General features: G+C 36.8%; 1 protein-coding gene across 1 annotated transcript; it reads left to right on the top strand.

Moving 5' to 3' along the window:
* The first annotated feature begins 55,558 nt into the window (after positions 1 to 55,558).
* Positions 55,559 to 134,348, top strand: LOC131065124 (SAL1 phosphatase). Its single transcript, XM_057999541.2, has 8 exons — positions 55,559 to 55,838; positions 56,425 to 56,500; positions 108,715 to 108,788; positions 108,974 to 109,179; positions 117,918 to 118,128; positions 118,337 to 118,435; positions 118,536 to 118,689; positions 133,685 to 134,348. Exons 1-8 carry the CDS (start codon positions 55,599 to 55,601, stop codon positions 133,828 to 133,830), a joined length of 1,206 nt encoding a protein of 401 aa, XP_057855524.2. The 5' UTR covers positions 55,559 to 55,598; the 3' UTR covers positions 133,831 to 134,348.
* Positions 134,349 to 144,179: the final 9,831 nt, after the last annotated feature.

Raw genomic sequence — 144,179 nt, 5'->3', positions numbered from 1 at the left:
TTTCTCCTATATTTTTATACCTAGTCTTGATAACTTATAGTTTCAATATTGATTGTATCCTCCTTTTGAGATGTTGTTAGCATTAGGGGATTTTGCTTACTCCGCCTTCCCTTTTAGAGAATGATTGCGGTGCTGAACTATTAGTTGGATTTGCCATCATTAATATATGCATTTGCTTGTGACATATAATTACTCGACACTCGTTCCCTTGATCGTACTCACCCCTACATGTGTACCGCCTTCTTAACTCTTCCAGCTATCGATGGAGCTTACTAGATCTTTCTAGAGTCACCAGTCTATACCTATATAGAGGTCTCTCCATATGACTGACTGTTCTCCTAAGGACCTTAATAGTACTATAAGTTGTTAATGCTAGAATTAATCTAGGTTCATTATTTGTAGTCATGATGTAGATGTGGGCGGCTTGATGTTTTAATGGTTATTTCTGGTTCTCTTTCATTAGGTCCTCTACTAACGATTAACTGCATAATGATATCTAGATTATTACTTATAGTTTTAATTTATTTATTTAGTAAGATTAGGTAGATGTCACTAATGTTTATAAATAAGATTACATGTATTTTTGTATTTTTATCTTACCAGTATGTATCCCACTCCTTTATGGTCTGTTTAGGATGATTATTTATGCTCTAAATTGCTAACCATGATTTCTAATGAGGCGCTCTCGGAACAAGGTCTCACTGCCTAAGGTAAATTTATTCTTAAAGTTGATAAGTTGACCATTGGTTGTCAAGGAAAGTGTTATGCATTTCAGGAGGAAGGACTCAACTCGGCACCAAGTATAAGCTCCCTTTGAAGTTATAGGACCGCAGAATGATATCTCAAAATGTGATCAAAATTGTAACTATCATGGTCATTATAATTTGTAAATGGTTAATTGTTAATTTTTTCGGTAGTGGGTATGCCCACGAACCTATGTATTTATGAAATCTCGACAAAGCTCAAGTCGTGGGAATGCCCACGTATATTTCTATATCAGGTATAGGACTTTTGTCCCGGGCAAGGCTGGAGGTTTTCTCGATCACACTCTTTCCTACCAGCGCCCGCAGCGAGTGGGGTTATACTGTAAAAATTATTTTTAATATTAATAAAATTTTGGCTTCGGCCTTTTACCGATCAAAAAAAAAAAAAAAAAAAAAAAAAAAAAGAGTCTCAATTAATAGCTCATTGTTAATATCTCTACTCCACGATAATGATTTATGTTGTACAACATGAGTAAAGAATTATATACATTACATTTGGTATGACTCCTTGACCTAATTCTTTCTTGGATTTTTCTATTAAATTTCATGTTTTCATTATGTTTAATCCTTATTTTCCTTCTCAATGGGATGTATCAGGTAGTATGTATTGGTTCGAATTGTTGGTATTTTGGATATGTTGATATGGTTTTGTCATTGATGTCAAAATTTATCAACACTGGTCAACCTATTAGCACTTGGAGAATTGGCTATGTTCCTCGGTAAGCAAGTGACTTATGCACAGTCACCGGTATTTGGTTCACCAGCAGGATATATTGTTCACCGACACTTAGAATCACATGGAAAATACTTGGTTATGTCAAATACATTGTTTGGACACTTTTTCTTGGAGATTTGTTCATTGGTATATTCGAGTTTGCATATTTGTTGTTACCAGCAAATAGGTCCAGGATAAGCACCGGCAAGCTTATCTATTCCAGATTAGCATGGCACATCATGGAGATGATTTATTGTTGTTGTAAACGCATTAAGCCGACATGTTGTATCGGTTATTGATTTACTTGTAAATTTTTTTTATTGTAATATCTTTTGTAAAGTCGACCTACACATTTTGGTGTTAGGCTTTGGTATATATGTAAGACCTTATTTGATCGAAAGGTAGGAATGCGAATGTGAAAAAGATTGCAATAAGGTATATGTGAATATCAACAGAGCTATACACGCAAACATCATTTGAAGGAAGGTTTGAAGAAGGCATGTCAGAGCTAAACCGGTACTAAATCCAACATATGGAGATGCTATTTTGAGCAATACATTATTATTGGATTTAATCATCCAACTATAGTCAGTGTGACTCCCATTTGTGATTGAGCAGTGAGCTCTAGGCGCTTGGCCTTTCTGCATGTGCAGACCCCTTATTGTATACACATACTATCTGCAGTAGTATCATCTGATTGTGGGTAAGGTTTCCCACCATGGTTTTCCTCCTTACAGGGTTTCCACATACAAATATTGGCATTATGTGTTGCAGTTGTTATTGTCTTTCTATTTCATGCATTAATCTTTACCGGTACTACAATTAACTGATAAACTGTCTACCGGCATTAAGTTTGGTTAATGATTGCAAAGCAAGAGAAGCACTTTTGAGCGCATTATCAAATTAGCAAATCATGGGATTATCAAATAGATCTACTACTAAAGCTATTTCAAACCATTTGGAAACATTGAATGAAGGAGTTTCCACAGTCAAAATTGCAAAACTTGAAAGCTTCCGGGTCAGGTATGAAAATCTGAAAATGGAAGAAGATGAAAGGATTTCTGCTTTTATGGAAAGAGTAAATGAAATTGTTTTGGGTATTAAATGTTGTGGAGGAACCTTAAGTGAAGATGAAATTGTTTCAAAAGTTTTAAGAGGATTACCACTAGCATACAAAATGAAAGTTACTGCTATAAATGAGTTGAGAACAATGCCTAATACATCAGTAACTAGAGATACATTGATTGGAAAACTTTCTGCTTTTGAAATTGAGGAATTTGGTCTTGTTGCTACTATAAAGACGGATTTAGCTTTTAAGGCATCAACATCATCTGCATCATCATCATCATTTGACAAGTCTGATTGGAAAGCCTTTTATGCAAGAGAACTTGAAGAAAGCAGGAGAGAAAATGAAGAACTTGAAGCACTTGAAGCACTATTTGAAAGGAAAATGCCTAAAGGTCCAGTTGGAAGTAAGTATGAAGGTAAAGCACCCTTTAAATGTTTTAACTGCAATAAGATTGGTCATATGGCATCAAGGTGTCCTGATAGACATGCAAGATTGAAAGAAGAAGCTAGAAGAACATACAAGCCTAACCCTGAATATTAGAGATACAGATTTAAGAAGAATAGAGACAAATCTTGTTATCTTGTTGATGAAGGAGTCACTGATGATTCTGATGAGGATCTAGCAGACAATGGATGGGTCTTTGTTGCTATAACAGAAGATCAATTGACACCTACTGTTCAACCGGTAGAAAAATCCCTAGCAGCTAAAATTGAGGATAAGGATGAATGGATCATTGATTCAGGATGTTCACATCATATGATTGGTGATAAAAGTAAATTCTTAACTTTTCAGGAATACAATGGAGGTCTAGTAAGATTTGGAGATGATAAAGCTTGCTTGATCAAAGGAAAAGGTACTATATCTCTTGATGTTAAGCACAATACTAATAATGTTTACTATGTTGAAGGCTTGAAGCATAATCTTTTGAGTGTTGGTCAATTAGTTGAAAAAGGATTTTAGTTACAATTCAATAATGGCAAATGCAAAATCACGAACAGAACTAGTTTGGAAATTGCAACTAGTAATCAGACTAGAGGCAATATCTTTCATTTGAACAATAGTGAAAAGACATGCTTGATTGCACATATTGATGAAAGTTGGTTATGACATAAGAGACTGTCATGTAAATTTTGATTGCATTGTGAAATTTAGTACAACTAAAGCAATAAGGGACTTGCCTATAATTGTCAAACCTCACAATCCGGTATGTAAGGAATGTCAATTTGGAAAGCAAGTTAGAGAATCTTTTAAGAGTATTCCAAAAAAATCCAATAATGCTCTTGACTTAATTCATACTGATTTATGTGGTCCAACTAGAACTAGAAGCTTACAAGGAGATAGATACTTCATGCTAATCATTGATGACTATTCTAGAACGTGTTGGGTTACTTTTCTTAGAGAGAAATCAGAAGCACTTGGGAAATTCAAGCTATTCAAGGTAATGGTAGAGAATGAAACCGGTAAGAAAATCAAATGTTTGAGATCAAATCAAGGAGGTGAATTCACATCTAAGGAATTTAATACATTCTGTGAAGTGAATGGGATCAGAAGATAGTTATCAGCACCCCGAACACCCCAGCAAAATAGAGTTGTAGAAAGGAAAAATAGAACTATCTTGGATGCAGAAGTATGTTATCAGAAGCAAATCTACCTCATGTATATTGGAGAGAGGTAGTAAGTACAACAGTCTACACATTCAACAAAGTTCACAACAAAGGTGAAACTGGTAAGACCCCTCATGAATTATGGTTTGGTATTACTCCTACTCTTAAATATTTCAGAATATTTGGAAGTAAATTCTATATTAGAAGTGATGAAGGAATATTTCTTGGTTATTCATCTAAGAGCAAAGCATTTAGATGTTTTAACAAGTGATTACAAAAAATTGTTGAGAGTACAAATGTGAAAATTGATGAACAATTTAGAGGAAATTCAAGGTATATAGACACTAAACCGGCAACAAAGATATTAACAAATGAACTTATAATAAACACACCGGTACAGAATGAAGACCCAGTTACACCAGTATCATCTAAAAATTCCACAGTAACTGAAGATCAGCAGCAAACAAAGACACCCCAGTATGTAAGATTGAACCACTCTGAAGATCAGATAATTGGGAACAAGTATCAAGGAGTTATGACTAGAGGAAGACTAGAAAATGAAGAGGTATGTCTTATTTCTCAAATTGAACCAGCATCAGTTAATGAGGCATGTGAAGATAAACACTGGATTAAAGCTATGGAAGAAGAATTAGAACAAATTGAAAAGAATAACACATGGACATTAGTTCCCCGTCCTAAAGGCAAAAATGTACTTGGAACAAAATGGGTATTCAGAAACAAACTTAATGAATATGGTAAGGTAATCATAAATAAAGCAAGACTAGTGTGTAAGGGATATTCACAGAAAGAAGGAATTGATTATAATGAAACCTTTGCATCGGTAGCTAGAATTGAGGCAGTCAGATTATTCTTGGCTTTTGCAGCACACAAGAACTACAAAGTATATCAAATGGATATTAAATGTGCATTTCTAAATGGATATCTTGAAGAAGAAGTTTATATTGAACAACCTGATGGATTTTCTTTGACAGATAACAAATATATGGTTTGTAGGTTGAGGAAAGCTTTGTATGGGTTGAAGCAAGCTCCAAGAGCTTGGTATGCTAGATTGGATAAATATCTTTTGAAGATTGGTTTTTCTAAAGGTAATGTTGATAGCAACTTATACTATAAAGTGACTAATGATAACATCTTGGTTATAGAAGTTTTTGTTGATGATATAATCTTTGGAGGAGAAGATGGATTATGTAAAGACTTTTCTATTAAAATGCAGCAAGAATTTGAAATGTCTATGATTGAAGAGATAAAATTCTTTTTAGGATTGCAAATTTCACAGACTGATAAAGTTATATTCTTGAGTCAATCTAAGTACTTGAAGGAGTTACTAAAGAAATTTGGCATGGAAAACTCTAAACCAGTAAGCACACCTATGACTACAACTGACAAATTATCACTAAGGGATAAGTCAACACCTGTTAATCCGACTAGGTACAAGTCTATGATAGGAGGTCTACTGTATTTGACACAAACAAGACCTGATATTATGAATGCAGAATGTATTGTTTCAAGATTTCAGAGTAATCCTAAAGAAAATCATGAATCAGCAATAAAAAGGATTTTTCGGTACTTACAAGGCACTACGAATCTTGGCTTATGGTATCCTAGAGATGAAAATTTGAATTATGTGCATACACAGATGCAAATTGGGCAGGAGATGTAGATGACAGAAAAAGAACCATCGGTGGAGCATTTTTTCTTGGAAGAAGAATAATTTCTTAGTTGAGTAAGAAACAAAGTTGCACATCTTTATCAACAGCAGAATCAGAATATGTTGCAGCGGCAACTAATTGCACACAGGTATTATGGCTCAAGCAAATGTTGAAGGACATAAAGGTAAAATGCAAGGAACCTATAACTATCTATTGTGATAATACAACAGCAATTGATATATCTAAGAATCTGGTACTACATTCAAAAATTAAACATGTTTCTATCAAATTGAATTTTCTGAAAGAGAATGTTGAAGCAAAAGAAGTAAAATTAGTTTATGTGAATACTAAAGAACAGATTGCAGATATTTTTACTAAGCCTTTGCCTAAGGAGACTTTTGAATATCTCAAAGATCATCTTGGGGTTATACCCCCACCGGTAGAGACTTAGACAGTTGATGTTTGTCATCAACCGGCAGAACTAACAGAAAAATCTTTTATTCTGGCTTTGATGAGGAGAGCTACTTCTCAGGGGGAGTAGTTGGTATTTTGTATTTGAACCTGGTTTTTGTATTTCTTTGGCATTTGATGTCAAAGGGGGAGAGACTCTATCCCTTAGGAAGAGATATTATGATTTCTGGTTATGATCTCTTTTGGGAGATTATTGGTTTTTGGTACTTGGCATTTCTGTTTTGGCACTTTGATGGTTTTTCCATCTTGTGTTGCCATCAATTCCATAGGGGGAGATTGTTAGCATTTTGGATATGATATAGTTTTGTCATTGATGTCAACACTTATCAACACTGGTCAACCTATTAGCACTTGGAGAATTGGCTATGTTCACCGGCAAGCAAGTGACTTATGCACAGTCACCGGTATTTGGTTCACTAGCAGGATATGTTGTTCACCGACACTTAGAATCACATGGAAAATACTTGGTTATGTCAAAGACATCATTTGGACACTTTGTCTTGGAGATTTGTTCATTGGTATATTCGAGTTTGCATATTTGTTGTTACCGGCAAATAGGTCCAGGATAAGCACCGACAGGCTTATCTATTCCAGATCAACACGACATGTCATGGAGATGATTTATTGTTGTTGTAAATGCATTAAGCCAACATGTTGTATCAGATATTGCATTGGTTATTGATTTAATTGTAAATTGTTTTTATTGTAATATCTTTTGTAAAGCCGACCTACACATTTTGGTCATAGGCTTTGGTATATATGTAAGACCTTATTTGATCGAAAGGTAGGAATGTGAATGCGAAAAAGATTGCAATAAGGTATATGTGAATATCAGTAGAGCTATACACACAGACATCATTTGAAGGAAGGTTTGAAGAAGGCATATCAGAGTTAAACCGGTATTGAATCCAGCATATGGAGATGCTATTTTGAGCAATACATTATTATTGGATTTAATCATCCAACTGTAGTCAGTGTGACTCCCATTTGTGATTGAGCAGTGAGCTCTAGGCACTTGGCCTTTCTGCATGTGCAGACCCCTTATTGTATACACATACTATTTGCAATAGTATCATCTAATTGTGGGTAAGGTTTCCCACCGTGGTTTTTTCCCTTACAGGGTTTCCATGTACAAATATTGGTGTTATGTGTTGTGGATGTTATTGTCTTTATATTTCATGCATTAATCTTTATCGGTACTACAATTAACTAATAAACTGTCTACCGGCATTAAGTTTGGTTTACTGGTATTAAGCATTAAGTTTTGGTTAAGTTAATTTTGGTTTGAATTCATTAGACAATAGATTCACCCCCCCCCCCCCCCCCCCCCCTCTTAGTTGTCTCTGGGACCTAACACTAACGTTGTTTCCATTTTTAGGTAAGTCATAAATTGTTTTCTTAGGCTGCCATGAGCCTTGTCTACTCCTTTGGCAAGAGAGGGTTACCATTATTTACTGCAATATCTTTCAGAGTTCATATATACTCTTTGAAAAGTTTGGAATATAAAATTTAGAGTTCTTAAATCAACTTCTATTCATTTTAATTTTTTGCTAATTCAAGGAAAAATCAACTAGGTACCTTCCTACTATTTATGGGTTAATTCTTTTTATAGATTACTATAACTTTCTCAGCCATTCTTAACAATACAAGGTAAAGATGACTTTCAAGCTTAAGAAGCTTACTGTCTATATTGTGGAAGTTGTTAAATTTAAAAGTAATTGATTTCAACTAGAAATAAATCCTTTCAAATTAAAAACAAGGAAGAATTAATTACGTAACTTGAACTTAATCTTGTAAACAAGTTGAGGATGAACTTTAGGTTCCAACAATTCCTTCTAGCTGTCAACAAATGCTTGCAACTAATCACTGCATTCTTTTTCCTTTCAAATATACAAAGCAGTTCGTACAATTTTCACTTCCAAATTTCTAGAATGAACCTGCTTAGCTTTTTGCTCTCTTATTTTATCAAATGGATTACAAATACTTATCGTTTACTACTTATTCTAAGTAGTTATACAAATTAAGTTTAATTTGGTTATATTTTCATTTCATTCGACAATGTATTTCAATAGGGAAGATACATTCACTCACATTCGTGAGTTTATTAATTTTGTATAGCTTATGAACTAGTGGCAGTAGCCTTATTCTACTTAATATAATGATAAGAAGTTCTTTATAATTCTTATTAAATAACAAAAACCTCTTTAATGTTAGGCGTCAAGTTGCATTCTTTCAAACTTATGAAATTCATGGCTATTCACTTTAGTTTGACGCCACGTTAAGAAATATGATCATTATAAAATTTCCCGGAAATGATATATGTTTGATATAGTGAAGTTTCTCACTCAAATGAGCATGGCCTTGAGCCATTACAATCATGTATTGCTTTGTCGATATGTTTTCCTAGTATCGATAATGATACTTTATGATCATGATGCATACAATATGGAGTGCATATTATGCATAGGTATGTATGTATGTGTGTATACTTGTGCCACACTAATTTCACACATACATGTGTGTGTGTGTGTGTGTGTGTGTGTGTGTGTGTGTGTGTGTGTGTGTGTGTGTGTGTGTGTGTGTGTGTGTGTGTGTGTGTGTGTGTGTGTGTGTGTGTGTGTGTTTGTATAAATATGTGCTCCATATAGTATACAATCATGATCATTATATTTTACTAACACATTTAAATTACTTAAGGTAAAATCCAAAATGAATATTAATACCATTATTTAATGAGTTAGGTTAACTGACGAATAAGGTCAACACCAGGAATCTATGACAAGAAGATACCCTAATCTCTCTACTAACTAACTTAAATCAACTTAATCAAATACCTAGGAAACAACTCCATAATACTAGGCTCGATCGATAAAACATGACAGGACCACACTTACAGGTTTGGAGACTTAGATGGCAATCTTGATTGATCAACTTGTTTACTTCCCATTCTTGGTGATACTTTCCCTCCCTTCTCAAAGGATAATGAATTCCCTGCATCCACTAGGTCAAAACAATGTAGTTAGTGTAGAATCTCATTATTATCTCTAACATGTTTGAATATGATTAAATAGCTCATTTCAACTTAATGATTTTAAACAAAATCATTTGCATATGCATTATGAATCATTTTTCAACAATATATCATTGTTCAACAATATAAAACATAATGTATCAGTGCATTAAAACATATCAAAATATTAGGGCACAAGAGGGATATAACATATCCTTCCCCTTGTGAATCATCATCCTTGATGATTTTAAGTATTGTAATAAACATCAAAATAAAATATTATTTTTCCAAACATTGAGAAATAGTTCAAATATTGTAAATGTTAAACAAGTGAGGAAATATGTAGTGGATTTCATCGTAATCCTCCCAAGTTGCACTATCATCAGAGTATTGGTCCCATTGGACATTATACCAGTTGAATTATTCATTATGTAAGTGAATCTTACGTACCTCAAGCACCCTTACTAGCTCGATCATGACCACCTTGGGTCCTATACCTACAAACAATTCTAATCAACAATATGTGCAAAAACAAATATATACTTTTAAAGGTATGAAATATGAAATATATTATACAATCAGGTGAGATCTAGTGGTAGAGCAATTCTATATGTGGCCAGGTTGATGATTTTCAGAACCTCGAATGGTCCTACATATTGAGGTGCAGTTTTGATGATATCCCAAATTTAATGGCACTTTTATGGGGTTTAACCTGCAAGAGTACTTTCTCTCCCACTTCAAATTATCTAGGAGTCCACTTTGCATCTACATAGCTTTTATGTCGATCATTAGATTTTGCTAACATTTTATCTAATCAACTTTACTTTCTCTTCCATTTCTAAGAGCATTTCAGGATTGAGGGTTAACCTATATTTTAGCTTATCCCAGCTGATAAGAGTTGTACACCTCCTTCTGTATAGTGCCTCAAATGGTGTCATCTTTATGGATCGCTGGTAGGAGTTGTTGTAAGCAAACTCAACTAAGGGAAGGTAATCTTCCTATTTGTGTTGTTGGTCCATGTAGCACATTCTCAGTAGATATTTGAGCACTTGATTGACCCTTTATGTCTGACCATTTGTTTATGTATGATAGTTTGAACTAATGTTTAGTTGAGTACCTTAGGCTACAACCAAGATTTTCAGAATCTAGATTTCATTCTAGCATCCCTATTTAAGATTGTCTTTTTTGATACTCTGTGTAGTCTAAATATTTATTGAACAAATTTATAGGCCATAGTGGGTGCTCCATTTGTTAGGCTTCCTAGTATAAAGTGTGATGCCTTGGTAAGACTATCAACCACTACAAGTATAGCATTATGTTTGTTTCTGCACATGGTAAGTCCTTGGAAAAAGTCCATATTGATTATCTACCACTTCCATTCTAACACAATTTTGGTTCATAATAAACCTATGTAGTGTTGATGCTCTGTCTTAACCCTTTGACATTTTAAACAACTAGCTATAAATATTGCAACATCATTTTTCATACCCTTCCAAAAATATAGAGTTAATCTTAGTTAAGAGTTTAATAACTCCTGGGTATCCTGAGTATGGTGTTGAGTGCACCTCCCTCCATACTAGGTTTCTTAGTTCTAGGGATTCAAGCACATACATTATACCTTGATACCTTAGTAATCCATTTGATTCAATTTGAAAACCCTCATATCTTGGGTCTTGAGGATTAATTTGTAGAGTTTCTTTAACCTACTGGTACTATCTATCACCCTCTAACTGTTGAAGCACTCAGTTCTTGAAATATGTATGAATTGTAGTCATAGAATTTTTATGGTGTTTGCGGCTCAAGGCATATGCCACTCGATTTTCCTTTCCTTTGATATAATTGATCTTGAAATCATAGTGAAAAATTAATTCCAATCATCTCCTTTGTTGCACATTAAGATTTAGTTGAGTGAAAATTTATTTTAACCGCCAATGATCTTATTAGAGTTGAAAAGGTTTCCCTAAAAGGTAGTGACACCACATTTATAAAGCATGCACTATTGCAACAAGTTCTAAATCATGCAGCATGTAATTTTGCTCATAATTCTTGAGTTTATGGGACTCATAAGTTATCACTTGCCCATTTTTCATTAGGATTCAACCCAATCCTTCTCCAAATGCATCCATTGCCACCATAAAATGCCCCTTTGGATCTAGCACTTTTAGTATCAGTGTCATGGTCAATCTTTCCTTGAGGAGTTCAGAAGTATTTTAGCACCTTTCAGTCCATTTAAACCTTTTTCCTTTTCTTTGAAGTGAAATTATGGGATAAGTTATGTGTGAGAAGTTCATTACGAACTTCCTATAGTAACTCACCAAGCCCATAAAGCTTCTTCTTGCACATTTCTATGGGCTGGTCATTCTGAAATAGTCTTTATCTTACTTGTATCCACAACTATACCCTTAGCAAAGATGATATGTTCTAGACACTGCACCTCTTTCTGAAAGGATTCTAAAAGAAAATGCATTTGGACAACTTTTCATACAATTTATGCTCATGTAGGTATTGTAGGATTTTTTGTAAGTGTTGAAGGTGCTCCCCTTTATTCCTAGAGTATATCAAAGTATCATCTAAGAATACTACTACAAACTTGTCAAGGCAATCATAGAGCATGCTATTCATTAGGTTCATGAATGTAACTGGGGCATCGATAAGCCCAAATGGTAACACACTAATCTCGTAATATCCATAGCTAGTTATAAAGGCCATTTTGTGAATATCCTCATCTTTAAGCCTCAATTGATGATACTCTGAATGCAAATCTATTTTGGAAAATACTACAGCTCCATGAATTTGATTGAATCAATCATCTATGTGTGGCAAGGGGTACTTGAACTTCTAATGGTTAATTTATTAAACATCTTGTAGTCAATGCAAAGGTGAAGGGTACCATCTTTCTTTTTAACATAAATTACTGGTGCCCCCATGGTGATACACTCGGTCCAATCAATCCCTTATTCGATAATTCTTGTAACTGCGCTTTCAACTCCATGAGTTCAACATTTGTCATTATGTACTAAGGAGCTTTTAATATTGGTGTTTCTCCTAGCGTTAACTAAATAGAGAAATCAAATTCTTTCTTGGTTGGTAACCCGAGTAGTTCTTCAGGAAACACATCCTGATAATTACAAAGATAGGGATATTTATCTTCAAAAGATTCCTCTAGTCTTCCTCTCTCCCTAGTGTCTATTTCACTATGATAACTTGTTTCATTATTCATCCTATCATCGTGGAATCTATCCTCGCCAACTACTTAAAATTCTTCCATTTTAATTGCAAACATTTGGCAACCTTTATTTTCACTTTGCTTAACTGGATAACATAGAGTTGTCACGGTTTGACTTTATGCGGGGTGCTTTGCAAGAACACATTGTTCCCTAGGTCATCTAAGAACTCTATTGTTTTATCATAACAATCAACCCTAGCTTGTTTCTTTCTCAACATATTCATTCCTAGGATAATATCATACCTGCCTAAGGGTGCTACATATAGGTCAACACCTGTTGTGAAGCTAGGAAGTTCAACCTTAGCCTCAAATAGACACTATTCTACCCAAGCTCTCAACTAGTTGGCATATTCTATAGTCCAAGATTTAACCGTGAAACCAACTCTTTTAGAAAATTTACTCAATATCTAAGGAGATATAAAAAAATTTAGTGGCTCTTGTATTTATAAGCAATGTTATGGGGTTCCCATAGAGCATATTTGGAGTCTCGATTGGAGTGAACTAATACTCTACTTGTCGGTTATCTACTACTACTACATGTATCCTTCATTGAAATGTTGCATGTATACTAGGGTTTGAGGTTGCGTATTGCTTTTTTCAGACCTCATTTACTGTGAGACATTTGCATTTATTATGGCTCCGACCAACTTTAGTCCAGCAGTTGATGCTGGTGCTGGAGTTGTTGTGATGGACCCTCGTGGTGCCTCAGAAAAAGCGCCCTCACAAATTTGTTCTAAAAGTGTTTCACGAGGTATGTCCTCACCTGATGTTGTGCTTCCTATTCAATATTTTGATAATGCCTATGAGTGGCTTGAAAAATACACTTTGATAGGCTATTTTGTGGGTAGGATCCCTCCTGAAAGCATGCTTCGTGATTGGGTCACCAAAGCCCGGTCTCCTCATGGAGTCCAGCTTGATGGCATCAAAAGCCTCACAAAGGGATTCTTTTTGTTTCACTTTTCGAACCCTTCCCATGTTGAGGCTATCCTCTCTCATGGGTCTTGGACCGTTCGGTCTTCCCTTCTGGTTTTATAGCGCTGGTCTCAAGACTTTTCTATCTTAGATGACAAAAAGTTGTGAATCTCAGTCTGAGTTGAGTTCCCTGGTCTTCCTTTTCCTTATTGGCCTTTCATGCATACTATTGCTCAGTCTGTTGGCAAAGTTATTTGCCTTGAACCAGACCATTTTTTTAATGCTCGCCCTCAAAAAAGGGTCTGCGTTGAGGTCAACCTTTCACACGACCTGAAAGAAACTGTTGATATTCAAGTGGGAGGAAATACCTTCACCCAGAAGGTGCTTTATTTGAACCTTCCCAACACTTGTTATCGGTGCCAGTCGGTGGAACACAAAATCAGGGATTGTCCCTTGGTTATTCCGAAAATAAAACCCCATATTAAGGAGACTGGCTCTTGACCCATGGTGGGAGCTAAGAAGGATGAATGGACCACTGTAGTTGGCAAAGGCAAAAAATTTGTGGCTTCGGTCTACAAGTCACCCGTTTGTTCAAGTTCCCAGCTAACGGTGGAACCTCCTACGCAGACACCGTCTACCCAGGTGGTCTCTACATCGTTCGCTTCGGTTTCAAACCCTGGCCAACAAGGGAAGGATTCTTCTGAGGGTGTCGCTTGACCCCCTTGGGTTCGCACTCCTCAGGTTGCGTCTGCAATTTTTGCTCCACACTCTCTATGGCATTCTCGCAGCCCTTCTAGGCATGCTGAGATTGCAGATGATGGTTTAGAAAAACGATGAGTTATTTCCGGTGGGGACTCTCTTCCTGGTCTCAGGTCAGATTTTTTGTGCAATATCTTCTCCTCTCTTTGGGATGAGGATGATATGCAAGATTTTTTATGAATTACATCTCATGGAATGTTTGAGGTCTCACAAACCTCACCAGAAAGTATTTTGTTCGAGATGTTCGTCAACGTATTTTAGGCCTAAATGTTCTCTGCCTTCAGGAAGTTAAAATTGTTGGTTTCATTCTCACTGTTGCATGTCGTGTTATTTGGCTGGATAGCCTTGTTTTTGCTTCCCAGCATGAAGCTAGTCGAGATGGAGTTGCTACTCTCATTTCACCTCGTTGGCTCTCTGAAGTTATTTCTCATAGTTTTGATCCCATGCAACGCGTTGTATGGGTTTTACTGTCAATTGATAATCATTTTGTTGGGATTATTAATGTTTATGCTCCCAATGATGCGATTGATAGATCAAACCTTTGGCGCTCGATTGCTAACAATTTGCCACCTACAACTTGGGTCATGTGTGGGGAATTCAATATGGTTGAGGTGGAGACTGATAAGGATGAAATTTTGCCTTTTCGATGGATAGCTGGCGAGAGGGAACCCTGGTACTATATGCGTAATAAGTTGGTTCTTTTCAACCCCAACACAAACCACCACCGCCTTGGTGGGGTCTGGCACACTTGGTATAATTTCAAAGTTGGCTCTGACAAAATATTTAAAACGCTTTATCATGCTATGATAACTACGCAATCTTTTTTTTCTTTTTCTGAAGATCAAGATCTGCCTATCACTCCTCTCGTTGATGTGATGTTGTCAGATCACTTCCCCATAAAGTTTAACATTGAATGGCAGCCAACTAGGCAGTGTCCTTCCAAGACGCGATTTTACCTCAACATGTCTCTCCTACATCATCAAGCCACGATGGCCCACATTCAAAGGGTTTGGAATTTGGAACCAAGGCCTCATCATCACACTAGTTGGATTGCATGGTGGAATGACATCATTACCTACTCTGTGAGGTTTCTGCACATTTATGGTAGACAACTTACCATGTACCGCAGGCGGTCGTATGACGTGACCACCAAAGATCTTTGTGCTACCACAGAAGCTCTGACCTTGAATCCTTTTGATTCTAACCTGGAACTTCGATTAGCCTAGCTCCGTCATCTGAAACAAGTTGCATATAGATATTTTGCTAGAGGAGCTCAATTCAAAGCCAGGTTACATTGGCTCAAGTGGGTGATAGGGCCTCCAAAGATTTTTTCCTGGCTTTGCGCACCCATCATACCTCTATAGGGATTAAGAAAATCAAAGAAGGGCATGATGTTCTCACCGAGCTGCCTGATATTGTGCAAGCTTTTGTCCATCATTATGAGAAGGTGTTCACAACGCAAGGAGACTCTCTGACCAGAGCCCAAGATTTGCAAGATTGCTTAGTTGTTGTTCCCAAATGGCTTTCTGAGTCTCAACAGACCTTTTATGATCTCTTATTGACAATTGATGATCTCAAGGAAGCCATTTTTTCTATGGCAGATGATAAAGCCCCTGGGTGTGATGGTTTCCCCTGTGAGTTCTACAAAGCCCTTTGGCCTTGTGTTGGTCCTGACCTACATAAGATCTACCTTGAAGCTTTTCACTCCCAAGCCTTGGGAACGATGCTTAATCAGGGTAACATCAAATTTATCCCTAAGGCTGGGGATCCGGAGGATATTTGCAATTGGAGGCATATTACCTTGCTCAATGTCTCGTATAAGATCATTGCCAAAGCCTTGGCTCTCAAGATTCGTCATCTCCTGCCTATGATTGTTCGTCCAGAGCAAATTGGATTTATCAAGTCTAGGGTTATTCTGGATAATATTATTGTTGTTTGGGAAGGGATGGACTGGGCCAGATGCTCCAACCTGTGGGAAATATTCTTTAAGATTGACTTCGCTAAAGCGTATGATCGCATTGAGTGGCTATTTATTTTGGCTATGCTCAAAGCTCTTGGCTTTGGCCCCAGATTCATTCAGTCTATCCAGATGTTATTCGGGGACACCTCAGCCTATATCACCATTAATGGTCGTTAGTCTAAGGCTTTTGGCCTTTTTAGATCCATTCACCAGGGATGTCCTCTGGCTCCTACTTTATATGTTCTTGCGATGGAGGGTTGTGGATACTTACTTGTTAATGCTATCTTTGTTGGGTGTGTCTATGGTATCTCCCTACCTGAGTCACCTTCTCAACTTGTCAATGGCCATTTTGTGGATGACTCCTTCCTCACTATCATTGAGGAAGAAGATAATGTTCAGGTCACTCTTCAATGTCTGGACACATTTTTCTTGGCTTCTGGCTCAACCATTCAATGGCACAAGACGCAATGTTATAGGCAGTCTTTTCTTCCTGCCCCACCTTGGATTCTACAATATGACTCGAAATGGCTTCATCATGGTGACATTTTTCACTTTCTGGGCATTCCTTTTGCCTTTCAAGCTTCGCCTGTTGATCTTTGGAATGTTGTTTTAGCCAGGATTGACAAAAAGTTGGCCTATTGGATTACCAAGTGTAATGGTGGGAAAATGATGAGTGATGGGTCAAGAGAAAAACTACCCTTTCCCTCAAAGAGAGTTGAGAGTTTCACTATTAATTATCCTTCAAGCACTTTTCACGATTACATTAGGAAGAAGGGGATGAGTTAATTCACTAGATTCAATCTCTCCACACAAAGATGGTAGATTGAATTCTAAATAAATTGAGAATGTTAGGATGATCCCCCTTTTCCTTGTTTGATTTGGAAAGGAATTTGATTGAATTATGTAGTGCAAAAGTGACAAAGAACTGATTATAACTTGAGATCAGAATATGGGATGAAGTTGTGCACCTGGATCTGGCAGTAAAATGTCAAGATGAAGTCGCCCTGTGAATTTGACAAAAAGTTGTCTGGACTGTGGCGGGAATGTACATAGTCCTCTGAAAAATCTGCAAAATGAAAAGGGTTTTTTCCCCTTTGCAAATGAATTCCAAATCTGAAAGTACAGTTGTGCACCTGCAACCTACACACAGAAAAGAGAGGAAAATGGGTTGGGATTGGGGGTTTGCCTTTAGTTCAAACCCCAGTTTTGGAATTAACCAAGTAATGAAAGAAAATACTTGCAAGTAGATGTAAATGAAATACTGAATTGTAAATCACCTCAAGGGAGGTTGTAGTAGCAATGTTGATAGAAATTCTTGTGTGAAATTGTATTTTGGAATCAATCCCCTCTTCAATGGTTGAATCCTTGACTTGAATGCAACACCTAGCCTTGAAGGGAGACTTGAGAATGCTCAATGCCAGAAAAGAATGCTTGATCACTTGTACAACTTGAATCTCTCCAACTTCGACCTCTCCAACTTATTGAACTTCCACTTATAAAAGTGAGAGGATGGATGCCCCTTAAATACATGTTAGTGGATTTGAATTTCATCATGGGCCGACATTGGGAGAGTTTCCCACTCACTGCACAACCCACAATGCATGCTCTAGAAGGGTCCTGCCCCAAAATAGGGCAAGGAAAGGGGCGCCATGCCCCTATCCTACCCCTTTCTCTAGGGTAGAGTGCAGACGAAGTGATGTGGAGGCCAAGGAAGAAGTTGTTTCCACGAGCCAAGCAATCTTCGGTCTCTGATTAGGCTAGAGGATTTGAGTTCACATGCATGATGACCCTAATGCAGTAAAAAATTGCTAGGGTGGAAATTTTATGACACTATATTTAGCCCCCACTTTAGCGGGAGTATAAGTGAACGCCAATACTATCGGTAAAGTACAAGGAAACAAGATTGAAAGACTTTTACCATGTCAAGGAGGCAAGATGCGCCAAGCCTCTAGTGGACTTAGGATCTTACAACTTCGATTGACAAAGTAAAAGGGAAGATCGAGAAGGGGAGAACCATGACTGCAAGTAGCAAAGTTCCCTTCACTATGAGTCATGAAAGCAAGGATACAAAGATTACAAAGCAAAACAAAGTTCACTAAGTAATTCTAAGTATCCCAAAAAGGAAAATATGAGTGGAGTGTATGCCCCCACGTTAAAGTGATTGCACGCACCTTATCGGGAGCGATTGCTTTAAGGTAGGATACACCCAAGAGAGAGAAGGAAGGGAGCACACTATCGCAAGAATTTAGCCCCCAATAGAGGTATAAACCCAAGGATAATGAAAACAAAACACGAGGTAGTGTCACTTTCCTTGGGGTCAGTATGTTGTATGATAACTCATGAATATCATGTATGTATATCCATGTAATAATCTTCATTCCCCAAAGAAGGACACTATCTTAAAAAGAAAGGGAAGAGAGGATGTCTTTTGAGTCAACATGAAAAGAGACTAAGAGAAGATCTTAATGATTTGCATCGTCCCCAAGTAGACATTAAGGGAACAATAGAAGAACAGGGATACACATAGAAGAATTGTCATAAAAGAGAAAGAAAGAAAGAAGAGAGAGAGAGAGAGAGAGAGAGAGAGAGAGAGAGAGAGAGAGAGAGATCTACAGTGCTAGTATCGCCAATCTAGCATGACATCCACCTCTCGATCTTGTTGATCACTATTTTGGGAAGGAGAGAAACTTGCCAGAGGAGCGACATCGAGCACAATAGATGGAGCTATCACAAGATCCAAACAAGGACTATGCTCATATTGTAAGTCACTTTGTTTGATTCTAGGAGATAGGATTACGGTTTGTGAAAACTCATCCAATAAATGTTTGTCCACATCAACATACTCATACTCACTATCAGAAGCATCAGGAGTTGTATTACCATTATGAATAACATTTTTACCCATTTCATCATCAAAGTTTAAAGCAAGAGGAGCTAGAACATGAATACGAGTAAAACCATCACATGTTTTATGCAACTTATGATTTGGAGATGTAGGTTGAACATCTTGCTTAGGAGAAAAGGGAATCATGTCAACTGTCGGAGTTTGAGGAGATTGAGTATTTTGAGGGATAGTTTCACGAGCTCGAACACAGTGTCTTTGTCGACATTCTCTCGCAAAATGATTTCATCGAGTCTGAGTGGAAAGCTGAGAAGGAGGAGGAACACTTGAAAAAGTAGGAACGTTTCTCTCCTTGATAGTGGAATGTTTAGGTTGAGGTCTTTTTGGTTGAACAATAAGAGAAGCAGGCCTCTTCTCTCGATAAGAGGAAGGGGGTGGAACTGCACCATAGAAAGGAGAAATATTAGGTGTAGGGAGGAGACCAAGTCCATCATGAGGAGGAGGTATAGGTCTAACCTTAGGAGGAATATTGGTGTTCTCCTTAAGAGAAGGTAAAGTCACATCCATAGGAGTAGGTGGACAATTTTCCTTAGGAGGGATATCAGTTCTATCCGAGAGGCAAAGAACCTCATCTTGAAGAATAATAAGAATGTCAAGTGTTGGAGATCTAGGTTGACTTAAGGATAATATCGTATCGCTCTTCCATTTTTGATAAGATTGAAAAAGAGCATCGCTCCTTGATGGAAGAGATTGAAATTGTTTAGGCCAAAAGAGATCAATAGGAACACCGGGGTTTCTTTCGAGTGGATGAAATAAGATATGGTTCATGGTTATGATATCTCCATTGTGAGGAAATTTAAGACACTTGTGTATTCGAGAAGTAATATCCTTCATGGAAGATAGCCAAGGATAGACCAACTTCACACAAAATTGCTCAAAAGAAGGTATGATAACAAAGTCAACATCCATGGATTTAGCATGAACTTCAACACGAAGGGTGATAGAGTCAATGGTAGGACAAGAGAAGCCATCAAATAACTTCAAGACCACATTGGAAGTATCATAGAGTGGTTTATGCAATCATAAAGTGAAAAGATACTCTTCAGTTATGACATTAACCATGCAAGAGGGATCAATCAAGGCAACACGGCAAGGGATATCCTTAACCTTTGTAACTATGTGTAAAGGGCCATCAGGTGCTCTAATGGTCTCACTAGGGTCAAATGTAATGCAAGGATCCTTAGGCGTATCTTGTGTTTCTACCATATTAACCAAGTGTGGAGCCATACAGGTGAATTCTTCAGAAGTGAGAGAATTAGGCACAATCTCAATAATGTTAGAGGTATGAGATGGCAAGGGATCAGTTAAAATCTTAAGATTTTGATTAGGAGGAGCAATTGATATATTCCCTTTATCAAATACACCTGCCACATATATATTATTATTATCAATCAAGTCTTGAACCTTATTTTTCAATGCAAAACATTTCTTAGTATCATGACCAAGTTGACAATGAAATTGACAAAAGGAATTGTTATCAAAATAAGGAGATGCAAGTTTGGAAGAATCCATTTGTTTTATAGGAGGAAGTTTGATAACATTTATATGCAACAATTGAGACATAATATTATGCAAAGATTCATTCAAAGGAGTAAATTGTCTTTCTCTTTGAAAAAATTTAGAAATAGAAGGCACACCTGTTGTAGCATTCACATGGTTGTTGTTGATTGGATCATTGAACTTGATGAAGCTTTTTGTTGGTTTGAACTTCGTAAATGGTTGTTGAACACTCTCCCCCTTATCACTCGGAGCCATAGGAGTGGATTGCTCCATTTGATTCACAACCAATTGATAATTGTGGAGTGTTGTGCACAACTGCGGAAAGGAAGTAAACTCAGACAAAAGAAGCTTTTCCCTGATATCTTTTTGTAAATTAGAAATGAAAATTATTTGAATATCATCATTAGGCACATGAAAAGAAATTTGAGCACACAAATGCCTATATCTACCAATGAAATCAGTCACTTTTTCTTTAACACCTTGTTTACAATGCATTAAATTAGTCAAAGTGATTTTAGGACCAATATTGTTTTGAAATTGTTGGATGAAAGCATTTGCTAGTTGTTGAAAAGAAGTGATAGAATAAGAAGACAGAGAGCAATACCATCATAAGGCCTTATCTCTTAGTGTTCTTGTAAACAATTTTGTAAGCAATCATTGATCATAATCAAAATCAGTACACAAGCTTTGGAATGTTTTGACATGCGTAAGAGGATCACCTTTTCTATTATAGAGTTCCAATTGAGGGATATCCACATGTTTACGTGGCATGACTTTAACAATATCAAGAGAAAGTGGGCTCGCAACATCAAAGGTGGGCACACTAAACTTGGATTGACTCGTGGAAGCAATTTGTTGTTGTAAGGAAGATACGGTTTGAGCAAGATTGTTAATTGTCATCTTGGTAGAAGAATTGATGTTAAACATAGGTGATTGAGAAGGTGATGTGATGTTATTGAAAGAAGGCAGGGACTGAGAACAAGGTGGTGGGACATTATGATAAGTAGGCATTGGTGATGATTGGGTAGGAAAAGGGACATTTAAAGGAGGAATAAAATTGTTGAAGGAATTGCCCCCTTGTGTCATATTGATTGGTTGAGGAATAATAGGAACACTCGTAGAAGACATAGGTAAAGATGGAGGATTAAATGAAGAAGAGGGATTGCCCCCATGACCTATTGTTGTAGGAATGACATTTTGAGTTGAAGTAGCCATGATGTTAGATGTGAAAGTAGGAACAATAGTTATAGAATTAGTCAAAGGAATAGAGGAAATGACTTGTGTTGAAGGTTGTGAGTAACCTAGGGTTTCGACACAACTCTTGATAGGTATGACATTAGAATCAACAATATGTGCAATGCCACGCAATATATCAATTTCATTCTTATCACTTTGAAGCATGTGCTTAAGACCTTCAATTAATGGAAGAGCTTCACTATTAGGGTACTCTTGGGACATCCATTATTGAAAGCAATCAAATTGATTGTCCAATGTAGAAAGTTCATCTAAAGAAACCCTAGTTACAGCTTATTCTTCATCATGAGATCCATCAATAGGCACATGATTAGGATGGGAAGAATTAGCATGATCCTCATTAAATAAGTCACCCAAATTAGGATCCATCTCCTCGATAATTAAACCTCGGGAAGCCTTAATTCTAATGCTTCATCTAACGGGGATAGGATAGGTAGGACTAATAGTTGTAAAACTCATGCACTAGAGGGAAAATTTTGAATTTTGAATTGTAGAACAAAGCTTACAAAATTGAGTAATGCAAAATTCAAGAAAATTATGATTACACAATTTGAACTTTGTTAGGGGAAGAGGATGACACAATTTCCAAAAAGGAAAGGAAATTGGAATTTTAAAATTAGGGCCAAGGGAATACCACTTAATTTTAAAATTAGAATTTTTAAAATCGGGGCAGACAATTATTAACCTTTTAATTTTAAATTTTTTCTTGAAAGTTCAAATGTTGAATTTTGAAGGTATTTCCGAATCTAGAGGGTTCAAAAATCGATAAAATCAGCCAATCTTCTGGATTTAGGCTATTAAATACAGTCATAATAGTCTCCCGAAATTTCAGAAAAAAAGTAGAGGACCGTGGCGGGAACGCACATGGTCTGACCAACTTTTTTTGAAATTTTTCAGGGATGGATATTACAATGATTTTAAAGCTAACCACCCAAAAATGGCGAATTTTACGATCTCTGGATGGGCGAAATGAAGGCACAAAGGTGAAAATAGGACCCTATTAGGGTTTTGAAGAAAAAGAGGAATTGAATTGCAAATTTGAAAAGGGTCAAACCTAATGGATAGGGACACCTTGGAAAATGTTTAAAAATCTGAATGTAGATGAAATTGATTTGAAACTCACACAAAATCTAATTAATTTTAAAAATTAGGGTTTGATGACCTAACCACTTAATTTTAAAATTTGAATTCTGGGATAAAGGGGGGAAATTGAAAATTTAAATTGTAGGATTGAAGACAAATTTGAGAACAATAAGAAATCTGAGAATTAAATGGAAATCCAATTTTTAACACAAGTTCGAGATGATTTTTGAAAATTAGAGTTTTAACAAGTAACCTCTTAATTTTGTAAATTTTAATTACAAATTGAACAAGACAATGAGGAAATTGAACTTGACAAACAAAGCAATTTTAGATCTAAGATAACCACAAGCAATTTTTACAAATCACAAGTTCAATTTTAATTTTAAAAACTAGGGTTTTGAATGATTTAACCACAAAGTTTGCATGAATTTGAAACTTGTAAATAAAAAATATGAAATGTTGTCCAGAGGAAAGCATTCAAGACGTCAGGTTTACCAAAATGTAATGGTGGGAAAATGATGTGTGATGGATCAAGAGGAAAACTACCCTTTCCCTCAAAGAGAGATGAGAGTTTCACTATTGATTATCTTTCAAGCACTTTTCACCATTACATTACGAAGAAGGGGATGAGTTAGTTTACTAGATTCAATCTCTCCACACAAAGATGGTAGATTGAATTCTAAATGAATTGAGAATGTTAGGATGACCCTCCTTTTCCTTGTTTGATTTGGAAAAGAATTTGATCGAAATATGTAGTGCAAAAGTGACAAAGAACTGATTATAACTTGAGATCGGAATATGGGATGAAGTTGTGCACCTGGATCTGGCAGTAAAATGTTGAGACGAAGTCGTCCTGTGAATTTGACGAAAAGTTATTTGGACTGTGGCGGGAATGTACACGGTCCTCCGAAAAATCCGCGAAAGGAAAAGGGTTTTTCTGCCTCTGCAAATGAAGTCTGAATCTGAAAGTACAACTGCGCACCTGCAACCTACACACAAAAAGAGAGGAAAATGGGTTGGGATTGGGGGTTTGCCTTTAGGTCAAACCCCAGTTTTTGAATTAACCAAGTAATGAAAGAAAGTACTTGCAAGTAGATGTAAATGAAAGACTGAATTGTAAATCACCTCAAGGGAGGTTGTAGTAGCAATGTTGATAGAAATGCTTGTGTGGAATTATATGTTGGAATCAATCCCCTCTTCAATGGTTGAATCCTTGACTTGAATGCAACACCTATCCTTGAAGGGAGACTTGAGAATGCTCAATGTTGGAAAAGAATGCTTGATCACTTGTGCAACTTGAATCTCTCCAACTTTGACCTCTCCAACTTATTGAACTTCCACTTATGCAAATGAGAGGACGAATTCCCCTTAAATACATGTTAGTGGATTTGAATTTCATCATGGGCTGACATCGGGAGAGTTTTCCCGCTCACTGCACAACCCACAATGCATACTCTAGGAAGGTCCTATCCCAAAATAGGGCAGGGACAAGGGCGCCACGCCCCTATCTTGGGAGGACAAGGGCACCATGCCCCTGTCCCCTGTCCTAACCCTTTCTCCAGGATAGAGTGCGGACATAGTGATGTAGATGCCAAGGATGAAGCCATTTCCACAAGTCGAGCAGTCTCCAGTCTCCGATCAAGCTAGAGGATTTGAGTTCGCATGCATGAGAAACCTAATGCAGTAAAAAATTGCTAGGGTCGCAATTTTATGACACTACACCAAACCTCTCTCTCTGGCTAGTAAATTTAAAATTTGCTCGAAGGTTTTGGCTACCACCCATGTCTATTACTCTTCATGTTGGGCTCCTTCTAAGGCCTCTTACATGAAGTTGGAAAGACTTATGCAGGCTTTTCTTTGGGCCTCTGGGTCCAGCCATCAAGGTTTTCACAGAGTTGCTTGGGAGTATTATTGTCTTCCTAAGGAGTCTGGAGGGATTGACCTTTTTTCTACCTAGAAACAAGGGCTTGCCTTATGTGCTAAATGGATAATCAAAGCCTTATCTGGCGACAAGGCTTGGAAAATCCTTCTTCGGCATTGCATTTATTCAGGATTTCCTATCAATAGGTCGACTTGGAAGGGGATTGGTTTTCAAACCCTATTCATTAAGAAAGGCCCTATTTAGATCAAGGGTAATTTTATTGTTAAAAGTATTTGGCATGCTTGGGAAGCTATTAAGCCTTGGCTTTGATGGGTGGGTGATTGTTTTTGTGATGGGATCTCCATGAATCAACATAAACTCTGGTGGTCACCTCTTTTTCAGGTGCAAGAGTTACCACTAGCCAAAATCCAGGGTGTTAGTGCTCTGCATTTTCACAAATGCGACATTCGAACACCTAAGGATCTATTTTCCAGAGCTTCTATGAATCTACAGTCATGGGATGATCTCCAGGTCTAGTTTTGTCTGTCTCAACCAGATTGACAAACTTATGACCTTCTGGTTTCGACCTTACCCTCACATTTGTTACATAAGCTTGGCATCCAATCTGTCAAACCTTGGTAGAAAGATTTGAAGTGGTATCCTTGGACTCCTTTCACCAGCTACAAACCCAAAATGGGTTATCTCTAGTTGGTTCCCCATTTGCCCGTGGTCCATATTCTTAACCAACGATGGCACTTGTAGTCTTCTCAGAAGTCCTGGAGACTCAAGTTTCTTGTTTTTTGGTCTGCCACCACTGAACCCAAGATTGCACACTTTGCTTAGTGTGTGATTTTTCAAGGGCTGCCTTTGGGTTCCAGACTTAAGCATTTGGGGGTTCCTGATCCCCGGTGCCCTTTTCGTGGTCACCTAGAAACTTTTATGCACATTTTTTGGTTATGTAGAAGAGCTCAATAGTACTGGAGCTGGATCCATGATTTTTTCGGCCTTTTCAACCTGAGCCCTTTTCTTGGCATATGGCTCTTCTGGGCGATTCGCCTAGAATCCCCTTCAATTTTTCCCAGATATGGCATGCTTTCAGAATGGAGATCCTATTTACTCTTTGGAAAGATAGAAATACAGTTATTTTTACTCACAACTCTTTGGATATTAATGTGTCATTTTATGCTAAAGTTTGCATTTGTAATAATGTATTAATGCAAATTGAGGTACAAGATAACAAAGTGGCTCTTGAGGTGGGCCACTTACAGGAGCTCCTTCAGCACTGGGGCAATGCCCCTTGTGCGGTTGCCAGAGTGCTGCTGGATTCTATCTCTGTCAACCGCACTCCACCCCATGGCCGCCGTTGTGGTCGCAATTCCTCCGCCCGACATTCTCAAACCCCGCGGTCCCAGGCTTCTCATCACTCCTCTGGTGGGAGAGATGATGCATGGAGGTGCCACTCAACTTCTCCTCCGCGTTGTGGCCTTCTGTTGCTCCTGTGACTTTGGCTCCTGCTGCTAGTGATGGCTCTAGGTGGCCTACTGCAACCACCTCCAAGTTTCCTCACCTGGCTCTTGCAATTTCGCCTCCTAGGCGGGAGGAAGGAGAAGAAGACAAAGACCTTGAAGATGGGTGGTCTGTGTCAGACTCGACTCTTGATGTCGCTGATGTATGGGGCAAGAACACTGATGTATGGGGCAAGAAAGATGATCCAGATCCTCCTCCCTCGGCTACCTCTACTTTGGCTACTTGAGGAAGTTTTGTTATGAATAGCTTTTTTTTTTACTCCGGCTTCTTGTCGTATGACTATTGCGGGGTGATCTTGTATCCCCCGACCTTTTTTTTTGTGAATATGTACTTTAATATTTATACTTAATAGAGAAGGCCTATTCATCAAAAAAATGTTGCTTGTTGAGGTGGTAGAGGGTTTCTCTATTGCTTGCCTCCTTGAGCTTTTTTCATTAGCATAGTGTTCACCTCCACATGTATAACACCTCCAGGAGGTCCTCTCTTTTTTGTTCCTCTATTTTTGCCTCATTGTCCTTTTTGGAGTTACTGAATGTCACAGCCCTATTTTTAATACTTATTTAATATTTTTATAGTTGAAAGTACAATAAAAAAAATGATTTAATATTTAAAAAGATTTTATTCTATATTGAAAATTATATATATTTCATTTTGTATAAAATTATATTTCTAAAAATATCAAATTATGTTTCTTTAGAAAAAGTAATTTTATTTTATTTTATGTTTAGAAAAATTAAAAAATTTAGAAAGCTTCTATTAAAACAATATATATAACTCATGAGATATATATGTGTGTAAAATTTAAAACCTTATAAATTTAGCATTTTGATTAAAAAAAGAAAAGAAGAGGTTTTTAGCTTCTACATAGGAAGACTAGAAGATAAAGTAAGTTTTTCAAAAAAAAAAAGTAAAGTATTTAATTAAAAGAAACCTTGCATATAAAAACTCATATTATATTCTATATGGAAAGGTAACCATTTTAAAGAAAAGTAAGAACTTTTATATAAAATAGTTTTTACTTGTCCACATTTTATAGTTTCTAAAAAACTAAAACTCTTTCGTTCGCACATAAGAATAAGGCAAATTTAAATAGAAACTCTATCTAAATATATTATTAGAAATCCTTTATTAATATAATGAAGGCCTTTTCTAATATATTATAAAAAAAAGAGAAAAGAGAAATTTAATATAAATTATTTTATATTTCTTTATTATGAAAAAGTTCTTTCTTAATAAAAGAATTGTTTGTTATGAGAAAAAGAAAGGTTTTGGAAATTTAGTAATAATTAGTAGTTTCTCTGAAACTCCTTCATTTTTCGTGTAAGAAAGTTTTTAAAAAAATAAGAGAATGTTAATATAAGAGGAAAAAACTTATCTTTGTAAGATAAGCTCAAACCACGCAATGAAGAATATTATTTTTTTTCAAAATCCTGCACATATGTTGGGAAGTTGAGCACAATGAGGGTAATTAACTAGTTCAACAAAGGATTATGAAAGCTTTTTGCTTGGATGCTCCTATTACGCGGTATGAAGAATGGTGCCTATGAGAAAGAGAAGATATACACAATGGATTGGATTCATAAACCAACTCCATAATTTTTAGATGATAAATAATGGTTGCATGTTTAACCTTCTTAAAGAATGTTGGGGAGTTTGCTTGTTGCTCATTCTTTCAGAGAGCTTGCACAATTGGTTGCAATTACAGAAAGTAACCGCAACCTAGTGACAATTATCTTGTACTAATTTATGATTTATAGACCATATGTCTTGCATTGCAATGTTTTCTATCATCTCATCATGCAAGGATAAGCAATTCAGTAGTAGCATAGTCACTCTTATATTTTCACATTTTGCATGCATGAATATTGGTCCTCGTAAGGAGTCCTTCTTTATACAATTTAGAAAAGGCATAAAAAATGGATAAATCACCCTTTTTCATGGGAGTATTATGGCAACATGTTAGGAGTCCAAAATGAACATTCATGTTAACTAACTATTCAAGCCACAAGTCGACGCTTATCCTTGGTGCACTATAAAACTCCAACCCTGATGTTCTTAAATTGATTCCTTATCTGACTTGAAATCTTGCATTACATGTTTTGGATTGATCTAGTTAATAAGTTATCTTGTCCACGCTGTGATTGGAAAAGTCTTACAAAAAATTTAGTAGTATGTCATTAATTTACTCTAGAGGTAAAGTTCTTGCAAATGGTAATTAGTACCTTATCATAGTACATCTTAATTCTATAGCATTAATTTGGTAGCACTTTGTATTCCTCATTACGCCAAAGGCGTACCCTATTTGAAGTAATTGAGTTAACTCTGAAGATCAATGGTTTACATCTTCTAAAAATTGATGCAAGATGATTGAACTTGTCATGACCATCGATATTGAATTCACAAATTTAAATTAATTATGTTTTCCTTGTCACTCAACATTCCTTTTTCCTCATTGGCTAGTTGGGATTGAGAAAGATTTTATTTGTAAGCAAAGCAGAGTCTTTTTTCCTCATTGGCCAGTTGGGATTGAGAAACTTTTTTTTTGTAAGCAAAGCAGAGTATCAATTTTTAAAATAATATTATAATTTTGTGAGAGTATTTTATCAAAAAAAAAAAGTTTTACTACTTGATCGATATTGAATTCACAAATTACATTCTTTTTTCCTCATTGGCCAATTGGGATTGAGAAGGATTTTTCTTGTAAGAAAAGTAGAGTATCCATTTTTTAAATAATATTATAATTTTGTGAGAGTAAATATGAAAAAATAAATAAATAAATAAAAGTTTTCCCTCATTGGCCAGTTGGGATTGAAAAAGATTTTTGTTGCAAGCAAAGTAGAGTATCCATTCTTTAAATAATATTATAATTCTGTGAGAGTATTTTATGAAATAAATAAAAGTTTTAGTAGTGGATCGATATTGAATTCACAAATTTTAATCATTCTTATTTTCTTCATTACTCAACATTCTTTTTTCCTCATTGTCGAGTTATTATTATAATTTTGTGAGAGTATTTTATAAAAAATAAATTAATTAATTAATTAAAGTTTTAGTAGTGGATAGAGAATTAAGTCAAAATAGAAATAAATCATACTAAATTATAATGGTTTGATTTTGATTGCTTTCATTCCATGTTTTTTCCCTCACAATTTATCATTTTATAAAACAAGATTAAACTTAATTATTCCTATTTTCCTTGTCACTCAACATTTTTTTTTCCTCACTGGCCAGTTGGGATTGAGAAAGATTTTTTTTAAGAAAAGCAAAGTATCCATTTTTAATATAATATTATAATTTTGTGAGAGAATTTTATAAAAAAATAAATAAATAAATAAAAGTTTTACTAGTGGATGGATATTGAATTCACAAATTTTAATTAATCCTATTTTCCTCGTCACTCAACGTTTTGTTTTCCTCATTGACCATCCTTCCCTTTCATTGTCAAAGAGCCACCTTTCCTCCCACAACTTTAAAAATCCACAAGCTATTTCTTCTGTAAAAAATAGAAGCATTTCCGAGGAGGAGAATGTGTGTGTAAAGACCACTATCTCAAAACTCTATGTGGACAACTTTTACTACCTTTCTTGTCCTCATATTGTGGACAATAAAAAATGCAAGAAAAAAGTAATCCAGAATTCACTGAATACATTCTGATGCCCAAAGTGTTCTATTGATCTCTCTGAATGTGATTTTGGCTATATGCTAAAAATCGACTTGCAAGATGAAACAGGTGAACTCATTAAAGTTATTGCATTTGAAGGACCAACAAATGTTTTGTTGGGTGTTGGCACTGAAGATTTTAAACTTCTACTAGCATAGCCTGATGGTGCTAAAACAATCTTAGACAATGTAATCAATTGTCAGTTTCTACTTGATCTCAAAATCAAAATGATCCCATTTGGTGGGCACGAAACACAAAGCATCATTATTACAGCTGTTAAGTTGCTTTAGCTTGATTGCATTTAAATCTTAGAACATGTGGAACTACAGTCATATATTGATTTGTACCTCAAAACATTTCTTACTTTTTGTCATGTACAAAGTTCTATTTCCATAACTTGTTATGTCCTAAGCTTATATATAATAGTTGGGCACCCATGTCATTTCAAATTATGTTTGCATATCTATGTAAATTGAATAAAGTTAGAATTCAATGTCTCATTTATAGGATTATTAACTTTATTAAGAAAATGAGTTTTCAACAAACCTATCCTATGATCACTTTGTTAGAAAATTGAAATACTAATTTTAATTGAAGTAAATTTTAGGAGAAAACATTAGCTCTCTTGTAAAATTTGAAATTGATAAGATTATGATTTGTAAGAACCATCTTAAGATAAACATAACATTACTTCAAGAGGAAGAAATAGTTAGTTTAACTCTTTATAATTTTGCAAAGGATTGACATTAGTTCAAGAGAAACTAGAAGTAGATTGATAAGAATTATTTATTAGGAGCCTTATTATTATTTACATTGGTTACATAGAAAATATTTAGACTCTTTTCTAATCTTATGTATCAATATATTTTGTGTTACTTTAATTATATGCCACATTGTATTATCTCATAAGTTTGGTTATAATAGTTGACCAAATTATTTAAAAATATGCATGCAGATTTTTTTGTAAAATAAAACAAAAAATAATTCTTACAAATACCTAGATGATTTCAATTCACATTCTTTCATTCTTTATATTGGAGTTGAGGAAAAATCAACTCTACAGCTCCCAAAGATCACCTGCATGCAAACCTGTCATAGAAGGAGAGAAGCAAAAAAGCTATGGAGGCCATAATTCAGAGATCCAGAAAAGAGGAGTCATATTAATACAATTCAATAATTCCAGTTGTTATTAAAATACAAAGAGAGAATCCTTATTAAAGGATACTTGAAACCCTAAAGGTGAAAACCCTAAAGAATTATAAGATTCCTAAGTTTAGCTTAAGCATAGAGTATAATAGACTAATAATTAAATAAATAATTATTAGCTAATAAAAGATAACTCTAACACCCCCTCTTAAGATGAACTTAGGGAGTAGCTAAAAAACAACTAAGGACTAAAAAAAAACATGTAAAAAATGCATGAAAGCAACAATGGGTCCTGACAACTAGGCCTGATGAGGTACCCAAGTACAATAAAATCCCTGTAAAGTGGAGAAAAAGGAGAAAACCCTGTGGGAACAAAACTCCTCTCCAAGAAGAGATGAAAGCTCAAGTGAAGGACTAAGAAGCCTCCAAACAAGAGTGTTCCAAAAGATAGGAATAAAAAGAAGAGAATGAAGAACACCACTGAAGCATGAAATAGCTGCAAACACTGTCGAAGAGTAACTACTGATTTGAAGAAATTTCTTTGAAATAGAATATGACCAAGTAGAGAAGATTGTAATCTGCAAGAGTGCCCTCAAATGACACTACTTGAATCAGATGGCAAACAAAGGCAAACAACTGAACCCAAAGATATAGATGGCATAAAACACCAAAGCCTGAAGAGTTGATCAATCGAACCAAGGAAACATTAGAACAACAGGACAAACCTCCCCATAATGTTGAAAAGGGAGAGGGATAGGGACACTAAAAAGAACGGCCAACAAGAACTGCATGACAAAGAACCAGGAACAACGAAGGTGCAAAGAAAGTACATAGTGTCGTGGAAGGAACACTCACTTGACACACATCATGAGGCTAATATCGTGGAAGGAACACTCACGTGACAAAGGTAGATGGCAAACAAAGGCAAACATCAACCCCCCATGCCACTTTATAAGTAGTGCACGTACAGTAAGGCACAAGATGTGCAAGATCCCAAGTATACAATGCATGATGGCACTTTATCTCAATGCATTGACATAAATAAAGTGCTACAATGATCATAAGAGACAAAAGACCAGAAACAGAAAGAACAACCAAAAATGAGACATCCTACTCAAAGAAAGAGATCCCAAGACCTGAAACATCCAAGATATTCACCAGAGTGCTGAAAAGTAAAAAACTGAATAAAATATACCTGGAGTAGAATCTGGAAATAAAACTCATATGAATGGAAAGAACATAGAACAAACTTTTCAACTATATAAAGTTTTCAAAAAACGGAGTTCGGATGCTCAAGTTATGTCTCCCGGAGTGCAAAAAGGAACCTTTGGCTTTGACAGCAAAAACACCATCAAAAAAGAAAAATCAAAAGTTCAAACCTCCAGATCTGGATAGAGCTTGGAAAGAGCTTTCAGACGATATAAGGTTTTTGAAAAAGCGCCTTCGTATGACCAAGTTATGGCCAAAAGAAAAAAAACCCCTCTTGTAGGGCATAAAGAGGGTTAAAAAAAAAATTCAACAAATTTTTTTTGACACATTTGCAGGTACATCCGTACGGATTTTCGTGCCTCGAAAAACATTCCAATAAAAAATCTCCAGGTTTGTTCACTCAAGCACTTGTTTTCGTAACTTTAAAATTTATACATTAAAACCATACTTTTAAAACTTGCAAACTATTCAACAAATACTTCCTTTAATTTTGTTTCAATTATTAAATCTACAAATATTTGATAATCAATGTTAAACAAACAAGCATGTAACAAAAGTTCTACAATATTCAAATTCTAATTATCTCTTTTCCATACTCTACAAGTACAAATTCTACAAAAGGATAATTGAACACTTATTCGTAATACTATTCTATTATTACTACAAGTGAAAAGATCTCCAGGTTTGTTCAATAAATCACTTGTTTTTATATCTTTATAATGTATACATTAAATCTAGACTTTTTCAACTTACAAACAATTCAACAAATAGTTCCTTTAAAAAAATATTAATTACTAAATCTACAAATATTCAATAATCAATGTTAAACAATCAAGCATGTAACAAAAGTTGTACAATTTTTAACTTTCTAATCATATCTTGTTTTCATACTCTACAAGTACAAATTTTACAATACGATAAATTCCCTTATTCACAACACCATTGTATTATTAGTTACTTCCAATTCAAAAGAGTGCGCAAAAATAATTTATACAAAAAAAGGAACATTACTTGTTAATTGCATATATTGTTCAAGGTCCAAAACTAACTTAAATATAATATCAAAGATATCCTCGGCAGATTGTTGTTTCTCTATTCTCTTTGTAATCTTAGATTGCTTACTCCAATAAAAAAAAAAAGATATCCTCGGTGTACCCATTGCACACTAAGGTGCGATTGCTAGTTGTATTGTATGTAACATTACTAATCTACTTCCACTTTCAAAACTAGTTTGAGTATGTGTTTACCTTCTGAAAGATTCAATACAATGGTATTATCTAAGGGAAAAGACAACAATGAATTAGAAAATACTTAATTAGAATTAATTTATTCCAAAAAGCATTAAGTCATATGTAGGACAATACTATGAGATCAATATCTAAATTTAGAAATTATGTTTTGAGATTTGTGGAAAAACCCAATAGATGTATCTAACAAAATCTACTAATGTTAGCTTCTATTAATTTATATTTATTTCTAAATCTAACTTTTCTCTCCTCCTACTTTATGTTTTAAAGTTCCACCCTCTTGTATATTAGCTTCTATTAATTTATATTTATTTTTAAATCTAACTTTACTCTCCTCCTACTTTATGTTTTAAAGTTCCACCCTCTTGTAGTTGAGATATTAAAGATATTCCTAAAAATACAAGATTTTATTTGCCAATATAATATATGATAATTACATAAATTTTTACATGACTTAGTGTTTACCATTAGAAGTTGGACAAAATAGATTGGTCATTTACAAGAACCTAAGTTTAGGTTTGAGCCTTTTGATTAATATCAAAAAGGTTGAAACTTATATTGAAATAATTTGATGCTTAAAAGTCGTCGTAGCTAAGAATGAAACTTAGAGCTTCCATATCATAATTATTAACTCAACAATAGATAATAGATGCAATGAATTGTAAACTAAAAAGATTTCTAGTTTGGGAATGTTACAAGATCTACATACAAAGATTTTGCTTTTGACTACAACCTAACTGATAATATATCTATGGATATGTAATTATCTTGAAACTTTGTGTGATTTATTTATCCTAGTTATGCAATGAATATATCTTCTAAGGAAATGTTTTGAGACCTTGTCATTTTTATACATATTCAATGGATATGTAGGTGTTCATGATGCATCGTGTGATTCAAGAATTATTAATCTAAGAATAGGTGCATGGTTGTATTTGTGTGCTATCACTAATTTTTCAATGCAAGTTGGAACTAAGAACTTTGAGGTGCTTTTGAATAGATGAGAAAATGTTGTTCATCCTTTTCCTTAAGTATGCTTGAGCACTATAATATCATTATATTAGTGTTAGTAGATATGTCATTTTGCACATTTCCAGTCTACCTCGTGTTGGGTCAGGTATCTTTCATGTCATGAAAGATTTTGGGGAAGTGTAACTACTTCGTGGTAGGGAGGATACGAGCTTCGGTAATGTTCTCACCCCTGATGGAATTGTGGGAGATAAATGTTAGAGTTCCTGTCTTGGTAGTCTTCATGATTCATTTTTTATGTATTCTTATAATTGACCTTGAGGTCTGTTGAAAGGAACGTGCTTCCTTATGTTCAACCTTGTTATAGGTTATGTGTTAAATCTTTATGTTGAAATGTAATATTAAGTCTCCAATCTTTTATATTTGGACATGTAAAATATTTAATGCTTTATTAATTTTTTCTATGAATTATGTGAATTGTGTTGTTTGAAATTATGGAGATCCTTACATTGAACCCTTTTCAATCTCCGCGAGATTCTTGATGACTTCCCTTGAACCCCTTACCACTCTACCTGTTAAATTCATACCTATCTCCCTTCTTTTTGAAAGTTTGGGAGGTGTAAGACCATTTGACCTTCTTCCTATTTTTGTCTCCAACGAAGTCATCTTTTTTGAGCTTTAACTCTTGTCTAATGACCTTCCCATAGGCTTCATCCATTGTGGTTGGTGTTAGGACATCTACTTATCCTTTTATATAGTTGTTGAGACCCATGACGAACTCTCTAATCTTATACTTTTCATCAATCTGTAATTAGGGTACATATTTAAGTAATTGAATAAACTTTTCCTAGTATTCATTTATGGAGAGTTCCCCTTATCTCGGAGCTTGCACGAGGGCTTCACTAGCTAGGAAATATTATATCATGTAATATCCCAAAAATGAGGGTACAATATATTTCTTATCGATGAAAATAGGGGAGTTTTTAATTCAAGCTATGAAAAAATGTAATATTTGGAAAAAATAGGGGGGCTTTTAATTCAGCCTTTGTATTAGGAGGGGGTGACAAAAAAAGGAGTTTAGGGCAATATTTTTTGAAAATAGGGGGATTATTTATTATGTCATGAACACACATGCTATAACCTAGGTTCACTAAGAGAAGCCCCTGTGAGATCTTGGAAATCTATTAGTTTCTACTCAAAGAAGAGTTGTGACAACCATCTTTTCCTAAAGATCTCCACAAACCTATCCCACATTACATCAGTTGACCTTAGGCCTAATTCGATCTTCTTTCTTTCCCACTAACCAACAAATTCTCTCATACGTTGGTAGGTTCCCCAAACTACTTTTATGTTTTCTATATAATCTCAGATCTCAAAATATTTCTTCATTTTGGTCAGCCATCCCTTGAAAGTGTCTTTAGCCACTGAACCATCGTACTTAGGTTTCTTGACCTTTTTCATGTCATCCATAATGAAACTATTTACATGATTTTACTTTCTAGGTTGAGTATGGGATTATTTTCTCCTGTGTTCACTCTGATGAGTGTGTTTCTTATCTACTAAACCTATCTTTGTACTAAGAGTCTAAGACTCATGTTCCTCATTTCTATTTTTAGTTTGACCCTCTGTCCTCTGCTCCAAATTTTAAAGTTTGGTCTGGGTATCTGCATTGTAGGAAGTTTAAATTAGCCATCAGAGTCTTTGGTGGACCGATTCCTCACCGTTTTCTTACATGTTGGCCATCCTATTATTGCTTTGGGTGCCTATTGTTTAAACATTTATTTATCCTTGTGAATACTTAACAATTTATCTAATATTGATAATTGATACAATAGATACAACACAACAAAATTTGATATTTATATTGTTCACTTTCAAAAAAAAATTGCTTTTTACATTTTATTTACATTCAAGGGGCTCAATTTAAGAGCCAATATCGCTTTCAATGATGGACTCTTCTTGCCTTTTGAAATCAAAGTAAAGAACTAATCTGAAACTCGAGGTGGGTACATGGGGTTCCATTGAATCAACAAACTCATTTTTGTTTATATTAGGGCTTCGGGTTTACGTTTTTTCTTAGCTACGATGGCTGCCCTAACTGCTTCTCTTCTCAAATCTATCCAAGGTTGCCTTTCTCTCTTAAGTCTTTTTAGGGATTCCACTAAAGTCTCCATGCTAGAGGATAGAGAGTAGTATGAGTAGTCATGTTTTAGGCTAGTTGCTCTCCAAAGTTGAGCATAGACTGTGTCTCGAGCTCTTTTTTGGTTGGTGGTATGTATCCACATCCTAGAAACACCAAATGCTTCATTTTAGTTTCTAAACTAAATTTTGTTGTGGTGAACCCTAGGTTCAGTGTCGAACCTGGTAGCTCTAATACCATATATAACATACTAGGTTTATAGAACAAAAAATGGAATGAAAAAGTAGCAACTAAACAGAATAATTTCTTAAAGCATGGAACTGATTTTTTTTTATGGTTAATAAAGTAACTAACATCATAAAGCAACAAAAATAACTAACGTCATAAAGAAACAAGTGAAAGCAAATGAAACCTACTCTAACATAATTCCATTTCAATAGGTATAAGAAGAATTTAGAATTTACAACTTTAGAGTTTTATTATGAACTTCTCAATGATCCCAAGTATCTAATCAAAGGAAAAATATCGTCAGGGTGATTTACCACCCAACCATTGACTTAGCGGTCAACCACACATCTTCCTACTAGAAGCAACCTTTCCCTTCATAATGGTATAAGTTGGTTAATCGGTCTATTGTCATCCGAGACTAGTGTTTTAACCCTACATGACTTTATTTGGTCACACACCATAGGAACCTCCTAACTATCATAACCTTTGATTAGGTGGTGTATCTGGACCATGTGGATTGACATACGCTCGCTCTACAAAGCATCACCTTGGCCAAAGGTTTTTTTTATTTGTATACACAAATAAACATGTTGTCTTGTCTACCACCCTACTCGATTAGAGCCTTCAATTAAGTTTGGTCTTTCTGACCAACAAGATAGTCTCTTATGCTAATAGCATACTAACATAACCTAGAGGAACACTAACATCGAGTTTAGTTACCATACTTGATACAACTTGTTTTGTCAAGGTTAATGGTCTTCTACCTTTGCATTTTAAGATTATAGTTGTTCACTTGCATTTTTGTTGATTATGCATTATTGGCTTCATACCCATAATCATGAGTAGCATACTACATGCCTTCTCATGATTATGGGAACGAGTCCCAATTAATAGCCCATTGTTAATATCCCTACCCTGTGATAATGATTTATGTTGTACAACATGAGTAAATAATTGTATACATTACATTTGATATGACTCCTTGACTTAATTCTTTCTTGAATTTTCTATTTTATTTCATGTTTTTATTATGTTTAATCCTAATTTTCCTTCTAAATGGAATGCATCAGGCAATACGTATTGGTTCTAACCTTGTTTCCATTTTCACGCAAGTCACAAATTGTTTTCTCAAGCTGCCATGAGCCTTGTTTGCTCCTTGAACAAGAGAGTGTTACCATTATTTACTGCAGTATCTTTCAGAGTTCATATTTACTCTTTGCAAATTTTGGAATATAAAATTTAGAGTTCTTTAATCAACTTCTATTCATTTTAATTTTCTTCTAATTCAAGGAAGAATTAGCTAGGTACGTTCCTACTATTTATGGTTTAATGTATTTTACAAATCACTATAATTTTCTTAGCCATTGTTAATAATACAAGGTAAAGATGAATTCCAGGCTGAAGAAGCTTATTGCCTATATTATGGTAGCTCTCAAATTTAAAAGAAATTGATTTCAATTGGAAATAAAGCCTTTCAAATTCAAAACAAGGAATAATTGATTACGTAACCTGAACTTAATCTTGTAGACAAGATGAAGAGGAACTCTAGGTTTCAACCCTTCCTTCCAATTGTCACCAATTGTTTGCAAGTAATCATTGTGTTCTTTTTCCTTTCAAATATGTAGAGTATTTTGTACAATTTTCACTTTCAAATTTATAGAATGAGCTTGCTTAGCTCGTTGCTCTCTTCTTTTCGAATGGATTCCAAATACTTTTGCTTTACTACTTATTCTAAGTAGTTATGCAAATTAAGTTTAATTTGGTTAAATTCTCATTTCATTCCACAATTCATGTTGACATGGAAGATATATTCACTCACATTCATGAGTTTATTAATTTTCTAGCTTATAAACTAGTGCCGACAACCTTATTCTACTTAATACGATGATAAGAAGTTATTTATAATGTTTGCTAAATAATGGTAGCCTCCTTAATGTTAGGCACCAAGTTGCATTATTTCAAACTAATTTAATTCATGGCTATTCGCTTAAGTTGGTCACCACATTAAGGAATATGAGCATAATAAAGTTTACAACAAATTATATATGTTTGATATAATCAAATTGCTCACTGAAGTGAGCATGGCCTTGAGCCATTACAATCATGTATTGTTTTGCTGATAAGTTTTCCTAATATCGATAAAGATACTTTATGATAATGATCCATAAAATATGGAGTATATATTATACATAGGTGTATATGTATGTATACTTGTGCCACACTAATTTCTTGCACATGTATACATATTTATACAGTGCATTTGTATAAATATGTGCTACATATAGTATACACTCATAGTCATTATATTTTAATATCATATTTAAAGTACTCAAGGTAAAATCCAAAATGATTATTAATACCATTGTTTAATGAGTTAGGTTAACCAATGGCTAAATTCAACACCAAGAATCTATGACAAGAAGATCTACCCCAATCTCTCTACTAAATTTCTTGAATCGACTTAATCAAATACCTAGGACACATCTCCACAATACTAGGCTTGATCTACAAATCGTGACGGGACCACACTTATTGGTTTGGAGACTTAGATGACAATCTTGACTAGTCAACTTGCTTACCTCCCATTCCTGATGATACTTTCTCTCCCTCATCAAAGGATAATAAATTTCTTGCATCCACTAGGTCAAAACAAGGAAGTTAGAAAATCTCATCACTAACTCTAACATGTTTAAACATGATTAAATGGATCATTTAAACTTAATGATTTTAAACAAAATCATTCACATATGAATTATTAATCATTGTTCAACAATATAGAGCATCATATATTAGTGCATTAAAACATATCAAAATATTAGGGCATGAGAGGGATGTAACAAGTAGTTGGCAGTTTCATGTAAGCCATGGTTTTTACTTGTCCAAATATTACTCATGTAGAGGGAGTAGTGAATAGATTTATGTGAAATCCAAGTAAAGTTCACTGGGATGTGGTTAAGTGGATCTTGAGGTATTTAAAAGGTACTTTAGATTATGTTTTGTGTTTTGGAGAGAGTGATGCACAACCTAGCTCACAAGTTTGTCATGGATAATTTAGGTGCAACAAAGATAATCCTTGGCATGACTATAATTATGGATAAATGGAAGAGAGAAATTAGATTATCACAAAAGAAGTATATTGATAGGGTTTTGGATATATTCAGTATGATAGTTGCCAAGGTTGTGAGCATTCCACTCACTAATCACTTTCGTTTATCATCTGAAAATGTGTTCTAATACATAAGAAGATCAAGACCTCATGAAAGGTATTCTATATTCATTAGCAATTGGAAGTCTCATGTATGCCATGGTTTGTATTCTTCCAGATATTTCTCATGCAGTGGGAGTAGTGAGTAAATTTGTGAGCAATCTAGGTAAAGTTCATTGGGATGTGGTTAAGTGGATCTTGAAGTATTTGAAATGTACTTCAAATTATGTTTTGTGTTTTGAAGGAAGTGATGCACAACTGCGAGGCTTCATTGATTTTGATATTCTTAGAGACTTGGACAAATGTAGATCAACTACATGTTATATATTTACATTTGCAAAGACAACAATTGGTTGGGTTTCCAGATTGCAACAAGTGGTTGCACTTTCTCATATAGAAGTTGGGTACATTGTTTTCATCGAAGGAGCAAAGGAGATGATATAGTTGTTGCGATTTTTGGGTGAATTGGGCTGCAAGCAACATAATTTCACTTTATTTTGTGATAGCAACAATGCTATTCCCTTGGCAAATAATGTTGCATTATATCATTTCATTCAAAGTGTTCTTGAAGAAGGCAAGTTGCAAGTTGAAAAGATCGATACTAAGATAAATTGGGTCGATGCATTGGAGGGAGAAGTTCAAGTTTTGCAAGACTTCTCATGGCATTGTCAATATTTGATAATATTACCAAAGTAGGGGAACGTATCTAAAGTGTTGCAGCAATCATCAACTTCAAGTGGGAGATTGTTGGTTATATCAAGCCCTGCAATCCTTTCCCTCCAATAATATGAATCTTGGTATTTTCATTTGAAGGCTTATTAAAAGCCATATGGACAATGTAATTCATTGAATATTGGAGAGTTGAAGCTCGTTATTGTATATAAGAGCAAACAAAAATAGAGATTTCCCCACTTTGAAAGTGGATGTAGCCATCTTGGAAAACCACCATAAAATTCTAGTTATCTTTTGTTCTTTGATTTTTTATTCTGTTTATTTAATTTATTTGCACTTCATTATTCAACATGAAAAATGGGTTAACTTTAATCATCCTATGATTGTGTAAATCTTCATGTGAAACTTAAACAAACTATACAAGTGATCCCAAAAGAATAATACACAAACTAGGCAATTGTTCCCAAAATATCTTTGTACAAACTATGCAGTTGGTCCCAAAAGAATGTTACATATACTGCAAACGACCCAACCTTGAATCTACAAACATATATGATTGTTTTGTTTTGAAGATTTGCATGCCTCTATATGTGAGTTCCCTCCTCTTTATTTCAAGATAGGGTTGTTGTTGCACCAAAACATCGACTTGTCAATGCCTGATACAACCACTAGACTTATAGAATCCATGAGAGGCTATTAAACCATGTCACGAATCCTCGCGAGGGACGCTGGCCCACTGCTAACAATCCCCCTCCCAGTGTCACTCGTCGTGGCCTGCGTGATTCAAACCTGTGACCAAGCTCTGATACCACTTGTTACAAGCTAGGGTTGTCATTGCACCAAAAGATCGACTTGTTAATGTCCGATACAACCACTAGATTTATAGAATCCACATGAGGTTGTTAAACAATGTCGCGAATCCCTGTGAGGGACGCTGGCCCGCTACTAACACTCTCCTTTTCTATTATGGCTTTTAATGCCAAGTAATATGATTTGTAGATCATTTCAAAAAAAAAAAAAATGGTGTCAATGATTTTCCTTTAAGGAGATTGTGGCATACTTTAATAAGCAATGCCCTTTGCCATTATACACACATTTTTGTATTCAAACTCAGAGAGATATAATCCATTTTGTTACTATGTTTGTAGCTAGAGCAGAAGGTTTAATGTGTGAGAAAGAGAAAGGCAACACTTTAATCTATTGGTCACACTTTGCTGCATTGAGCTGAGAGAAAGTTTCTTCCCCTCTACCTATCATCTTAGTTTTTGTTTATTAATGAAAGGGAAATAGATGGTTTCTTATATGGATCAACTTGAGTTAAAATCGAGAATGGAATGGAATCATTGCAACAATCTCAAAGGAGTATGTATCTCTAATGTGGCATTAGCTCATATTTCCAGAAGCAACAATTGACTTTCTATCTTAAAGAAAAGATGATAGAAATTGCTTTCCATGAGAAACAAAGTACATACTTGTGTAATCCTCAATTTGTCTAGTCAAACACTCAAAAAGGTGAGCGAACACAACGTGCGTTTTCTGCTAAGCCTAAGCGAGCTACTATAGTGCTAGTCTCCTCTGTGTCTCTCCATTTCAACGGATCCCTATAGGGTTTGAAGTTAATTTAAGTGGGCTTTTGGTGGATTTTCCTCATACGTCAAATCCTTGGCATGATGTTCTGGTTTTTTGCATGTCTTATTATCCTTCCTCTCAGGACTTGGAGGTGGAGGGTAGCCAAGAAAAGAGAACAAAGTGTGTGCCGCTAGGAACGAAAGAGATGAGGATGAAATCAGAAGCAAGAATGGTTAAAAATACCCCTCCATCAGAATCTAACAAAGATGAGGGCTCTATGGTGTCCAACAAAGACAAGGATTCAACAAAAGATTTGTCGATGTTAGAAGGACAACATAATAGCCCTCTACCAATCACAGGAGAGGAAACCCCTATTCAAGATGGGCAAAAAGGAAGGATGCAAGAAGCAAGAGATGAGCAAGGTAAGACTTTAGAATTCTATTTTCTTGATGAAGTTGTTGAATGCATTGTTGAATATCAAAACAAAACTGTTATTTTATTTTTCTTAAGAGGGATCCCTATTGAGTTTGATTTTTATAAATGGGCCAAACAAAATTGTGAAAATAAAGGATGGATAATTGAATCAATTAGGGGATTGGGAAAAGGGTATGTATCTTATATATTTAAATCTACTGAGCATGCTCAGGCTGTTCTTCAATATGGTACATGGATTATATGTGGTCAAGTGTGTTATTTGCAAGTTTGGAATTTTGACTTCCACCTAGAAGGCCCTTCTTGTTCTCATTATCCCATGTGGTTGGAATTGCCATTTCTTAATTTGACCTTTAGACCTTTCTTGAAAGATATTGTAGCTCAATTGGGCAAGGTCATTTGGTGCAAACAAAGAACGAATAAATTTTCTAGTTTGAGGATTCATCCTAGCTTGTGTAGAAATTGATTTGAACAAACCTTTACCAGAGAATATTAATTTGTTTTGCCCATTTTTTGAACTAGATCAACCTGTAGTTTATTTGAACAAGCCAAATGCCCATTTTTTTGTCGACAAGATGGACATTTGATCAAAGATTTCCCTGTTAGGAAAAATAAGTCTCCTTTGTCTTCCACTCAAGGCACTTCTACCAATGTTGCCAATAATCCCATTTTGCAGCCAAAGCTAGTTAGTAAAACCCACCCTTCTCCTCTACCCCAGTCCGTTGTTGTTGTTCCTTATTATGGTCCTCCTCATTCTAAATCCCCTTCAGTGGGCATGACATCATATAAGGATGCTATTATGACTGATGAATGGAGGATTGTTCGGAAAAGAAAAGAACCATCTTCTTTATTTTCATCACCCAATGAGTCACCTCATCTTCATTCTTCTAGATTGTTGAAATCCCATAGTAGATCTATTTCTCCTTCTCTGAATCCTAGACAAAGGTCTAGATCTCCTTTAGTAGTTTCAAAAGAGAATGAGAATTTCGAACAAGGAGTTGTCATTTCTAGTCGGTTTGGAGTCTAGCCATAGGAGGATGATAATACTCTTGTTAGTTCATCATGAATTGCAAGATATTATCTTGGAACATGAGAGAGTTGTCCCATCCACATCGAAAATTTAAAGTCAAAGACACTCTAATGAAATGGAAACTAGATGTGTTATTTTTACAAGAAGTCAAAATCAGTAATGATCATTTGGATGCCACTCTTTTCAGCCTTTGGAAAGATGCTCTTTTCATTCATACATCTCGTAGAGAGGGAAGTGGAGGTGCGGTTCTTGGATTGTCTCTGTGGATTTCTAAGTACGTGATTGATAAGGGAGAGGACCCTTCACACAATTGTGTTTGGGCCCTTTCTTTTATCAATGGACAACCCTTGGGTTTTTTCTCCATATATGCTCCTAACAATCCAAGAGAAAGGGTTGCTCTTTGGGATTGGATGTCTAGAAGTCTTCCTAATGCTGATTGGGTGCTAGGTGGTGATTTTAATATGGCGGAGCATCATGAGGACCGTAGTTGGTTTAACTACTTCAAACTTACCCAAGAGGAATTTGAAAAATGGATCTCATCCATAACAAATTCTATAGTCATGGTAATAGCTAGTTTACTTGGTCTAATTACAAACCTAGCAGTGATAGGAAATTGAGTAGGCTAGAACATTTTTTATGTTTCTCACAATATCCAATTGGACAAGTCTTTCTCTGATTATTATGTGCAAGTGGATTATTCAACTACCTTATCTAACCATTTTCCAATCATTTGTTGCCTCCCTCTCTCTCCAAACGTGGAACCTTCCTCCTTGCTTCCCTTTAAACTTAATATTTCTCATTTGAAAATCCTGAATGTGTTTCAACCCTTGAGAGGGAATTTGGAACTCAATCCTCAAACCTCTTGATGGGGAGTCTTGGATTGCTTGGTGGAATGCTACAATTTCTCATGTGTTGAATTTCTTTGTTCCTTTGGAAGAAGAATGGTTTGGAGAGGTAAACGAAGAGAGAGATCCCTCTAGGGGCAGCTAGAACAAGCTAGAAAAAAATTAAACTGTAATCCACATAATGAATTAATACAAAGTCACATTGCTGCTACTGAAGCCCAGTTGCGTAAAATTGATCATTATAAAGGGCAAGGTGCTAAAATCATAAGCGAACTTCATTAAATCAAGGATGGGAATAAGGGTTCTAAATTTTTCTTTAATTATCTCAATTATAAACACACAAAAAAGAAAGGATTCATGCCATAAAGGATGAAAGTGGATATCATACCAATAATGTTGAAATTACTAGTTTATTCTGTAATTTTTATGAACAACTATTTAGAGAGGATTCCAATTGTATAGATATCCAATAAGCCTTGGAAGCAGGTATCCAAGATTGCATCCCTGACATGATTGATCCTAGCTATAGCAAATTCTTGGACCGTATTCTCTCCTTCGAAGAGATTGAGCACACTCTTTTCTCTATGAAACCATCAAAAACCCATGCTCGAATGGTCTTCTAGTTGAATTTTATCAAGTTATGTGGAATCATATTAAGGATGATTTATGTATGTTTACTTAGAAGCCTTTCAGAATGGGTCATTGGATCATAATATCATCAAAGGCATAATTAAACTCATTCCTAAAGGGAAGAATGAGAATATTATTGTTGGTTGGAAACCAAATACCTTATTAAATATCTCATATAAAATTATTACAAAGGCCTTAGCTATCAAAGTTAGACCCATTGTCCAAGTGATTGTGAGGGCTGAGCAAACTATTTTTTTAAAACGAAGATATATACTTGACAATCTTATGTTGGCTTGGGAAACCACATAATGGGCTCAACTATCAGGCCAAAATACCTTGGTTGTTAAGTTAGATTTTGACAAGGCATAGGATAGAATCCGCTGGAGTTTCATTCTTAAAATGCTGTAATGGCTGGGTTTTGGGACTAAAATTCAACAACATGTTCAAAGATGCTAATGCACACCTTATTATCAATAAGACTATGTCAAATTCCTTTGATCTACAATGCTCTATAAGGCAAGGATACCATTTGTCCCCCTTTTTATATTTTCTTACAACTGATGCATTGGGTTATCTTCTCTAAAAATCCACTCATATGAAGTTGATCAAAGGAATCTCTATTACTCAAAATAAGGTGGTAATTAATTCCCACTTTTTTGATGATAGTATGGTATTCTTGCACAACTCTGAAGAGGAATTGAACAATACTTTAGCCATTTTAAACCTGTATTGTGAAATTTCTAGTTCACGTTTAACTCACAATAAAACTGAATATCTAATGACTTTGCTTGATCCTATTCCACATTAGATACCAAATGAATGGAGGCAAATCAAACATGGAGAATTCACCAGATATCTAGGCATTCCCTTTGGTTTGGGAGTTTCTCTTTCTGATATGTGGGCTTGGTTTCTAAATAGACTAAAAAATAAACTATTTAACTTTGGTAATAAACTTTTGTCCTTAGCTGGAAAAATTCAAGTTCCCAATAAGATTCTTATTGCAACCCATGTGTATTACTCATCTTGTTGGATGCCATCCAAGAAAAGTTATGAAGAACTCAATAGAATAATCCGTAAATTTTTGTGGTCAAAGTGGGATGGGAGTGCTAGGTTCATTGCTTCTTCATGGTCTCATTGTATTCAACCAAGACATAAAGGTGGTCTAGGGCTTATAGATCCCCAAACTCAAGGGACTTGTATTGTTGCTAAATGGATTGTTAGAGTTGCTAGTGGAGAGGAATCATGGAAAAATTTAGTCCATCAACAGATCATAGAAGTTGCAATAAAGAAAAGTGGCAAGATGTCAATTGGTTTGACAAAATGCTTATGGTGTCGTTCTTTAAAATTAGAGCTCTTCATTTCCTCTTCAATCCATATAGACTGCATGGCAATCTATTTATAAGTTTTTGAAGTGGAATGGTTCCTCTGTACTGTTGCAAGGTGTGCACCCTTGGTCTCCTTATGTTGTGCAGCACAATGCTCGAGTTTGTGACATGGCTTAACCACCTCTTATGGATTCTATAAGTCTAGTGGTTGTATCGGACATTAATAGGTCGATCTTTTGGTGCAACGACAACCGCACTTGTAACAAGTTGTATTAGAGCTTGGTCATAGGTTAAAACCCCTCACTTGCATTGGGGGGATTGTTGCAAGGTGTGCGCCCTTGGTCTCCTTATGTTGTGCAACACAACGCTCAAGTTTGTGACATGACTTAATCACCTCCTATGGATTCTATAAGTCTAGGGGTTGTATTGGGCATTAACAGGTCGATCTTTTGGTGCAAAATCAACCACACTTATAACATTTACAACGTGGTTTCAATTTTATTTTGCCTTTAATTTTGTGGAATAGACTTGTTAGTTACCATAACTAGCCATTGGCCACGTTTTTCCCTAGATATGCATATTACTTATTCAAAAAGGGGATAAGGCAATTTAAAGATATTTGGAATTTTGAAACGCTTGATTGGGCTTCATGGAATAAGATCAAAATCAATTTTGGGCTACACAACGTTACCTAATTTTGCTACTAGCTCAAATAGGTATAGTTGTCATGATTGACAAATGAAAGATGGGTACATTTTATCTCTACTATATTACATCCATGTGCGTAAAAGAAAATCAGAAGACTATACTACTACATTGCTTTATGCAAATGCATGTAACATAAAAGAGATTTTCACAAATCTTTTCAAAAAGATAGTCTTTATTGATAGTACAAATGTGCAATGTCTCACACAAGCCATGAGAATAACTTTTCTAATGCAAACAAATGAAAACTTTGTGCATTTATGGAAAAGAAAAAAAAGTGCACATATAGGGAAAAATGACCCATCATTGTCTGAATGATGAGTCTAGCTTGAGTTATCCCGCTTCTGTGTCATGTCCCATTCTTCACTTGCCTTAGATGCTTCCTTGTTGCTCCTAGTTTCCCGCATCTAAGAGAGAAATGTGTTAAAGAAATGAAATATCACTAATCCATATATACACATTCATCTATAAACATGTAATATGATCATTTTCATGCATTAAAAAGGCCAACATACCATAGATGTCCAAGAAAACGGGAGAATTATCAAACACATTTGTCACATGCACATATTTTTATAACATGTTTGCTTCCTGTGTAGGTATAGATGAAATCTTTTGCCACTATTTCATTTTATCTATTTTCAACATGTGGAGTAAAATGGGCTCCCACAAGGGTTGAGCCCAGCATGCTGCTAGGGATAAGTGCAAGTTCCTTGATAAAGATGCAACAATAATTCTCCATCTTCCATGGTGGTCACAATGAAGGAATACGTGTTGCTTATGGCAATAGGCTAATAGGAGCATGCAGATCCTAGATATCAGTACCAACATACTGTCATAAGGGAGGGATACTCATTCACGAAGACCATCATACAAGTGAGACAAGGCTTTAAGCACAAAAGAAATGCAAGATTGTGGCATGGAGATTAATCTTTTAAAATAGTAAGAGTAGTGTTTTATAACACTTATGTATGAAGATCCAACCAATAAATATCTCACAATCAATAGAAGAGCAATAGTAGTGTCGGAATAGTACAAAAAGGATCAGTGTTTGATTGAGCAAACAGTAATCCATTTGAAGTGCATCAATAAGAGTAGCGCTTATCACTGTCCCATAGGTCATGGTTATTGAGGAGAGGACAATTCACAATGATATTCACAGTAGTCCTAGAGATCCATGATTCTATAGAACTTATGAGAGAATCTTATAAAAAAGTTGATAATGATCGGCTGTGAAAGACTCAATATAATGATCATTGGGTGTTGTGTAAAGCATGGAGGGTTACATGAGCTACTCATAGTCCAAAACAGAGAAAAGATGCCTTTAAGATATGAAGATTCAAACTGCAGAGTTTCAGTCATTAAGGATGATGCAGAGTATCCAACAAACACAACAAACCAGGGAGATCTTTCTCCCAACTCACCTATTCAAATAGGTGTCAACTCTTCACAAACTCTTAAGAGCCCTCACAAGGTTAATAGGTGCTCAATAGGCTTCAACACCCCAAAAGTGTACTCATGCCTCCCAACCCTTGTAAAACCATTAGAATTAATTATATTGGGTTCAACAAACTTATTCAAGGTCAATATGAGTCTCTCCAACCCCTAGATCACACCAAACCCTTAAACCCTACTCACATAAGACCAACTCCTATTAGGACCCCAACTTGTCCATAAGCATAACTCACAATGAAAAATAGATATTCAACAACCCAAAGGACTTAAAGAGACTCTCAAACATAGGAAAATCACCATCCTTCACCCTCCCATCCACCCTAAAGACCATAAAGAAAACTTGTTGCTATATCACTGGTTCATTGTGGCAGCCACAACTTTGTTTAGGACAGTCATAATAATTTAAGTCAATTCCTCTCACCAAGGCTTACTATCACCTTCAGAGGTTACTAAGGACCACCACAAACCTTTCCCAAGTGTCCTCCACTCACCAAACCCTTTTTTTGCATCATATTCACAAAATCTCGGGTTATTAGTTCATTAGGACAACAATATGCCCAATTTTAGGACAGTCATAAAAATGATGAGATTTTTTATCAATAAAGGGCCTCAAAGACTTTACAAGGGTCTTCACTAACCCCTCACACCACTCTAAACCTTCACCCAACCTCTGGGAACCCAAATTTGCATACGCACCACCCTTACACCATTAAATTCACTATCTTTTCTTATTGAGACTCATAAAATTAGAACTTTGTACCATTTTTGCATGTGCTAACTTCATTATGGAGCCCTGCAAGCATCAAATCATGAAAGAGAATAAAAAAATACAAATCCTCAACAATTTTAGGCTTATTTCATGGATGATAAGTAAGGTTTTTACATTTTATTAAGCCCTTGTGAACCCTGGGGTAGGGTTTGATAGTTTTTACAAAAAATAATGTATCTCCTTCAAAACATGATGAAATCAAATGAAACAAAAACCAAATTTTAGGGGATTCACTCATCTTCCATGAAAAAAAGGTTTCCAATTCTAAGAGATATGTTTTCATAGATAAATATACAGTAGATCAGACTGTTACGCCTGGAAATCGTAGAGAATTTGCAGGGAACTCAAAATTCTTTATTGATTTTCTCCTTCAATACATTCATATCAACTCTAACCCCTCATTGGTTGAGGGAAGAGACTTTTAAATATTTTAAAACCTTCCCTAATGGTTACAACTTAAATTTTAATTGGTATTAACAAACTAACACTTAATCACCAATGTGGTGCAAAATTGTTTTTGACAACTTTTGCCATTCTTGACAATTTTTTACACAACTTGACTCATTGTCCAAAATAAGACCTCTATGAACTCAAACCATTATGAATACATTAAAATAGGTCCAAATAACCTTTATACATGATCAAATACCCCATTTTATGTCTTGACACACTTTCACCCAATAACGACAACTTTGACAATATTGAGACAACACACCTACAACCTGAACTCAATCATTACAAATTGGCCTTCAAGGACATTATTACATGAAGAATGGTCATTCATGACCTTATTACATCTTGACATGACATGAAACTTTAAATAACTCAACATGGACAAAAAGAAACATATGGCCACCTAGGTGCTCCTGCACCAAAGGAGAACATAATAGTGTACAAGGCAGTTTAGAATTGTTATGAGTAGTCATACATAATAAAAAGGACAACATTCCAAAACCTAATGGGGAGTAAATGGTTCGTGGAGAAGCTCACATAGTCCAGGCCATTGCCATGATTCATAGCTTTGTCAATCAAGGGCATCCATCCCATTAATAGATCAAAGAGCAGTTTAAAAGAAGATCTATGAGTGTAGAGCATCAATGATCAAGTAGTCATTAAGCCACATCAATAAAAGACAGTGCAACCTTATGCCATATGTACACAAGACATTAAGGTGAGTTTTAAAGGATTGTGACAATGTTTCAGTACCATGAAGAGGGTATAAAACAATCCTCTTAGGAACACCAAGGATAAAGGGGGTATTGGGAAGGCATCCACAATTAGATGCATTAGAGATGAAATAGCTCTCAAAGCAAAGAATGATAAACCCATGAAGATAATGCCTTGAGGGACCAGTGCAATGGAGATTTTTATGCTCTGTCAAAAGTTTTAGAACAATTTAAATCATAATGAGAGGCCACAAAGAGACCGTGATAATCATCTTAGATAACACCAATAGAAGCACTCATATATGATAGAGCGAGGTTTTAGAGCATCACACAGGTTAAAGACAATCATAAGGAGTAACCTCATATATTAAATGCACTCAGACCATGATAGAAGATGATACAATAACATATGTAGAGAAGACATTCATCCATGATTATTCTAGGTGTGAATTATCCTCAAGAGTAGAGCATGCAATCATAGCACGTGGATTCTCGCGATCATGAACTATAACAATATAGGCATGAATTATAATTATAGATCATAGGCATAATGGAGAAAGTGACAGTGAAGGGTTTAAAATATAGTGATAAGAGAAAGCCACGATCTAGAAAAGTCCAAGATGCATAATGATAATCATTGAAAACAATCTCAAACATTAATGCAGTACCAAAATATTGATTATGGAGATTGCACAAAATCATAAGCATGTCATGATTTTGTCATGATGACAACAATCCTATACAAAGAGTCCTCGTACACAAGGGTTTCAATGAAGATCTCAGAAACAGTAATGTGAATGCCACAACCAAAGCAATATCAGTCCTTAATACATGCAGTTAGTGACAATCATAGAAGAAAAGGAACAAATTGCTAAAGAACCATTAATAGATCAAAAGCCTTAGCAGAGATTAGAAGATGTCCAAGATGGTGTAGCAATTAGAACAATGTGACTGTATTAAAAAAAAGGGGCTGAGAGATCACAACCCCAAAAAATACCTTATACAATCACGTGCTCTTAGTTGGATCAGAGCAACAAATGACAAGATAGAGGGCATATGTGACAAAATTGGCCAAATATAAGGATGGCTGAGACAAAATAGACCAAATCATAATGATGATCTGCAGTCCCAGAGAAATATGAACAATTTTTTATTTTTGTTTAGTTCTTAGTTCCTCTTGATTTGACTATGATGCTCTGTACCTCAAGAGATTGTTACCTTTTTAAAGACTAGAAGTGGCTGTCTTCTAGTCACTTCAACCACCTTCCTCTCAAGAAAAAATATATATCCAATTACTTCCTAGTTGGTAGCAAATTTATTGCCAATTTTGGATCACAACAAGTGTTCAAGTATGGAAATCTAAAGCTAACTTTGATACCCAAGTTCTAGCATGGAAAATATTACATTATAAACTACTTGTGGGAGATAAATTGAAATCTATTATGGTCCAACTAGCTACTTGTCCCTTTTGTAATAGCATTGAAAGTTTGAAGCATATATTTTGGGACTACTTGTATGTTAAAAGGCAATGGTCTACTATGTTTAAAGACTTTTCTGCTATATTTCATCATGATTTGAATTGGAAAGAAGTTATTCTTGGTTTTGGAATGCAAAATGATGTTATTGTTGATTCTATTTGACGAGTGGTTTTAAAAAATATACGAAAGAACAATTTTTCTGTAGTGTTTTCTAACAATTATCATCTTGTAACTGGTACTCCAAGGCTTTACTATGACATATTTCTTTAGGTGGCCTTTCTTTTCTCACAGATCCAAACATTGTGCAAGAAGAATGCTAGGGTTAAGCAACAACTACGAAAAATCAAAGATCAAATTATGAAGTTTTAGTGCGAGAGCAAGCTTAGAGGCTTTACTATGACATATTTCTTCAGGTGGCCTTTCTTTTCTCGCATATCCAAATATTATGCAAGAAGAATGCCAAGGTTAAGCAACAACTATGAAAAATCAAAGATAAAACTATGAAGTTTCAATGTGAGAGCAATCTTGGTCTATGTAAAAATGCTATGCATTTTATATAATCATTGTCATTTTTTTGTTGCCTTTGCCAATGGATATATATATTAGGAGGGATGAGATGGCTCTGGTGGCCTGGAACTATCGAGCCCCCCCCCGCACCCCACCCCACCAACTATCTCTAGGGGTTGGTGAGAGGGGTGAGTAGTTAACCCCGGGGGTAATCCAAGGGTGGGTGGGATGCCCCTACTATTCTAAGGGAATAGTGTTACGTGGGAGATGCAACTAAGATTCCTTATTCCCCTAGAGGTGGGTGGGAGGAGGATATGGGGTGATTCTAGAACTATTTTAGCATTACTCTAGCCCCCTACTATTCGAAATGGGCTCCCCTACCCCCAATCGATTAATGTACACCCTCTAGCCCCAGCAAAATAGTAGAGGCTCGCCCAATAACAACTATGGTGGGGGGGGGGTGGGGGTGAATTAATCTGGCAGGTCATTACTTTAGAGTTGGATTGGGTAGTCGATCACCATCTCCTATTTATGATGTAGTAGTTGGAGCGGGAGGATTTGAACTTGATGGACCGCCTTGAACCACCCCTTAGAATAGTAGGGGCCCACCCTGATGAAGAGCATCATAACTATTCCGACATTTATCACCCCCTACTATTTTAAGGGCACTTCAACTAATCTACCGACTATAACTACTTCCCACCCGCTAACCACCCACCCCGTGTGCATTCATAGGGATTCTAGTTCCGTCGAGGTATATTATCTGCTTACCACCCTGCTTCACTTCTACCACCCACCCCCTGGCAAATGGTAGGGGTAGAATAGAACTATTCTTTTTTTTTGGGGTGGGGGGGGGGGCATGTTACGTATAGAATCTGGCCCAAGTGGTGATAAAGGGTGGGAGGCCTCTACTATTCAGCTGGCTCCTACTATTCTCAAGGGGGTGGGCCCCTACTATTCTATGGCAAGAAGATATAGAAGCTAGGTAGTCGGTAGATTAACTAGGCCCCTCCTATTCTATGGCTAGTTGGGAGGATATAGATTATTGTGGGAGGGGGGCAAAGGTCTTTCCAAATCAGGTCAAGGTCATGACTTCAGGTCCGAGAAGGGCGAGAAAGGGCATTTAAGAGTAAATCCTCCCCTTCTTTTTGATCTTACCATAGTGTATGTAATTAATATAGAGTACCCGGGCTCATACTAACTTTTATATATATATATATATATATATATATATATATATATATATATATATATATATATATATATATGGCAAATTCCCCAACTTGCTTGCATACATGGGAGTGGTAGTGAGCCGCTTGATGGATGAAAATGATTCCCCAACCTCTGGATTCTTTCTTCGAATGGAGAAGGCTACAAACAAACTTGAAGTAGGACAACCCAGTCACCGCTTACTCCGGATGGGTTCGAATTTAGGCTATGAAAGAAGATCTTTCTGGTTGTTCATGGGTGGCACCACCTCTAAATCAGCTTGATCAAACCCCCATTAGGCTCTCAATCAGTCCCATTGGGCCTTTCTCCATTTTCTGGTCGTGCTTGCAGGCATTAGAAACGTTGAGTAATGCCAGCAATAAGCTATCGCATAATAAAATCACCATCATCTCTCTGTCATCGAGAATCATCATCTCTCTCTATCATCATAGATAAAACGAAGGGCTGTCACAGATCTGGTTTTTGTGCTTTCATCCATATTGGGAATGTCCGCCCTACGATAGCAAAGTGGTGTTGTTCGGTAGGTGGTTTCATTTTTTACAACGACGGAAAAAGTAAGGTTTTCATGCTGAACCACCTTAACTCCCTCCCTTATGGGCTCATATTCATTCATACAGACAACTACTGACTTACATATAGGGTCATGCATTTTATTTGGTGCAATGAGTGGCCTGTCCATGTCCGTGGAATTATTCATTTAGCCGAGGAGCATTTCTTGGGAAGTGAGTCATCCCCAGTTAGGAGGAATCAATTATTGAGGCGAAGAGTTATGAGAAACCACACATTGGTTCTATTCACGCCCACTGGCACATAAGTAGCTTTCATAAGGGCTGAACAATTGACAATGGGTCAAAGCAGTAGCGACCACTCGACAATGCGATCGTGCAACATGGATATCCCACCCCCTGTGTATATTTGTAAATAGCGTTGGTGTGTTTTGAGTTTGTCTTTAGTTTTGGCTTCCTAGTTTTGGTGTGCCATATATATATATGGTACTTTATAACAGTCTCAATGTGTATCGGTTGGTTAATGTTTTTGATTAATATGTAAACCTTTTGTTACAATTTTCTTATGCATTATAAATGTTCTAATTTTTAATTTAGGAAGCAAATACAACATCTATTTGAGTACATGATTCACAAATAGTAAGAGATAAAGTCTTTTGTTGTGGACAAGGTCAACAAGTATATTTGGGGTAAAGGGCTAGAGAAAAAGAAAAAATATTATATCAATGAGTTCAATCCCACTTTTCATTATAACCAAAAAGTGTACATAAGGACTAATATTTTGCGGAGAGCCAAAATTCTTATTGCTTAGTTAAAAACTTGTGAAATTGGACATTGGAAAAGGCCAAAAGAAACTTGGGAAGAAAGAATGTGTATTTTTTTGCACTTCTAGAAAGTAGAAATATAAAAACATTTCATTTTAGAATGTCATCACCTTGCATAAAAAGAACGTTAAAATTTTCTTCTTCTTAAAAAACTTTTGATATAATAAATTGAGTGAATCTTTTTTTCTATTTAAAATCTTAAAACACTCTACAAACATCATCACTATAACCAAATTTAATTATTTAATGCCTATTTTGAGAGTTTTTGGTAAAAAAAAACAAAACTCTTTAAACAAGTAGCATGTACTTTTGGAGTATTAGGGCCAGGGGTCTTACAAAATTCCCCCCTTTTTAAGATGCCCCATGTGGATATCAATTTTTTTAAGATTTGCTGGAGAAGCGAAGGCTATGTCTGTTTTTTGTGCGAACCGCGCAAACGCATTTTCAAGGACTTCAAGTAGCAGTATATTACAGCTTTATACATCATCATTGACATTGAACAGAAGGTGTAGAGGGAGAAGCAGAAGCAGAGTGAAGATGAGTTACGAGCAAGATCTGGCTATTGCAATTAAGGCTGTGTCTCTGGCAGCTCGTCTTTGTCAGGTATTTTATCTTCTCTACTCTCTTCCGATAATTCCATCCTCTCATTCATATTGTAATCGTGAGCCCATTCTCGCGTTCATGAAAATGGTAGCAACTTAGCTATACAAGTAGAGTTACGCAGTCCAATTTATCTTATATATTCAGGTTTTGCCCTTCTCCTTCTTGGCGCATTGTGAGATTTGTCTAATTAGGTGTTTTGTTAATCAATGAAAGTATTCTAGATAATGTTTCCGAATCATCCATTGATAATTGATTGATATCAATAAATTCCAAAATCTAATCATTCCTGTAGCAATCCGAAAGTTTTCTTTACCTTTCAGTTCAAATGCGTTTTGAAACTTTGCAGGACATATGTTTGGAGAAATATTAATCGTATGTATTTATTTGAATATTGAGATTTGATTGTGAATGCACGATTCTCTAGCTTTCTTATGGCATGTGTTTTTGTTTGTAGTGTCGATAATAATTGAAAAACAAGGCAAAGAGAAAAGAAATCATAAACATTTTTGCGTTATAAATTTTGACAACAAGTGTCAACAGCATATTGACTAAGTGTGTACTTCTTTGACATAATACGGATCTTCAGGGAGTGCAGAGGAGCCTTTTACAGTCAGATACCCAATCTAAGATGGACAATTCTCCGGTTACAGTTGCAGATTATGGTATCTTGAATCATTTCTTTCAAGACTCTGAGTCAATTGAATAAGCTCGGCAATGTGCTTAATTGTTTTGTGAGTTCTTCCAAAAAAGATAGCAAATTACCTTTAACTTCTTGAAATAAACTTCGTTTTAGCAATTGCTTTTACCATCAAGCGTGCAATTTATTTCTTTGTAATGTTGAGGAAATGTGTTTATTTTCACTAAAACTAAGATTGCTTGTACTCACATTTAGCATAAAGCGATGCTATTGGTTTGTTTACATATGCCAAAAGAAGTAAATGACTCGCTATGTCATTTTGTTTTTGTGGATTTATTAATTGACATATGTATTGTAATTCAATGTTTATGTGTTCTGAAATTCTTACTGAACTTTTTCTTTTTTTCTTTGAATAACTCGGGTTGGCTGAGGCTTTGGACAAATACTGACCCAATGCTTCTCTTTTTTCTTTGGGGAGAGAGGTGGAAGGCAGTAGAATACAATACAATAAAGGGCTGCTTAAGATTTCACTGTTCACTGATTCCTGTTCAAAATCAGTGCCCCCTCCATTGTTCCCAATGATTTCATCTGAAGACAGATAGCACAGCTGAGTCATAGTTAATACCTGTTTAGAGCTTGTGGTTGAGTGTGACTTGAGTGGAGATTGCTTTTAACAATAGCTTGATGGTGTATTGACTCATATAAAATCCCTTCTCTTTAGGGTAAGGAATTCATGAATACAAGCAGAGGACTCCCCACAATTGTAGATTTTAGCCTAGCTCAGCCCAACCATGTAGTTGGTAATCAACACCATAATATCAGAGACTTACGAAGCACCAAGCAGCCTCTTACGAATAATCTCCACACAACATCATTCATTTATGCCCAAATATTCTTTTTTCAGTCCTCAATTACACTTGGCCACGTTTTTCATTTGGTAATATTTTCAGTACATAAAGTCTGAATAACGTGTTTTTTGTGCTTTTGTTTGATTGCTGTTAGGGGGCATTTGTATTGATGGTCCCGTATATGTTACTCTAAACACTTTGGTCAAATCAATATGTGTGCGAGTGATTCGAACCCCGTGATCCATATACCTAACAAATGACTTGTGCTTATCCCTGTTGTAGCTAGATACCATCTTGTCTTAGTAAAATTCAATGTCTTGTATGTTGAATTAGGGCATCTGTGATATCTTGTCTACCTTGGCTTGGCAAATAGCATCCTGTAGCTCCTGATTTTTCGGTTTGCTTTCTCTTTAAAACTTGATTCTGTTGCAGTTAACTGATAGTTTTAGTGGTTGTTCCTATTTAATTTTTTCCAATCTTGCTCAACTTCTATTTCTTCAAGCCTTCGGAATCACCTATAGGTAGGGCTATTTGTATCATCCTTAGAGGAGGAGTTGAAGCCTGTGCTAGAAATAATCAACCATCCCAAGATGTGCTGTTGTTGCAAATGCCTTGCCCAAGGATGTCTTCCAAAACTTTGGTCTTACAATGAAGGATGAAGCTCTTACACATTGTTATCTTTGTCTTTTTCAGCCACGATTACGTTAGTAAAACCAGAATTTTGTACAATTAAGTACTTCCTCTAACCCTATTTGCTATTGAATTTTCGAGGCTTCTGCAAAACCTTGGAAAAGCTAGTTGAATTTTTTGCCAATTTATCCTTGCAAGATTACGAATGTGCTTTGCTGGATTTAAGAGATTAAAATCAGTAATATTCCCAATTTATCTTTTTGTAATGTACTTAGGGTTTTGTTGTTGGTACAAGAATGCAGATGCCAATGGTTATAGTAGTTCGCCAAGTTGTCACATTTACTCGTGATTTTTTTTTTGCTCACAAGATTTTGCCACATTTACTCACCAAGTTTTTGGAGAACTTGCTGTATTTTTGTCCTGGGTTGTCTGATACTAAGAGATACTTCACATTGACTAGTGTTTTAATGTTTGTTAGGAATTTTTAAGCTTCACAAGTTTCTAATTGTTGTACCCAAATAAAAATTTTCCCAAACAATTTTTTTTGGTAAAGTTATTGCTTTCTTGTTTAATACAAGTTATTTGTCCTCTAAAGTCATTATACAATAGCTGTCTCCCATGGATGCCATGCTTGTAGGTTATAATCAGTGTCATTGCATAGCCAACAAAAAGTACTTTCCAATGCATCAGATCATATTATAATCTGATTAAGAGATAGAAAAATGGTGAAAGACCACTAAAAGTGCTCTTTTGCCAAGTTGAGTGTCATGAGAAAGCCAAAAGCACTTTTTCACCAGTTTGAGTGTCATGAGAAAGCCAAAAGCACTTTTTCACCAGTTTGAGTGGTACAGGTAATTGAAATGCGCACCTAAGATACGCCTCAATAACACTAGGAGCCTATTTTCGACATAAAAATAGTAATAAAACATTAAAAGCAAGATTGCCTTATTTGTGTGCATCTATTCAGATCAGATTGTTGTCTGTTTTCTACAAACTATTTTTCCATTCTTTAGCTTTCTTCCAGGGTGTCCTAGGGCTTAAAGCCTATTTTGGCCCATTTTTTAACAAATCTTTGGGTTTCAGACTTGCCACAATAGGGTGTTTGTGGTTGGTGAAATCATCCGTGGTTTTCCAATTAGGATCTCAAGGTTCTTTGAAAGATACAGTGTTGTTCAGAACAAAATTGCTATTTTGAGAAATCTCTTTTTTAATTGCTTTTTTTGTAGAAACAGAAAAGGGTGTTCATGCACTAAACTGCTATTTTTTTGTTTTTTTAAGGAGGTTCTATTTTTGGACATAATGGTTGAGGGCTCATTTTAGGGTGTTTTATTCAGCTTTAATTGTTGAATATTTTGTCATTGACGTCAAAAGTCAGTTGTTGAGGTTCAAAAATTGAATCAAAATTTCAGTTGAGCTGCTTGCCTGTCTGGTTTTGCTACTTTGCCTACTTGGTTGAGCTGCTTGCCTGTCTGGTTGAGCTGCTTGGATGTTTGGTTGAGCTGTTTGCATGTCTACTTCAGCTGCTTGGCTGTGTGTTTCAGCTAGTTGGCTGCCTACTTAAGCTGCCTACGTGTCTGCCTCATTCTTCTTTGTGTTATGTCAGCCTGACAAGTCATCTATTGAATTTTCTAGAGGAGGGGGTCTTTGGAATCGTATTTTTAATTAGTTTGTTGTGGATGCTGAATCAAAATATGCTTTGAACATATATACTCCACACTATTGTTAGGTTCAGCTTTACGTTATTATTTGCATCAAATCATTCATTTCTTATCTCCTCTTGAGTGATAACTACAGATTCCTTTGTAACACCTTGTGTGGGGCAGGTCTTCAAATTTGATTTGATGCATTTTAGATGGATTTTATTGGTGCATTGGAGCTGCAAAAAATGTTTTTTGAGTTATGTTTTGGGGGTGCATTAAAAATTCTTTTTGACAGATTTTTCGTATTATGGAGGCACAAAGTATGTCGTTTTTGACACACAGCTTTCTTTATGGAAGCATGCATTTTTTTTAAGGAGTGTGTAGGTGCATAACAATATTGTTATGAGGTGGAGCTGTGTCTCTTCAATTACTGGGTGTTGTATTTCTGGTAGTAGCTTATCAACGGATGTTAAGAATTATTTTGATTAAAAAAATATATGAAGGATTGTATCTTCTATGAAGTGGCGGCAGTTGAACAATATAGTATCGTGGTTGGAGTCTGAAAAACAAAAGAATTTGTTATGATATATGCAAACTTTGAAAACAGTTTGAGGATGTAAAAAACGTGATGGTGCGCAAGGATGTAAAAAACATACGGAATATTTTGCGGGTTGTGAATGTGATGTTAATAAACACAATATTGTTTAAAAATAAAGTGTGTGGTGTGTTCTAGAAAGGTGAGGGATCACCAGTCTTCAAGTCGTGTTTTTTACACAACCTGTGCTAAAATTGTTGAATTGTAGTAACGTTTTCAGAAAATGTAACAAAAAGATTTTTGTATGATGGGTGAACCGTAAGCTATTGTTTTTGTGAAGACCTCAATTTGCTGATGCGAAGCAAGAGTTATCGTAGGAAGTGCAGAGCACGCATCTTTATTCCAATGTGTGGGTCCTTTTTGTATGTGTATATAAGGTTATGATTTGGAGGATATAATACATGATTGCAAAATTGTTTGAGCTGATTTGATTTTTGGTATTTTGTGTTCTTTAGAGAGAGAGCATATTGATGCATTTGTAGAAGCACAGTAAGTTGAGAAGGAATATCATAGCTATTGAATAGTAGATATGTCTACTGGAGTTTGTTTTCAGCCACGTGAAGTTTTCAAGGACATTGAATGCACAGTGAAAATTTATCTATCAGAATTGGAATCAAGGTTTCACATACTTGGTTTGTTTGCTAAAGATTTTGATTTGAATTTAGAAGTGAAAATGTGTAACCGGTGTGATCAAACAGAATCTCAATTGGAATCAGATCGCTGCTACAAAATTATTGAGTATGATTACTTTCTTCACCTTGAATCTTTTTTAAAGTCAAGGTTGGTGCCTCTATTGTACTATGTTGGTGCTTCAAGCAGGGTTGGTGCTCTTAGTGAGTTGGTGCTCACTTATGTAAATTGGGTTGGTGCCCATTTGGCTATAGAAAGATTTTGATCTACCGTGGTTTTTTCCCCGAATAGGTTTTCCACGTGAAATCTTGGGTTCTTGTGTTTGTGTGTACTTTTTTCATCTTTTTGTTTGGTTTTTGTTAAAAGGTAAAATACTTATGCAACCCCCCCTCCTCTCAATATTTTTTGTGTGCTCTTCAAGTGGTATTAGAGCCAGATACGTTTGGAAATAGAGCTTAATAGCCTGGAGGTTGATCTTGATAGCACATAATGAATGCCCTTGAAGAACTTGCTACGAACAGAGCACCTTTGTTTGGTGGCTCTAATTATGCATTCTGGAGTGTACAAGTGAAGACCTATTTGATGTCTCTTGGTTTTGATGTTTGGATGAGTGTAGTGAATGGTTATGTAATCCCTTCAACTTGTCATGTCCCCTCCTTGATCGTTATATATATATCCTAAATGTAGTAATTATTACTATTAACAACAAATGATTATTTGAAATTTATTTATTAAATATTATTATATATTAATATTTATTACACACTCAAATACAGTCTGATAATATATATATATATATATATATATATATATATATAATCAGACCATTACGATATACTTGGTATTATATATACCTGGAGTAATATACATATACAGCAAGCTACGTGATGAGTAATATACATATACAACAAGCTACAACAACTCGCCATCCATTGTATTCATGTATTCATACATAGAATAAATATTTACTAAGTCATCGAATTTATACGTATTGCGTGACGGAATATTAGACGTGTCTTACATTAAAGGTTTGAAGCACTGAATAAGCAACGAAACAAAGACTTAAGCATCTAACAATCAATTAAGTTATGTTCATCAATGTTAATAGCCTACCCTCCATACACAATCGATAAAGACTAATATATATATATCGATTAGTCTAAGAAGATATCCAGTATGGTGGGATATTCAGCAATCATGTAACAGTAGTTATGAAATGAACAATACAGATTTCAATTAAATATTAATCATCAAAATAGATCAACTGTGCTAAGACCGTAGAGGTGGCAAACAGAACGAATTAGTGTTAATGCAGCAATCATGATAATCATTGTCGGTGGTATATAGAAGACACGAATTAAGAAACCACAGACAGCGATTATAATCACAACAAGGCAGATCGAATAAGACAAGATGACATATAAGATAGGATTGGATAAGAATGCAAGTATAATTGTTAACCAAATGGTAATGAAGTGACGCAATTAGTAAATGAATGAACATAAGGCATGACTTTTGGCAACATAACTTATCATCCCCAAACAAGATATAAGACGGCATTTACAAACAACGGAGAGGCATGGGGGGAATAAGGGAAAAGGGAAGGTACAGGAAGCTGCGCCAACAGTCTGCGAGAAAGGTAAGTTGTTAAGTTTTACACCACAAGAATATATATGTGTGTGGATGTGTGTGCCACACACACACATATATGTTTATAATGGATCTGTCTCTTTGACAGAGTTATAGTTTTATAATAATATTGTCTCATGTATATGTAGCAATATATATATGTATGTATGCAGGATATTTGTATGTATATAGGATCAATAATAGTAATTAAGAAATATGTAGAGGCAGGTATAAATTATAGATTAAAATGATAATGAAATATAAAATGTTATATGAATAACAATAATTTAGCTATGTGATGGAGGCTATTGGGAGAAAATTCCCTTAGCCTAATTCAGGGATTATGATAATCCCTGGTAGGTAGTATATATTGAGTACTCATATGCATATATGTTAAAAGCTTGGGTGTCGGAAGCTCACCCAAGAAGAGACAAATCTTGCCGGTCCTCTCTGGTAGACTTGGATGATAAGACGTATCATCCAAGGCAAGGAATTGATCATATATGACGATCTTCCTTGGTAGGCTTGGATGTAAGATGCTACATCCAAGACGGGAATCGAATTATCCATCGATTTCCCTAGGAAGGCTTGGAACCATGATGGGTTCCAAGAAGGCGGGCATTACAACCGCCTAAGGACATATCCCAATACTTCGTTCGTATCCTTTTTATTACCTAAGAATTGAGATTAGTTTTAATTAAGTAATTGAAGTTTAATTGCAAATTAGATTGGTAATATATATTTTGTTGCATTCTAACAGTCTGTTTTGCTAATTTATGTGGTCTACTAGAGATTGAATTTGTAAAGGTTATGCAATGTGATATTGCCCAGGTAATGTGGGAGAAACTTCAAAAGTCATATGAAGGTGATGAGAAGGTTAAAAAGGTCAAACTTCAGACTCATAGAATACAGTTTGAAAGTCTTAGAATGTGAGAAGAAAAGAACGTTGTTGCCTACATCTTGAGAGTTGATGGAGTTGTAAACTCTTTAAAGGGTTTGAGAGAGAAGGTTGAGGATAGTAATGTAGTTTAGAAAATCTTAAGATCTCTAGATTTGTTGCAAAAGTTTCAGCAATTGAGGAGATGGCTGATCTTGACAAAATGTCTGTTAACAAGCTCCATGGTATTCTAACTGCATATGAGATGAGAACAAATATTGAGTCCTTATCTAAAAAGGAGACAACCTTCAAAGCCTCGAAGAAAAGTAAAGATAAGGATTGTGTGTCTAATGAAAGCTCTGATGGAGAATTTGATTGTGAAGAGGCACACTTTGTGAGAAAATTAAAATGGGGTTTTGGAAAATATAAAGGCAAGTTGCCTTTAAAGTGCTTTAACTGTGGCAAGATAGGACATTTTGCAGCCAAATGTCCATATGAGAAGGATGAGGACAACAGTTATGAGAAGAAGCCTAAGTTCGGCCAAAAAAGACTTGGAAAAGGAAAAGAAGTCTCATAACTTCAAAAGGAGTTTCTAATCTAAGGAGGAAAGCTGTTCATTGGATGCGAGTGAAGAGGAGTCCTTAAATGATGAGATTCTATTTATGGCTCTAAAAGAAACCATTACTAAAACCAAGAAGAAGATGACTACTTTGATGAAGAAGAGGAAGAAGTTGATCTTGAACAAGCGCTGATAAGTGCTCTAAATGAAATCAAGAAGCTAAGAAAGAAAAATCAGAGCTTAAAGTTGTTGTTACAAGAAGAGAGTGAAGAAAAATCTAAGAAATATCAAGCCTTAGAGGATGCAGAAAAGTTGATAGTAGATATGAAGGTTTAGATTGAAGAAGCAAAGAGAATAGAAGAAGAAATTAGAAGTCAGCTCAAGGTTAAAGAAGAAAATTGTGAGAAACTTGAAGGTGAAAGAGTTTCTCTTAGGAAGTTAAATAAATCTTCAATATTGTTGAATCATGAGAATATAAATCAGAAAAGTTCTCTGTCTTTAAATGACATCTTAGGCTCACAAAAACAATCTATTGATAAGAGTGGAGTTGGCCTTGAAGAAGGTCAATGTTCTAAATCTTCTAAAAAAGAACAACAGAAGACCAATGCTGATAATGCAAGGGATTCATCATCAAAAATCAGAAATGATGCCTTCAAAAGGTCTCCTATCTTCAGACAAAGACATATGGCCAGGTTTAACAATTCTTTCTTTTATTGTTATTGTTATACTTGTAATTATTTTAGATACAAGGCAATCAATTGTAGAGTGTCTAGAAGACATTTCAGACTCATGAATAGGAATTCTTTTGCTCCTTTGAGAAATTACAATGTTATATGTTACAAGTGTAATAACTTTGGACACTCTGCAAGAGTTTGTAAAAGTGGTGTGGCAGATTTCTCCAAAAAGGTAGATACAAAGGACAAATCTAAGGAGAATACCAAAGTGTGGAGGAAGAAGGAGAAACAAGTTACAATAGAGTCCTTGATTGTGCAATTAACCTTTCTTGCGCAAATGAAAAGATTTGGTGTGTTGATAGTGCCTGCCCCAAGCATATGATTGAGATAAAAGTAAGTTTTTGACTCTCAAGAGGATGAATGGAGCCAAAGTTAGATTCAGTGGTAACTCATTTGCAAAAGTAGCAGGTAAAGGCACACTTATTCCAAATGATGGTGCGACAAAAGTTGAAAATGTTTTATATATTGAAGGTCTCAAACATAATTTGTTAAGTCAATTGTGTGATCAAGGACATAGCTTAGTGTTTAGTTCAAATTGCTGTGAAATCAGCAAAGATGGTAAACACATTGCTGTTGGTAGTAGGGCAGCTAACAATTTGTATATTTTTTTATGACATTAAGAGTGAAGAGTGTTGTTTAAGTCAGCTAGATGAAGCTTGGCTATGACATAGAAGATTTGGACACATGAATTTTGATAATCTTATTCAGATCAGCAAAAAGGAAGCTATAAGAGATATGCAACAGCTTGCTAAACCTTTAGATATTGTGTGTAAGTGTCAACTTGGCAAACAAACAAGGAATAGCTTCAAGTCAAAGGATTATTTAAGCACGAAACCTCTTGAGTTGATACACATTGATTTATGTGGACCAACAAGAACTACAAGCTTGCAAGGTGAGAAATATTTCATGCTCTTAATTGATGATTATTCTTGTATGACTTGGGTTACCTTTTTAAAAGAGAAATCAGAGGCTCTTGAAAAATTTAAGGCTTTTAAAGCTCTAGTTGAAAATGAAAAAGGTCTGAAAATTTCAGATAATGGAGGTGAGTTTACATCTAATGAGTTTATCAATTTTTGTGAGAAAAATGGTATAAAAGACAATACTCAGCTACTAGAACACCTCAACAAAATGGTGTTGTTGAGAGGAAGAACAGATCAGTCTAAAAAATGGCTTGAAGCATGATGAATGAGTTTAAGATGAGTGATTCTTTTTGGAAAGAGGCAGTCCATACTGCTGTTTATATTTAGAATAGAGGGCTGATTAAAGCAAAGCATAACAAAGCACCATACAAATTATGGAAAAGTAAAGTTGCTTCAGGTAAGTACTTTAGAGTTTTTGGTAGTCCTTGTTACATTAATGGAGATGAAGACAATCTTGGTAAATTTGATTGATCCTAGGGCTGATGAAGGTATTTTTTGGGTTACTCTTCTAAAAGTAAAGCTTATAGATGCTTTAACAAAAGACTATATAAGATTGTTGAGAGTATTAATGTAAATGTTCGTGAGAATACTAACACTCATGATAAGTCGGAAAATGGTAATGATAGCACTCAAAAAGATGAAGTAGAAGGTGCTGTCCAACAAAATTCTTCACATGTACAAGCTGGGACAGCAAGCGGAAGTCATAAAAATTCATTAGAACGTGTTCAACATGAGGCAAAAGATGCTTCAACTGAGAATGCACCTTCTGATATTTAGTTTGGAACAACAGATGTAACCACTGAGAATGAACCTGTAATTGAACAAGGTAAGACCATATTTAGAACGTATTTGAAGACTCTTCTAAGTTTGTTAAAAAGAATCATCCTATTGATCATATTTTGCAAAAGGACAAACCTAGAGCTACAAGAAGAAATGTAAATTATTATGCGAATGAAGATATTTCTTTGTTGTCCATGATTGAACTTAAGAATTTTGAAGAGGCAGCTGAAGACAAACACTGGGTGGCAACCATGAAAGAGGAGCTTGATCAAATTCAGAAAAGTGGAACATGAGCGCTTGTTCCTAGGCCTAAAGACAAGAATGTGATAGTCACAAAAACGTGTCTATAGAAACAAATTGAATGAAGATGGCCAAGTGGTAAGAAACAAGACAAGGTTTGTGTGCAAGGGTTATACTCAAGTAGAAGGTATTGACTTTTATGAAACCTTTGCTTTTGTTGCATGTTTAGAAGCAATTAGAATGTTCTTAGCTTTTGTTTCTTTTAAAGGCTTTAAGATTTTTCAAATGGATGTCAAATTTGCTTTTCTCAATGGTAATTTGTATGAAGAAGTGTACATAGAACAACCCGATGGGTTTGCTTTGTCAGAATATTTGAACAATGTTTGTAAAATGAAAAAGACTCTCTATGGCCTTAAGCAAGTCCCATGTGCTTTGTATGACAGACTCGATAGTTACCTACAACAACAAGGATTTAGAAGAGGGATAGCAGACAACAATCTATATGTTAAAGAAGAAGGTAAACACATGTTGATTGTAGTAGTTTATGTTGATGATATGGTTTTTGGTAGTGATTGTGTAGAAATGTGTAAAGTCTTTGTTATTAATATGAAGAAGGGATTCAAAATGTTGATGTTGGTTGAGCTGTCTTTCTTCTTTGGCTTACAAATTCTTCAATTTGATAAAGGTATTTTTATCTCTCAAACAAATTACATTAGAGAGATGTTGAAAATGTTTAGAATGGAGGATTGTAATCTTGTAAGTACTCCTATGGCAACAAGATGCAAACTTAGTAAAGATGATGAGTGTCCAGATGTTAATCAAACATTTTATAGGTCTATGGTAGGAAGTTTGTTATATGTTACAACTACTAGACCTGGCATTATGCAAGTTGTTGGTTATGTTGCTAGATTTCAAGCTACTACTAAGGATAGTCATGTTCAAATTGGGGTGGTGTTGATGTGTGTTTTATGCACATGCAAGCATTAGAATAAAATACCAAAGTACTTTACCCTCTATTGAACAAAATCACCTCAGATGCTAAGGGTAAGATCAACTAAAATGATTCCAAGGTTTCTACAGTCAGGTCTTGACGAGTGGGTAACTCAATGGTCGATGTGAATTGCTGTTTTCACTTGGGGACTTACACAATTGTTCGAATTATCTTCACTTATCATGAATGTGGAATGGGTGTGCTGATAACTTAGGATTTGATAATGTAGTTTTAGACTTAATTCTAACAAAACCTTCTAAAAAAAGGACAAACGAGAGTAGGGATAAGAAATCTATTCTAAAGCCTAGAATGCAAGAAGTGATGAACAAATTCAGTGGAATCAAACTAGGCAAGGTCTCACCTTCAAGTCGAACAGATTTTGACACGAGCTCAGTGCAATCATCTAAGGTGTATTTCATAGATATTCAAATTACTACCATCAAACATTGATACCATCCAAGTTGATGCATAACAATGGACGTATAATAATCGAAGTTAAGCTTGCATAAACTTTCCAGTTGATCACGCACGACACACTTACAATCAACAAGAGGCTAGTGGTATGGATAAAAGGATTTTACACAAATACATTCAACAAATTCTTTCATTCAATCTAACAAACATTGAAAGCAAATTCTAATCTAACTTGGAGGAATTGAGAATCTTGAATGCAAAACACTTAAACAAAAATCACCATCAAGTCGAACAATGATTTATATTCAAATTTGCAACATCTACCAACAATTCTCAAAAATCTCTCTTACAAATGAGAGGCAATTGGGTATGTATAAAGTCTCATACAAAATGGATGGCTAAGATTAAATCAAAATCAAGGGCCAAGATCATGCCAACAAAGCTCGAGAGTTGCCCTAATTAGGGTTTGCATAAAAAATGGAGCCACCAACATATGGCCCAATAGAAAGACACCTAGTCATCAAATAGGGATTTGCATCTCTTTCTCTCACATCATAATCCAAAAATCTAGCTAATACAAAATCTAACCCCTGAAATGCTGGGTAAGGTATCTTGCTGTAAATCAATCACATCCAATGCATCTGAGCAAGCATCTAAGGTGTTCTCCCAATCTGGCATGAGCTTTTGCGAATTGTGAACATGAATCAACAAAGAGACCAAGTCGTCTATCTGACTCTTCTTCAAAGAGTCCAATTGATTGAAGTACATGAACTTCATTTTGTCTCTCAATTCAGCTATGTGTAAACCACTGGCTTCACTGACATCAACTTCCAATAATTCCTCAATTGAGGCAAGGATCTTTGACTGAATATCATGAATTGATCCTTCCATCTCTGCACAATTCTTTGTGCGCTCTCATAAGTTGATTTCTTCATGGCTAATGAACAATACCAACCATGGAAATCGTATCTATCTCCATTATGCACAATATTCTCCCTGATCAATGTGTACGTAGGAATTTTCTTCAAAGCTTTGAGGTGTGGAATGGTCTTCTCCTGAATAGGTTGGAATTCCTCCCAAATTCCATCTAAATACTCTATCCTGAATATGAGCCCTATTGTCCTATCAAAAGCCTGGACAAAATGAGTAAGGAAATCATCCGCCTGTCTCTTTGTATCTTCAATCCATTTCTCCACTTTCGAGAGTGTATCTCTCGCTCGCTGCCTCATAATGTGTATGTAGTCCACGATCAACTGCAATAGGGGAAATAAGGGTGGGATTCTCACACCTTATCGCTGCAATATACTCTCTAAGTCTGATATTTTCTTCTTCATATTTCTCTCTCTTTTCTGTCTCCCTATCCAATCTTGCACTGATTGCCTTGAGAGTATCACCAACCTCTTGGAATTCTTTCTCTTTTGTAGTACAACCAAGGGCAACTGAAGTAATTTGGAAATCCATGGGAGTCGCAATGTCTGTCGTCACATCTCCAATAGGAACAACCACTTGTGCAATCCGCATTCCCGTCTCATCTCTAGCTATATGTGACAAAATTTCAGCTTTCTTAGGTTCTTTCTCATTGTTGCTCCTAGCTAAGTAGTCATCAATGTCATCAATAGGTTGCACCTCTACCATCTTCTTACTTTTCTCCATACCCTTCATCAACCAATCAGGAATAGTGGCCATCTCCATACCATGATCGAGACATATCTCTCGATCAAGCTCTTTCAATGCCGAGATAACATCATCATCATCATTAGGATCATCTCTGGTCAAATCATATACATTCTTCCCCAAACTAACCTCCAAGAGGACAGTAGGAGATCTTGACTGATCATCATCTTCATTAGGTGGAGCAGATGTAGCTGTGACATGTAAATCCTGAACATTCTCTGGTAATATCGTTGTGTTGGAACATTGCTCAAACTCTTTGTTCTGTTTTGGCCCTTCAATTTCCTTGATTGATGAGACACTAAGGGGAGGTGAAGGAATGATAGGTAAAGGAATGATAATCTTTTGCTACTTCTTCTTAACCTCCTCAATCTTTTTCCCTCTAGCCTTGACTTCTCCTGGTGTGTTCTTCCTTCGCTTGGGAGTTTGACTCTCCTCATCTGCATGAATCCTGATATCATTGATAGTCCTTTGATCATCTTCGGAAGAGGATTCCTCCTGTTTCATCTTTTCATAATTGAAGGTAACACCCATGTCAACTAACCTGTTCATCTGATTGTCTACCCATCCTCGAGAGAAACTCAAGACCTCTCTCATCAATACATTCAAATCTGTCACTTCTTGTTCTGACCAATTAGGCAATAGAATAGCCTTTTTCATTTCATTCTCATATGGTGGATGTGTATGATCCTTGTCATCTAATATCTAATCAGGAATGAGGAAAAGTCCACACTTCCTCATGAAATCCATGGACATTTTGGACCACAATCTTCTTTTCATTGCTTGCTCGTCCATCAGGTTGGCCCAATAATCTTCTATGTCTACCTTGTGGATGAACTTATCTCCCCTGATTCTTCCAACTTTCTTATTCGGATCAAACCTTTCTCTTCTTTTGTATGTCGCAAGGTGATAGAATGCAAGTTCTTCAGCTGTTGTGCTAGCTGCCTAAGTCACAGGATACGGCGATTTTCATGGATGAGGTTCGAATTTAATCGAATTTCCTCTATAAAGCACTGCTATCCGCCTCTAAACACAACTCAGCTGGTTGTGGGTATTCTTTGTATATGCTTTGTATCTATTGGGTCATGGATGTCTGCAACTGCTGGGTCGCCCTCGGATTTTCTCCAACAAGGGTTGCTATTCTGATAATTTATTAGAAGTATACATATATTTAAAAATAAACAAAATTATAGAAGGCAAATTTTATCTGAATTTTTTTTCGAATTTTCCCTTGTCGAATTTCATCCGAATTTCATGGCTGTCGAATTCGAATTCGAATTTGAACCTTGTGACTTAGCTAGCTGCTATGGCGAATTGGCAAACCTCCAATGTCTTCCCTACCAAAATAGGAAATGACATGCTCGTTCTATATTTGTCTTTCTGGATAGAATCAAACTCCAGAAGCTGTCTCACCACCTCAAGTAATATCATTCTGTCTATAGGATACCTAGGAAGCCTGAAAGGTTCGGATTGAAATCCATGAATCCTTAGGTATGTGAAAGTGGGAAATTGTATGTACCATGATCCATATTTCACTATCATCTCTGTTGCCTCCTTGGACAATCTCTTGTGGATTCCGCCTTGCAACATTTGCGTTATGTACATAGTGAATGTATCATTCACTTTCTTATAATCTTCAATTTGATACATGTTCAGCTGTGGATAACATTCATAACTCCTGTACTGCCCTTGTCGATTCCCGACTTCACCTCTGCATATCAATCATTTGTAGGTAACAAATCGTGCAAGTAGATACACCAGGTAGGAAGTCATGGCGAATGACCTGGATCTCTCCACATTCCTCAGCTGAAAATCCAGATTGTCACTTATGATTTTCGACCAATTGATCAACGTTTCTTTCAGACAATCCTGGATGAAATAGAACATCCATCCATCATATATTGCACCCTGCGGCATCCCCATGACTTGGTTAAGCAGAAATACTAAATCACTATATTCATCTTTGAAATCTATGCACATGAGTGTCTTGGGAGCCTTGGAATGATGAGACCTAGGTTCGATCATCCATTCCTTGTTCACTACGGTCTTGCACGCATTCATCTTCTTCTTATATCCTTCTTCATATTCATTCTAGGTTCAATCTTTCATGTTTGCTCCACATGGAATTGCAAACACCTCAGCAAGGTAGGCAATGGTGGCACCTTTAGGAGTCTTGACCATTAGGGAGTGAGGATCATAACATCGTGCACACTCTAAGATTAGCTTGCTCCATTGTATGGACTGTAGGAATACAGTGGCCTGATAAATGCCACTCTTCATAATGTTTGCATAAGCTGGGGAAGGAATCTGGCTTCCAATTCTGAACATTCGTTGCCACATCTGACCCATGTTTAGGAAATGCATGTTCGTGTTTGTAATCTCCTTCCATCTGGATGACTTCTTGGATTCTAGATAGAATCCCGTCTCAACTATCTTCTGTTGTTTCCTTCGAATGCTAATTCCAGACTTCAACATTGCACCTGTATGAAGCTGGAAGTTAGACACTTCGGAAAATTTATCCTGATAACCATTTTTAAAATTGATAAGTTCTGATTTCTAAATGATTTAGACAAGTTTATGGATGGAAATCAAGAATTTTATCCATATTTAAAATGAATTCTGAAAATAGAACGAAAATATGACAAGATTAGTGTATGAAACCCTCATAAAATTTATTAAAATCGTCAATTTTCAGACTTAGCAAAGACTGAAGACATCTCCTTATATATAGAAACTTTATCCAAATTAGAGTGCAAAGGAGTATACCGGATTGAGAAATGGACTAGGAAAGGTGTGAAAAGTAGTGTTTTCACACAAAAGTTGTCTTAGGACACTTTCCCAAGTCAACAATGGCTGCCAACAAGTTTGAAGACAACCTGCAACTCTATAAATCAGTCCTTAAAATCATGTTGCAATCGCGTGTTATGCAAAAATTATGATGAAAATAAGTTTCCCAAGGCAAAAATGAATAAATCTGAGCACGTACGTAGGGCTGGAAGTGAATTTTCAGTCTGAAGACAAGTCTGAAAATGAAGTTTTCAGACTTACCAGCACCTCTAGGAATGATAGTTTAACTCATAAAATTGCCAAGAAATGGTGCAAAAATGCACTCCAAGTGAAATTGACCAAATAGGTAGGTGGCTGGAAATGAATGTTTGCTGAGGACAGCCCCTTGAGAATGGAGTTTCAGACCTGCAACAGCATTAAGAAGGTTTGGAAATGCTCTAAAAATCCTCAAAAACACATCCAAACAAAAAACGCCTAGGCTGGAACAAGCTGGTTGGTGAAAAATAATTCTGAAAATGTGTTACCAGCCAACAATGGAGGTCAAGAATCTCAGCAAAAGGTGAAAATATCAGGTCTGAAAATGTTGATCAGCAATTTCCCAGCTATGTCGCCACCAAACATGAAGAAATACACCCCAAAATGGAGGTGAATGACCCCCAAAACAAAATTGCCTTCTCCCTAAAATGGCGCCACCTCTACCAAAAATCGCCAAGTCTGAAAAATGTCTTCAAATGCCCTCCAATGGCTGCCAAGGAAAATCGCCTAAAGCTGGGAATGAAGAAAAATGAACAATGAAATCAACTTCAACCTTAATGGTGTCAATTTGATACTTCACCAAATTCGCCAGCTGGAGGAAAATCGCCCAAATCAGCAACACACTTGGCAAACATAATAATATTATAATGCTGGCCTCCCTCTTTTAAACTTGTTTTTGCCTTGAGTTTTCACCACACAAGCAATGTGGGATAAAATTTTGTTACTTATACTTGCCTGGGGAAAATCAATTTGCTTCTAGAAGGTGAAAATCATTTAATATTTATTGCAAATCATTTATTAATTGCTTTTATTTTTTAAATAATCGTCATCACTTTTAAAAACAATTAAATGTGGGGTCAATTTATTAAAAAGATTTTAAAATTTGATCCAAAATTGACCCATGGGGAAATTCGATCCCTATTTGGATTAAAAAAATCCAAATAAAAATAATTAAAATGCACATCTGGGAAAATCGACCCCTATTGGGATAAAAATCCCAATAAAATTTCATCAACTTGGCACAAAATTGTCTCCAAGGGAAAATCGATCTATGTCTTGAGTGAAAATTCCAATTCAAACTTGCCACTTAGCACAAAAAATCACCCTGGGGGAAAATTGACCCCTGTTTGAACAATCATCCGGACTCAAAATCATTAAAATCATCACTTGTGGAAATTCGTCTAAGGTCTGTAATCACTATCCGCACAAAAATCCTTAAAATCTCGTCATAAAAGTCCTGGTGGAAAATCGATAGGCATCAGGAATCACCATTTTAGTCCTCATTAAAGTCATCCGCAGTCTTGGTGGAAAATCGTGGGTTGTTAGGAAGATTTCCCACATAGCCAAATTTTTACCATCTTGGTGGAAAATCGCCCCATGTCTGGATTATGAGTGGGGGAAAAATTAGGTCCATCGAGAATCCAGTGGAAATTCACCACCAGTCAGGATTTTGAGTGGGGGAAAATCATGGGTCATTGGAAATGTGGGGGGAAAAAGCACCTCCTATCAAGAATTTTGACATTTTGACCCTTAGAACATGGATTTTCATCCGGAATTTAACAGTTTAACCACTCAAAATCATCTGGACACTTTAGAATTTTCAATAAAACGCATCGGGATTTAGGCAAATTTACCAAAATTTGAGCGAAGCAAAAGGAACCCTATCGGGATAAAGTGCAAAATCAACTTGAATAACCTCCTAGGAGTGAGAAAACAACTCCTAAAGGTCCCGAAACACCTAGGCACTCAAAAATCACTGAGGAGGACGTTCAAAAACACGTTAACGCTCAAAAGGTTTACACTTAGACAAAATTAGGATCATTTAAAATCTCAACTTTTACACACTTGATCCTATAACTTAAAAAACCCTAAACGACAAATAGGCATGATCAAAATTCCGAGACTCGAGCACGGGAACTCAAAATTGCCCATTATGCTGCCAAAACCCTAAACTAACCAACGCAAAAAGCAGGAAAGAGGGGGTCCCCGTTTGCAATGGGGCGATGTGTGAAAAGGTCACAACAAGTGGCTCAATTGAATTATAGAAAGAGCACAAGTGGTGGTGCTTTCTTTCTAGGTGGCTATCTAGTTTCATGGTTGAGTTAAAAAATCCTTCCATTTCATTATCTACAGTTGAAGTGGAGTATATTGCAACAATGTCATGTTGTACACAAGTTCTTTGGATGAAGCAGACATTGAGGGATATTAAGGTAGAATTCAATTATCCTATTTCTATCTTTTGTGACAATACGAATGCCATTAACATTTCTAAGAATTCAGTTATGTGCTCTAGAACTAAACATATTCCCATTAAGTATCATTTTTTGAGAGAATAGGTTACTGATCAACAAGTTGGAATGTGTCTACTAAATAACAGATGCAGATTTGTTTACAAAGCCTTTACCAAAGGAAACGTTTAAATTCTTGAGAGAAAAGTTGGGAGTGATTTCACTCCATCACTGAATTGCATATTGGACTCAAGGGGAGCTTTTCACTATTATATTGCATGGGCTCCATTTCAGTAATGCAGATATGTTTCAATCATTGATGTCAAAGGGGGAGGAATATGTTAGGGGGATCTTTTTTCAGTTTGCTTCCAGTGGGAGTTGCAATCAATGACAGAGGGGGGAGATTGTTGGATATTTTGTCATTGATGTCAAAGGTTAGTTGTTGAGGTTTAGAAATTGAATTGAAATTTCAGTTGAGCTGCTTGCCTATTGGGTTGAGTTGCTTGGATGTTTGGTTGAGATGTTTGGGTGTCTACTTTAGTTGCTTGGCTGTGTATTTCAGCTGGTTGGCTGTCTACTTAAGCTGCCTACGTGTCTGCCTCATTCTTCTTTGTGTTATGTCAGCTTGACAAGTCATCTGCTGAATTTTCTAGAGGATGGGGTTTTTGGAACCATATTTTTAATTAGTTTGTTGTGGATGCCGAATCAAAATATGCTTTGAACGTATATACTCCACACTATTGTTAGGTTCAGCTAAATGTCATTATTTGGATCAAATTGAATATTTTTTTTCCCATCAGATTTTGGACTACGTAGTGTCTTAATTGACATAACTGGAGGATGATGTGCTTTAGTAATTCGAATATAGTACTACCGTTTTTCAAGGAAGTTGTCTTTTTTCTAAATCTCGCAACCTCTATTCATAAATGCATTTTTCACAAGCAAATTATTTGTTAAAGGAATCATTCTTCCTTATATTCATATATTTAGAAACACATAGGAAATACTAAGGGAGGGGGGGTGAATAAGTATTTCAAATCTTTTCAATACGAATATCAAAAGTAAAACACAGAGAACAATCAGCAAGACGAGAACACAAAGATTTCTTGTGGAAAACCCTTTCGGGTAAAAAACCACGACATCAATAATCTTTCGCCAACTTAAATGGGCACCAACCCATTGGGCAACAACCTAGTTTACAGGACAACAAATTTTGAGAGCACCAACTCTCCAAGAAGCTTCGCAAACAGTGATGAAGCACCTACTCCATCAAAATGACACCAACCTTGAATCTTTGTTTTTGATATATTTATGATTTTCAATTTATTATGCTTCCTTTTAACTTATTCAAATCTCCAACAAATTCCACTTTAGACATGCTGCAACAAACAATAATTTACTTCAGACAGAGCAACTCCAAACATTAGACTTAACATTGATTCTTATGTCAACAACATTCACAATTGGAAAATATCCACACACAATATCTGCTGAAGATGATCATGTTGTTCACAAGAAGACTTTTTTAAAATTTGAACTCTAAAGACTCTTTATGTTGCATTCTCTAGGCATGTTATGCATTGAAAGAACACTCAGAAAACTTTACGCACATATCTGTTAATCAAAACTCAATTCTATAACATTGCTTGTTCACTGCATTGCTAAAGTCATGATTTTCAGTTGCCACCCTACACAAAAAAGGCCTCTATTCACCTTTTGAAACCTTACACCCCATAAAAAAATCTTCAGCCAACACACAAATTTTTTCTATCGTGTACACTTAGAAAGCAAAAGCCCAACACTTTGAGAAGAGAACCTTCCCGAACTTCTGCGCAACCACTTCCAAATAAAAAAACGCTCATCATAAAATCTGTTGCTGTTTTTTCATAACACTTCCACTATTTCCCACGACTTTTTAACCAAATAAAATCGTTTAAATATCCTTTCTTTTGTTCGAACCAAAATAGAGCAAAAAAATGCTTTTTCGTTTTTTATAGGCTCTTCCAAAAAAAAACGTATATAGCGAATCAAAGATCAGCATCCCAAATTTTTGGGGCAAGGTCCGCTTTTACAAAACTGACACGCCCACCTTCATCAGTTTTAGTTTTTTAAAACGAAGTCATGGCATGACCACTTAGCTCTTCCAAAAACAAATTAAATCCTCATGTCTTCCATATTTGCAATAAGTTTGACCACCACAAAACACTCTTCAGCGCATAATATGAATATAAGGAAGAACGATTCCTTTAACAAATGATTTCCTTGTGAAAAATGCACTTATGAATATAGGCTCCAAGCTTTAAAAAAAATACGACTTCCTTGAAAAACGACAGCAGTATATTTGAATTACTAAAGCATATCTTCCTCCGGTTATATCAATTAAGACACTACTTAATCCAAAATCTGACGGGGAAAGAAAATCTTCAAATGAACAAGCCTTCCTTTATGTCAAAAAACGTTGTTTGACCAAAAATTAAAGCGGGTCCCAAAGAATATTCAACCCTTGACTTGGCATAAAGTCTTATTACTAAAGCATATCTTCCTCCAGTTATATCAATTAAGACACTACTTAATCCAAAATCTGACGGGGAAAGAAAATATTCAAATGAACAAGCCTTCCTTTATGTCAAAATACGTTGTCTGACCAAAAATTAAAGCGGGTCCCAAAGAATATTCAACCCTTGACTTGGCATAAAGTCTGATTTGGCACAAGTAGAGACAAGTAAGCAACTGAGTCAGACAAGCAGGCACACATACAGCTGAAGTAGGCACACACACTGCTCAACCAAGCAACTAAGCACCAAAAGGCATACAAGCACCTCAAGAAAGCAAGCAAGCAGCTCAAGCTGCTCAACGAGATAGACAAGAAGATAGATCAACCAACATTCATAAACAAACTCAATTCAGCCTTTGACATCAGTGACAAATAATCCAACAAACTCCCCCTTTGTCATTGATGGCAACTTCATTTCCTTTTGCAACCTTCTGAATCCAAAAAGACACAACTTGTCCCCTTGAGATCTTGCTCCCCCTTTGACATCAATGTCTGAATTAAAGCTGCAATTAACCAAAAAGTTTATATACATCTGCAATACAATCTGCAAACATTGAAAAAGGGGCATAAAATAATGCAATAGATAATCTCCTTGGGCAATACAACCCTTCAATGATGGAGTGAAACCACTCTTAACTTCTGCCTCAACTATTCAAACGCATCTCTTGGCAGGGGCTTAGTAAACAGATCTGCAATTCGATCTTTCATAGAAACATATTCTAGTTTAACTCGTTGATTACTAACTTGTTCACATAGGAAGTGGTACTTGATAGAAATATGCTTGGTTCTAGAGTGCAAAACATGATTTTTAGATATGCTAATGGCACTCTCATTATCACAGAGATAGAAATAGGATAACTGAAATCTACCTTAATGTCTTTCAATGTTTGCTTCATCCAAAGAACCTGTGTGAAGAAAACACCTCCACTTGTGCTCTTCCTATCATCAATTGAACCACCCCAATTTGCATTTGTATAGGCTGTAAGTGAGAAATCATTTCCACTAGGATACCAAATCCCATACGCCATAGTACCTTTGAGGTATTTGAAAATTCTTTTAATTGCATGAACATGTGTTTCCTTAGGGGCAGCCTGGAGTCTAGCAGCAAAACCTACAACCTACATTATATCAGGTCTAGTGGTTGTAATATACAACAAACTTCTTATCATAGACCTTTAAAGAGTTTGATTAGCATCTGGAAACTCATCATCCTTACTAAGTTTGCAACCAGTCATCATAGGAATGCTAATAGGAGTACAATCTTCCATTTTAAATCTCTTCAACATCTCTCATGTATTTAGTTTGGGAAATAAAAATACCTTCCTTAGATTGGTGAATTTGTAGCCTAAGGAAAAAAGATAGCTCTTCCAACATTGACATTTCAAATTTCATGTCCATGTTGGTAGCAAAAACTTTACACATCTATTCATAGTCACTACCAAAGATTAGATCATCAACATAAACAACTACAATTAGCATATGTTTACCTTCCTCTTTAACGTACAAGTTGCTGTCCGCTATGCCTCTTTTGAATCCCTATTGCTGCAAATAACAATCCAGCTTGTCATACCAAGCACATGGTGCTTGTTTAAGGCCATACATAATCTTGATTTGCTGATAAAACAAATCCGTCAAGCTGTTCTACATAAGCTTCTTCATTCAAATTTCCATTCAAGAAGGTAGATTTAACATCCATTTGAAAAACTTTAAAACCTTTAAAGGAAGCTGTTGATGTGTTTTTTATGCACAAAACATTTCAGAATAAAGTACCAAGGTAATTTACCCTCTCTCGAACAAAATCACCTCAGATGCTAGGAATGAGATCAACTAAAATGATTCCAAGGTTTCTACATGTCAGGTCTTGACGAGTGGGTAACTCAATGGTCGATGTGAATTGTTGTGTTCACTTGGGGACTTACGCAAATGTTTGGATTATCATGAATGATGCGGAATAGGTGTGTTGACAACTTAAGATTTATTGATATGGCTCTGGATTTACTTCTTACTAAAAAAGGGACAAAAGGAATAGGGTTCAGGAAATCTATTCTAAGCCTAAGAATGTACGAAATGATGAATGGATTTAATGGAATCAAACCAGGCAAGGTCTCACAATCAGGTATTGACACAAGCTTAGTGCAATCGTCTAAGGTATACTTAAGGATTTTCAGTCTATCACCATCAAACGTTGACCACACAAGGCGCACTTACCAGTGGCAAGAGGCTAGTGGTATGGACTAAGGATTTTACACAAACGAATTCAACAAATCTTCCACTCAATCTGACATACATAAAAATAAATTCTAATCTAAATTCTAATTTAACTTGGAGGAATTGAGAACCATGAATGCAAATACAACACTTGAAGAGCAAAATCACCAACAATTGAACAATGATTATGATTCAAATAGCTGTAGCATATACCAACAATTCTACAAAAACTCTCCCTTACAAATGAGAGACAATGAGGCATATATAGTCTCTCTTGCAAAATGGATGGCCAAGATTGATCCAAGATCAACGACCGAGATCATGCCAATAAAACCCTAGAATTGCCTTAATTAGGGTTTACATAAAAAATGGTGCCACCAACATATGGCCCAGTGAAAAGATACCTAGTCATCAAATAGAGAATCTTCTAGAAGATTCCTCCTTGCATCTCTCTCTCTCTCCTAGCATACTCCAAGAATCTAGCCAATATTGAATCTAACTCCTCCATGGAGATGCTAGGCAAGGTATCCTGTTGTAAATCAATCACGTCTAGTGAATCCGAGCAAGCATTCAAAGTGTTCTCCCATTTTGGCATGAGCTTCCGCGAACTATGAACATGAATCGACAAAGAGACTAAGTCGTCTATCTGACTCTTCTTCAAAGAGTCCAACTGGCAAAAATACATAAATTTCATCTTGTCTCTTAATTCGGCTAAGTGTAAACCACTAGCATCACTAACATCAACACCCAATAATTTTTCAATCGAGGCAAGGATCTTCATCTGAATGTCCTGAATTAATCCTTCCATCTCCATACAACTCGACCGGGCGTTCTCATAAGTTGATTTCTTCACAGCTAATGAACAATACCAGCCATGGAAATCATATCTGTCTCCACTGTGCACAATATTCTCGTTGACCAAGGTGGAATTAGGAATCCTTTTCAAAGCTTGGAGGCATGGAATAGTCTTGTCTTGAATAGGCCGAAATTCTTCCCAAACTCCCTCCAAATATTGGATTCTGAATAGGAGCCCCGTTGTCCTATCATATGCATGGACAAACTAAGTAAGGAAATCATCTGCCTGCTTTCTTGCGCTCTCAATCCACTTTTCCACCTCTGAGAGTGTACCTTTCGCTGCCTCACAGTGTGAATGCATTCCATGGTCAACTGCAATAGGGGAATTAAGGGTGGGATCTTCACGCCTTGTCCCTGCAATATACTCTCTAAGTCTGATATTCTCTTCTTTGTACTTTTCTTTCTCCGCAATCTCTCTGTCTAACCTTGCATCGATTGCCTTGAGGTTTTCACCAACCTCCTGAAATTCTTGCTTTTTGGATGTACGACCAAGGGCAACTGAAGTGATCTAAAAATCCATAGGAGTAGCAATGTCCGCTATCACGCCTGCAATAGGAACAACAATCTGCGCAATCCGCATTCCTATCTCATCTCTAGCTATGTGCGACAAAATCTCCGCTCTCTTGGGCTTTTTCTCCTTAGCACTCCTAGCTAGGTAGTCATCAATATCATCAATAGGCTGTACCTCTATCATTTGTTTACTTTTCTCCATACTTCTCATCAGCCATTCAGGAATAGCGGCCATCTCCATACCATCATCGAGACATATTTCTTGATCAAGTCCTCTCAATGTCGAGATAACATCCTCATTATCATCAAGATTATCCCTGGTCCAATCATATACCTCATTTCCCAAACTAACTTCCAAAAGGACAGTAGGGGATCCCGACTAATCATCATTCTCATTAGGAGGTGCAGATGTCGCTATGGCATGAAATTCCTGAGTATTCCTTGGTAGTATCACTGTGTTGGAACACTGCTGGGTCTCCTTGTTCTGTTCTGTTACTTCAATCACTTCGATCGATGAGACACTGGGAGGGGGTGAAGGAATGATAAGTGGAGGAATGATAGTCTTTTGTTTCTTCTTTACCTCCTCAATCTTCTTCCCTCTAGCCTTGACTTCTCCTGGCATGTTCTTCCTTCTCTTGGGAGCTTGACTCTCTTTGTCTGCATGAATCCTGACATCACTGATAGTCCTCTGATCATCCTCGGAGTAGACTCTTCTGGCTTCATCCTTTCATAAGTGAAGGGAACACCCATGTCAACTAACTTATTCATCTGTATATCTACCCATGTACGGGAGAAACTCAAGACCTCTCTCATCAATATATTCAAGTCAATCTTCTATGACTTTGACCAATTAGGCAATAAGATTGCCTTCTTCATTTCATTCTCATACTGTGGATGTGTATGATCTCTGTCATCTAACACTTGATCAGGAATGAGGAAAAGTCCACACTTCCTCATAAATTCCATTGACATTCTCGACCACATTCTTCTCTTCACTGCTTGCTCGTCCATCAGGTTGGCCCAATAATCTTCTATGTCAATTTTGTGAATGAACTTCTCTCCCCTGATCCTTCCTCCTTTCTTGTCTGGATTGAATTTTTCTCTTTTCTTGTACGTAGCAAATCAGTAGAATGCAAGCTCCTCACTCGCAGTGCTGGCGGCTATGGTGGACTGACAAACCTCTAACGTCTTCCCAACTGAAATAGGGAATGTCATGCCTGTCTTGTGCTTCTCTCTCTGAATAACATCGAATTCTAGAAGCTGTCTCACCACTTCCAACAAGATCATTCTGTCAGTTGGATACCTAGGAAGTCTGTAGGGTTCAGATTGAAACCCATGAATCCTAAGGTACGTGAAAGTGGGAAACTGTATATACCATGATCCATATTTTTGTATTAACTCTGTTGCCTCCTTGGACAATCTTCTGTGGATTCCGCCTTGCAACATCCGTGTGATGTACATAGTGAATGCATCATTCACTCTCTTATAGTCTTCAATTCTATACATGTTTAGCTGGGGGTAGCATTCATGACTCCGAAATTGTCCTTGCCCATTCCCAATTTCACCTTTGCATATTAATATTCTGTATGAAACAAACTGTGCAAGTAGGTATACCAGGTAAGAAGTCATGGTGAATGACTTGGACCGCTCTACATTCCTCAGCTGAAAATCCAGGTTGCCACTTATAATCTTGGACCAATTTACTAGTGTTCCTCTAAGACAATCCTGGATGAAGTAGAACATCCATCCATCAAATATTGCTCCCTGCGGCATCACCATCACTCTGTTGAGTAGGAATATCAAATCACTATAATCCTCCTTGAAATCTATGTACATGAGTGTCTTGGGAGCCTTGGAATGATGAGACCTAGGCTCAATCATCCGCTCTATCAAATTCTTGCATACACTCATCTTTTTTGTGTATTTTTCTGCATATTCATCCTTGGTCACCTCCTTCATGTCTGTTTCGCGTGGAATTCCGAACACCTCTGTAATAGCATCCTCAACAAGGTAGGCAATGACAACGCCCTTAGGGGTCTTGATCATTCTTGTGAGTGGATCATAACACCGTGCACACTCCAGGATAAGCTCACTGCACTGTATGGATTGTGGAAATCCAACGGCATGGAAAATGCCACTCTTCATAATGTTCGCATATGCTGGGGAAGGAACCTAATCTTCGACTCTAAACACCCGACGTTGCATCTGATCGAAGTCTAGGAAATGCATGTTTGTATTAGTGATCTCCTTCCATCTAGATGAAATCTTAAGTTCTGGATAAAATCCAGTCTCCAACATCTTCAAAAGTTTTTTCCTTTCCCTATATCCAGACTTCGACATCACACCTGTACGAAGCTCGAAGTTAGACTTAGGAAAATAAATAATTCTCTTAATAAAATTCCCGACTTTCGAAAGATTTTAGCTAATTAGAGCATGGAGTCAAGAAAATAATCCATACACTTGGCAAATTTTAACAATTATGTTCAAAACATGACAACACTAAAACATGGAAACCTTTCATAAAATTCATTGATACCTCCTTATGTTTAGAAAATATGCAAGCTAAAATGCAAAGCAGTATACCAGATTAATAATGACTAAGGAAAGGTATGAAAGGTTGTATTTTCACACAATGTATGTCTGAAGACACCTTCCGCAGTCAACAAGGGAGGTCAATAATTCTGAAGACAACCTGAAAATCAGACTTTTAAAACATGTTGTAATCTTAAAAAATGTGCATAAACTCGATAAAAATCAGTTCTAATGTTGAAAACAATTATATTCAGGAATGTAAGTGTGGCCGGTAAAAAATAAATTTCTGAGGACAAGTGGATTACTTCAGATTTACCAGCACCTTGCAAAGTATTAAAAAAACCTTGAAAATGATGAAAAATGGCTAAGGAATTAGCTCCAAGCAAAATCGCCAAAATGGTTAGGTGGCTGGAAATGAAAATTTCTGAGGACAACCTCCTAACAATGGAGTTTTCAGACCTGCAACAACGATAAGATGGTCTGAAAATGCACAGAAAACTCCACAAAATACCTCCAAATGCAAATCGCCTAAGTTGGAATTGGCTGGGCAATAAAAACTTAAGTCTGAAAATTAATGGGCAGCCATTAATGGAGGTCAAATCTGAAGCAAACCTCAGATATGAAGCGAATCAGCAAGGTGGAAATGATGGCAGCCACCAAGAATGCATGAAAATCACCAAAATGTGGCACCAAATCACTCCCAAACTAAAATCGAATTTTTCCCAGCTATGGCACCATATTAAATTTCTGAAAATATCATCAATGGCAGCCCGGATTTGCAACAATGGAGGTCTAGAACAACAAGCAAAAAATGGAGGAAAATATCGCCCAAGTCTCCAAACACAAAATCGCCACCTTTCACCAAAAATCACCAAATTTGCAAAAAATTGCCAAACTTGGAAAATCGAAAATTTGGAAATGGTCTTTAATGACAGCAAGGGGAATAGATCAGCTAGCTGGAAAAAATGGAGGAAAGAATCCTCAACCCAACACTTCACTTCAATCACTTGCTAAAATTCGCCCAACTTGGAGAAAAATCGCCTTTCCTGGAGACCCCTGACAGATTTAATAATAAAATAATGCTAAGGCTCCTCTCTTATACTTGCTTTTACCTCTTACATTGACCACACAAGCAATGTGGGATAAAACACTTGTATATATACTTGCTTGGTGAAAACCTAACTTGCTTCTAGAAGGTTCAAAATATTAAATGTTTATTGCAAGTTATTAAATTTTGCGTTTAAAATTTTAAATAATCATTAATAATTATTTAAAAGCAATTAAAATGGGGCTTACTTATTAAAATACCGCAATTTAAGTCCAAATTAAGCCTCCAGGGGAAAATCGACTTTGGTTGGGATTGAAAAATCCCTTTAAAAATTATAAAAATGTCAAAAATTTTCCCATAAGGGAAAATCGACCTTAGCTTGGATAAAAATCCATGCTCAAATTCATAAAAAATGCACACAAAACTCCCCAGGGGAAAATCGATGGCAGTTTGGATTGAAAATCCACACTCCAAACTCACTTTACTTGCAAAAATCACTCCCTGGTGGAAAATCGACCTCAGTCTGGATGAAAATCCAGACTCAAAACTCATAAAAATGTTCTCAGTGGAAAATCGACCTCTGTCTGGATGAAAATCCGGACAAAAATCCGCACTAACTTGTCACAAAACATCCTGGTGGAAAATCGACCCAGGCATGGAATTATCTTTAACGTTGTTCGCACTATAGTCCACACTCCAGGTGGAAAATCGATGGCAGTCTAGAAAAATCTTGACACTTAGCCAAATTTTGGCACTTCTAGGGGAAAAACGACCCAGGTATGGATAAACAGTGGTGGAAAATAATAGCCAGTATGGATTTCAGGGGAAACCCATGTGTAGTGTGGATTTTGAGTGGGGGAATGGGTTGGGTAGTCTGGAATGTGAGGGGAAAAGCACCTCTAGCATGGAATTTGACCCTCTAACCCTTGGAATATGGATTTCCCTTAGGATTTTATCATTTTAACCACTCAAAATCACTTAGAAACTTTAAATTTAGATTGGACTTAGGCAAATTTTCTAAAAAAATAGGCAAAATGCTAGGAAAATATTGGAATAAAGTGCGAAATCAACTTAAATAATACCTTAGGAGCGAGAAAACAACTCCAAAAGGTCTTGGAATACCTTGGCACTTTAAAATCATTGATGCGTGTGTTTAAAAACACGTTAACGCTCAATAGGTCTACATTTAGACAAAACTTAGGATTATTAAAATATCAATGTTTGCAACGTGATCCTATAACTTCAAAACCCTAGATGACACTAGGCATGATCAAAACTCCGAGACTCGGGCATGTGAAACGCAAAATTGCCCACAAAGCAGCCAAAACCCTAACCTAACAACGCAGAAAGCAGGAGAAGAGGGGGTCCCGTTAGCAATGGGACGATGTGTGAAAAGGGCACAACAGAAGCAAAGGCTAAGAACATTCTAATTGCCTCTAAATGAGCAATAGGTGCAAAGGTTTCATCAAAATATATACCTTCAATTTGGGCATATCCCTTACACACTAACCTTGCCTTGTTTCTCACCATTTAGCCATCCTCATTTGACTTGTTTCTGAAAACCCACTTTGTGCCAATCACATTCTTGTCCTTAAGCCTTGGGACAAGTTCCCAAGTTTTACTTTTTTGGATATGATCTAACTCTTCTTTCATAGTTGCTACCCAAGATTTGTCTTCTGCTGCTTCAAAAGTTTTAGGTTCAATCATGGACAGCAAAGAAATATCATAATCTTCATAATAGTTTACTTTTCTCCTTGTTGCTTTAGGTTTGTCTTCTTGCAAGATTTGAGTGATAGGATGGTTCTTTTCAACAAATCTTGAAGTAGTTTTGAGAGAAGTTTTGATTGTAGATCTATTTCCATCATGTGAAGGTGTAGGACCAACTGATGCATCTGCTGTACGAAACTGATTGTCTGCTGTTCCACCCTCAAAATGTGTATCAGCACCCTTCATTTTGATTGTTTTCAGGAGTATTTTCAGCATTGTTACTTGCTGTCTCAGCTTCCACACTAGTAGAAGTTGACTTATCAGCACTTTCAGCTTCTCCATTCTGTAAATCATCATCACAACTTTTCAATTTCTCAGAAATGTCAGCAATCTCGTGAATTTTTACATTAGTGCTCTCAACTATCTTATGCAATCTCTTGTTAAAACATTAATAGGCTCTACTTTTTGAAGAGTATCCTAGAAAAATACCCTCATCATCTCTAGGATCAAATTTGCCTAAGTTATCCTCATCTCTTCTAATGTAACAAGGGCTGCCAAAGATTTTAAAATGCTTAACAGATGTTGTCTTACCATTCCACAATTCATACAGTGACTTGTTGAGCTTAGCTCAAATCATATCTCTATGCTGAATGTAGACAATTGTATGAACTGCCTCCTTCCAAAAACAATCACTTACCTTGAATTCATTCATCACACTTCTTGCCATCTTTTGAACTGATTTGTTTTTCTTCTCAACAACCCCATTTTGTTTAGGTGTCCTAGCAACAAAGTATTGTCTTTTGATACCAAACTTCACATAAACTCACAAAATCATTTGAGGTAAATTCACCTCCATTGTCTGATCGTAGGCACTTAATTTTCAGGTCATCAATTAAAAGCATAAAATATCTCTCACCTTGCATACTTGTTGTTCTCATAGGTCCACACAAATCAGTGTGTATCAGCTCTAAAGGCATTGTGCTTGAGTACTCCTTTGATTTGAAACTCTTACAAGTTTGTTTGCCCAATTGACAATCCTTGCACATAGTGTCAGATGGTTTAGTGAGTTTAGGCAAGTCTCTGACAACTCCCTTCTTGATGATCTGAATAAGATTATCAAAATTTATATGACCAAATTTTCTGTACCACAACCAAGATTCATCAAACTCAAACAACAAGTTTCACTCCTAACATCATCAAGAATATGTAAATTGTTCATTGCCCTACTTGCGTCAGCAATATGAACACCATCTTTACTAATTTTGCAACAATCAAAACTGAAAGTTAAACTATGTCCTTGATCACACAACTGACTAACATTGAGCAATGTGTTTTAAACCTTCTACAAACAACACATTCTCAACTTTAGTCTTTCCATCATTCAACATAAGAGTACCTTTTCTAGCTACCCTTGCAGATGAATTTCCACCAAACCTTACCTTGCCACAATTGGATTTCTTGAGAGTCAAGAACTTACTCTCATCTCTGGTCATGTGTCTGGAGCAGCCACTATCCACATACCAAATATCTTTCTCATTTTGTGTAAGAAAAGTTGTTTGCACATTTAGAGACTTTGTTTCAGCCTCTTTCTCTTTCTTCCTCCATGCTTTGGTTTCCTTAGCATTGTTCTTAACATCTTTCTTTGGAAAGTCTGCCCTGCCATTCTTAGAAAACCTTGCACTATGTCCAATGTTGTTGCATTTGTAACAAACATAATTATAACTCCTCAAAGGGGCAGAGGAGTTTTGATTCACAAATTTGAAATTATTTTTAAAAGATATTTGACAATTCATTGCATTGTGTCCAAAGTGATTACAAGCATAACAGTAACCATGAAAGAAAAAATTATTAAACCTGGTTAATAGTGTTTGTCTAGTATTGAAAGGCTGCGTGAAACCATTATTTCTGATTTTTGTTGAAGAAAACTTTGAGTTATATCACCATTAAGAGTCTGTTCTTCTTTTAAAGACTTAGAGCTTTGACTTTCTTCAAGGCCAACTCCACATTTATTTGAAGATTGTTTTTGAGAGGCTGGAAGATCATCCAAGGATAGTGAGCTTTTTTGATTTAGCTCTTCTTGGTTCAGCAATGTTGATGATTTATCTAACTTTCTGAGAGAGACAATTTCAGCCTCCAATATATCACAACTTTCTTCCTTCAACTTAATCTAATTTTTCAGATCTTCTTGAACCTTCTTATCTTTTTCAAGCTGAATTTTTAGGTCATCTATGAGCTTGTTAGCATCATCAAGACCTTGTGATTTTCTGATTTTTTCTTCACTTTCTTCTTTGAGCGGCAACTTCAAATTTAGATTTTTCTTAAGACTTTTAATCTCACTGAGAGCACTCAACAATTCTTGTTCAAGATCTACTTCTCCATCATCTTCATCAAAAACATCTTCATCTTCTTGATTTTCGCATGAGTTTCTTCTAGAGCCATAAACAAAATCTCATCACTTTGTGATTCTTCATCATTGCTTTCAGATGAATCACTTTCCTCGTTTGAATATAGACTCTTTTTGGATTTCCATGTCTTCTTATCCTTTCCTCTGAACTTTTTTTGTTAAACTTTGACTTCTTTTCATGTTTGTTGTCTTCATTGTTCTCATATAGACATTTGGTTGCAAAATGTCCAGCCTTTCCACAGTTAAAACATTTAAGAGACATCTTCTTTTGTTTGCTGAAATCCTTCTTCAACCTTTTCATGAATAGAGCTTCTTCTGAGTTTGAATCATCATCCGAAATGTCACTTGAAGCTTGTTCCTTTTATTTGCCTTTCTTTGAGGCTTTGAAAGTGGTCTCCTATTTTGAAGATTTTGTGTTTGTCCATCTCATAGCAGTCAATTTACCATGGAGCTTGCCAATGGACAATTTATCAAGGTCAACCATCTTTTGTCTGATTGAGATCTTTGCATCAAATCTCAAAGGTAAAGACCTTAAATTTTTTTGAATTACCAAACTATCATCAACCTTCGCACCAAGACCTTTAAGAAAATTCACTACTTCATCTACTCTTAGAAAATAGGTTGCAACATTCTCATCTTCTTTCATTTTCAGACTTTCAAATTCCATCCCATGAGTCTAAAGCTTGGCTTTCTTCACCTTTTCATCTGCTTCATAGGCATTCTTGAGTTTATCCCACATGACTTGAGCAGTATCACATGCATGACTTTAACAAATTCAAATTTAGACAATCCATACAGTGTAGCATTCATAGCCTTAGCATTGCTTTCAAACACTTTCTTTTCATTAGCAGCGAATGGTGGATTTTGAGGTGGTGTATAGCCTGACACCACGCTGTTCCAAACATCAAATCCAAGAGACATCAAGTATGCTTGCATTCTGACACACCAAAAGCCGTAGTGAGAGCCATCAAACAAAGAAGCTCTATTCGTTGCAAGACCTTCTAGAGCATTCATCTTAGTGTGCAAACAATATCAACCTTTAAGCTTTTAAGCTTTGATAGAAGGCACCAGCTTTGATACCAATTGAGAAACACACAGGAATTACTAAGAGAGGGGGGGTGGGTCAATCAGTAATTCAAATCTTTTCAATACAAATAGTAGAAGTAAAACACAAAGAAAAATCAGCAAGACAAGAACACAAAGATTTCTCGTGGAAAACCCTTTTAGGTAAAAAAACCACGACATCAATAATCTTTCATTAACTTAAATGGGCACCAACCCAGTTTATAGGACAACAAATTTTGAGAGCACCAACTCTCCAAGAAGCTTCACAAATAGTGATTAAGCACCTACTCCATCAAAATGACACCAGTCCCTGAATCTTTGTTATTGATATATTTCTGATCTTCAATTTATTATGCTTCCTTTTAACTCATTCAAGTCTCCAACAAATTCCACTTCAGACATGCTGCAACAAACCATAATTTATTGCAGACAAAGCAACTCCAAACATTAGACTCAACATTGATTCTTATGTCAACAACATTCGCAACTGGAAAATATCCAGACACAAATATCTGCTGAAGATGATCACGTTGTTTACAAAAAGACTTTGTCAAAATTTGAACTCTAAAGACTCTTCATGTTGCATTCTCTAGGCATGTTATGTATTGAAAGAACACTCAGAAAACTATACGCACATATTTGTTAATCAAAACTCAATCCTACAACACCGCTTGTTCACTGCACTATTAAAGTCATGATTTTCAGCTACCACCTACACAAAAAATGCCTCTATTCACATTTTGAAACCTTGCACCCCATAAAAAATCTTCAACCAACACATAGATGTTTTCTATCGAAAACACTCAGAAAGCAAAAACCCAACACTTTGAGAAGAGAACCTTCCCGAACTTCCGCGCAGCCACTTTCAAAAAAAAAAAAAATGCTCATCATAAAATCTGTTGCTGTTTTTTCATAACACTTCCACAATTTTTCATGACTTTTTAACCAAATAAAATCGCTCAAATATCCTTTCTTTTGTTCGAATCAAAACAGAGCAAAAAAAACTTTTTTCCTTTTTTACGGGCTCTTCCAAAAAAAAAACGTATTTAGCCAGTCAAAGATCAGCATCCCAAATATTTTAGGGCAAGCTCTACTTTTACAAAACCGACACACCCACCTTCATCAATTACAGTTTTTTAAAACGAAGTCATGGCATGACCATGTAGCTCTTCCAAAAACGAATTAAATCCTCATGTCTTCCATATTTGCAATAAGTTTGACCACCACAAAAACACTCTTCAATGCATAATATGAATATAAGGAAGAACGATTCCTTTAACAAATGATTTCCTTGTGAAAAATGCACCTATGAATAGAGGCTTCGAGCTTTAAGAAAAATACGAATTCCTTGAAAAATGACAACACTATATTTGAATTACTAAAGCACATCTTCCTCCAGTTATGTTAATTAAGACACTACACAATCTAAAATCTGACAGGGAAAAAATATTCAAATTGACAAGCCTTCCTTTATGTCAAAATACATGGTTTGACCAAAATATAAAGCGGGCCCCAAAGAATATTCAACCCATGACTTGGCATAAAGTCTGATTTGGCACAAGTAGAGATAAGTAAGCAGTTGAGTCAAACAAGTAGGCACACATACAGCTGAAGCAGGCACACACATTGCTCAAGCAAGCAACCAAATAGCTCTAGAAGGCATACAAGCACTTCAAGAAGGCAAGCGAGTAGCTTAAACTGCTCGACCAACATTCATAAACAAACTCAATTCAACCTTTGACGTCAATGACAAATAATACAATAGCTTCCAGTTGGAGTTGCCATCAATGACAAAGGGGGAGATTGTTGGATATTTTGTCATTGATTGTTGAGGTTTACAAATTGAATTGAAATTTCAGTTGAGCTGCTTGGATGTCTGGTTGAGCTGTTTGGGTGTCTTTATTAGTTGCTTGGCTATGTGTTTCAGCTGGTTGGCTGTCTACTTAAGCTGCCTACGTGGCTGCCTCATTCTTCTTTGTGTTATGTCAGCCTAACAAGTCATCCGTTGAATTTTTTAGAGGCCGGGATCTTTGGAATTGTATTTTTAATTAGTTTGTTGTGGATGTTGAATCAAAATATGCTTTGAATGTATATACTCCACACTATTGTCAAGTTCAGCTTAACGCTATTTGTTTGCATCAAATCATTCATTTCTTATCTCCTCTTGAGCGATAATTGCAGATTCCTTTGTAACGCCTTGTGTGGGGTACGACTTCAAATTTGATTTGATTCATTTTGGATGGATTTTATTGGTGCGTTGGAGCTGTAAAAAACATTTTTTGAGTTATGTTTTGGGGGTCCGGTAAAAATTCTTTTTGTTAGATTTTTCATATGATGAATTCACAGAGTACGCCATTTTTGACACATGGCTTTCTTTTTGGAAGAATACTTTTTTTAAAGGAATGTGTAGGTGTGTAACCATATTGTTATGAGGCGGAGTCGTGTCTCTTCAACTACTGGGAGTTGTATTTTTGGCAGTTGCTTTTCAATGGACGTTGTTGTGATCTAATCACACATCACCTCGTTGCAAATGGGGACTTGTTGATGTGTTCTTATGCACCTCTAACACAATAAAATGCCAAAAGTATTCTATCCTCTCTTGATCAAAATCTTCCCGGATGCTAAATCGAATGATCAACCAAGACGACTCCAAGGTTTCTATAGTCAGGTTTTAACATGTAGATAGCTCAATTGGTTGATGTGATTGCTGGTAATCCAAGGGGACTTACGTTGAATACTTGAATGTTGAACGTTTCGATGTTACCAGAACTTAGATTTTAACTACTTGCTTCGAAAATAAAATGGCAAAAGACATTAGGTTTGACGAGTCTAATCTAATCCCAAGAATGCAAGAGACAATGAACGATTTAGTGAAATTCAACTAAGCTCTGCTTCATCATCAAAGAACAACTCCACAAAGTTAGTGCGATCTTTTAAGGAGAGCAAAATGATGTTCAAATCACCACCAACGACATAGACACCATCAAGACGATGCATATCAATGAGATAAGCAGCAATTGAAGTTAAACTCATTTAAGGATTCCAGTTGACCACATAAGGCAAACTTAGTCAACAAATTGCTAGTGGTATGGATAAACGAATTTTACCATCAATCATTCACAATTCCTTTCATTCATCTAATCAACATGGAAACAAATGAGAAGTAGAAATCATGCAACTTGTTGAAACAACACATTTCACCATATCTTCAATGAAAAGAGTACTTCCATTTACAAGTCTCAACAACAATTTCCTCCTCTCCTACTCTATTCTAACTTCTAACTTCTAATCTATCTATTTTTTCTACTGTTTTTAACTTGCTATTAACCTTTACAAATGAGGAGAGTGAGCCTTATATAATGCTCTCAATACAATGAGTGGCCAGGATCAAATCCACATCAATGACCAAGATTACAAGATGAAAACCCTAATTAGGGTTTGTTACAACAAACTCCTTGTGGCCAATGAAAAAATTACATTTAATTTGACATGTGTTCCACTTTGAATGTGAACCAATAGAAAATGAGGTTAGGTAACCCGAAGTTTGTACCTCTATGGTTGAGTCAGGTACATTGCACCTAGACATGTTGTTGTGGAGCTTCTTGATTGGTGGAGTAGTGATTGGGATGCCACCTCAACTTGCTTGTACTTGGTAGATTTGATATGTCATCATGAAGGAGTGTTGATGGCTTGGGCAATATCTCTTAATCTCCAAGCTCAATCGAATTGCATTGATGTTGACCTTGCTCAAGTTGATCCTTCAACTTTGATTAGATCTTCTGGCTATATTGGCAATGGCTCTTGGATTTCTGGAGGAAATTCAAGATTGTGTAAATTTTCTTTCTAGCATCTTCATGCTTGCTCTTGCTATCTTCCTCATTTTGATTGAATGTTCTTGAGCTTGATCCTCATTTTGCGATGATGATAAATGCTGGAGTGTTCTTCATGTATCTCTCCTTACATTAATTCTGAAAGACAAAGAAGACATGGCTTAAATTATGATTGTGAAACATCAAAATAATTATGACAAGAACTGAGAATTTGTATTCAAATTCATATTGATGATCATTGTGAAATATCATTAACAATTGCTCCCTCAAATTCTTTCTACGATCTGAAAATGATTGTCTTATATCTGAGAATGCTGATATGGTTATGGAAATGCAAGCTTCAAAACTGATTTCATTCTCTCTCTGCTGGAGTTCGCTGATTTTCTGTTCTTTTAAATTCGATCTTAATGATATTGAAATGACTTTCCTTGTCTCTCTTTTATAAGCACTTTTTAAGGGTAATTGCCCCTTTCTTTGATAAAGGTTGGCTCAGCCTGCACTTTCTTCCATATGTTTTATTATTCATAAAGGAGCTGACTTGCCTTGTTCTTAAAATTTGGAATGAAACATTTATTTCTAGGTGGGCCCGTCCTCATATGCTAGTACTATCATATATTTCTCTTCCCTTGTCGTGGATTTACATGGGCAAAGGAAATGGTGTGTGGAAAAATCGGAGTTTTGAATGAGCAAAGGAAGTGAAAATTCGCGGTTATAGATGGGCAAAGGAAGTGGAAATTCGTGAATTTTGAAGAGCAAAGGAAATCACTTCCAGCGAATTCATCATGTCACATACGTCAAACAAGGCGCCATCTTCTTATTTCAATCATGCCTACAACGATTTGAGGGGGAAAAGACTATGTTACCCCGAGTTTCTAGGACAAGGACGACAGGGGACGGGGGTATGCGTTCTTGGGATGGTGATTTTTTTTGCCAATTTTGGGGACGGCTAGGGGACGACAAAGGGGACGACTATATAAAAATAGGGAAAATCAAAATATATAGGGAAATTTAAAATATTAATATGAAAACATGGATAAAGCATGCACATATACATTGTAGAACCTTAACATATAGGAACTAGCATAGTTCTTATGCCAAATCTGTGTTATATTGAGATTCAAAGTCAAATTGCTTATAGAATTCATCGTCAAAATTCACTATCAATATGCAGAATTTTTGGGGACGTTCCTAAGGAGTCCCCTGTCCTCGGGAGGAGTCCCCTATCCTCGGGACGGGGATGCCTGAAAAAGAAACTAGGGATGCATCTTTGGGTAACGTAGGAAAAAGATGATGTATTGAGCCTAATCGTGGATTGGCATAGGCAAAGGAATTCATAACAAGGTGGTTCATTGATTATAAGGAGCGAAGGAAGAGATCCAGCCAGATTGTGGGTCTTGGGGGTCAAAAGAAATCGTTCCTAAGCTAGATCGTGGATCCAAGAGGGCAAAGGAAGTAACCTTAGGCTAGATTGTGGATTTAAGGGATCAAAGGAAATGACCCTACACAGTCAAATTTTACTCAATCCAACCTATTTTCTCCAAACATGCACACTTTTCATGCTTAATTTGAGCATATAAATGATCTCAACCAGTTCGTACTTTTACAAAGGCAAAGGAAATGAGTCATCTCTTGTGTCGCTGATTTGGACAGTCAAAGGAAGTGCTGATGTCGATGGTCGAAATACATTATTAATGCCTTAAAAACCTTTTAAATCTCCACCGTAAGGTTTGTGGGGCCCAAGTAATGTAATATGGTAGTAAAAGGGAGTCAAAGGAAATCACATTGTCTTAAAAAAAACTTTTAAATCTCCATCTTTGAGTTTGTGGGGCCCAAACATGCGTGACAAGGTAGTGTAGGGAGTCAAAGCTAGTAAGGTGGAAAGGGTGTGGTGAAGAAGAGAGTGGTAAGGAGAAGTCATGGGGGCTAAGGTGGGAGGTATGAGGGGTTAGGATAAGTGCTGCCGTGGGGAGTCATAAGGGATAAAGGATTTGGGAGGTACAAGGGCTAGTGAAGTGAGTTAAGATATGTTGGGGAGGGAGGTATAAGGGATGGATGCTATGGTTAGGAGGGGTGTAGGCTAGGCTAGGATCAAGTTATGAAGGGTAACAAGGAAGGTGGCTTAGGATAGGATAGGGGTAAGGTAGGAAGGTAGGGAAAGGTAAAGGGAAAGGGTAGGCTAAGGGGAGCAAAGGTAGGAAGATAGAAAGGTAGAGGGTGGAAAGGTATGTTGAGGGAAGTAAAGGGGTAAGGGATGTGAGATGCGGGTTAGAGGATGTAGGTGTAGGTAAAGGTAGGTGTAAATGTAGGTGCAGGTATAGGTGAAGGTAGGTGAGGGTGAAGGGTAGGTGATGAAAGAAGATGGAGGGATAAGGGATGTAGGAAGGTAGAGGAAGTGGAAGGAGATGAAATGTAAGGGAGATGGAAGTGGTAGTGGGGGTGAAGGCAAAGGTGGGAAGGGAGAGTGGGAAGGTAGGATGGTAGGAAGGAAGGAAGGTAGGTGAAGGTGCAATGAGGACAAGGAAATGGTAGGAGATGGGAGTGAGTGAGGGAAAATGGAAATGAAAGGGGAGGTGGAGGATAGGAGAATGTGGTGAAGGCATAGAGGGGTGGGAGGAAGGAAGTGAAAGATAGAGAAGATGGAAGGGTTGTGGGATGGAGTGAGATGGAAAGATGGAAGGGAATGGAAATGAGAGTGATTGGGTTTGGGCACCCATCGATAGTGTTGGGAGAGGCAGGTCGAAGGCTTAGGAGGGCAAAGGAAGTCTTGTTAATGCCTTGGTTGCTGATCTAGGCCATCAAACAAAATATTCATGCCCAAGCCAAATTTAGCATTTCATCCCATTAAAGCAAGCGAAAGATGTAGATCATTCATTTCAAAAGCCTTGAAACAATTGACTGACCTCACTTCATCCTAAAGAGAGAGACTAAACTTGATTTCGTCCTGGTCACTTGAGAAACTACATCTCTTCAACACAAAGGCTAATAGCAAAAGACACTATCACTATCCTAGAAAGCAAAAAAAGTGGGGGTCCCATTTGCAATGGGGCGATGTGTGAATACGTCACAACAGGACCCCTACATTTTAGGTCCGCTTGGTCTTTTGGGTGTGGTTCTTGGGTCTTTTCGTAGCAATCCCTCCGGTCTCCCCAGGTCCACAAGTGTTTTGACAAATTTTGATCAAGTTTGCAAGTGTTTTGTGCAAATTTGACTAAGTCTGGAGCTTATTTTGTCTATTTTAGGGTTTTTGCCCTTCAGATTTAGATTTAAGGTCATTTTCTTAGAATTTTGAAAAATTTGAATGTAGCAACGAGGTTAGAACCCTTCAAGGAATCTACTAGTGAAATTTGAGCGAATTTTGAGGACTTACTATTTTTAGTGCCACCCTGTCTCGGTTTACCTTAATAAGATGTTTGGAAGGACTTACTGTTTTTAGTAAGTCTATTTTTGGCAGGTCTATCTCAGGCAGTTGATGGGACACTGATGGTAGAGCATTCCCGAAGATCCAAGTTCCAAATCCAAAATAGTTGAAAAAGCGGGCAGTTGATTAGAAAAATGGCTAAGTATGGAATTCTTTCTTGAAGTGGAAAAGCATGGAAATTTATTCTAAGGCATGGAAAGTTTTCCCTCTAATGGAAAATTCTCTTCAATCCAAAAATGGCAACCAAGTTTGAGGTTGGGCGCTGAAGCAATGTCAAGGAGGAAATTCCGAAACTCAACAAATTCCTTCACACCTCCCAAAAAGCGCTCCAAGACAAAGATGGGCACTAGGAACATGACATGGAGGAAAATTCATTTCTAACAAAATTCCGCCATCACCTAGAAATAGCGCTCAATATAGAAAATGGGTGCTAGAAAGGGGTATAGGAGGAATTTCCTCCCAAACATGAAAATCCTTTACCATGGTGAAATGGCATCCAAGTGAGGAGATGAGCACTAAAATGAGGTAGAGGAACAATTCCCTCCCAAACACAAAATTCTTGCCTCCAAGAGAAATGCGCCCAAGGCATGATGGTGCGTGCTAAACAAAGGGTAAGGAGGATTTTTTCCTCCACATCAAAATTTCATCTTCACCTAAGAATTGTGCCCAAGTCAAAGAATGGATCGCTAGAAGTATGAACAAGAGGAATTTCCAAGTTTTTCAAAAATCCTCCTTCATAGTGAAATTGCGCCCAGGGAGGATAGTAGAGCGCTAGAACATGGACAAGGAGGAATTTCTATCTCAAGCCAAAATTCCTCCATCACAAGAGAAATGCACCTAAGACAAGAGGAGGGCACTGAAATGAGGGTAAGGAGGAATTTTCCTCTACGACAAGAACTCCCTCTCCAAGTAGAAACTATGCCCAAGGACAAGGGAAAACATGAAAATCAAGGTTCAAGAGGAAAATTTAGACTTTAAAGAAATTTCTTTCTCAAGGTAAAATTACGCCCAAGGTGAAGAATTCCAAGGCATGAGGAAAAATTGGTTAAGTGAGAATTTTCTCTCTCCAAAACTTCGGATGAAGTGAAATTCCTTAGACATGGAAAATAATTGATTAATGGAAAAATCTTCTTCGGGACAAGATGAGAACAAGAACATAGAGAAATCTCCTTCAGGAATAAAAATCTCTCTAGAAAGATTTTCTCTCTTGGAATTCCAGATGTATAGGATTCCTTTCAAAGTGGACAAAATTGTTAAAATTATGGAAAATCTTTCAAAAGTATCTTTATACGCCCAGAATGGAAAGATTCTTGCAATAAATGAGTTGGCGACATGCAAGAAGAATATTCCATATTTATGACACAACACAAGAATTTATAGAAGTTTCCATTTTTTGAACTCAAGATGACGACGGGGTCCACTTGCATGGCAAGTTGTCAAAGGAAATATGATGCATTTTAATGCAACTGCCAATTTTAACCTCTCTCCAACTTAGTAGCTTAGTGGGAGAGACTTCTATATAAGCGGTCAATTGGAATTCATTTCTCACAATGGTTATTGGAGAAATTCAAAGCTAGAGAAGTCGAGAAAAGTTAGAAGCGAAGTTTTATTATTTTCCAGAACTTCTTGTTCTCGGAGGTTTTATTCTATTCCAAGTTTGGAATTTACAGCTTGGAATTCCTTCCTCCATGGATTTATTGAAATTCTTTATGATGAATTTAATGTTATTTATTTTATTTTGTAGGAATGGCGGAATCCAACAAGGCTGCAAGCACCACTTGGTAGGCATAGATAAAAAAATGAGCAAAGAGGATTTCTTCCAGAATCAAAGATTATTTCAAAGTGGAAGGAAGTCAGCGACACCAACCTGGGAACATTCAGGCTGGGAGAGTTCAGGAAGAGAGTTTATGGAATAGCTAGACGTGCTCCATCTGCCATTGCCACTAAAATTGTCAAGAGTGGGATCATTGCAACTGCGGGTTTCCCTCTAGCCATCCAATGCCCAGAGCTGGTTACGGAGTGCGCAAAACATTAAAATGCTGAAAGAAAGGCAATTTTGGCACCAAATGGCAGACTCTTGGCCAACCTTTTAGCTAAAGCAATTGGAGAAACATTCGGAATTACAACATACCAGTCCATGACCTACAGGAGCAAGGAAAGAGCAATGATGATATATGATGCTGGCCTCGAGAGATGTGCTGGAACAGTTAACAAAGTCTGGATGTAGAGACCAAAGCCACATATTTCCAAGATGCCCAAACAGATCACCAACATAGACTTTATGCAAGAATATGTCGACCTTGTGTTGATGTTGAGCATAATCTTGGGATGTCCACAAGCCTTATTGTTTGAACCTTGAATGTTTTTCTTCATCAATGAAGTAATAATGGAAGGCGAAGGAATGATGGATTGGGCGAAGATGATCAATTGCAACTTGGACCAGTAGTTGAAGAATTTAAAGCAATCCCAATCTTTCTACATGAGTTCATATGTCATCTATTCATTGGCCAGAATGGGCAAATTCAATGGTTTGCCAGGAAAGGGACCCATGGGATGTGGACCGGGACAATTAAAGGTTCATGAGTGCTATTCGTAGTTGCACTTGTATGAAACTATTTCTTTCAAGATGGTAAGCGACACCTTCACAATGTACATTACTGGATTATTGCAAGGTGGGCTTCATACGAGGTTGTTGCAGGAGGCTAGAAAGATGATAAAGAGGTACAAAGCTTGTTATATCCAATTTCCAAAATTCACTTACATCCAGGTCCAAGGGTTTGTTGATCATCCATACAAGCTACCAAGATATCCAACAGACAAGATGGTTGTTGGAAGTCACCAAATAGTTGACCGCCTATGACAAAATTTATAAGAAGTGGAAATTGTCACTTGAATTCCCAATTGTCATAGGGGATCGCACAGAAATGTGTCCAACATTTGTGGCAGGAGAAAAGTCAATTAATGAACTGTTATTCTATCACTTAGCACCCCATACTGCAAGAACATTCTTTGATCCGTACAATAAAATTAGGATGGTTGCTGGAGTGAAGCACAAGCACAAGATTCAGCTGGAAGATTACTAGGCCAATGCCGGGGATGACTTTGAGGTCAGGAAAAGGATGTTTTCCAGGTTGCCCCTCAATATGATAAGCCTTTGTGGAATTATGCAAGTGCCAGATCAGGTTGAAGAAAATGAAAATATGGTTTGACTAGAATATGAAAATTTGAAGGATAGGCCTATTCAGGCTCCAAATTGGTTAGAGTCGGAGATTGATGACTTGAATGTTTTAAGTAGGCCAATCCTAAAATTCACTAGGTACTGGGTTGATCGACACATTGCAAAGTTAAAAGCAAAGAATGCTCGCTTGACTTACCAGTTGATGGGAGACTTGAATTCCCATAGTGAAGCAACGAAAGGGTCATCAAGAACCCAGGCCAGGGAAGAGGAAATTCCATAGGAAAGATTAGAGCATAGGAAAGAGAAAAGCATTCCTCGGAATTCACAAGCCAAGAAAAGAAAGGAAATTCAGTTGGTATAGCCGCAATAGAAAAGGCCAAGGATAGAAGAAGCACAGTCACCCGCTAGCTCTTCCGGTGTGCACGAAATTGAGATGTTCCCAGAAGGAGTTGCAAGAAGCCAGCCACAAGAAGATGATCCTGACATGGCGTAGACACAAGATATACTCAACGTTAGTGCTTCCCATAGACCTGTTCCGCAGGAGAATCAAAGGTAGGGAATTCCTCCTAATCCAAAACAACATAATCAAGATTGTTTCATGGAAACAAATCTTGGGGACCTAGGAACTTTTGAGGAGGTTTCACAGGAATAGGCACAATTAGAAGTTCAGGATCAGCCAACAGCTGCTCCAGATTAGATAAAGGAAAGAATGCGGAAGGAGCCAGAAGAAGAGATGGATCCTACACAGGAATTGGAAGAAATTCTAAGTAGAATAGATAGGCCAGCAAAGAAGGCAGCTAGGAAGTTTTCCAAGATCATAAGAGACGAGTCAGGATCCAGGATAATACACATAGCTGCGCCTAGAGTGGACAAGGATAGGAGTGAAATCACGCCCAATGAATATGAAATCAGAGAGGTCAACTTAAGGCGTGCTTCCAAGGCACAGGTGGTGGAGGACTTTGATGAATCTTCCTTAGCATTGAAGGATCAAATGAAAAGAATGGAAGAAAAGAATAGGAAGCTGAAGAGCGAGAACAAAGCCTTGTGCGAATATTTGCGGTGCTTGAGGCGTCCATTCAGAGAAGAAGATTCATCCTTTGTTCTTCCTCTTCCCAAAGGATCCATTGATTGCATTGAAGAGATAAGGAGAAGAGCTTAGTGCTCTAAGGTAGGGGTAGAGGATGTCTTTGCTTTAGCTGGTAAGTTAATTGAAGACTCGGCTCACTTATACTGGAGAGTTCTTGCTATCCTAAACAAGCTTGGAATTGCGGACAGCTCATGGGAGGATGTACATATCTAGTCAAACTTAACAATTCCGTGCCTGAGAGCACTAATGGGAATCCCTAGGCAAACTTTGATTGATCAAAAGGTTGTCCAAGGGAATGAAATTTATGACTTCCTTCGGTAGTTTTATGCAGTCTGCACCGGGAAGGAATTGTTTGAGAGGTTCAACAAGGAGTCAGCGTCATTGAAAGAATCAATCAGGAAAGTTTAGGAAGAAATCCATAATGCAGTTGAAGCAATTTGCAAGAAGGTTGACTGATGAGGAGTTGACAGTTGACTTCTTGAAGGATAGGTTGCTTGAATTCTTCTTCATAGAATCCTTTTCCAAGGAACATTTGGAAAATGTTTCCTTGTTCTCCAACACTGCGCGAAACTCAAAAAGCAACATCAAGTTGGGAGAAGTTTTTCTCCAAGTGCGAAGAGGACATTTCATTGCCTGGAATTCAAAATGGAAATTGCACCAAGTGTCTTTGTTGGAGAGCTAGAAGCCATCGTTGCCAGATTCATTGCATTCACCATTAATGAACGGGATAATGGTCGTCCAATTTTTGGACGAGAATCTATTGATGGCATGAAGGTATGGTGGCGCATACATTGCTAGTGGGCACTTTGACCGAGTAGTGGCTGATTAATTGCATAGTGGTTGACATATTTGAGAAGATAGTGGCCCATTAATGCATGTTGGGCGATTTTTGAATGTAATGGGGCATTTAATGCATCATGGACACCATTTTTAGAGCAAAGAGCAATTAATAGATAGTGGGTGTGATTCCTCATTAATGATTGTTCCCACTACTTGGTGTCATATTTGGGAATCTTTGGTGAAACCCTATTTAGGGTTTTGCATGTTCAATCTTAGCCATTGATAGGTTTGTAATCTGGGCCATCCATTTTCCTCTTGGAGGCCTATAAAAGGGGGTCACCCCTTCATTTGTAAAGGAGGGAGATTTGTATGAAATTGTTGCGATAAGTTTTTGAAGTGATAATAGTGAAACATTGGATTCAGTGTTCACTTGTCGTGTTTCAAAGCTTGCATGGCTTCACCTTCCTCAATTATATTAGATTTGTTTCAAGCATTTAGATGAATGAAGTTGATTGCAGTGTTTTATGGTGAGATCGCTTGCTCATACCTTTTGTTGATAGATGATTTCTATCCATAGTGCAAGGTTGGACTGAGCTCTTACATGTGCGTTCGTAATTTAAATTGTTGGATGCACATTGTTCTCTGATGGTGTTCATTGATGGTTTAAATATCTCACAAACACAACCCTTGAAGATTGCATCCTCTTTATGTAGTTGTCTGCTAGTGGTGAAATAAAGTGTGGTTAATCTTGCCTAGATCATTGTTATTTGCTGAGTTTTTAGATTAGAATAGCTTTCCTAAACCCTTTCCTATTTTACTGTCTGCATTATCTTATTGAGAAAAGTCCTAAAAAAAGAGCCATTTATTGCCAAATCATTTGCCAAACCTCCTTGAAAGTTTAGAAATTTGTTTAAGTCTTCTTCAAGTGTGCATAAGTCCCCTTGGATTACCAATAACATCAACCAAATGAGTCTATATCCATCAGAAAGTCACTAGTACACAGTTGGAACCTTGGAGTCAATGTATGATCTTGCAATCTTAGCATACATATGATTTTGATCAAGAGAGGATAAGGTGACCATTGGGAAACTTTATTCTGTGTGAGTGTGGTCATAAAACACCCGTCAACAGACATGAAGAAGTATTTTGATTTAAAAAATTATATGACGGACCGTATCTTCTCTGAAGCGATGGTAGTTGAACGATATAGCATTGCGGTTGGAGTCTGGAAAAAAATAAATTTGTTATGATATACGTAGACTTAAAAAATAGTTTGAGTATGTAAAACATGTGATGGTGTGCAAGGATGTAAAAAGCATACAAAATATTTTGCGGTGTGAATGTGATGTTAAAAAAACATGATATTGTTTAAGAATAAAGTGTGGTGTGTTGCAAAAATGTGAGGGGTCAATAGACTTCAAGCCGTGTTTCTTACATGACCTGTGCTAAAATTGTTTGAATTGTAATATGATTTCAAAAAATGTAACAAAAAGATTGGGTGAACTGTAAGCTGCTGTTTTTGTGAAGACCTCAATTCGCTGATGTGAAGCAAGAGTCATTGCAGGAAGTGCAGAGCACGTATATTTATTCCAATGTGTGGGTCCTTTTTGTGTAGGTATATAAGGTTATGATTTGGAGGATATAATACATGATAGCAAAAATGTTTGAGCTGATTTGATTTGTGTTCATTTAGAGAGAGAACATATTGATACATTTGCAGAAGCACAGTAAATTGAGAAGGAATATCATAGCTCTTGAATAGTAGATATATCTGCTAGAGTTTGTTTTCAGCTGTGTGAAGCTTTCAAGGACATTGAATGCACAGTGAAAATTTATCTATCAGAAATGGAGTCAGGATTTGGAGTCAAGGTTTCACATACTTGGTTTGCTTGCTAAAGATTTTGATTTGAGTTTAGAAGTAAAAATGTGTAACTAGTGTGATTAAACAAAATGTCAACTGGAACTAGATTGCTGCTACAAAATTACTGAGTGTGGTTAGTTTCTTCACCTCTAATCTTTTCTAAAGTTGAGGTTGGTGCCTCTATTGTACGAAGTTGGTGCTTCAAGGAGGTTTGGTGCTCTCAATGAGTTGGTGCTCACATATGTAAACTGGGTTGGTGCTCATTTGGCTATAGAAAGATTTTGATCTGCCGTGGTTTTTTACCTGAAAGGATTTTCCACGTGAAATCTTGGGTTCTTGTGTTTGTGTGTATTTTCTTCATCTTTCTGTTTGGTTTCTGTTAAAAGGTGAAATACTGATTCACCCCACCTCAGCATTTTGTGCGCTTTTCATTTATTTCATCTTTGTTTAGGGTATTTTTATGCTTTAAAGTTTTTTCTTTCGAGTCTTTTCTGTAGATTTTAGCATGTTGTGTAAAGACAACTATGTATAGGATAAATTAATTTTTATCCTATCTTCAAAGAATTGATATTTATAAGCTTATAAGTGCTTGGAGCAAGTTTTTTCAATAATGGATTTTTTTTTTTGATCGGTGAAATATGTTTTTTATATTAATATTAATAATTTAATAGTAAAGCAAAAAATATACAGTTACGGAAATAAGTCTAATAATAATAGTCTGCATAAAACTACCAATCCAAAAATCCCCATACTACCAGATTTGCATCGGCCTACGCTATGAAACCCCACCTTTCTACTTTTATGTCTGTAAACAAAATGTACGAAAGTTATTTATAGTTTGCTTAGCAAAATTGAACAACAAGCCTACTGTTCTTAATTGTTATTTTCTGCCATCTTCGTCCTCTCCTCCCAGTAGTCTCCCTTGCTGAATTTCAGCTTCTTCTTGACCGATGCCTGCCCAAAGTTGTTCTCCAACTGTTTCTCTCTCTGTCCCTCAAGTATTCTTTGATGAAGTTCCTTCCTATTTGCGCTTCCGCTCTTCTATCTTCCTTGTCATTGCTGGCTCTCCAAAGAAGCAATGGACGAAGGGGCAGAGTAAACTCAGCCACATGGAGCCATCTCCAAGAACAAAGATGGCAATCAACGCGTTCAGCCCATGACATCACTTTTCCTTAACAACCAAATTCATTATCCAGCGCGTGTCTTCTTTCCGCCAAGCCTTAAACACTATGCTAAGAATAGCGAGGAAACATCCACATTTGTTCTATACCTGTATTTGGAAGCCATGTATTCCTTTTCCAACATAATTTTTATAACTTGAAAAAACATTGGATCATCAAACTGGAAAATGATTTTCAGACGGTCATCTATGGTTCTTCTTAGAAGAGCCAATTGTTGCTTCTTTGTTCTTAATGTGAAGTTCCCTTCCATTTTGCCTTTGCTATGTCCAACCACCAATACCAGCTATCACTTAAAATGATGTCTCTTTCAACATTTTTGCCTCCATAAAATCCTCTCACACGCTTTGGTGGTATGGAAAACCTCACTGCCTTCAATTCAATGAATAAACTCTGTCCTTCGGCTCTCAATTGTATTCATTGCTCTTCAATTTGCCCTTGATGATCACATTTACTATTATCTGAGAATCCCCTTCTAGATGCAACTTTGATATTGACAATTTGCTCACAAAGTTTATGGCAAGCAGTGTTGCCTTCGCTTTCGCTTTGTTGTTTGTCTCGTTCACAAGCTTTTGAGCTCTAGTGCCAGAACGTTCCCCGTCCAATCTCGAGCAACACATCCTGCCCTTGATGGGGCAAGGTTTCCCTTGGAGCCCCATCAAAGTTGATGTTTATGATCGAGTCCACTTCCTCTGTCTTGTGCAGTAATGGATGCACCCACGAAGGCCTAATAACAGGCCGGATTTTTCAGTAATACTTGATATGTGGTTATGCTGCTGAATTTATTATTTCTATGCTTATAATTATTGGGGGTGTAATTTCATTGATTGAGTTGAAAATGGATTATACCATCAAGCTTTGTAATGATCTTATTTGTCTACTAGGTTGTAGATTTATATGCAACATAGCTTTTTGATTCTTAGGACTGTGTTGTTTTTGGCAAAATTTATTCCTTTCAATATCTTGTGAAATAACACTTACTAGTTTTTCTTTTAGGCAATAGTTTTACTTCCTTGTTTTACCCACTAAGCACACCACCTCATATGGATGGCAGATTGCCACATGGGGCCAAGAGGGATGGTATCTCTGCTCTTAGGCTTAGTGTGGGGACAGCTTCGGGCACCCTAGCATGTTTCTCATCCAAGCCCTATTATGATTGAACTCCAATTATGCATTACAGATATTGTGTACTTTACCTAGAGTTAAAATAGCTATGAATATAAGCTATCTAACACTAACTAAAATAATTGCTCTATGAATTATACTTTCAGTACTTGTCTAACATGATTGTAGGTTATATCTTGTTGAAGATATTTTACTCGTAAAAATCTGATTCTATGTTAAGTTTTATTATTTTATTAAACTTGTGATTCTAGGGCTAAATTTAGGGTAATCCCAAAAAGGGGACATTACAAATTTGCCATTTTCATTCATAAAATCTGTAATATCTTGCTTGTGAGAAGAGTTGTTACCAATCTTGTGCTTGTAGCTAATACAAAAAGATAGGCAGAAGTTAGTTTGATTTCTTTCTTTATTGCAACCCCATTAGAAGTAATTGTGCATAGTGTTGATTTTATTAAATGTACTTTTTATCTATAGCTTACTGTCTAGGGTTTGTTTAGTTCCACAGAGAGCTTCTCCCTATAACTTGAAGAGAGCTTTTATTCACGCGCTGTTACATTTTGTGTTGTCTTGGAAAAGGCAAATTAAAATGCTAATACTAGCGAAAAACAAAAGTTGACAATGTTTGGTTTTTTAACATGGTCTTGGGAGAAATTTGTTTAGACGTCCATTTTCCTTGTGAAAATTCAGTGTAATTTATCTACTAACAAAATTTCATGCAAAATTAATTTTATATTTAAGATAAATTTACATATGTTTCTGTCTGTTGAGTTCTGCTGATGTTTTTTTTTTCGGTTGGTAATTGCTTTTGATTGGAGTTGTGAAACTAGGGTTTGTTTAGTTCCACAGAGAGCTTCTCCCTATAACTTGAAGAGAGCTTTTATTCATGCGCTGTTACATTTTGTGTTGTCTTGGAAAAGGCAAATTAAAATGCTAATACTAGCGAAAAACAAAAGTTGACAATGTTTGGTTTTTTAACATGGTCTTGGGAGAAATTTGTTTAGACGTCCATTTTCCTTGTGAAAATTCAGCGTAATTTATCTACTAACAAAATTTCATGCAAAATTAATTTTATATTTAAGATAAATTTACATATGTTTCTGTCTGTTGAGTTCTGCTGATGTTTTTTTTTTCGGTTCGTAATCGCTTTTGATTGGAGTTGTGAACCAGTAGCGTTGCATTGGGGCACCCCATCCCCATGGTGATTTTTTGGTCTGCTGAGGCATTAACACCTCTTAGATTTGTCTCTTGCTGATATCTGTGCTATGTTTCTCCTATTCTCCTTATCTCTTCAAATCTTTGACTCACCTTATCACTCCTTATCATTACTCCCATAACCTCATCTCTCTAGCTATAGCTCCTTATATCTCTGGGCATCCTATCACTCCATTCCTCGTTGTCACCTTATCTCTCCAGCTATGGCATCTTATCTCTCCGGTCACCTTGTCACTCTGCCCTCCTATCACCTTATCTCTCTGGTTCAGACTCCCAATCGCTCCAAAATTACTGCCTTATCATACCATAAACTTGAGCAGCCTAGATCTATTAATGCCTGCCATAGGGAATGACCTGGCTTCCACGACTGAGGCAAGAGTCATGAGGAACTCCACCGTCGTGGGGGGACCATCCAATGCAGCTGAGAGGGGATTGAATGATGCAACAGAAATGTCCATGTCAGCATTACATCTGTCCAAGTGCCTGCTTTCCTCCAACCACCATCAGTCGTCATCCATCACATGCATTGATCCTTTGGTCAAGCACCTGCAAACACACAGGATGAGGAAGCGAGGTTTGGTTCGGCATATCAACATGTTGAGAACGTGGTATCAACACCACTTGCAACGTTGTCGTTGCACTGCAGGGTCATCCCTGAGTTCTGCTGATGTTTATTATATGATAATCATAGATAAATGAGAATTTGTAGGTTTGTAAATTAGCTAGATCATAATTTTTCACTAATTACTTAGCAAGATTATCATAGTTTGAATATTGGCAGCTCCCTTTTTAGTTTCTGCAGAAGGTATGTGATCACTTACATTACATGTGGCTTGGAGGGGATTGAATTTGGGTTATCCCCAATGGAGTAACACACTCTTAGCAACAGGCCACTGCCTCATGCACTACATTGCAAGATTTTTATCATGACATTTCAAATATGTGTTTTCTTATACGACCATCTTATATTTGTAGGCTAAAGTATCATAGCTATTACTTTCCTTAGTTGAGTTTTAGTACGTGCAAGAGTCACATTGAAATATTCATTGCATTTCTTTGTTTGTATTCAAGGAAGAAATGTGTTTCTATTGTGCATACATTTTCCCTGATGTTTTATGGGGACTGTCTGAGAGTATTCTGTATTTTGAAACAATTGTAGTTTCGTTTTATCATCTTTTACCAAGGAAATGTTTTATATTTATTCAATAGCTTTCTTTCTTATAAATTAAATTATTCAGATTATTTTCTGACATATTCAGGTTCTCAGGCTGTGATTAGTTTCGTACTTGAAAGAGAACTTCCCCCAGGATCCTTTTCCATGGTTGCAGAAGAGGTAAGGCTATTTGACATATGCATAAGTTCAAAACATGTCTTTCTCTGTTTGACTTTGTAATGATGTGAAATTCTTGAATTAATACTTTGAAGGTACACAATATAACGGGCTTTGCTTTTGTCAGCATGCAATTGAAGTACATTATTTTGAAAATTGCACATGTAAAAAATGTATATTTCTTTCAGGATTCAGGAGATTTACGGAAGACTGATGCACATGATGTGGCACAACGCATCACAGAACTTGTAAACCAAACAATTTCTCTTGATGGTACTTATAATATTTCTCCATTGACTATAGATGACATACTTGAAGCCATTGATAAAGGTAAATCTGAAGGAGGGCCTCATGGTCGGCACTGGGTTTTGGATCCCATTGATGGTACAAAGGGGTATGTCACAAGAATGTAACAATGGAGTTATAATTTGCTTTTGAGATATGGTGGTAGTTTGTTTTCATTAGAATTTTTAAGTGACGTAGTTGATGTTTGTACTTCGTTCATCATGGTCTTCCATAGATTGTCTACTTTTCACTTGCTTCCTTCTAGTTGAAAGATGCCAACTGAGATATTGGCACAATCTGATTTGTTGTGTCTCAGTACCAAACTTTGACTAGTGTATTGTAACTCGAAGTTTTAATTGCAGAGGTTTGAGTTTGATGTGTTTTTTTTTGGGTTTTAGGCTACGTTACCTTGAGTTTCCGGGACGGGGACGACAGGGGACGGCGGGACGTGTTTCCGGGACGGCGGGGGACGGCAAAGGGGATGGCTATATAAAATATAGGAAAAATACAAAATATATAGGAAAATTCTAAATGTTCATATGAAAACATGGATAAAGCATGCATATATACATTATATTCATATGAAAACATGGATAAAGCATGCATATATACATTCTATTCATATGAAAACATGGATATAGCATGTGTATGATACTATGAAAAGTTGAAAACATTTTAGAATGTAAATTCTGAACATACAACATTGTTAATACTCAATAGACAATATGCAATTATGCATTCATAAATCAGAATTTCAACTCATTCACATTGTCAATATGCATATCATAATAGATATTAAAGAAATAACATACAAAATGTCAAAATGCCCAAAGCCTACACTGCTACCATATAGTTTCATTGTCAATTACAATATGAAAATCAAAATACTACTAAGTAAAACTAAATACTAAAAAGCAAAGCATAATGCTGACCCTAAACTGCATCTCCTAACATTGCATCAAAACCAGAGTCCTCTGAGTTTCTCCCACTGTCATGGTCTACGTCCACCTCATCCAATGGAATCCCAACCAATCAATTTAATTTTTTATATTTATAATATGAATTAATTTTAAACGTTTGATATAAAATTATGAATTAAATTAATAAATTTAAAATTTAATTAATGTTATCTTTTAATTTTTTTTATTTTTAATAACAATTTGAATTAATAAGGGGCCTATATTAGAAAATTTAATTTTTTTTTGAAAATACAACTTTTTTATTTTTAATATTTTTTATTGGCCTCAGATATGGGGGACTTCTAGCCGTCCTCGGGACGTATGGACGTCCCCCAGAGCTAGGGCAGGTGTCCCCCCGTTTTGGGGACGTCCCCTCAAAATGCATGACAATTTGGGGATGGGGGGAAATGTCCCTTGGCCGTCCCCAAGTCCCCGAAACATCCCCGGGATTGGGACGGGGGTTTTCAGGACGGGGACGCGTACTCGGGTAACGTAGGTTTTAGGAGATATAATGAATCATGCAAATTGGAAATGCAAGCAAGAACAATTGACATCAACTGAAACTAATTTTCAGAATAACTGATTTATTAACAGCAACTAACAAGTGCAAGGAACTAAAGAATTTCAACATTAAATAGTCAAATTTGGCCTACCAGTGGTCCAACGCCTTGCCTGGAGGCTTCATAATTGACCTTATTGAATAAAAATGTGCCACAAGAGCTTCCAAAGTGCACCAACAGCTCCAATGAGTTTTATTCTCTTAAATAATAATTATCAAAAACAAATCTTGCATAGATAGATCAAACTGTTGCTGTTTCCTTCAGGCCCCCAGTTTATTTCACTGAAATTGGTCAATTTTCCCCATTGATTTGCTCATATTTCTCTCCAAGGTCATCACAATCCTGAAAGAATGATTTTATTCTTTATTCCTAATGCTGACAATGAAATTTGCACAAAAAAACCAGATGTAAACCATCCAATTTATATTTTGTGAATCCCAGGCAAAAACAATGGTACGGCTAGCATTTAAGAGTGGTGAGATTGCTGTAAGTAACCTCCAATTGGATCAGAATTGCTGTCCATACATTCTTCTTACTGTCTTAGCTGAATAACCTCACAATTTGGTCCTTAGATGACCTGAAATAGCTTCTCAAGGTGCTGATATATTGAAAATTGTGCCAACTAGGTAGGGGCTATGTCCAACCTGTGAAGATATGGGAGATTTCGTTCCCAAATCCCTGTAATTATGTGCAGATCTGAAATTGCAGACTTGCTCCCACTATGTCAATGAAGAAAAATAATCCAAGAATACCAAGAATGAATGCCAAAACAAAAACAAAATATAATAGTCTCCAACCCTGATCAAATTCTTCCATGACATCTTTTTAAGATTCCAAAAGAATCTTCTTTTCTTAAGAGGTACGCCCAGCAAGAGGGTTATTTCATCATGATTAATTGCCCACCTATTAAACATGTTTTATTCACCTAGGGGGTAAACATGGCAACTTTATAATAAAGTTACTTATTAAAATATAAAGTAACTTATTAAAACATAAAGTAACTTATTAAGTCACTTTTTAATTAACTTTTTCTAAATTTAGAAAAAGTAACTTTATATCGTAAAATTATAAAGTTCTATTATTAATGGCTCACCAAAGCAAAATTTTTCTAAGTATTTGTCCCCTTTGGCTAATCAATCATCCCCCTACATCGTGAATTTGCCTGTGGAGATGGCTAACAAGCAAAACTATGCAACTGAGTGATCACAGGAAAAATGCAGACATTACAGACCTCCCTTCCTGGAGATTACTTGTCCACAAGCAATGCCTCCATGTACGACCACCATCCCATACAAGCCATACATAAAATACTAAATGTTCCTGCTGTTCTAGTCTAACATGAATGTTATGCAATAACAGGCAGTGATGCATGAGGAACAAAGTACCCAACAAGCCAACATCCGGATCCCATAACAGTGTGAGATATGCAACACCATCCAACCGCTGCGCCACTCTGATATCAACATCAGTACCCCCGCGATGTAACCACTCATCATAGGTCCAGTGGATGAATGTACTATACATGTCAATGCTAGGATTCCAGGATAATCTCGGCAAAGATCCATCATGCATATGCTATACCCCTCTGAACATTAAAGTAAATACATACTGCCCAAGCATCACAAAGAAGTCCATAGCAACAATCTTGGAACTTGATACTCTCTGGTGTGAGAGAATAAAAAACATGCTCAGCCATTGCATGCAAGCCTTGACTCCCGACCATACAACTATCTGCTCCAAAGAAACAACGATCGGGAATAAATCCCGATTATTCCTGATTAATCGGGAATCGGATGTTGAGCCGATTAATTCCCCCAAAAATCGTTGACCACCCCAAACGATTTTCAACCACTTTTTCCCGATTAAAACGAGATTCAATCGCTCGATTAAATTGCTGATAATCAATAGCGCAGTGCGAAAAAACGAAAAACCCTAATTTCGTGAAAAAAAAAGGGGCGCGAACAAGCGTGTTTTTTCGCTATATTTCGTGTCTTTCTTGACTGGTTGATTGCGCGAGCTGCAGAGCCAAATCCTCGAGGTTAAGATTCGAATTTTAGTGATCAGCATGACAAAGAATACGATAATGAATGTTGGTGACTAGAAAGAAGCTTACCCCTGCCGCGCCCTTCCTCTCCCTAAGGTCTTCGTGTCGTCTAAAGAACCTCACCTACTATTGCGTCAGGCTTCGTGGTCTTGTGACTAGTAAATTTACGGTTGATCTTATACTTTTGTTTTGCTATTTACGGTATTAATAAATATATTATTAAAATGCAATTTTAATTCTTTTTAATGCAATGATAATATTTTTTATTTTCAAGAATACGAACTGCGAAATTTTTATTTATTTATTTCACAGTATATAAACTGTGAATGTAATGCAAGAAGTTAATATTGTGAAATACATTATAAATGTATAAATTTATAAGTTAACTTTTTGCAATTATAATGTATTTCACAGTATTAACTGTGAATGTTCGATATTGTAATTTTATTTTATTTTGCATTTATAATGTATTTCATAGTTAAAGTTTGATAACTTATAATACATTATACTATGAAAATTTTATTTTGCATTTATAATGTATTTCACAGTTAATGTATTATGAAAATTTTATATTGTAGTTAATTTTTTTATTTTTATTTCACAGTATATAAATTGTGTATGTTTGACACATTCACAATTTACATACTGTGAAATACATTATAAATGTATAAATTTAACAGTATAAATTTAACTATAGTATAAAATTTTCATACATGTCATTGTCTATAATTGATTTTATTTTGTACTTAGTTTATAGGTTGACTTTGTACAAAGTCACAAACTATATTGTAATCGACATTTTGACATCTATCACCATCTAGATATTATTTATGTTATGGTATGTTTTTTTGCAATGTAATTAGCGATATGAATATAAACAACGAAAATCTATTTTCTACAATTCATGTGTTGAAGTGTCTATTTTATTTGCCTACAATATCTCTATGCTATGGAAATGCCCTTAAATATTAAAAAAAAAGTAGTTTTTGATTGTTTTTCTGCAATTTTTTACGTTTTTTTGTAAATACGATTTTTTCAAAAAATCTTATACTTTTGTTTTGCCGATTAATTCCCCAAACGATTAATGTTTCTTTGATCTGCTCCATTCGGGCAAAATTGATCAAACATCTCAAACCATGACGCAACATATGGAAGTCTATGTGAAGCGATGTACCAAACACATCAATACCCGGGTCCCACATAAATATATATATCCTAGTATATGTGATGTAGAAGAAGAGTATCATCTCATCACCATCACTAGCACAAAACCATCTGTGTATGTAGGACATCAAAACTATGCGGGTGTGATATTCCGCATGCTCAAATCCCAACGCCAATGGCTATCCTATCTCACTGTAATAACTCTGACCAGCAACATGAATGATCGCAAACTGGTCATCCAACCAATACCTATCAAAGAATACCCAAGAGGAATACCCCTCAATAATCTCATGTTCAAACACTGATGTAAGCAATGCCAAACTTGGGAAGGGTATATGACTTCGGCTTGGATAACTACCTGTCCATAAGGTGTCGAAGATCATGGAGTCACTGATCAGCAAGAACATCATTGCTATGTCAAGAGAATTGGATGATAAACTGACCAATGGAGTATGTATGTCATACCTACTCAACAAAGTCCTCTCTAGGGTAACAACTCCACTAAGAGAGACATAAATAGGACCACTACTAGCATCATGAAGCTGATCCACTACATATTTTGCATTTGGCAACACGTGACCCTCAATACCCATTGAGTCAAAAGGAGTGATCCCAATCCTCAAATAGGAGACATTGCCAAAATCATCATGTACCACGACAATAGGGCTATCCTCAGAATCACCCGATGCAACAGATGACCCTCTGCTGCTCTCTACTAAAGCACTCATCCCATATATGTCATCTGCTCTAGTCGATGTAATGGATGTAGCCACATCCTCCATGTGCTCACTACTGCTACCAGTGGGCGTATACTCATCATAGTATATGTCATAGGAATCGGAACTATACCTGTGGATGGTGAATACTGTGCTAACCTCAACTCCACGGTAAGTTCATCAATCTGAAACTGGGACTCTTGAAGGGCTGTCTGAGTGTTCTTCAAGGAGTCCATGGCGACCTCAAGCTCATATGTGAGCTCATCAACCTCCTCTTCCTTTCCCTCTAAAGCATCATGATAGATTCCATCGAGCATGAGAAGATGATCTCTATATGGTAATAATTGTAGATAATTTCTTTTCATTACCCCAATTGCTTCCCTCAGTGCCTGAAATTCTGCAAGGGAAAGTCCACCATCACGGTGCTCATATGTACCTGGTGTCCACAAACAATGTGCCACCAACTGCTGAACAACATCAAAGTGTTCTAAGGCTGAAGTAATCATGCCTTTGTTCACCTTCAGTTGCCCTACCAAATTATGAGGATTATGAAACTCATCACCCCCATACAATTTTCCTGGTTTGTCATTTGTACTATGGTATGAGGCTGAGTCACCATCACTATCCGTTTGGTAAACACCCTCTAGTGTGCTACCAACTTCGCACATATCCTCATCAAGTGTACTGCTGTTATGAACCTTGTGGGGTGGCTCGAATGACATGCTAGAGGCTGCTGATTTGCCAAGTTCAACATACACCTCCCCTATCAAGATAGACTCACACACATCCGTCAAACTCTCCTGAGAACCATCACCATTAGGCACATTTTCTGTTTTGTTCCCATCTTCTAAGGTCTGATTTGAAAAATCAGGCTCATTATGACATGTATCTTCAATATCAAAAGCATCAGTAACACCCAAACAATGAGTGTTTGCATTAGATAACCCCTCACAACCATCATCCTCATGTACCAAAGCATCTAAATCATGATTATGCTCAATAGTAAGACTGCTGTCATAAAAATCAGGGCTTCTATGGCTTGTTTTCCCCTTGCATCCCTCTTGTTTAACACTCATATATTGCGTGCCAACTGTAGGAATCCCTCCTACAATTTCCTCCTCATGTGCCATGACCTTTGAATTATCATTGTGTTCATATGAAGGACTGCTGCCATAAAAATCAAAATGGTTGCCATACCTTTGTGACATGTTTTCAACATTCATAGGTACCACTTCATCCCTTGTAGCATGTTCATCAAATTCCTCATAGAGATTTTTACAAACCTCATTTATGGAATGAGTCAATCGGTTCTTCTCCTTTTCTTTGCAGCTGATATGAATAGCATCTTCAGCTTCATCCAGAATACCCATAAATTGGGTGAAGGTAAGCATTTCCTATATCTGTTTTGGAAGGGAGCAATACTTATGATAGTTGCTTATGACTGTATCATTGAATGCTTTAACAGGGGGCCTCCTCCTTGTACTTTTAGATGTAGTTGTACCTCTAGAGTGTCTTGAACTCTTTGAAGGTGTTTGATCAATTTCCCTCCTTGCTTGTTTATTTTTACATAACCTTGTCATGATGATTCTTTTTATTGTCCAACTGAAAGCCAAATCCAATCACACCAAATGCAATTACCACCCCATAGGCTGGCAGGATTATTCTCTGATACCATTGAAAGATACCAACTGAAATATTGGCACAATTTGATTTGTTGTGTCTCAGTACCAAACTTTGACCAGCGTATTGTAACTCGGAGTTTTAATTGCAGAGGTTTGAGTTTGATGTGTTTTTTGGGGTTTTAGGAGATAGAATGAATAATGCAAATTGGAAATGCAAGCAAGAACAATTGACATCAACTGAAACTAATTTTCAGAATTATTGATTTATTAACAGCAACTAACAATTGCAAGGAATTAAAGAATTTCAACATTAAATAGCCAAATTTGGCCTACCAGTGGTCCAACGCCTTGCCTGGAGGCTTCATAATTGACCTTATTGAATAAAAATGTGCCACAAGAGCTTCCAAAGTGCACCAACAGCTCCAATGAGTTTTATTCTCTTAAATAATAATTATCAAAAACAAATCTTGCACAGATAGATCAAACTGCTGCTGTTTCCTTCAGGCCCCCAGGAGACTTCACTGAAATTGGTCAATTTTCCTCACTGATTTGCTCATATCTCTCTCCAAGGTCATCATAATCCTGAAAGAATGATTCTATTCTTTATTCCTAATGCTGACAATGAAATTTGCAATAAAAAACCAGATGTAAACCCTCCAATTTAATTTTTGTGAATCCCAAGCAAGAAACAATGGTACGGTTGGCCTTGGAATTGTACAGCTAGCATTTAAGAGTGGTGAGATCACTGTAAGTAACCTCCAATTGGATCAGAATTGCTGTCCATACATTCTTCTTACTGTCTTCGCTGAATAACCTCACAATTTGGTCCTTAGATGACCTGAAATAGCTTCTCAAGGTGCTGATATACTGAAAATTGTGCCAACTAGGTAGAGGCTACGTCCAACCTGTGAAGATATGGGAGATTTTGTTCCCAAATCCCTTTAATTATGTGCAGATCTGAAATTGCAGACTTGCTCCAACTATGTTGATGAAGAAAAATAATCCAAGAATACCAAGAAAGAGTGCCAAAACAAAAATATGATAGCCTCCAACCCTAATCGAACTCTTCCATGGCATCTTTTTAAGATTCCAAAAGAATCTTCTTTTCTTAAGAGGTACTCCCAGCAAGAGGGTTATTTCATCATGATTAATTGCCCACCTTGTAAACATGTTTTATTCACATAGGGGGCGAACAAGGCAACTTTATAATAAAGTTACTTATTAAAACATAAAGTAACTTATTAAGTCACTTTTTAATTAACGTTTTCTAAATCTAGAAAAAGTAACTTTATAACATAAAATTATAAAGTTTTATTATTAATGGCTCACCAAAACAAAATTTGTCTAAGTATTTGTCCCCTTTGGCTAATCAATCATCCCCCTACACTGTGAATTTGCTTGCGGGATGGCTAATAGGCAAAACGATGCAACTGAGTAATCACAGGAAAAATGGGGACATTACACTAGTCTTTTTAGTGTCCATTTTTTCTTTTTGCCCAGGAAAATATGTTTCTACTTATATGAGATGACCGTGGCCTTGATTAGTTTGTTTTATTCAACGTGCGAGTACCCAGTTTTTTGATGTCTAGCTTATAGTCCTTACACATTATCAGTATTATAATTTACTTCCAATGATGCTTTCAATTATTCTGCATTTCTTGTATCAATTTTGTGTGCATTGTTGTATTATGTGAAGTGCTTGTTATCTTTTGTCAACCCCATTTTTCCTGCTACTGTGTCTGTAAGTGGTATAAATATAATCAATGTGAATTTATTTTACAGGTTTCTTAGAGGAGATCAATATGCCATAGCCTTGGGGTTGTTGGATGAGGGTAAAGTTGTTTTGGGTGTTGTAGGCTGCCCAAATTTGCCTTGCACATCAGTTAGCACCAGTGTTAAGCCCTCGATCGATCAAATTGGTTGTATTTTTTCTGCAACAAAAGGAGCGGGCACTTCAATGCAATCATTGGATGGTTCTATACAACCCAAAAGGGTGCAGAATCTATCCACTTATCAGCTCAATATTAGTAAAAATTATTGTTTGTGTATTGTACTCAATGCTGTGGAGAACTGTAAATTATGAACAGTCTTTCCTAGAGGAATCTTTTAACTGGATTGATTGCATTAACAGAGTTGATGTTTCTGTTAAGTTCTGTCAAAATGTTCATGGGTATTTTTTGAATTGATCTGCTTCTGCATAGGTATATGTAAGTGCTGTTGAAAATCCTGAAGAAGCATCTTTTTTTGAGTCATATGAGCAAAAACATTCCAGGCATGACTTATCAGCTGCTATAGCAAAGGTGGTTATTTCACTATTACGGTTGAATTTCTCATATAAACCATCAACATTATATTTTGTAGTCTAATGTTATTGCTTCTGTCAAAATGTCCTTGACATAGATACTAGGGGTTAAAGCACCCCCAGTCAGATTAGACAGTCAGGCAAAATATGGAGCAATGGCAAGGGGTGATGGAGCAATATATCTTCGCTTTCCACATCCAGGCTATCGTGAAAAGATTTGGGATCATGCAGCTGGTTGCATCGTAGTCCAAGGTAATTTCAAAAGCATTGTTAGCTTTTTGGCAACTCAAGACTATATAATTTTAGTTAATTCTTTCCATGGTTCAAATTCATAAGCAATCCTTTGTTTAAGGTTGGTTTTCCTTATTCTGGTAGCAAGTGAAGTTGAATAGAAATTTCAAAAACAAAATCATTATTTTAAAAAATAAGGTAATTGTATCATTTCTTGTTCATCTTGTCTTGTAAGTATTAGTGTTAAATATATTTAGTACAATTAGTACTCTGCGTGTTAATTAAAGGTTGATCAGATAATTTTATGCTTTAAATAATACAAAATGATATAGGCATTTGAGATTTACTTTCACAGAATTGAAATAAATATACACTTTTCAATGAGATTGCTAAGATGTATGTTGAAAATCAAGTTCAACTGGTCAGTGGTCATTATTAGTGTTATTTAGGATAACCTTTGGACCAATTGTTTATGTTGTACTTCATTCTGTTGCCCACCACTTATGTAAGCCTGGTGCTTAAACAATGTTTAAATATCCCGAGATCTATGTACTCTATGGTTACTCAATTAGGACTGCAAGACAATAAGATATAGTCTCTGAGTAGGTGACTTCAAAGACCTACATGGATGAACAAGACTACACAGAACTTATTAGGACATCCTCGTATATTAAGTTTGTAGATCAGTCTAGTGAGGGGTGATTTACCCAAGAACAATAATGTAGATGCTTCATCTCTCTCAGGAGGCATTGCCGTGGATTTGATTAGGAAATTTAATTACTTACAAATTTGTAGATGCTAATTTGTTGGCAACTCTTTGCAGACTATACACTGGATGTTGAAGACGAAAATTCATTTTATTCATCCGGAATGTATTGCATTGTTACTTTTTTCTATCTTTATCTTTAGGTTATTGTTCCATGATTGAAATCTCGGAAATCATACATTAGAAAACATATCCTGTAGATCAGGTCAATGTGAGAATTGCAACTGCAGTCAGAAAGAAGGTTATTTGATGCACAAGTTGGAAATTATGTTTCCTACTGACCAAAACATTTGTAAAAGAATGAGAACAATCCTAGAACTTCCATGAGAGCTCCATTCCTGTGGATAGATTCACATGTTCCTTGTCACACCATATCTGATACTTGTTAACCTGTGGATCTATCCCAGATTTCCACTATCACATTTGTATGGGCTCTTGACGGTTCTTCCCAATTCATTTGAACATTTTGTAGAAAATGTGAGAATTATTAAAGCTAAGCCATCCATAACAATGACAATCTGGGTTGATGGGGTTTAGTCCCAAAGTGGGCACATGCTCCGTCCTCATCTCTAGCTTTATTTGACATTAGCTATGTACTAGCCATCAACTAACTATGCATAAATGTTAAAACTATACATAAACCATTTACATAACAGTGCATGAGTTTGGTGCCTGTATCAGTGAAGAGCAGGCATAATATCTTATGTCCATGCTAAGTGCATTGGTTTTAATTTCAGGTTTTGTGCAATCTGGGTGGTCATATTAGACATGCCCGAGCCTCAACTGCTAGCTACAAGGAAACCCTTGTTGCTGGCATGGGCCAATAAACCCCGCTATGCTATAAGTAAACGCCAATTCACCATATGCATGTTTGTGATAAAGTATGGTCTAGGGCCACCCTAGGCTTGGTCATTCCATAGCATATGCAATTGCGGAAATGTATTTAAAGAAAAAATCTATGTTACCACGAGTTTCCAGAATGGGGACGGCAGGGGACGGAGGGCTGAGTTTCCAGGACGGCTATTTTTTTTTGCCAATTTGGAGATGGCTAGGGGACGGCAAAGGGTATGGCTATATAAAAATAGGGAGAATTAAAATATATAGGAAAATTTTAAATATTCATGTGAAAACATGGGTAAAACATGCACATATACATTATAGAACCTTAGCATATAAGAACCAGCAGAGTTCTTATGCTAAATTTGTGTTAAATTGATTGTCAAAGTCAAATTGCTTACAGAATTAATTGTCAATATTCACTGTCAATATGCAGAATTTATAGGGAAGTTCCCTAGGTGCCCCCTGTCCTTGGGACGTCCCCGGAATGGGGACGCCTGAAAAAAAAACTCAGGGATGCGTCCCAGGGTCACTCTGAGAAAAATTGAAACCACTTTTAAAAATGAACCTGTTCTTTGAAAGTGGGAAGACAAAAAATTGATTATTTATTTCTTAAAAAGCAAGTGCAAATTGAGGGATGATTCAGCACCTACTTTCATAGTTAAAAAGCTGTCATCTACTTGCTGGGACTCAGAAATACTTTAAGTCTATCAGATGGGTGAACACATTGGCAGTTTGTTGAGCCAAACATCAATTTTTTATTAAATTTACTCCGTGCTTGAGCTTCAAACTGACTTAACAGAAAACAGAGCAAGGGTCTTGTGTGAAGATCCCAGTAAATTGCCATTTTTTGTTAAATTTGTTTCAAAAGTTTGTGCTTTTGTAATTATCCTTTTTCTTAGCCTGTCAAATCTAAGCTAAGCTGCATGAAGTGTTTGTGAGACAATTGGAAGTATTTATTTATGGTTTGAGTGTGGTTTGATAGGTATTTTCTGAGGTTTTCTATTCTTTTTTCCTTCTTCAAAACCCCATTTCTTATGTTGTCTGTTTTTATATTTCCAATGCCAAGATTGCACACCAAGTGTTGTCAATGGCACAACGACCTTAATTGCTGTAAGTTAAATATGATAGAAGGCATCAGTTGCCTTAAATACCACTCTGCTTGAATTGCTGGCCAAGTGTTAAGTTGTGTGACCAAGTGGAGCAGCAACTGAAATTGAAAAATCAGTGCCCTACCATCCAGCTATGAGAAGGAAACTGAAGGGAGGAAGATGAGGGAAGCCATTTTCTATTTAATGGGAGACTCTTTCATTGAGTTATGGATTCAACATTTCTCCATTCACACTGAAGGGATTTAAATCTTCCGTGTCCTTAGAATGTCCTGTTGCACAAACTTTGTTTAAAGGTACCTCTTGGGATCAAGAGAAGCACTTGAGTCAAGGATGGTTGCAAGTTTTGGTACTATAATAGTAAACCATTCAATGTGTCAAGCGGTCCATATTGGGATGCTTCCGTTCTTGCCAATACAAGTCTTAAGACACCAAACCCCAATGATTTTAGTGGGCCTTTGCTTGAGGAAGCCATATAAAATAATTGGATAATGGCATAAACATAAAAAAAAATGACAGAAAAAAATGTTGAGACATTTTAATTTTTATCTTATTGGTAAAGATGGCAAGATTAAAACTTGAATAACTTTCTAGTGTTTTTTTAAAAACTTTATAGACACCTTGCATGAAGTTTAAACCGCAGAGAATTTATTTGATTTTTTAGAGCTGGTGGTACAAGAGGTGAGGGTGGAAATTGTAATTCATGTTGTAATTGAACCATAGGGACAGTTTTTCAAGGGATGCTTCCCATCATTTTTTGGAGCTGTTGTTCTGTCTATTGCATGGATCTAATGTTTGTTGACATTGGGAAATTTCTATGGGTCAAAAGTATGGTTGAAGGTGTAAGAAACAACACAAAATTTATCAACAAACACATTTGGGTATTTAGGCTGATGAGAGAGCACACCAAAGGAGTGGAGCTTATGCAGTCAAGGGTCACATGGCTCACTATAAAGTTCATCACATTGCAAAGCATTGTAGGGCCACTACTTTCTCCTAGGTATCCGTTTGTTAACATGTGGTTGTTTGAGTGCCATATTATATAAGTGTAGAAGGGGGAAAAGCCATACATATAGTATTTGACAGGGAAACTTGGGATTCGTCCCCAAAATTTTTTGGGGTGTCCCTGTTTTCAAAACGTTTTAGTGACATTCCAAGGTTATCCCCAATTTTTGAAAAACACAGGTGACATCCTGGAAACTTGGGATGTCTCAGAAAAGAAGAGTGGACAGGAGAAAGGGAGGGACGTATATGACATCCCCTAATTGTACTAGAGACAATTGGCTGTCCCCATATAAAAACACCGTTAAAAAGAAAGTCCCGAAAAAAGAAATTTCTCTCTTATCACGTTATTTTTCCAGTCACTTATGTGTCATTAGCTGTTTATGAAATTTGACTAGATTTGAATACAGTCCATGAAGGTGATATTAACAAGGCGTTGTCAAGAAATTTGATTATTTGTAACTTCATTTTGACATGTACTAAAATGGAAGATATATGATTTCGTCCATCGAAAATTAGTGTTACCGTTTCAGCCATGTTTCAATTTTATCATTATTCAGAAATTTTAAAAATAAGGAAACATAAATTCATACTTTCAGTTCAGTATAGTAGCTATTTGTGTGTGTTTAAAAGGCATATCACAGGATGGCACATCTATTCCCTTCTCTTTTGATTATTTAAAAGTTGATGTTCTTTGTAATCATCTTTTGTTAATTCTTTCAGTTCAGTGAAGTAGCTATTTGTGTGCGTTTAAAAGGAGACATCACAAGATACAACATCTATTCCCTTCTCTTTTGATTATTTAAAATTTGTTATTCTTTGTAATCATCTTTGTAAATATAGTATTCTAGTTCCTTGGAGGACTGGTAGAGGTCTAGTGTTAGCATTTTCCTTATGTACATTTCAGTGCATTACCCAGCCTTAATGGGTCAATGTAATTGTGTGCTCCAAAGCAATTAATGAAAATCTATTGTGATTGTGTTCTAGTCTTGATTTGAATTTATTTGTGGATAATTTATCTGTTCTTTTCTAGATAAATAAAACTGACTTCACATGCTACCAACCCCCACACACCAACTCTCCCTAAATAAAGAGGAAATAAAATGAAACTTTCATTGTTTTGTATATTTTTATATTGCAGTTGAAATTGGAACTTGCAGCCTTTCAGCATTTTGTTGTAAGTTGTGTACTATTTTTTAAAATCATTGGCATATTGATAGTGAATTATGAAGCAATTAAGTGGTTCATCGGTGTTAAGAAAAAAGCTATGTATTCTTATGTGAACTTTGAATTGAACAGAAATATTGTGTATTAAGGATCTCTAATGTATATGATGAATTCTTTATTAATGTTATCATATAAATATTTGAAATTTCCCTATTTTATTATAGCTGCCCCCTTTGATGTCCCTTGCTGTCCCCCAAATTCATCATCATGTCCCTTGCCGTTCCTCTCTTGGAAACTTTGGGCAACATAGGTAATTGATGACGAGTTCACCAAGAGTGTAGAACTGATGCTCAATTCAATTCATAAATTTTTAATTTGTGTTTAGAAATAGTATTATTATTAATTAAAGTTGTATTTTCGAATTTTAAGGTCATGAAGCCTTTGTTGAAGCTTTTGCATTTGTAAGATAAATACCAATAGGTTATCTCTATGGCCATGGACATAGGCAAGGACAATAGAAAATATGAAATATTATGGTCTAGGTTGCCGGTTCTGGTTTGGGCTCGGGTTTAGTTTCGAGGGTTCAGTTCGCACAGGTTTAGGCAAAAAAATTTTGTGGGGTTGGGTTCGTCCGTACAAAAACATATAAAAATAAAAAATATATACATATATGCAGCAGTAATTTAGTTCAAAATACACCACTATGAGAATAGTCAAATAACATAGCAAAATACACTACCATATTAATAGTCAAAACTTGACTAGAATGGTATATATTAAAGTTTTAGTTCACATAACATAGCAAAATACACCATCATATTAATGTTTTAGTTCAAGTATCAAAAATAATAATGTCAAGTGTCAACAATCAGCCATCACTGATCAAACATCATATGGGTCATAAAAAATATCATCATCCTTCATATGCTGTGGTAAATTAGAAGAACCACAAATAATGCTACCCTCTCTAGCATTGGCAGCAGTGCTAGCATTCTCAATTTCATGATCACTAGGTGGCTAATAATCAGTGTTCCATGGGCGTTGGGGATGGGGGGACGGGGGGACTGGGGGGACGCGTTTCCGGGACGGGGGGACCAAGGGCCTAAATTTGGGGACGGCGGGGGGGACGGCGGCGGGGGGGGTGGCGAGGTGGTGGTGCTCATATACTTGTACATATACATATAGTACTTGAAAAACTAGTTTTGAAAAGATGTATGACAGTATTACAGTGTAAGAATTACATTTGAAATGAGACTATAGGAAATTTGAAATACTAAATCTAAATACCAAGATTTCTAAGTTGTGTTGTTATATGGAGCCTAATCAAACTCGGAGGTTAGATTTTCCCTACTTCTATCGGCGCGGTTTCCCCCTATATTTTTCAACGGGGGTTTGGGGGCAGCGCCCCTTGCGCGTTCCCTGTCGCGATACAGGGTGGGGTCGAGGGGCAGCGCCCCACGAGGCCAAAAATACTTTTATTATTTTCTAAAGGCGTCGGGTGTTATTTTTCTATTGGCCCACGTCCAATTAGAGTTACCCCTCAACCCTCCAAAAACTTAAAAACTCACTTTTTTTTAAAATTTTAATTTTAAACATTGCATATAAGTGGGGGCGACAGGAGACGTCTGGGCGTCTCCCCGTCCTTGGAGAGACGTCTGCACGTCTCTTGAAGGACGGGGAGACGCCCAAATGTCTCCCAAGGAGACGTGGAGGCGTCTCCATGTCTCTTTGGGAGACGCCCAAACGTCTCCCAAGGAGACGTCTCCACGTCTCCACGTCTCCCTGGGAGATGTGGGGACGTCTCCGCATCTCGGCGGGGTTTGGGTGGCGGTGGCGGGACGGCGGGGGATGTCGCGTCCCCGTCCCCCCGTCCCCGAGACGTTTCTGACGGGGGGATGCGCCCAAAAAGGGGGGGGACGCGTCCTCGTGGTTCACTGCTAATAATCATCATCAACTCCAAGTGCAGCAAGGTGGGAAACTGAATCACCCAACTCAACATGCTCTCGATCAGTATTTGTTGTGAGGTATTCACACATCGCTCCATTGCAAATGGGGACCCTCACTTTTCGCTTTCTAGGGTTAATCCTTTTTGCTTAGTCCTAGGTTGTCTTAGAATCCTTATTTTTAATTTTTGCATTGAAGGGATAGAATTGAGTAGCCAGAGAATTCATCAATTCAGGTGGAAAAAGATTGAACGAAGTGTCTACATAGGGTCATGTCCTTGCTGGAGCAAACTTGCCTTAGACACGTCCTTGGCCTCGAGATTAGAGTGAATTCCTTCCTTGAGCCTTCTTGAAGGGTAAAAGTTGACATGTTTCGTGAAGATTTGGGATATGATCTAGTAGAGTGAAGGAAAGTGAAGGATTGAATTCAAGGATGTTTGAGATCATGTACCTCTCTAAGGACTTAAGGCGAAATTTTGCATTTAGCTCCCGTACCTTGCAAAGGTCCTAGAGCAAACTTGAGTCCTGTCCTTCCAAGGGTTCTGGAGCGAATTTCATGCCTTGTCCTTGGAGAGGACATAGAGCGAAATTTTCCTTCAAGTCTTGTCCTTCCAAAGGACCTAGAGCGAACTTTTTTATCTTGACCTTGTCCTTGGAGAGGACATAGAGCGAAAATCTTTACTTAGGTCCTGTCCTTCCTAAGGTCATTGAGCGAAACCTCTAAGTCTTGTCCTTGCTCAGGTCCTAGAGCAAAATTTTGTTTTAGGTCCTGTTCTTCCAAAGGTCACAAAGCGAATTTCCTCTATAGATGTTTTTAAGGGCTGAATTGATGATGCTTTCAAATGGATGAGGTAAAAGAGTTTCAAGTCATGTCCTTGTATAGATCCTAAGGTGAATTGCCAAGTTTTATCATTTTGGTCATGTCCTTGGAAAGGACATTGAGTGAATTTCTCATACCTTGACCTTGTCCTTGGAAAGGATGGTGAGCGAATTATGTTTTGAGTCTTGTCCTTACCAAGTACATAGAGCGAAATACTCATCAAGGACATGGAGTGAGCTTCTTCACTTAATCATGAATCTTGCATCAACTTGGAACGAATGAATCTTTCATACCTTGTCCTTAGAGAGGTCTTGGAGCGAGCTCTATTTTAGGGCATGTCCTTCCAAGGGACATAGAGCGAATTCACCTTTTGAAGCTTGTCCTTAGAAGGGTTTTAGAGCGAAAATTACATCATAGGTCCCGTCCTTTAGGACATTGGGCGAAATCATTTGCATGCCTTCTCCTTGTTGATGGTAGACCAAACTAGAATGTGTCTTAATCTGAACTTTGTTTAGAATCAACCTTGTCCTTAGAAGGGTCATAGAGCAAAATTTTCAATTATAGGTCCTGACCCTGCCAAGGACACAGAGCAAACTGCACTTTAAGTCTTGTCCTTACCAAGGACAAAGAGCAAATTTGTCATTTTGGGCCTGTCCTTAGAAAGGACATGGAGCAAAACATTTATCTTGACCTTGACTGCCCAAAAGGCATGAAGCAAATAGATGAGTGTACCTTGCAAAGGTCAGCAAGCGAATTTTGATTTAGGTCCTGTCCTTGGAAAGGACAGAGAGCGAAAATTCCATTTATGTCTTGTCCTTCCAAAGGACAAAGGGCAAAATTTTGATATGAGTCTTGTCCTCTCAAAGGACGATGAGCGAGCTTCATTTAGGTCCTGTCCTTGGGAAGGACTGTGAGCGAATTTGTGATATAGGTCCTGTCCCTAGCAAGGACATAGAGCGAAATTCCACAAAGCAAGCATTTTGGCACCTAAAGTAATTCAAAAATTCGAATTGATAAAAGGGAGAGTGTGATTTACCAAGTCGGCCAGCATCAAGAAGGATAATTTATATTTTGTTTACACTAGATCAAGTCGGCCTTGCATCCCAAAAGACACATCTCTACCCTAGGTCGCATATATAAGGGAGCTCAAAAGATCATTTTAACATCGAACGAAAACATTATCTTTCTCCATCAGCGAATTTTGTCAGTAGGTCAGCGAATTTCTCCAACTAGACATCAGATTTTGTCAGCACATAAGCGAGTTTCATCAAAACGTAAATGAATTGCTCCAGTACAAGGGCGAAATCAGACTTTGAAGGTGCAGACCTGATGATCAAGGAAGACAGTTTTCATCATTAGACAGCCCAGATCTGCCCTAGGACATTAAGTTTACCTTTTAGACAGTGAATTCAGTTATCAAAATGAACAATTTCACCTATAGAAACACATATCAGACCTGCACATGTAGAATAAGAGATCAAGGCAAAATGGGAGTGTGTAAAGGTTATATATCATGTGAGATTGATGCCCATTTGTTTGTTTTGCAGGAAGCAAGGAAAGAAATCAAAAGGATCAGGGTGGAGGAAGATTGGAGTAGAGACCTCAAGGAGAAAGTTTCAACACCAAGGACAAGATACAAGGGGACCACTTCAAGAAGCTTCATCAGCAAATACAAGAATATCAAGGAGGAGAAGATCTCAAGATATTCAAAGATTCTCACCACACCCTGGGGGCATGAAGAGATCAAAGGAGTGTTAAGGAGAAGTCATACGATCACTCCAAAGCAAGCAAGGATGGAAGAAAGACTTAGCTATATCAATAATTCCCATCACCACTACTTTGAGCGAGCTAGATAATGTTGAGTATCAAGAGATATCTCTTGATATCTCTTCATGATGATGAATCTATCCAGTCTACAAAGGTGCAAGTTAAAGGCGGCGTCCTAGTCATCATCCCAGTCACTACTCACCAATCAGGGAAGGGCTACCTCTACATGTCTTGATTCAATGTACCTGACCCACCAGTGATGGCACAAATTCTGAGGCACCTACCCTCGATATCTGTTGGTCCACACTCATGGAATGTAATTTTCTCATTGGCTAAGGAGAGTTTGTTGTAACAAACCCTAATTAGGGTTTTCATTGTAAAATCTTGGCCATTGATGGAGATTCAATCCTGGCGATTCATTGTAAATGAGCTCTCTATAAAAGCTTAGACTCTTCATTTATAAAGTTTAAGAGCAAGTAGAATAGCTAATAGTTGGAGAATAGTTAATAGTTAGCAAATAGTGAATAGAATAGCAATTAGAATAGAAATTAGATTAGGAGAAGGCAAAGATTGTTGCCAAACCTTGTTGTAAAGAACAATTGATTTCATTGAATTTATGGTGAATTTGATTCGTTATTTCAACAACTCGCATGGTCTTTGCTTCTCGATTTACTTTCATGTTTATTAGATTGAGTGGAGGAGTATGTTGAATGTATTTGTGTGGAATCCGTTTAGTCCATACCTCTAGCCTCTTGTTGCTTGTAAGTGAGCCTTGTGTAGTCAACTGGAATCATATGAGCTCAACTTTGAATTGTTCTACACTAATTGCTTATGCATTAACTTGAATGGTGATCAATGTTTGATGGTATTGATTCGAACATCTTTGAAATGTCCTTAGAAGATTGCACTGAGCTTGTGTCAAATTGTTCAAGTTGATGGTGAGACCTCGCTCGGTAGGGTTCCATATAGTCATTCATCTATGTTCTTACATTCTAGGCCTTAGAATAGACCTTTTCAAACCTTTACCTTTTGCCTTTTCAATTCAAGCTAGTTTAGGACTGAAAAGCATCACTATATTGTCATATCAGATGATCTAAGTTCCAGAATCAAGCATTTAGGCATTCAATTGTAAGTCCCCTTGCGATTCCAGCATAATCACACCAACCAACAGAGCATATCCACATGTAGTGACCCTACATTCATAAACCTTGGAGTCTTGTCAAGTGATCCTTAAGCTAATCTTCAGCATTTGAGAGATTTTGTTCAAGAGAGGATAAGATACTTTTTGATATTTTATTCTGTGTTCGCATGTGCGTAAAAAATACATCTGTATCTTCTGTGCTCGCGTGTGCGTAAAAAATACATCTGTATCTTCTGTGATCAACATTCTTTTTCTATTCTATCTTTTCTATATTTTGTAAGGTTGAATAGTAGTACTATCAACCACTTCTGGATTGTAAGCATACTCGTTGAAAAGTGGAAGAGGCTGACTTGCCGCCTATATTTGATATTTTGTAGCTCAATCCTCCCGCTGCATAAGTGGTTGAGTTGAGCTTTGTTATGTGTGTTAAGTCCTCCTGCTGAAATATTGCGGTAGAGTGATTCGTGCTTTGGAGTGTTGTCCTCTTGGCTGGTTTACCGCCAAGTTTCTTTGTTTACCCACTAGATAAGCGGAAGGGGCTGGCTTGCCACCCATTATTGTATTCAGTTCTTCAGCAGTTTATTACTAACGATCCCCTGCTACCGTATGCTCTCACCCTCCCAGTTTGGGCTCTTGATGATCAAAAGGTGTAGGGTTCCTTCTTGCTGGTTTTGTATTTCTTATTCTAACCCTAACGGGTGTGGTTGTGTGTGTAATCTTGCTAAAAAATAAAATAAAAATTAAGGGGGTTTATTACAGGATGCTACCCGGACCCATAGTGGATCGGCCTCAAACTCGGACCCATATCAAATTGGATTGGGACCCAGAAGGGCAGGGGTAGGGACCCACTAACATAGATTATGGTGATCACTAGAAAAACATGTACACAACCACCAAAGCAGGGTGATAGATTTAGGGCTGTGGTAATCCTTTCAATGATAAATCATCATTGAAACTCAAAGCATTCTTGTGAAGATCTGTAACAAATTGTTAGCTTCCCAATAGGTTGGCAAGAACACCAACGTTGATATAACTGTAGTAACCCTTGTAGGATTTTAGCTCAAATTCCTAAAATGTTTTTGTGATCAACTTGATTCTACTCTTCTAATCTCCTAGTCATCAGAATGGGCAAGGTGAGCATAATGGAGGAAGAATGAGGATAGAGTAAGTTAATTGAAATGTGTTGGCGTCAAGAGGACCAGCTAACAATTTAAAACAATTATAGAATTGCTCTAGCCAAATCGGTGGATATTGAGTGCAAACAAAGTTGCATGAATGCCAAAATGGTGGATTAACTCACCTGATTCTGATTCATACCATACAAGGTGGAGAATGAACAAGAATTAAAATGCGACCTAGTGATACTATCGTCCAAGATCTATTATAGTGAATGAAAAATTACTGGCAGTACAACCTTCTAGAATTACAATGAGAAAAGATAAGAAATAATTAGTTTCCTTCAACAATTATGTACAGACATTTTATCAAACATATATCTATTATTTTGAATTTGAGAGCATTTTGTTAAACAGTTAGCTAGCAAATTGAAACATATAAAATATTTACTCAGATTGAGCTATAAGTGATATACTGCTTCCTTGCTGCCATTGGACTATTATATGCTGATTAAAATTTGATATAAACTCAAATCTGCATGATGCCCCTATGTGCCTTTATATCAAAAATCTGATCTGCACACTTCTAACATTAATATGTACACTTTATATGTTGGTACTGTTCAGTTGGTGTCTAAAAAAGCCCTTCTTATTACTTTAGTGATCGATCCCAACTTGAAATTGCCCAAAATACTGAATTCTATAATTCTCAATGTTGTATTGAGCTAAAGTGATAATAGAGTGCTGTTGTTGGATCAAATAGTTTGATATGCTACTTCATTGCTGCTATTGGACTATGATATGCTGATTAAAATTTGATATAAACTTAAATCTGCATGATGCCCCTTTTTGCCTTCATATTGGAAGTCTGATCTGCACGCTTCTAACATTAATATGTACACTTTATAAGTTGGTGTTGCTCAATTGGTGTGTTAAAAAGCCCTTCTTACCTTTAGTGATCAATCCGAACCTGAAATAATCCAAAATACTGATTTATACAATTCTCAATGTTGTATTGAGCTAGTCGATGATCAAGGGTTGTAGTTGGATCACATAGTTTGATATATTGCTTCCTTGCTGCTATTGGACTATGATATGCTGATTATAATTTGATATAAAGTAAAATCTGCATGATGCCCCTATTTGCCTTTATATTGAAAGTCTGATCTGTACACTTCTAACATTAATATGTACACTTTATAAGTTGGTGCTGCTCAATTGTTGTCTAAAAAAGCCTTTCTTTTTACCTTTAGTGATCAATCCCAACCTGAAGTAGCCCGAAATACTAATTTCTACAATTCTGAGTGTTGTAGGGTCATTGAAATACTATTACACATCAAATCATATTCACAGAACAAATTATAATTATTTATTTTTTGGAATATATAATTCACTTCAAACATTGAATCCAAATAAAACCCCCAAAATCTCTGCAGACTCAAAATATTGAAAAGAACAAATCACAACCAAAATACCCATTGAATCTGAAATTCAATGTGCAACTTTCAACATAATGATGATTCTTGTATGAAAGTAGTTATAAGACTCACCAGGACTCGGCGAGTCTAGGGAACTCAACTGTTGAGTACTCGCTAGACTTCTTGAGTTTGGGAGACTCACCAAACTTGCCAAGTCTAGGCAAGCAAGTAGACTCACCATTTTAGTTATATTAAAAAAAAAACTTACAACCTTTCAATGTTTGTTTAGTTTATGACATGCCCATCTAGGATTTACAAAAAAATATGAAAATGGTGTGCGCCATGAAAGTCTGTGTGGTTTTGAAGGTCTTCATTGGACTTGGTGGTGGGGGCTGCCCCCAGACCCTTGCAAGGGGCGGTTGCCCTTGACCTCACTAGGGGAGTTGCCCCAAGACCTTGTTCGGGCATTGCCCCCAAACCCCCATCAAACTATAAGTCTAAGCAAGCAATAGGTCAATGATGAATCATGATCATAATGTCTGCAAAATACATATCCCCTGTTGCAAATCTCTGGATCTTCACATTCAAAGCCACAATCAAGAATTATCTTGTTTAATACATTGAACAACTTGTTTGGTATACAAGGACTTCCTTAGGCAAAGTTGGCATGCTACCATCATTGCACTACTGAATATAAGTTATGTCATAGTTGGCAATAAATGCCATTTTCATATCTCAAAAATATATCGATCATGCCCTGCACAGACAACTCATAGAACAATCCCATCTATTAGTATCCTAGCTAAGGTCAAACTAGAACATGACCATTTATCTTTTTATTTAACCATACCTCTTTTTTAATGAGCTTGATAACAAAACATATAGTCTTGAAGGCTTCGAGAAAACTTAATAATAAATTCCTCACTTGAATATACACACTAGTCATTGATACGCAAGCAAACATCATGGCTACATCATCATCCGAGATTCATCTTAAACAGCAGCGCAAAAGAAAGTAATGTCTTTCTTGAAAACTCTTCTAGTTTTATAACTTTTTCAAAGCTATTTTAGGAAAAAACATTTTTTTTCTTTTTCATTGTTTTTTTGAGAAACATCATTTTTGCTTTTTTGTTGTTTTTTCAAAAAAGTTTTTTTTTTTTATTGTTTTCCCTTCCTTGTGACTGTTTTTCAGAATCCTGAGCCTAGCAACACTTCATTTGAACACATAAAACACCTTTTCATATAACTAAATATAAATTTTATTTATTTAGACAACTTTAATATTTAATTACTTTCTGTTTTAAATTATCCCAAGATCATACAAAAATGATTAAATTAATTAAGTCAACTAAACTGTCTTGATAATTCCACCAACACCTTAAGAGCATAGTACTTTAGTCCATGAGAAGTTGTCACTATCCAACAATGATGGACTTATCCAAGTAGTTTGAGTGACGCCAGAATATCGGATTCTTACTGGCTGATCCTACCAAATGCTGGAATGTAATTTTTTTACAATTCATGGACATGTAATTTTCTTTAAGGTAGGCATTCACCTAGTACAAACCAATTATAGGTTATCTTGGTAGTTGTAACTATTAGCCACATAACCAGCTATTCCTGTATAGGGACAAGAATCCTGTCTCCATTTCCATATTTCTCTCTTCCAGCACATGCATCACATGATGGCTATTTTGATATATAATATAATCACAATTCGTCACTGATTATTTCTATGGTCATGCAATCCCTGCATTTATTTGAGTCTTCTTTGTATGCATTTTTTTTTTCTACTTACTCGATTGCTTGAACATCAGCTTGTTTTCTTTGGCTGATTTTAATGAAAAATCAAATGACTGAATTTTATTTGCCTAGGGCTTCTTATTTTTCCTTTTATCTTGCTGATTAGAAAATATTTTTGTGAATTGCAGAGGCAGGTGGAGTTGTGGTTGATGCTGCTGGGGAGCCTCTTGATTTCTCCAAGGGAAGATATTTGGATGTGGAAAAGGGCATCATTTCAACTAATCCCAAGCTGATGCCGTCGCTTCTTGATGCAGTTAAAACTGCTACGGAATAAAAAAGTGTTGGAAGCCATGGTTCCCTATAGCATACTTTATTTGAATCAGCATGAAAATACATTATGAAAACTTAATCTCGAGAATCCAATAAAAAGGGAAGCAATATATGAAATGAGATGAGGAGAAGCATAAAACTATGACCTAATACGTCCCAAAAGTGGTACGCAAATCACTTAGTTGTATTTGAATGCCCAAGTTTCAACAAATGTCCTAATGCTAAATATAATATTCCTTACATCTGTCATAAAAATGTCAGCATAGATGTCCTCACAACTTGGGTGCTACAATTTGTCTCATTCAAATACTCCAAAGGTGTTTTATAATAGTTACAATGTGTATCATTGGTTGGCTAATCTTGTTGGTCAACACTTGTAACCCTTTCTACAATTTTCTTATACATCATAAATGCTACGATGTGAGGGTCATAACTTATGAAAGCTATAACTTTGATCTTGTAAGTTGATTGAACTTCTCTTCTATTTAAGATCTTAAAGAACTCGATGTCATTGTAACAAAATTTACCTATTTAATGCCTATTTTGAGAGTTTTTGGAGCGCAAAATAACTCTTTAAACAACTAGCATGAAATTTGGGGGTTATAGAGTGGTTTTCTAATGAACAAGTAGAGGACTTATTACATAATTAGTAGGCCAACTGCGGAATCAAAGTTTTGATATTATTGATGCAAGAGTTGAATCGATTATTTTGACTAATGCGAAGACATAGCTGTGACAAAAGTGAAAATTATTCTTTGTATTTGAATGTATGACAAAATGTAACATCTTTAGGATAGTCAATGATGAGTTGACCTAGGGGCAATGCTCATAAGATATTTTAAGGGTTCACAATCCATAAATAACGTAAATGGAGTAGATAAGAAGTAAGTTCTGAAATTTTTTAGTGTATAGAGCATGGCATATGCATGCCTTTCAATGGTGAAAACCCTTTTAAATGTTACCAACTTTCTACTTGGAAAAGCAATTGGATAGTCTTTGTTAATTTAGGTTGTGATAATACTACAATGATTGTAAGTCCTTGATGGGTTGACATGTACATGAAAGGAATGTTTCCAATCAATGAAGATTAAGTTAGGAGCTTAGATAATTGTATTCTTTAGTACATTACATAATTCTTAAAACAAAGTTTTCCCCTCTATTTTTGTAATTATTTTTTCTTTAGTATTTTCTCATTTGTTCTTGTGATTGCCATGTATTTTTGTGCAAATTTGTGTTGATAGCTTGTATGACCCAAAAACTTATTCATTTCAATTATACTCTTACGAGGATGAAGATCTCAAATGATAGCACTCTGTAATGGGTCTTGTTGGTGCTCAAAGATGTAGGTCGTAGATCCCTAGAGCTAGGTTATTCTTGAGTGTTAGGGGTATTAAACTTAGGGGAATATATGTAGCTGATGATTAGCTAGGCACAACAATGGATGAATTTGTTAAGGTGGGTAATTTGTTTTTAGATTTAGGCTCTATTAGGCCAAGGGGGGTATTCGTGGAGGTGTTACATTAAATAATGACCATGGGGATTGAAAATGAACTTTGTAACAAACCATAAACAATATACAAGATCTCCTCTTGATTCATCACTAAGTTATTATATGAGTTTGATAGTACAAGGGTTTTGCAGCTTGATGAGGTAGATGAACAACGATATAAAGAGTTTGAAGAATTTGAGAATTTGTTTTGACAACCGCTAATGATATTGCACATATCTAGACATGGAAGTAAAGATAACAAAATCAACAAATATAGAAAAGAAGATTAATTTTAGTTGTTTTGAATGTGTTGGTAGGTCGATTACAAAGTGGATTAGTGCCTTTATCAAGTAAGGGAAACAAGTTCTCAAGTTTTATAGACAAAATTTGAATACAATATTAAAAGAAGATTAATTTTAGATGTTTTGAATGTGTCAGTGTGATAGTAGTAGTCTAATCATAAATTAGATTGGTGCCTTTATCAAGAAAAAGAAACATAGTCTCAAGTTTTGTAAACAAAAGCTGAATATTGATCAAAGTCCACTCTATGATACCTTAATGAAGGCATCAATCAAGACTACACCCCTCAATTGAATGCATAAGCTAGGCTTTATGCATGGAAACTTGGAAATAAATTGTTATGCATGAACAAACCTATATACTTGTGTTATATTTGATAAGATGCCCTACAAAATCTTTACAATTTCCTTGTAGTGTTATATAATTGTTATGCATGAACAAACCTATATAATTGTTATGCATGAACAAAGACACACATATCAATCATCTTGCTCATAGAAAATAGGTTCTTTGCTACGCTAGGATCCACAAAACACTAGAGAGAGATTTGGTTCTATAAAGAATCTATAATGACTAATGATTTGAAAATAAGAATCATCTCCCATGTAGACCATTTCACTATCATAATTCTTGTACTCAACAAACCACTCTATTTAGGGAGTCATGTGGAAAGATGTACTGGGCTTGAAATCCGCCATGCATTCTTAGATGCATATGTAGTAAGTGTTACAAATGACACATCACTAGAGTCATTGTGATAGGTTAAATAATCGTCAAATTCCTTCTTTGTCATCCTTCTTAATGTGGCCAAACTTGTCATAATTCTAATTGTATATGGTGAAAATGGATAACAATAATAACGATATTGAAAGGCTAAATGAATTCAACCACAAAACCCTAGCCTAACAACAACAAAGATCCACCATAACATATGAAGATTACCTAATACAATGCAAATCAAACGAAATCACAAAGATTATACCATCACATGTCCAATAGGGTTTGGATCTCCATTCTTCCTATCTCCATTGATCTTGCTTGATATATTTGCTCTCAGATTTTATGTGCACAAGAGCTCAACAAAGAACGGAATGTGGTTGCAAGTAGGATCTTAGCGTAGTTAAGTGCATAAAAGATGATTAGAATGCATAGAACGATTAGGGTTTGATAATGAAGGAAGCATCTCCTTATATAGAAGACACTATAAGAAATGGAGGGATAAGATTGAGAGGTGTAAAAGGAGGTCGGCTATGATTAGAGGGTAGGTAAAAGAAATAATAAAATAATGAAAGGGGTAGGTAGTGTATGAATTAAGAGATGAATGACATATGTCATGGGTAGAAAAGGTTAATGAATTAATTAAATAAATAAAGATTCATTTAATTAATAGAAGAAGTGGGATAATTAAATAAATAAAATATTTATTTAATTTAAGAAAATGATAATTTAAATAAATAAATGTATTTATTTAAATGAGAAATAAGGCTAGAAGAGGATAAATGAATTAATTAAATAAATAAGAATTTATTTAATTAATAGAAGAATTAAGCTTAGATAATTAAATAAATAAAATTATTTAATTAGACTGGACAATTTTGGGTGTCTACATTTTGCCCCTCTTTGAGACAATGCGGCTTGTCGCGTTGTTTCAAAGAAGATAATATGAACTGATACAGAGTTGCCCCAAGATGGGAATGATATGCCCCCTCGAGAGATTGGATGAAAATGTCTGAAAAGATTGCAGACAATCTCTCGATAAGAAAGAAAGGCTAGAATGGACTGACCGGATAAAGTGACAAAGTCACGGGATAAAGAAGACTGACTCGGGAGACGAGGGCTAGGGGTAGGGTAGTCTATAAGATAGACCACGGGGGAAAATACATCCTCATTGTCATCTACACATCCACGAGAGCAGAGTGCAGAGCCAAAATAGAGCAGCAGCAGTCAGCAGCGATGGCCTTTGTTCACAGATTCGACCGCGTTCGCCGATTTCAGAGGCCAGTAGAGGCAGGAGAGCCGGTAAGTACCGCGAAACCTCCTCGTACTTTGTTGCATTTATTGTTGTCATTAATGCATGGTAGATAGGGCAATAAATGCGCTTAGAATAGGGTCCAAAAAATGTCAAAAACATCTAGGCGCGTCTGCGTTGGTGCCAGACGCGTTTGTGCTCGCGAGGCGCGTCTGTGTTTGTGCCAGGCGCGTTTGTGATGGAAACCGCGTCTGTGCCAAATGCGGCCGTGTTTGTGATGTGTAGACGCGTCTGTGCCAAGAAGGCACGTCTGTGTCACCCAGGCGCATCTGTGCAGAGCATAGGCACGTCTGTGTTTTTCAGGCGCGTCTGTGCAGTCTTCAAGCGCGTTTATGTCAGGTAAGCGCGTTTGGGTCAAAAAATGTGAATTTGTGTCTTCTAGGTCAAATCGGCAGTTCTGTGATGAACATACGCTGTCGATTGGATAAGCTGCTGAGAGGATACACTCAAGCAGGTCCTCTAGGGAAGACTAGGATTGCAAATAGGGCTAGGATTGACAATTCTGTGATAGAACATACATTGCCAATTAAGAAACTACTCAAGAGGATTCACTCAAGCATAGGCCCTAGGATAAGATAGATCAAGGCACTTTGTGATGAACAGTGAGTACCAAGTTATAGTACTTTGTGATGAATAGGGAGTACTAAAATATGAGTAGCACTTTGTGATGAACAGTGGATGCAAATGTGAGCAACACTTAGTGATGAACAGGGAGTGCCAAACACGTAGTACTTTGTGATTAATAGGGAGTACCACTAGGATAGAAGCAACATTTTGTGATGAGCAGTGAGTGTCACTAGGGTAGATAAGAAGTAGCATTTTGTGATGAACAATGAATGCCACTATGATTGACATGATTGATTTGCTTGACTGCAGAAGTATCTGCCTATGCTGGAGTCATGAGAGAGATTCCCATTGACTCAGAGATTGCGACTTGAGCTGACAGCCGAGGAGCGAGCTGCGATTGAGGCTATGGGATTGAGACATGTGTTGTATGTGCCCGAGTTTCGGGCGAACATGGGACTGTTGACTGCACTGGCGAAGAGATGACACTCCGAGACATGTACATTCCATTTGCCGACGGGGGAGATGACAGTCACCCTTGAGGATGTATATAGGATCTTGAGGATACCGATCGATGGAGAGCTGATCCCATACAATCGAGATGGAGACAGGGAGGCCTTGAGACGAGTGTTCCAGGACCCAGGACTGGAGATGAGGGTTGGACATGTGGCTTCGGATACTATGACAGCTACAAGGTTAGCGCTGCCAGCAATTATAGGAGGAGCGATCAATGGGTTCCTGTGTCCGGATAGGGCGACACGGGGGTTGGCTGTAGGCTGGGGAGGTGCACTGGAGACACTGGTGACACAACACACCAGATATGCTTGGGGACCGTGTGTGCTGGCACACCTCTACTATGAGCTGTATCAGTTTGTATACCACGGATCAGTGGGATTGGGTTGCGGGGTGACATTGTTGCAGGTGTGGGCTTATGAGCATCTGTCAGTGACGAGACCGATACACTTCAGAGGCAGAGGTCACAGACACAATTTTGTTCACTTGTATGACATGATCACGTCACAACCACGGATTGGCAGGTTGGAGCATTGGCGGCGGGTGATAGATGACATCGACATGGTCATATGGAGGCCATACCTGGGATGTGAGCAGTGGGAGAATGATGCGGTTGAGCTTCCCTACACCTTCCGGAGCAGGTACCTAATTGGGTGGACGCCCTATGTGCTGGAGAGGCAGCTAGTGGACAGGGTTGGCAGGCAGTATGGCAGGATCCAGCGGATGCCACAAGGTTCAAGCATGTATGCACGGACTGTGAGAGATCAGGTGTAATTTGGACCCCTATTATCATATGATCAGGCTGTTACGCAGCTGGTAGAGATGATGCCCCTACCCTAGGACATGTGGCCAGAGATTGAGGATGCCGACATGGATGCCGAGTACACAGCATACTGGGCTGCGCATCCATTCCCACGCCTGACGGATCCGGGAGAGCCATTAGATGGAGATGGTGGGGGGGATGATGATGATGGTGGAGCTGATGGGGGCAGAGGCCGATGGAGGAGGAGGGGAGTAGTTGGAGAGAGGAGGGTTGCACCATGAAGGGAGGGTGGAGAGGATAGGCAGGCTCGGGTGGTGAGGGGTCGCGGTGGATTGCCGCTACAGGTGCCAGTAGCACAGGGTCCCATATAGGTGCAGGTACAGGGATAGGGACAGATACAGGGACAGGTACCAGTACAGGCACCAGTATAGGTACCAGTACAGGCATAGGCACAGGGGCAGGCACCCGTACAGGGGGAGCCACAGGCAGAGCCACAGGGGGTTGATGCAGAGGAGGATGAGCTGATGGAGCTGAGGGAGATCTGTCAGGGACAAGCAGATGAGATCCAGGAGTTGGAGAGGGAGAGGGATAGGCTCAGGAGGCGGCTTCGAGATACTGAGTGGGAGCGAGACCAGGCCATTCAGCGCTACACAGAGGTTGAGACAACACTGAGGGCTGGGAGGCAGGCAGCAGAGGACACAGGGGCCGAATATGCCTATGTTTTGCGGGCCGGGGAGGAGATTGCCTACTGGCGGGATCTCTATTATGGTGCAGTGCTAGCAGATCAGCCGGCGAGGAGCTTCCATAGACCATCACATACAACGACAGCTACGGAAGGGAGCCGGAGGAGACATGCATCTAGTGGTGGGGTTATGGGTCCTCCACCACCACCAGATAGAGGGGACAGGAGGGATGATCTTGGGGCGGGTCCTTCAAGGGCTTAGATTCTATCGAGGCCAAGCGGCTCTGAGGGAGGGAGTTCATCATAGCCGTAGAGGGCTCCCTATGTATCAGTATTGTACGATTTTTGTATGATGATGTAGACACCTGCGGGTGCTTTGTAGCCATATGATTTTTTGACATCATTGTATCATGACACTTTATATATATATGAGATGATTCATCTTTGCGGTAGCTATATGCATGTGTACCTATGTGATGAGATGTTCTTATGTGATGCTTATGATATGGATGCAAATATGTACATGATGAAATGCAATATTTTTGTTCTTTTATGTTTTATATGTGTATGCATGATGCAAATGTGAATGTATGTAATGCAGATGAATATGATAATGTAAATGTAAATTGTGCTAGCAGGTGTTGTGTGCAGGATGTGATGTAGTTGTGATATCTATATGTATGAATGAAATGCTTATATGTGGTAATGCAGGTGCAACTACATGAAATGCAAATGTTTTTGGTGTGTCATTATACTCAGTCATGTGATAGCAGGCTACGCAGACTCGAGAAGGACGATGGAAGTCAATCAAGAAAGGGGGATGAAAGACAGAAGATATGAAAGTGAAAGAGCTTCTTGTGCGTTATCATCATTGAGCTTTATTATGGCAAGTAGGTTATGACAATCGAGGCATATGTTTGATCCAGAAAGTCATTGTACCTATTTGCATGGAGATAAGACAGTCACAAACAAGGAATGCCCCAGTTCACACTAGACTCACAGTGTCCTCATATCCTTGGACAAGTCATAGCATTACTAAGAGACAATCCACAGATAGCAAATACAAATAGGTGACAATACCCCATCCTCGCCTTTCTAGTTAAAGACATGCTGGAGATAGAATCTCTAGTCAGAGACATCCCGGAAAAGCTAAAAGACATGTCACCAAAAGATAAAATCAAAAGAAAACCAAGACCCGACACCAACATCCACTGTAGCCATCAAGTTTAGTGTCCCTTGTCACTTGTATAAGTCTATTTGATTGTGGTCACAATGTTTGCTTTCACAAAAAGGATAGATAGCACGGAACCATATGTTGTCTGAGTCTGTTGAAAGATTTGATTTGTTGAAGCCCATTGTTGTTGCTGTGTCTCATCTGAAACTGACTGAATCCATGAAACCGATACTTTATTGTGGAGAAGATGAAACTTTATTGCGGATCTATGATGCAAATGTTTCTTTATTGCGGATTGTGCATGGATAGACTGAAGGAAGCTGGAAGAAACTGTACTCCTCAAAACATGTGATGTTCTCAGTTCCACACCCATCACTAGACGTAGGATTTGCCTTAGCCACAGATAGGAGCTGATTTATTATGGATGGAAAGGGAGGTGAAAAGGGAGGTTTATTATGAATGGCGAACCAATCTTGGGTAGATCAATAACAAGCCATGATGGGAATAGGTAAGTTTATTATAGATGAATTGGTCATGAGTGTGTGCAAAGTGAAGTGATGAAAGAGAATCCTGAAGGAGGGAGGAGCAATGTCTCTACGCATGGTGCTGGTGACCCAGTTTTCACCATGGTACTTGCCCAGGGCGCCACCGAAGTGGTTTTCACCGTTGGATGAAATGTTTTTCTTTACTTTTTTCAATTTTTCAATGTTTTTTGTTTCACAAGGCGCCTGTTTGCCAGGTTTTCACCAAGTAACGATTTTTTTTGTTTTATAATTTTTTTGTATTTTTGAATTTTTTTTTTTTTTTTTGTATTTTTGAATTAGGATATTCCAAAGAGCTATGTGTAGAACCTGCGAAGGTGCATGTTGTTGATAGGATCCTCCAAAGGTTCACCTTCTGTAGTTAAGAGCTGATATGCCCCAGATCCATATGCTGCTGTAATGATGTAAGGACCAAGCCAATTTGGTTCGAACTTGCCCTTCTTCTCTCTGTCTTGCTGATTTTTGGGGTTTTCTCTGAGAACCAAATCACCTACCTCAAATGAGCGAGACTTAACCTTGTGATTGTAGCTGCGACTCATTCGTTGTTGGTAAGCCTTGAGATGATTAAAAGCAGTTTGTCTTCGTTCATCCAGTAGTTCCAACTCTTGTAAGCGAGAGACCCTATAGTCTTCATCACTGATGATGTTTTGCAAAGAGACCCGTAAAGAGGGTAGGTCGACCTCAATAGGCAAGATGGCTTCGGCGCCATAGACAAGTGAATGGGGTGTAGCTCCTGTAGGTGTGCGGACACTTGTGCGGTAGGCCCAAAGTGTAGGATTAAGTTGAATATGCCAATTACGGCCAGCATCGTCGACTGTCTTCTTTAGGATTTTAAGGATTGTTTTGTTAGACGCCTCAGCTTGACCATTACCTTGAGGGTAATATGGTGTGGAGAAACGATGGGAAATATGGAAGTAGTCACAGAGTTCGCGAACATCTTGATTTTTGAAAGGACGCCCGTTATCAGTAATAATGGAAACAGGAATACCATATCTGCAAATGATATAGTTGAGGATGAATGTAGCAATCTATTTTCCCGTGACTTGTGTGAGAGACACGACTTCAATCCATTTTTTGAAATACTCTATGGAAGTGATAATGAATTTATGACCATTGGAAGAAGGAGGGTGAATCTTGCCTATGAGATCGAGTCCCCACTGACAAAAGGGCCAAGGAGACGCAATTGGTTGAAGTTCTTGTGCTGGCGCATGTATGAGGTCTCCATGAATTTGACATTGCTTACATTTCTTGACAAACTGATATGAGTCTTTTTCCATATTGGGCCAGTAATATCCAGTCTCGATGAGTTTCTTGGCCAAGGTAGGACCACTAGCATGTGGACCACATATCCCTTCATGCACTTCATGTAACACAATCTGAGCTTCGTCACTTTCTAAACATCTAAGAAGAGTGCCATCTAGACCTTGCCGGTATAGGATATCAGCTAAAATGACATATCGAGAGGATTGGTGAATGAAAGTGCGACGTTGGTTATTTGATAGATCTGGAGGTAGGGTATTGTCACGAAGGTATGTGAAAATGGAACCATATAAATGGGACTCGGGACCGACAACACATATGGTCTCAGTAGGCATGATCTCATATGAAGGAACCAAAAGGTTATCCACCAAGAACTCATAGCGGGTCTCGTTTGGAGGTAGATCAATCAGTGAAGCAATTGTAGCCATGGCATTTGCGGCTTGGTTTTGCTCTCTTGGTATCTGCTCAAAGTCTATCTTTGTGAAGTGTTGTTTCAGGTCATCCACCATTTGTTTATAAGGCATTAATTTTTCATCTTTTGTTTAGTAATCATCAGTTGCTTGATGGATGACAAGTTGAGAGTCCCCCAAAACACGAAGTTCCTGGATCTTCCACTGAACTGCAATTCGTAATCCTGTTGTTAATGTCTCATATTCCGCTATATTGTTAGTGCAAGGAAATGATAAGCAGTATGATTTTGGTATAGAATCCCCTTGAGGAGTTATAAAGAGGATGCCAGCTCTTGCCCCATGCTGTGTGTATGAGCCGTTGAAGTACAGTTGCCATGGTTTTGCATGTGACATTGTTAAAATGGATTCATCTGGAAATTCTGAACTTAGAGGAACATCATCTATCATGGGAGCATCTGCTAATTGATCTGCGATGGCTTGTCCTTTTATTGCTTTTCTGTCCACATACTCGATGTCGAATTCACTCAGGATCATTACCCATTTGGCCAGTCGCCCAGTAAGTGTTGCTTTATTGAGAAGGTATTTCAATGGGTCTATCCTTGCAACCAACTTAGTCTTATGAGTGAG

Source organism: Cryptomeria japonica, chromosome 11, assembly GCF_030272615.1.
Source record: "Cryptomeria japonica chromosome 11, Sugi_1.0, whole genome shotgun sequence".
Classification (NCBI taxonomy): Eukaryota; Viridiplantae; Streptophyta; class Pinopsida; order Cupressales; family Cupressaceae; genus Cryptomeria; species Cryptomeria japonica.
The sequence above is the reverse complement of the archived record's forward strand: the minus strand, read 5'-3'. Positions and strand labels throughout refer to the sequence as shown.

Bases quoted from the DNA above. Each gene is read 5' to 3' on its own strand.
- LOC131065124 (XM_057999541.2), top strand. From the start codon at position 55,599: ATGTGGATATCAATTTTTTTAAGATTTGCTGGAGAAGCGAAGGCTATG. The intron at 108,789-108,973 runs GTAAGGCTATTT...TATTTCTTTCAG, and splicing joins TTTCCATGGTTGCAGAAGAG to GATTCAGGAGATTTACGGAA. The intron at 118,129-118,336 runs GTGCAGAATCTA...GCTTCTGCATAG, and splicing joins GTTCTATACAACCCAAAAGG to GTATATGTAAGTGCTGTTGA.